The sequence below is a fragment of the Mustela lutreola genome, chromosome 2 (assembly GCF_030435805.1).
Source record: "Mustela lutreola isolate mMusLut2 chromosome 2, mMusLut2.pri, whole genome shotgun sequence".
NCBI classification, from domain to species: Eukaryota; Metazoa; Chordata; class Mammalia; order Carnivora; family Mustelidae; genus Mustela; species Mustela lutreola.
In genome coordinates, this window is record NC_081291.1 from 40421369 (window position 1) to 40555885 (window position 134517).

A 134517-nucleotide genomic window follows, 5' to 3' on the forward strand; every position below is an offset into this window, starting at 1 on the left:
AGCTCTGAAGAAAATCTAAAATGGCTGCAGCTGACACCAGTAAACTTCTTGCAGCATTTTTGTGCAGTGTGTAGCTAAGGGCTTAGCAACATATATTTCAAGATGCTAGTCCCATCCCATTAGATGAAATGCAGATCACATAGCAATGCTCTCCAAACAGCAGTTCAAGCTTCCTTCATTGTTTAACATCATATATATAAAAGACATCTACAGAAGGTGTTGTTTTGATGCCCTGCCCAGTTGCCCTTTATGGAAATGGGGCACCCATCTGTCACTAGCAGGCAAGTGTTATTAATGGCTCACCCTTGACACCTTCTTCAAAGAATTGCCCCAGTCCAGTGTTTCTCCACCTCAGGTATTTCTGGGAGATAATTCTTTGTTGTGGGAAGCTGTCCTGAGCACTGTAAGATGTTTAGCAGCATCCTGGCCTCCAACTTTCCAATGCCAGTACCAGCCTTGCTGTTGTGACAACCACAAATATCTCCCCAGACTTTGCCAAATGTTTCTTAGGGGACAAAATTGCCCACAGTTGAAAATAACTGCCCTCAGTTGATTGGAGGCTCCAGGAAGTCATTACCACCACCATCACCACCCTGCCATCAAGGCCCACAAATGTAAAAACTGATCTGGGGTGCAGAGACTGCCTTAAAGGAGCAGATGACTACAGCATGTTTATGCTCTAGAGTTCCTTATGGGATCAGATCAAGAGTGGCTTTCCCCAAGCCCACATCTTTGCTCAGCTTTCCCTTTCCTTGTCCTTCTTCACTTCCTCCCTTATAGATTTCTCCTATAAACGCCCCCTGGATAAATCACATGCATTCACTTCCTTGTCTCAGACTCTGCTTCAGGAAATAAATGTAGGGCACCTGACCCATGAACTCATCTTTTTTTTTTTTTTGAAAGATTTTATTTATTTATTTGACAGAGATCACAAGTAGGCAGAGAGGCAGGCAGAGAGAGAAGGAGGGAAGCAGGCTCCCTGCTGAGCAGAGAGCCCGATGCGGGGCTCGATCCCAGGACCCTGAGATCATAATCTGAGCTGAAGGCAGAGGCTTTAACTCACTGAGCCACCCAGGCGCCCCCCCATGAACTCATCTTGAGAAACTCCTTCTTTAACATTCTTTACACTTCTGCAGAACTGCTGGAGAATTGTACCTACAATATCTACCAAAAATACATGACAAGTTCTTATGTTATTTTTTTCAAGTTCTCATAATCTAGTTATGATTAATCTAATTAATCTTTTCTTTGATTCAGAGTGAATGTGTTTTTAGTCCTTTTTGCAGAAATGACCTAAATGTACCTCTTTTGGCATCAGAGGCTGTGGTGAGATTGTACATAGGCACAACCACCTTTAAAAATTGTTCGGGAATATACTCTGATAAAGTTAAGCTTGGGTATGTCTTAACACCCTGCAATTCCTCTCTTTGATGCATAACAGAAACAAGTGGTAATCACCCATCAATAGACATGTACTGGAATGTTCATAAATGCATTATTCATAATAGCCCAAACTGGATACAATTCAAGTGCCCATCAAGGGTACAATAGACAGACTGTAGTATATTCACTCAGTACTGCTGCACAGCAAAAAGAAAGAATGAACTCCTGCTATACAAAATATGCATGAATCACACAAGCACATTAAGTCAAAAAGGCCAGATCCAAAAGAGTTCTTAGAATATGTTCACATTTATATGAAGTTCAAAAGGGGAAAAACTACTGTATGGCCATAGATGTGAAAATAGTGATTACCTTGTGAAGGTGGTTATTGACTGGGAGAAGGTATAAGAAAAACATGGGTGATGATATACAAACATAGTTTGTATCTTGACTTGGATGGGGATTACATGAACATACACATATGCAAAAATTCATAGAGCCATATATTTGAGATTTGTGTGCCTTATTGTATGTGATATTTCAGTTAAAAGTAGGAAACAATCAGAAGATTTGGATTACCTATGGATACTGGGAATCTAGGCTTACCACTGTGTCCCTCACAGGGTACTGCCCTTGACTGCAGAGAAGTGCCTTGTACAACATTACCCCTTTCCAGAAGGTTAATACTTGATACAAAGGCCTGTCATCCTGCCTTATATGGGACAAATTTGAAAGCCATCCCCACTACAGGAACTTCCTGTAGAATTGACAGAGTCCTTGGTTATAATTGCATTGTTGGCCTCTGTCCAGTCCCACCTTCTCCTGCCTACAGGTATAGCTCCCAAAACCATTCCCCCAAAACCATCTGCATTCAGCTGTCCTTCTGAAAACTCTGTTTCCTAGAGCCCCAGTCTAAGATGTCATCTAAGCTACAGCTCTATCCTTCCAAATAGATTGGAATGCCCACTTTCCTCTCAAAACCAAAATCCCCAATGTGAACTCAATGACCTTTTTCTTGAATTTTCTTCATGGCTGTTTCCAAGCATTTCTTCACTGAGGGGTCTTATGCCTTGATTTTGTTTGTATTTTTTTTTTTTAATGGTTGCTGGGGCTCTCTGTCTTCCTGAATGCCTTTTGATTATTGCAGCTACTAAAAAGAAAACCTGTCTTGTGAAGAAAATGGTCAATAAAACTATGAGCTTTAACCAAGAGAAAAATAGTTTCCCCTGCAACTTGAAACAATTTCTGTTGATTATATGTATTGTAAACTCATTACAAACACTTCTCTATCAAGCTAAAATAGCATAAATGGATTGTTTTATATTGTTTTCCCAGAAGAGTTCACATTAGTCACTTTTTTTCCTGAATAAGGATAAATCTTTCAGTAAGATGCCCTAGTGTTTAAAATGCCCATAGTAATTATGTTATTGCTATTGGTACATAATCAAGACATAGCCTTGGATCCTTCTTCCAATCTTCTTTGGCTTTCCCCCATTCTGCTCTCTGATTATATATACTCTCTCTTACGTGTTCCTTCACCCCTCAATTATTTTTTTTTTATTTTATTTGTTTATTTGACAGAGAGAGATCACAAGTATGCAGAGAGGCAGGCAGAGAGAGAGAGAGAGAGAGAGAGAGAGAGAGAGAGGAGGAAGCAGGCTCCCTGCTGAGCAGAGAGCCCGACGCGGGACTCAATCCCAGGACCTTGAGATCATGACCTGAGCCGAAGGCAGCGGCTTAACCCACTGAGCCACCCAGGCGCCCCCACCCCTCAATTATTACACTTCTTTTCTTACATTGACATTTTTTCTGTTTCACATCATTTTTCCCTTTATGGGTTATGTTTATTTATACTTGTTTTTCTTGATCATTTCAATATTTAACGACCATTTATTGTGATTTTTAAAATCATAACTCATAGCCAACTAGATCTATTCTCTATTTAGATAAGACATAAAGAAACAAAAAGAAAAAAGAAAACTTCAACTTAGGTCTTCATGGCATCAGAAGTCTCCAGCCAATGGTAAGGAATCTGAATAGACATCATAGAGCCAATTGCCTCCATTATCATAGTTAATGTAACTTTTTTTCATTCTGGAAAATAATGCTTGAGTTCTTATCTGGACAGCACTGTTCCCAATTACCATAAGTGTGTGGTCTACATTTAGTCAACAATAATAGCTGGCATTTATTGATTGCTTATTGTATACTCACCATTTTTCCAAGTGATTTCATTCCTTTATCAATTCTGTGAGGAAGAAAGCTTTTCTGTAACCAACAATATTTTATAAATGAGGAAACTTGGACTTGGAGAGTTGAGTGATTGCCGGAGTCACATGGCTTGTAAGTGACACAGCCAGGATTGGGTCCCCTGAGGTTGCCCTGCCTCCAGCCCGCTGTCTTGATGCTCTGAGAAGAGGGAAGAAGTGAGTGGAGATAATAAAAGGTAAAAGATGTGATTTCTAACTTCAATTTAGACTTTAGTAAAGAAAATAAAACACTGAAAATTTAGCAATTGTGGTAGCCAGTTTCCAAAGATGCCTCCTCCCATGATGAGCCACCACTCCTAAGAATCACACCCTCGTTTGGTCCTTTCCAACAGTGAATCAGAGTTGGCCCTGTGTAGCCAAGACAATGCAGCAGAAGTGACACTGCGTGCCTTCTTAAGGCCAGGTCATAAAAGTCCTTGCCCCTTCTATCATGTGCTCTTGCAGCACATGCTCTGTGGGAAGCTAGCCGCAGTGTACAGATTCCAACTAACCTGAGACCACTAAGCTGCAGGGAATCCCAGCCTAGCCACATGCAAAGGCTGTGTGGCCAGCCCCAGCTGCCTCCTCCATCCCCGCCTAGGCACCATTCACAGGAGTGAAGATGCCATTTTGGACATTGGAGCCCCAGCAGACTTCCACATGGAAGCCAGGGGAATCTTAGCCATGTGCCAGAAACAAGGCACCAGCGTTGTAGCCCCATCCCAGCCATCTCCAATCCTTTGAACAACTCCAGCTGACGCTCTGGCCCTGTGAGAGAAAAGCTAAGCCATCCCCAGGGTGCCTATCGTCATTTGTAATTCACACAACGTTAGCATAATAAAATGCGTTGCTATTTTAAGTCACTAGGTTTTGGGGAGGTTTGCAACACAGTGACTGATACATGGAGCAACAGTGAAAGACAACAAAGAGTATACAGATTAAGACAGGGAGATCCAGAGATAGAGAAATGCTCGGGGTTGGAACAATTAGAAACATCTCATTTCTGATAACAAAGTCTGGGTCCTGAGCAAAGGCTCCAGCAAAAGTGCAGATAAATTCACGGTATCTGATGTGAAGGCTGCAAGAATTGAAGCACTAAGCAGTGGGCTTGGAAAGGAGTCTAGGGCCGATTGGTGAATGTGCTGATTGCCAAGGAAAATAACTTCCCAGCCGAACAGGGCTACGAAAACCATCTAGTACAACCCAATTCTTTTTTTTTTTTTTTCTTTCTTACAAATCAGGAAACTTAAACCTAGAGAAAGAAGAGATTCCGGGAGGTCATGTAGCTGGTTGGCACAGGAGTTAATACCAAGGCTAGGGTGTGGGCTCTTTCCTCCAGGAACCCACAGTTGGTTAGGGAAATGGGAGCCCTGCTTTGCGGCTGAATCTAGATAAGCTTTCTCCCCTGGCATCAGATATACCACAGGATATCCATCCTAATAGATCCTGAGAGCCAGGGTAGCGTTTAAAGCCAGCTGCTTTAATTTGTAGTTGTAAAACGTCTAACATTCTTACCTCATTTCCTTCCTTCACGTAAGAAACGAACTGGACAGACTCTACAGTCTCTGAGCTCTCACCAAATTCTTCTCAAGGTTTTTTGTTGTTGCTTTTTTTTTTAAACAACTTCATAGGGATGTAGTTTACATTTCATAAAATCTGCTCCACTTTAGGTATGCCCCAAAGTGCTTTTTAACATAGAGTTTTGCAACCCTCACCATTGTCCAGTGGTGGAATATTTTCATGGTCCCAGTAAAATCTCTCTGCACCTTCACAGTTAATCCTTGCTCACACTGGGAGTTGCAAACAAATAATTTACTTTGTCTTACAAGATTTGCCTTTTGTGTACATTTCAGATAAATGGGACCAGGCAATAAGTGGCCTTTCATGGCCTGTTTTTTTGCGTGGCCTGTCTTTGAGGTTCCTCCATGCTATAACATGCATCAGTCCTCATTCCCTTTTACTGATAAACAGTATCCCACTGTATGGATGTATTTTGTTTATCCATTTACCAGTTAGATGACATTTGAGTTGTTTCCACTCTTTGGCTATGATGAATAAGGTTGCTTCTATTAAGTTTTAAAAGAAGCGAGGATTGCTTACTATAGAGATACCACTTATAGGAGTTTTGGGGGTTTTGAGGGGATTGCTTATTAAAATAAGACACAGGAAAACATGAAGATGAAAATAAATTCATCATTCAGATACACTCACACTATTAATATTCCACACTTTTTTGTTAAACATGTACCTGATTTTTTTCTTTATAATACTAAATCCTACATTTTTTGATAAAATTATTTTCTTTTGGGGGTACCTGGGTAGCTCAGTTCAGCTCAGGTCATGATCCCAGGGTCGTGGGATCTAGACCTGCGTCAGGCTCCCTCCTCCCAGTGCTTAAACCACTGAGCCACCCAGGTACCTCACAGCAGGGTTAGTCTTTTGTGAACATCATCTTGTTTCATAGTGTCCTGGGAAGTTCAATTTTGTTAATGTCTATGGCCTGGAAATTTTGAAACAATTTCTACATTTTAATAGAGAAATCATCTGGGTTCATCCAGAGAATTCCTGGGTTGAAGGCGCCCTTTGGGTGAGCTATTTGTAATAAAATCACGGTCCTGTCTTTCCCTCCCTCTCTCTCCATCTACCTCCTGGCCCACCTTCCATTTAGACCAGAGCTCTGAACCTCCTTCCCTGTTCCAGTGATGAGGTGAACATGCACTGTGAGCCAAGATATTCTAAAAAGTAGATGGTCTTGAAACCATAATGTCCCTAAGTAGCACTATTATGATCTATATTAGGTATGAATTTTCAAAGCACAAGATTCAGGTATGCAAAAAAAAAAAAAAGTAACTTTGACTTTCTATACCAGAACTTAATTTCTCTCTCCAGCTGTGGTTTGCCAATCAGTAAACCTGGTCACTTCATAGTTTTTCCCAGTCTCTTTGGGATAAATTAAAGGGGTCAATGTTCTACTTTAGGTTGTATTAGGAAAAATATAAACAATATTTCTATCTTCTTTTTAAAGAAGATAGAACTTCTCATTACAACTCAAGAGCAAGGATCTTAACATTTTAACTTGCCTCTGAACTGTCTGCCTTGATCTTTCATGTTTTTATTTACAAATGTTAGTCACACCCAGATTATAAAACTCCTTCAAAGTACTGTTTTTGTTTTTGTTTTTTGATTTTTTAAAAAGATTTTATTTATTTGACAGAGATTACAAGTAGGCAGAGAGGCAGGCAGAGAGAGAGGAAGGGAAGCAGGCTCCCCGCTGAGCAGAGAGCCCAATTGGGGGGGGGGGGGTGCTTGATCTCAGGATCCTGGGATCATGACCTGAGCCGAAGGCAGAGGCTTTAACTCACTGAGCCACCCAGGTGCCCCCCAAAGTACTGTTTTTTTAAGACTTGTCCATATATTTCACCTATTTCTTAACTCACTACTGCTTCTTTTTTTTTTTTTTTTAAGATTTTATTTATTTATTTGAGAGAGAGACAGTGAGAGAGAGCATGAGTGAGGAGAAGGTCAGAGAGCGAAGCAGACTCCCCATGGAGCTGGGAGCCTGATGTGGGACTTGATCCCGGGACTCCGGGATCATGACCTGAGCCGAAGGCAGTCGTCCAACCAACTGAGCCATTCCTTGCATCCCATTCCTTCTTGAATTCAGTTTCCTTCTTCTCAAAATATATGTTTATTATTCATGCACTGAGAGTCTCCGGGCAGTACACTTTTAGACTTCATGTGCTATATTTTACCCTCTGGATTAAATTCATTTTGCTGCTATAACAAATTACCACAGAGTTATTGGCTTAAAACAACAGAAATTTACTCACAGTTTTGGAAGCCAGGAGTCTAAAATTTGTTTCAGCGGAAAAAGGCCAAAATGTCAGAAGAGCTGGTCCCTTCTGGAGGTTCAGGTTTCCTTGACTTCTCTAGTGTCTTGAGATTGGCTAAATTCCCCAGCTTATGACCCCTTTCCTGAGTCACTCTAATCTCTTGCTTCATCATTAGAAATCCAACTTCCTCCTTAGATCTTTTTGCCTTTCTCTAGTAAGGACTTCTGTGATTACATTTAGGGTCTACCTAGATAATTCAGAATAATCTCCCCATTTCAAGATCTGAATCTTAATCATGTCTGCAAGTTCATCTTACTATGTAAGGCAACGGTGACATGTTCCAAGGACTAGAGCATGTGGACCTCAAGGATCCACTACCGTTCCACATGTAAAATATATCCATTCCATCCCAACACCCATCAAATTCTGAACTCATTACAACTCAAGTCCAAAATCTCATCTAAATATTATCAGCTCAGAAGTTCCAAATCTTAAAATCTAAATAAGGTATGGGTGAGAATCTGGGTATGATTCAGCCTCCAGCAAAATGTCTCTCTATTTAGGAATGTAAACAACTAGAAAGCAAGTTATCTATTCCCAAAATACAATGGTAGGATGAGCATAGGACAACAATTATGAACATTCACATTTCAAAAGGGGAAAAATGTCTTTAAAATTTTTTTAAAAAGAAGAAAAGAAAGCCATCATTGGTCCCAAGCAATTTTGAAATCCAACTAGGCAAACTCCATTAGCTGCTTGCAGTGCCCAAGAATAGCCCTGTGTGGCTATCGGCTCTGCCTTCTGGGCCGATAGTTGTGCACTCTGAGTTATCCTTTTCTTTTTCTTAAATAAGACCATGTGTTTGCAGTTGAGGTTTTTTTTTTTTTATCAGCCTGTTTACTGTCTGTAGAATTTTTGGGGTCCAACAGCCTTCCTTCATTTAGTCCCATCTGTTCCTTTCTGCCCACGCTGGCAGTGTTTCTACTGCCATTGTCAAAAACTTTGTTGATCTCTTGTGTGGCCTGAGGATTCACTCTATTAAACCAAAGGCTCTCCCATGGGTCTTAACTGGACAATATCATTTCCATTCTTGGCCTATGTTGAGATAACTAAGGAGATCCATACGTCATATATCTAATCTCTTCAAAGAGCCCTCTCTGGAATTGAATACTCCAAATTTATGATCCTTTCCAGATCCTGGCAACAAGTTGTCCAGACACATCCGTGATTTTCTCTCCAGACCATAGTTTCCTTACAGCGAATCCTCTAAATTTTTACATCTTTTACCTTGTGGATAGACTGAGAATTTTTCAAATCATCAAGTCCTGGTTCCCTTCCACCTTTTTAAAAAATAGTTCTTCCTTAAATTTATTTCTTACCTCTCAGATTTTACTAAATACTGTAAGAATAAGCCAGTTTGTAACTCCGACACTCTCTGCTAAGTATCTGAGTTCATCCTGTACAAATTCTGCTTTGCACATAACTATAGGATACAGTTCACCTAAGCTTCTAACACTATATACCAAGGATCTTTTTTCCTCTAGTTTTCCATAACATGTATCTCTTCTCCCTCACCAGCAGCTTCTTTAGCATTTTTATTTCTATCAGCATTATGTTTATGATGATTTAAGTCTTCTCTAAGATAATATGTACCTTCTCTACCATGCTCCTCACTTCCTTGTGAACCGTTACCAACAGCATCTTTAACATCTATATTTCTACCAACAGTCTCTTTGAAGAAATCTAGAATCATGTGTCTCAAAATTCTTCCAGCCTCAGTCCATTACCAAATTTCCCAACCAATTGAATGCTTTTAGTATTTCTTACCTTTATACCCTCTAAGTTGGATGACAATTTCTCAGGCTACAGAAGTCTAGTCTTTCTTCAGCACATTGACAATATTATTCCATTGCATTTCATCTATGTTGTGGCTGATGAGAAATCTCATTTTTTTAAAAGATTTTATTTATTTATTTGACACACAGAGATCACAAGTAGGCAGAGAAGCAGACGGGGTGGGGGGGAGCAGGCTCCCTGCCGAGCAGAGAGCCCGATGCGGGGCTTGATCCCAGGACCCCGAGATCATGACCTGAGCCAAAGGCAGAGGCTCAACCCACTGAGACACCCAGGCACCCCGAGAAATCTCATTTTTATTTCCTTGCATGTACACAGATTTTTCTTTGTGAATTGAAGTTTTCCTCTTTTTCCTTTATGTTCTGTATATTTGTTGGCATATATCTAGGCCTGCATTTCTTTTCATTTATCCTACTTGCAACTCATTCTTTTTCAGTGTAAGGATTTGTACTTTTTTACAGCTCTTTGAAATTCTCAGCCGTTATCATTTTTAATATTGCATCCTCTAGCCCCATTTTTTCCTTCTTGGAAGTCTAATTGGAAGTATATTAAACCATGGGGCACCTGGGTGACTCTGTCAGTTGAGCATCTGACTCTTGGTTTCTGCTCAGGTCATGATCTTAGGGTTGTGAGATTGAGCCCCACTTCCTGGCTCTGCACTGAACATGGAGCCTGCTTAAGATTCTCTTTCCCTCGTTCCCCACCCCTCCCCCTCTAAAGATGTATATTAAATACCAAAGGAAACAATCAACAAAACTAAAAGGCAGCCAAAGGAATGGGAGAAGATATTGCAAATGATGTATCAGATAAAGGACTAGTATCCAAAATCTGCGCATAACTTATCAAACTCAACACCCCCCAAAATTAAAAATCCAGTTAAAAAATGGACAAAGGACATGAACAGACATTTCTTTACAGAAAACATACAAATGCCTAACACATGAAAAAATGCTCATCATTCATCATCAGGGAAATACAAATCAAAACCATGATAAGATACCAGCTCACACGGGTCAGAATGGCTAAAATTAACAACTCAGGAAACAACAGATGTTGGCAAGGGTGCAGAGAAAGAGGAACCCTCTTACAGTGTTGGTGGGAATGAAAACTGATGCAGGCAATCTGGAAAACAGTGTGGAGGTTCCTCAAAAATTGAAACTAGAGCTACCCTACCATCTAGCAGTTGCACTACTGGGAATTTATCCAATATACAAAAATAGTGATTCGAAGGGGCATGTGCACCCCAATGTTTAAAGCAGCAATGTCCACAGTCAACAAACTATGGGAAGAGCCCAGACATCCATCGATGGATGAATAGATAAAGAAGATGTGGTGTATATGTGCAATGGAATATTATTCAGAGGTCAAAAAGAATGAAATCCAGGGGCGCCTGGATGGCTCAGTGGGTTAAAGCCTCTGCCTTCGGCTCAGGTCATGATCCCAGGGTCCTGGGATTGAGCCCCACATCAGGCTCTCTGCTCAGCAGGGAGCCTGCTTCCTCCTCTCTCTGACTGCCTCTCTGCCAACTTGTAATCTCTGTCTGTCAAATAAATAAATAAAATCTTAAAAAAAAAAAAAAAGAATGAAATCTTGCCACTTGCAATGATGTGGCTAGAAGTTCAGTGTATTATGCTGAGCAAAATAAGTCAGTCAGAGAAAGACAAATACCATATGATTTTACTTATATGTGGAATTTTTTATTTTTATTTTATTTTTTAAAAGATTTTATTTAGGGGCACCGGGGTGGCACAGTCATTAAGTATCTGCCTTTGGCTCGAGTCATGATCCCAGGGTCTTGGGATGGAGACCCACATCCAGCTCCCTGCTCAGTGGGAGGTGTGTTTCTCCCTCTCCCTCTCCTCCTGCTTGTGTTCCCTCATGCGCTGTCTCGCTCTCTGTCAAATAAGTAAGTCAAATCTTTTTTTTTTTTAAAGATATTATTTATTTATTTGACAGAGAGAAAGAGCATGAGCAAGCAGTGGCGGAGGAGCAGAGGAAGAGGAAAACAAAGGGAGAGGGAGAAGCAGAATCCCAGCTAGCAGAGAGCCCAAAGAGGGGGTCAGTCTCAGGATCCTGAGATCATGACCTGAGCCAAAGGCAGATGCTTAATCAACTGAGCTGCCCAGGCACCCCTAGAAGTTTTTTTTGTTTGTTTGTTTCTTTGTTTGTTTGTTTGTTTTTTAAGACTGATTGATTGATTTTAGAGAAAAAGCATGCACAGGTCAGAGAAGACACAGAGGGAGAGAAAAACCCAAGCGGATTCCACACGAAGTGCAGAGCCAGACAGAGGGTTTAATCCCAGGGCGTGGCCCCTAGATCATTACCAAGAGTCAGATGTTCAACCAACTGTGCCACCCAGGTGCCTCCCATAAGTAAAATTTAAGAAACAAAACAGATGAACATAGGGGAAGGGAAGGAAAAATAAAATAAGATTAAAAAAAAGAGAGGGAGACAAGCCATAAGAGACTCTTAACTACAGGGAATGAACAGGGTTGCTGGAGGGGAGAAGGTGGAGATGGGGCAATTGGGGGATGGGCATTAAGGAGGGCACTTATAATGAACACTGGGAGCTATATGCAAGTGACGAATCACTATATTCTACCCCTGAAACTAATACTACACTATATGTTAACAAACTTGAAGTTAAATAAAATTTTGAAAGGAAAGTAAAATATAATTGAAATCCTATAACCAAAAAAAGTATATTAAATCCTCTCGTTTTATCCCTTTTTCTTTTAACCTCTTAATTTATTACGTTTCTTTATCTCTTTGTGCTACATTTTCAGTAACTTCCTTAGCTCTAGCTTCCTTTTGTATTTTTTCTTGAGTTTTCTCTTCTGCTAGATTTTATATGCTATTTAACTTTTAAGTTGAGTTTCTAATTTGAATAATTACATATTTTGTATTATTAGAAGTTATGCTTTTTTTATTTTCAAATCTGCCCTATCCCTTTTGGTAGTTCCTTGTACCCTTTTTTTTTTTTCCTACCATGGTTTATTCTTGTGTGTGTTTTATAGTTTGGAATGATGAAATCAAATTCCTAGGAATTTTTTTTTAAGATTTTATTTATTTATTTGACAGACAGATCACAAGTAGGCAGAGAGGCAGGCAGAGAGAGAAGGGGAAGCAGGATCCTTGCTGAGCAGAAAGCCCGATGCTGATGCCAGGGGCTCAATTCCAGGACCCTGGGATCATGACCTGAGCTGAAGGCAGAGGGCAGAGGCTTTAACCCACTGAGCCACCCAGGCGCCCAGTTCCTTGGAATTTTATCTGTGTGAATTTCTTGAAACCTAGTGTGTTAATTTCTTAGGGCTGCCACAGCAAATTACCACAAACTGGGCAGATTATACAACAGAAATTTATTCTCTCAGGGTTCAGGATGTCAGGAGTCTGAAATCAAAATGTCCGCAGGGCCATGCTTTCGCTGAAGCTCAGGGGAGAATCTTTCCTAGCCTCTTCCAGTTTCTTGTGGTTCATGGCATCTCTTAGCTGTGGCAGTGTGACTTCAGTCTCTGCCTCCATATTCACATGGCTTCTTCTTTTACCTGTGTGTGTTTCCCGGTGTTGTTTCTTCTCCCAAGGATAAGGATACCAGTCATTGGATTGAGGGCCCACTCTGCATTCAAGGTGATTCATCTTGGGATCCTTAATCATATCCACAAAGATCCTATTTCGAAGGAAGTCACATTCTGAGGTTACAAGAGGACATAAGATTTAATTAATTATGTTCTGTCAATCAAAATTTGCTTTTGCTTTCAGAACCCCAAAGTTCTACCAATTTGGGATCATTTTAACCTAAAATTTCTCCTTGTATTTTTTTCTTTTTTCTTTTCTTTTTAAATTTCGATTGATTGATTGATTGATTGCCCCACAGAGGCCTATGTGAAAATGGGCCATTAGGAATTCTCAATCAGATCCTTTCCATCCTCTGGGGACCACTGTCCACACAGGCAACATCTCTCCTATCTTTTGTGAGGTAGGTTGTTTTCTAGGTTTCTGTTCAGAGTGCCACTCAGGATCTGGTTCATTTTTATGGTATTCTATTTTTTTATTTTACTTTTTAATTGTAGTATAATTGACACACAATATTATATTAGTTTCAAATGTGTAAGAGTGATTTGACAATTCTTTACATCATATAATGCTCACTACAATAAGTGTAGTTACCATCTGTCACCATACAAAGTTATTACAATATTATCAACTATATTTCGTATGCTATTCTTTCATCTCCATCACTTATTTGTTTTATAACTGGAATTTTTTATCTCCCAATCACTTTCACCTATTTCACCCATCTTCCTCACCCTCTCCCCTCTGGCAACCACTAGTTTATTCTCTGTTTTTAATGAGTCTATATTTGTTTTTTGTTTGTGTGTTTCTTATTTGTCTGTTTGCTCGTTTGTTTTGTATTTTAGGTTCTGTATGTAAGTGAAACCATATGATATTTCTCTTTTTCAGTCTGACTTATTTTGTTTAATAGAATACCTTCTAGATCCAATGAGAGGACCAGGTTTTATTTCAGTGTTGCTGTTCTGACCTCACACCTTGCTTTGGCTCTAAGCTTTATTTCCTAGCCAAAGAAAAGTTTGACTATAATGCTGAGTAACCACTCTAGTCTCTTACTTTCTTATAGTTTTGTAGCCTCAGCGATTGTCTTCACTTTCCCACCAGCTCAGCTGTGCATATCAAAAATTTATGTATCACTGAAGGATACCAAATAAGATGTGAACAAATAAGAGATTGTAATTATGTTAGATTGGAAAAGCAACATGAGGAAGATGTTAATTCTTCTTCAGTTAACTCACAAATTTATTTCAATGCCAGTAATTTTTTTTAATTTTGAAATGAGACAGACAGTTCTGAGTTCATATGGAAAATAAATAAGAATAGCCTGAAAAGCTCTAAAACAATAGGGCCCTATAGTAGATATTTAAACACATTATACTGCTAGTAGTTAAAAGTGTATTCTCCCATGGAAGACAGATGAACTGAATAGAAAGCCCAGAAATATTCCAGAATACACAAGGAAATTTAGTACGTGACAAAGGTACTGTCTCCAATTGATATGGGAAATATGGCCTGTGTAGTATTGGTGTTGAGACAACTGATCCGAAAAAAATAAAGTTGTGCTTGTACCTTAATCAGAATAAACTCCAAGTAAAACTAAGTTTTAAATTTTAAAATGAAACTATTTTTATTTGTAAGGGTTCTTTATGCATATTCTGGATAATCCTACAAATCAATAAAAGACAACTTGATAAAAAATGATTGAAGGACTTGAGCAGATGCCTCATAAAACAAGATGTCTAATTGGCTAATGAATACATGGAAAAATGCTGGCTTTCATTAGTCCTAAGGGAAAGGAAAATTATACCCACAATGAAACACCACTACAAGTCCACTAGAATGGTTCAAACGAAAAAGACCAATAGCACTGACAGCTGGAGATGATGTGTTAGCAACCAGGATTCCCATTCTCTGCTGGTGGATGTGTAGGTTGACACCAGCACATGGTAAAACTGTTGGATGGCACCCACTAAAGCTGAACTTTTATCTACTTCGTGACGTAGTAAATGTCCCTCTTAGGTATATACTCAACACACACAAATTTGTGTGCTCACCAAAGACAAATGTAAGAATGTCCACAGTAGGTATAAAGTTAAAAGATTTCCTTCCACTTTTGTCCATCTGTTCTGGGCTTCTTAAAATATAAGATAAATTTATCTTTATTATTCAATCCTTGCTACTCAGAATATTGTACTACCACCAGCAGCAAAAGCAACATCTAAGAACTTATTAGAAAAACAGAATCTCTTGGGGTGCCTGGGTAGCTCCGTGGGTTAAACCTCTGCCTTCAGCTCCAGTCATGATCTCAGGGTCCTGGGATCGAGCCCCACATCAGGGTCTCTGCTAAGCAGGGAATTTGAAAAGCCATAGTTTAAGCCATGGTTAGTCAGATATGCTCTTCTGTGTAGCTAAAATCCTTCCAACAGATACAGACATAACCCCAAACTTCCTCCCCTTGCTGAATTTTTTATTGGCTGCCATGTTATATATGTCAGTTTGCACATTTCTCTTTGCTCCAGCAAACATCTATACATATATATTTGAAGTACTCTCTCATTGTTTTAATTTGCATTACCCTGATTACATTTGTTGTGAAGTATCTTCTTACAATTAACTTCTCATATGTTTACTTGCCATCTTTGGTGAGGTGTCTGATAAGGTCTTTGGCACATTTTTTAATAGGATTGTTTGTTTTTTTTTTTTTTTTTTTGTTGAGTGTTAAATGTTCTTTGTATATTTGGGGTAAGAGTCCACGATATAGTTTGCCTATTCCAAGTATTTTCTTCCAGTCTATAGCTTGTCTTCTAATTCTCTTGAGATTGTCTTTCACAGAGCTTAAGTTTTTCATTATAACAATGAAGTCCAGCTTATCAATTATTTCTTTCACAGATTGTGCCTTTGGTTTTATATCCAAAAAGTCATTGCCATATGCAAGGTCATCTAGGTTTTCTCCTACATTATCTTCTAGGAGTTTCATTATATTGGGGTCTATGAACCATTTTGAGTTAGCTTTTGTGAAGGTTGTAGGGTTTAGGTATTGTTTTGGGGGAGTTTTTTTGGTTTTTTGTTTGTTTGTTTGTTTTTGTTTTTGCCTGTGGATGTCCCATTATTTCAGCACTGTTTGTTGAAGAGATTATTTTTGCTCCATTGTATTGCCTTTTCTCCCTTGACAAATATCAGCTGACTAAACTTATCAAGGTCTATTTCTGGAATCTCTGTGCTGTTCCACTGATCTGTTGTCTATTCTTTTACCAACCCCACAATGTCTTGATTATCATAGCTTTAGAGTAAGTCTCGAAGCCAGGTAGCATCACTCTTTGTTCCAATTCTGTTCTTTTCCTTCAAAGTTATACCGGCTATTCTGAACCTTTTGCCACTCCATATAAACTATAGAATCAGTTTGCCAATATCCGCAAAATAACTCGCTGATATTCTGATTGGGATTGCATTTAATTTATAAATAAAATTGGGAAGAACTGACACCTTGACGATACTGAGTGTTCCTAGACGTGAACATGGAATCTCTCCATATTTTTAGTTCTCTTTTCATCTAATTCTGTAGTTTTCCTTATACAGATCTTGCACATATTTTGTCAGATTTATTCTTATATATTCTCAACTATTTCAGTTTGTGGGGTTCTATTATGAACAGTATTGTGTTTCTAGATTTCAAATTCCAGTTGTTCAATGCTGGCATATAGGAAAATGATTGACTTTTGTAGATTAACCTTGTCTCTTGCAACCTTGCTCTAATTGCTTTTTAGTTCCAGAAGGTTTTTTTTCTATTTTTTTGCATTTTCTACATAGACAATTTTGTCATCTGTAAACAAATCAGTTTCATTTCTTCCTTCCAAATCTGTATACCTGTATTTCCTTTCCTTGTTTTATTAAAATAGCTAGGACTTCCAGTATGATGTTGCAAGTAATGTTAAGAGGCAACATCTTTGCCTTGTTACTGATCTTAGTAGGAAAACTTCTCTTCATTAAGTATGATGTTACCTATAATGACTGTTGATGTTCTTTATCAAGCCGAAGAAGTTCCCTTTATTTCTAGTTTTCTGAGAGTTTTTCTCATGAATGGGTGTTGGATTTTGTCAAGTGCTTTTTCTACATCTCTCAATAAGCTCATGTGAGTTTTCTTTTACATCCTGTTGATGTGCTGGATTACACTGGTTAATTTTTGAATGTTGAACCAGCCATGCACACCTAGAATAACTCTCACTTTTCATAGTGTATGAATTTTCCTATACATAGTTGGATTTGATTTGCTAATATTTTGAGGATTTTTATATATATGTGTCTATGTTCATGAGAGATACTAGATTATTGTTCTCTTGTATGTCTTTGTCTGAGTCTGGTATTAGGGTAATGCTAACCTCATAGCATAAGGAAACATTCCTCCTGTTTCTGTTTTCTGAAAGAATTTTTAGACAACTGGTGTAATTTATTCCTTCAGTGTTTGTTAGTGTTCACCCATGAACCTATCTGGGCCTAATGTTTTCTATTTTATAAGTTAATTGATAGGTTTTAAACCTACCTCTTTTCTAATATATGCACTAAATGGCATAAATTTGTCTCTAAGCACTGATTTCCCTGAATCCCACAAATTTTGATAAGTTGAATTTCTACTTTCATTTAGTTCAAATGTTTTAGACATTTTCTCATGGTTTCTTCTTTCACCCAAGTGCTTTGTAAAAGTGTATTGTTTAATTTCTAAGTATTTTAGAATTTTTCACCTATATTTTATTATTGATTTTAGCTGTGCTCTGAGAACAGGCATTGAATAATTTAGATTCTTTTAATTTTGTGGAGGTGTGTTTTATAGCTCAGACTGTGATCTATCTTGGTGAATGATCCATGTGAGTTTGAGAAGAACATGTATTCTGTTTTTGTTGGATGAAGTGGTCTGTGGATGTCATTTATATTTGGTAGAACAAAAGTGCTATGTTTTTAATGATATCTTTGTTTGATGAAGCTCTCCATTTCTGATAGAATGCCAATAAAGTCTCTAATTATAACAATTAATTCACTTATTTCTTGTGTCAGTGCTGTAAGTTTTTGCCTCATGTATTTTGATATTCTTTTGTTAGATGCATACACTGTAAGGATTGTTATGTCTTCTTGGAAAATTGACCTCTTTATCAATATGTAATTCCTTACTTTACCTCTGATAATTTTCTTCTTCTGAAGTCTGCTCCTTTGGAAATTAAAGTAGCTACCACAGCTCTCTTTTGATTAACGTTAGTATGGTATAACTTTCTTTACCCCCTTTGCTTTCCCATTCTTCTACTTTTAATCTGTATATGTCTTTATACTTAAAGTGGGTTTCTTACATATGACATATAGTTGGGTCTTATTTTTAGATTCACACTGAATATCTCTTATTTGGTGTATTTAAACAATTGATAGAGTAGTTATTGATGTAGTTGGATTAAAATTTATTCCATTACTGATTTTGATTTGTTGCCTTTTTCTTTTTTTTCTTAAAGATTTTATTTATTTATTTGACAGACAGAGATCACAAGGAGGCAGAGAGGCAGGCAGAGAGAGAGGAAGGGAAGCAGGCTCCCCACCGAGCAGAGAGACTGATGCAAGGCTGGATCCCAGGACCCTGGGATCATCAAGCCGAAGGCAGAGGCTTTAGCCCACTGAGCCATCCAGGCATCCCTGTTGCCTTTTTCTTTATTCCAGTTTTTTCTCTTCTACTCTTTTGCTTTTTGTGATTCTAGTTAAGCATATTACATAATTCACTTGTCTCTCTTTTCTTAGCATATGAATTATACTCCTTTTAAAAAATATTTTTAGTGCTTGCCCTACGATTTGCCCTACACATTTACCCCTAATCCAGGTCCACTCTTAAATAACCCTATACTGCTTCATAGGTAGTGCAAGTACTTTATAATAATCAACTATTCCTAATGTCCTCCTCCCATTCCTTGTATTATGGCTGTCATTTATTTCATTTATACATACCTCTGAGCATCTGATACATTATTCCTATTACTTTATTTATTTATTTTTAAAGATTTTATTTATTTATTTATTTATTTATCTATTTGACAGGGAGAGACAGAGTGAGAGAGGGAACACAAGCAGGGGGAGTGGGAGAGGGAGAAGCAGGCTTCCCACTGAGGAGGGAACCCAGTGTAGGCCTCCATCCCAGGACCCTAGGATCATGACCTGAGCAGAAGGCAGAGATTTAATAACTGAGCACCCCAGGTGCCCCTATTGCTATTATTTTAAACAAAAAACTGGTTTTTTTTTTAGGTCAGTTAAGAATAAGAGAAGTGAAGTTTTTATTTTACCTTATACTTTCTCTGATGCTCCTCCTTTCTTATGTAGATCTGATTTTTTTCTTACTTGTATCATTTTCTTTCTCCCTAAAGAAATTCTTTTAACATTTCTTGTAGGGCAGATCTACTGGCAACAAATTCTCCCAACTTTTGTTTTTCTGAGAAGGTCTATTTCTTTTTTTTTCTTTTTTTAAAATGATTTTATTTATTGGGGCACCTGGGTGGCTTAGTCGTTAAGTGTCTGCCTTCTGCTCAGTCATGATCCCGGAGTCCTGGGATAGAGCCCTGTGTCAGGAAAACTGGTCAGCAGGAAGCCTGCTTCTCCCTCTCCCACTCCCTCTGCTTGTGTTCCCTCTCTCGCTGTCTCTCTCTGTCAAATAAATAAATAAAATCTTTTTTTTTTAAAGATTGTGTTTATTTGACAGAGAAAGAGAGATATAGTGAGAGAGGAAACACAACAGAGGAAGTGGGAGAGGGAGAAGGAGGCTTCCCACTGAGTAGGGAGCCCTACGTGCGGTTCGATCCCAGGACCCTAGGATCATGACCTGAGCCAAAGGCAGACACTTAATGACTGAGCCACCCAGGTGCCCCTCCCCTTCAATTATGAAAGAAAATTTATGGGGTTACAAAATTCTAGATTGGTAAATTTGTTCTCTAAAATCTTGAAGTATCTCCAGAGCCTAGAACCAGCAAAAGGAAACACAAATGCAAAGACACAGAAGCAAGTAAGAGCCAGCAATGGTAGAGGCCCTGATGGAAAGCCAGTAGGGCTGGAACAAGCCCCAGGATGAATGCAGATACTATGTATGGTAAGGAGTTCAGACTTACTTAAAGAACCATGAAAAAGGAGCACTTGGGTGGCTCAGTCAGTTAAGCCTCCAACTTTTTTTTTTTTTTAATATTTATTTATTTGACAGACAGAGAGGCAGGCTGAAAGAGAGAGAGGAAGAAGCAGGCTCCCTGCCGAGCAGAGAGCCCGATGTGGGACTTGATCCCAGGACCCTGGGATCATGACCCGAGCTGAAGGCAGAGGCTTAACCCACTGAGCCACACAGGCGCCCCAAGCCTCCAACTTTTGACCTCAGCTCAGGTCTTGAACTCGGGCCCCACATTGGGCTCCATGCTGGGTGTGGAGTCTCCTAAACAACCACCACCACCACCACCACAACAACAACAACCACACTAACAAAAACCATGATGACTCACTGAAGAATTTTAAGCAGGGGAGAAATAAGATTCAATTTATGTTTTGTTTTGTTTTGTTTTGTTTTGTTTTAAGTTATCCTGCTTTAAAAATTGGAAGAAGGCCTGGGAAGAAATAAGGAGATTAACTGGAAGGTAATTACTATTGCATGTAAGCTATAGAACAGTCACATCATATAATGGGGGTGGGTGGTGGGTAGTGAGGTTGGCACAAGTTATAGGGAATACAATAGGAATGAGGCTCTTAAGAATTTAGCAAGGTTTGGCCTTGTCAAGCAATCATGACTGGCAATTCAGAAGGAGTGAACTGGACAGATGCCAATCACTTTTGGGAAGCAGCTTTGACAGAATTTGCTAATTCTTCAGATATAGGAGATGAAAAAGATAGCCTTCTAAAATGGCTGCCAATAATCCTGTCCTCCTGGTATTCCAGCCCTTATATAATCCTCTCCTCTTGAATGTGAATAAGATATAATGACTTGCTTCTAAGAAGAAGAACAAGATAAACGGACAGAACATCACTTCTGAAATTAGGTTGTAAAAGACTGACTTCCGAATTGCTGTGTCCTCTCTGACTCTTCTTATAGTCTTATGCTGATAGAGAGGGCCACCTGGCAAGGAACTGGGGTATCCTCTGACCAACAGGCAGCAAGATGACCTGAAAGAAACTGCATTCTTCCAGCAGCCATGTAAGTGAGATTGCAAGAGGATCCTTCCCCAGTTGAGTCTTCAGATGAGATCACTGCACTGAAACAACAATTCATGGGAGCCCTAAGAAAGCCTGGGAAGCAGAGGACCCAGCTAAGCTGTTCTGGATTCATGACCCACATAAATGATGAGATTGTATGTGCATTATCTTATGCCACCGAATTTTGGAATTGTTTGTTGTACACAACAGATAAAAATGGAAAACAGATTAACTAATGTAGGAGGTGAGGGAAATAGGGACGTCAAGGATGATTCCCACCTAATTTCTGGCTTGAGCAAGTGAGTGTCTAGAGCCAGAACTCCAAGACGAGAAAATTATTTCCGGGGTGAAGGGAGCATATAAATAAGCATTTGGGGTATTAAACATCCAAGTGAAGAATTGGGTGATGCATAGATATAATATCTGGAACCCGTTTTCCATGATGTCAGAAGTTGTACTTTTTGGGGCGCCTGGGTGGCTCAGTGGGTTAAGCCGCTGCCTTCGGCTCAGGTCATGATCTCAGGGTCCTGGGATCGAGTCCCACATCAGCAGGCTCTGCTCTGCTCAGCAGGGGGCCTGCTTCCCTTCCTCTCTCTCTGCTTGCCTCTCTGCCTACTTGTGATCTCTCTCTGTCAAATAAATAAATAAAATCTTTAAACAAAAAAAGGGAAGTTGTACTTTTCCACCAATCAGAGCAGTGAAATCCAAAACTTGGGTTTGGACTCAGGGGAAGGAGGTAAGTCAGTGGAGTTTAAGAAAATGAAGTCCTCTGTTTGGTCAAGCCTAACTGTCCCAAGTTCCATTTGGGTGTTTGAGGCTAAAACCCTCAGGTACTACTTCAGTGTTACTATGTCTTATTTTACCTTTGTTGCATGTATCCTCCTTGAGGAAGAGGAGAGGTGGCCAGAGAGAGTTTGGAAATTTCTATTTCACTGGGCCACAAAGCAACACGATTGTGGCCTTTGCTAAACCTGAAAGCCTAAGCCCCAAGCCTTAGCATAGCTCAGTGCTTCTCAATGGGACCCCGTGTTGGCACTTGGCCCAGGACAATTCTTGTCATGCTAGAATGTCCTGAGGATTGTAAGAGGGTTAGTGCATGTCAATAGAACCCACCAGTCATTGTGACAACCCAAAACATCCTTCTCACAATTCCAGATGCCTCCTACTGGGATGATACCTTGTCGCTGTTGAGAACCAATGGACTATTGGTGCTCGCTCGACTGCAACATCTCAGCCCACACTTCGACCTTGCACCCTGTTATTTCTATGTGCCTGCTTGGCAAGAGATTCCAGGATATTAAACATTCTCATTTCTAGAATTTTAAATACAATAGGTTCCCAAATAATTAAAATGTAATGTTAATATAAGAATGATTTGGAATATAACTGAATTTTAGATGATTTATATGTCAGCATGAAATCTGGTAGAAACTCAGAGTCATTGTTATATCTGGTCTTCTTTGTGCTGTGGCCATGCCAAAAAGCAAGTTAATAAAATGCTGGCTGTCGGTTCATAGTGAATGATAACAGCATGTGTCCTAATGCTTCAGATTTGTGACTAGAGATGCCCTGAAAGAATACTTTGAAAATTCAGAACCTTGATCTGGTGATTGTAGCTGCTAGGGTCTCAGAAGACTCTATTCCTACACTGGGTGGTAAAGTTGTTACTCTGTGTCAAATCCACATCAGAAAGAAAAAAGAAACAACATTTGCATTTATGTATTTGTGATATGCTGCGTTTTATTGTACTGATGATCACAGAGCTTTTATTGGACACCTATTGTGAGCCAGGCACTGTGCTAGTTTCTTTGAATGCATTTTTTAATTTAATGCCCACAAAAATGCCTCTGTGGAGAGCAGTATCATCATTCCCATTTTGCATGTAAGGACATGAAGGCTCAAATTATGCAACTTGCTCAGGATCACTAAGCCAGTAGGGGACAGAGTCACATTTGAAACCCAGACTTTGAAATTTATTCTGTAACTTCTTTAGCCTACATGGATCTGGCGTGATTTTGTCCAACATATATCCACCAAGTGTCAGGGCCTGCATTGGGAAAACAGAACAGAGATGCTCTTGCCTGCTTGGATGTCTAGATGGATGCACGGGTGTGTGGAAAGATGGATAAAAATAAATCATGGGGACAATGCATAGAAAAATGAGATGGAGAGAGGGGTGGAATGGGAGAGTAAGTGAATGAGTGACTGAATGAAGAAGTAACCGAGAAAATGGAATGGTATGGGAGGGAATGAATGGATGGATGAACAGGTGGGTGGAAGGATGAATGCATGAATGAGGAAGAGGATTTGAAGCTGAGCTCCCTAAAGCCTACGCGCCAGTCTCCGGGCGGCTGGCGGGTGGGCGGACGGGCGGCTACTCCACACAGTACGGTAGGCGCGGGCTGCTCCTCCTCGGGCCGGGCTCGCGCCTCCTCCCCTCCCGCCCCCTCCTCCTTCTTCTCCTCCTCCATCGCCCGCCCGCCCGCCGACTGCCGGGACCCCAGTCCCCGGCGGGCGGGCGGAGAAGGCGGCCGTTCGCACTACTGCGCTCGCCCCGCCGCCGCCCGGCGAGCCGCGATGCGCAGAGGGGCCGCGCCGCCCCGGGGCCGCCGCCGCCGCCGCCGCCGCGCCGCACCATGAAGCTCCGCAGCAAGGCGGCGGCGCTGCTCCTGCTCGCGCTGGCAGCGCTGCTGCTCGCGCTGCTGTCCCTGCGCGCCGGCCGCGCCGAGCCCCCCGCGCCCCCCGCGCGCCCCGCGTCCGCCCCGCAGCGCCACCCCGCGCCGGCCCCCGAGCGCCTCCCGGGCCCGGGCGCCCTCCTGGGGGCCCGCCCGCGCGCTCGGCGGCGCCGGCCCCCGCGTCCGCGCCCCCGAGCCGGCCGCCCGGGCGCCGCGAGCCTGGAGAAGTTGGCGAGGTGAGTCGTGGCAGCCCCAGAATCCCTGCTGGGGACCCGTGTCTCGCTCCCTCCGCCCGTGTCAAGTCCAGGGGAGGCTTTGGGCTGGAGGGACAGACTCCAGGTTCTCCCGCGGGCCGCCCGGTAGTATTTTTTGCCCCGCCAGAGCTGAAGAACCACCTTTGTGGAGTCCTGTTGACAGCGCAGTGCTGATAATCACGTACATTTTTGAAAGAGAAGTGCCAAGGAGGGTGGTTTATATATTACATTTTTTTTTTTTTAACAGAGCAAGACGTGTGTTTGCGTTCTTGCAAACATGAGCCCTTTGTTTAATTTTTCCAAAGCCATCACGATTCAAGAATGCTTTATCTAATTCTCATGTTTCACAGGAGAATTTTTACCAAAAACTTAGATGTGATTGAGTTGGAAAAGTTAGATGTTTACCAAACACTAGCCGCCTCTCCTGGAACCTTGAATCGCACTGTGCTTAGAACAGAAGGGGCAGTCGACCTAGGTTTATTTAAAAAAAGAAGTTTTCTTCCTGGAAGAAGCGATGCGTGGCACGGGAGAGTGACGGTTTCCCTATTTCACGTTGTTTCAGACTCAAGTTCGGTGAGGCGTCTTACAGGGCAGAAACATCTTAACCTTTGACATGGTGTTTGATATTCTCTTTCTCTGCACCGAGCTTAACCCGCCACAGCTTTTCATCGGAGCGTTTTATCTTTGTCCTTAGGGTTGCTGGACCGCCCCCAGGTTAGGGATTTGCGTTCAATTCCTTTGTTGTGGAGAGCTTTTTAACAATCCCCTTTTCTTGCCTCGGGTCTGTTTCCTCTGCCCTTTGGAAACTGGTGATGTTTGTAACTGCCCTTGCTGTCTACTGTGCTTGGCTCCTTCATTACTTGAAATGAGTTGAAGAATTCCTTTTGGCCCTAATGACTAAATCTGTTTTGGCACTTTTACTGTAACTAAGAGAAAAGACACAAAACCTCAAGAAGTAGCTGTGTCAGCTTTTGGTTCTCTTCTGCCTCATCATAAATGTACAGATGGGTACTGACAAGTTTGAGAGGGAGAAAGAACCCAATGATCATCTATAGAGTCACTTTTAAGTATTTAGAAACATTTACAAGCTCTTACGAATGTATACATACTTTAAACTCAGGATATTTCTGTTAGGAGCTGGGGTTTCTTACAATGTGTTGCCCTAAGGTGGAACTGCAAGTTTCCTAGGGTTTGTAAGTAGACGGGACAACACCTAAGACAGTGACAACTGACATCATTTAACTTAGCTAACCTTTTGCCAGGCATCCTCCTAACAGCAGTCCACAAAAGTAGTCCTTGTTAACACTTACTGTACACACATTAACCATGTCATCTGCATCATGGCCCTACGATGGGGGTTCCTGAAGTGTAGTCTTTGAAAGAGCTAACGGCAACAGTGTCACCTGAGGCCTAGGTAGAAATGCAGATTCTGGGGCCCCACCCCGGCCCCAGGAAATTAGAAGCCGTGGGGGGTGAGGTCAGTAATCTGTGTCCTAGCAAGCCCTCCCATTGTTTCCAACACACACCAGCATTTGAGAGCCTGTTCTATGAAGTAAGCACTAATTATTATTGTTCCATTTCACAGTTGAGTTAAGTAATGCCTGAGGTTTAGCCATTTGTCCAAGGTTCATAGGTCACTTGTGGTGGATAAGGGTAAAGATTCAGGTGGTCTGGGCCCGGTTGACTCTTACCTGCTATGCTGATGTCATAACACTAACTAGTCTTGCCTGCTTTTCGTGGTTTTCCTGCGATTTCTCTAAAGAAACATCATAGATTTTTACAATGGTCTCATTCTTCAAGGTGTTGGGAACATAGGGCAGCATCTTCTTGTCTCTATCTGAACAAATTGGCTCTGACTAGGAAGAGATCATGAGCAGAATCCAAATGGATGTTTTAGGGAAGGACTATTCCATGAGCAACAGTACCTCCTGAAGCCATTTTTCTTTTGAACATATCTCTTATATTATCAATGAAGTCATGGCCAACACCATAGGAATATAGAACAAAATTTTTAAAACTCGGGAGAAAGCGAATAACAAAAAAGCCACAGGAAGTCTGAAGCTTAGATGGAGAAAGATCAAAGTCTAGTGTCCTCTGGAGAAGTTGACCTATCCGGAGACTTAATAATGTTTTTTTGGGGGGGTTTTGTTTGTTTGTTTGTTTTTATACTACCTGGACAGAAATGGTGGCAGAAGATACAGAGACAATGAGGGAACGGGAGGGAAGATCTCTGCATGGACTCCTTTATTGCTCTTCTAACCCTGCTTGGGTTAAATTTTTGTGGTTTAGGAGGCATTTCATTTTAGGGAGGGAAAAGAAAGCCTCGTGTTTTCAGAAACCGGGTGCTTTAATCTTGTTACGTGGCTAGACTCCAGAAAAGATGAAGGTTACGTGATCTCATTTCTCGGCCTGGGGAGTAGTCAACAGCAAGCGTGGAGTTGGATGGGATACAGTCCACCACCTGCTGACCATCCGTGGCCCGGGCTGCCTTACCTCCCCCGGGGTACTGCTGTTAAGTCAAGTCTTGCCACGTCAGCGCAGGAAACATAGCCCTCTCCTTCCACATCTTGTTTTCATTTTAGAGAAGTTTCCAGGGACTTGCCTAGTTAGCAGACAGACCCTACAATTTTATAACTAGTCATTTGTATGCAATCTGTCCTGCGGTGGCCTCTCCTCTCTATAAATATAAAGCCCAGAGGTAAGGTCTGAGCTTTTAGGTCAAGGGTGGGATCTGGAAATGGACACCACAATTTAAGTAGCCGGTCCAAGTGCACAAGAGAAATGAAATCTTCCTTTATTTTGGTTTGTTGGTGATTTACACCTGGCTGACTTCCAGAGAGAATATGAGACGACTTTTAGTAAAAAACATATATAATAAGGCCATTGAAATCATCCTAAAAAATAAGTCATAAAGGAGAGGAGGAAATAAGCACTGTTTGTCAAAAACTGAGCCACTATTGTTATGAGAGTTAAGTATTAAATTTAGCTCCAAGCTTCCTGGCAGCCATGTCAAAAAGGGAATCATGATAGGCTGCCTTATTTTCACTGAATGTTTAGAGGAAAAGCTGATCAGGAAGAGATGATTTGGTTTTCATGGAAATGAATTCTAAAAAGGATTTTACTGGAGAGTAAATTTAAATAGGCTGTATCTCCAAGTTGCTTCTGAAAACCCCTCTTTGAGCCTCTGTATGGAAAGACAGTTGAATATAACTGCTAATCAGTGCAGTGTAGAAAATAATTTGGCATCTGGAGGCCAGAAAATTGGGTTCCAATCCCAAGCCATTTCACCTTAATTTCCTCATCTGTAAACTGAGCAAATCAATCCAAAAGTTTTCCAAGATCTCTTCCAGCTCTGACATTTGATGATCCTGTGTGTGATGAGATCATCCAGTTTAGCTGTAAAATCCCAACAATGAGTATTGCTTAGCCCTTTGTGCTGTCTCTTGCAAAATCAGTTTCTCATTTATTGGCTCTATCCTAGAACTCCTACTGATTACTCAATCTCAACCCTCTCCTGAACTTTATTCTTTTTATTTTTGCATTGGCCTGGGTATTGCTGTTTTCTCTTAAAATATGGTTTCTAAGGGAGACTTAGGATACCTCTGAGCTCTTTGGAGGTCCTCTGCTATTTTATTCCTCAGTCATTCAACAGATGTTTATTGCACATATATTCTGGACCAGGCACTCACTGTACAGTGGTGAAAGGAGTTGTTTCCCTCCCAGAATTTGGGAGAGGTGGGGTTGAGGAGACAATAGAGAAACACGTTTACACTTGGCAGCCTCCCCAGCTGTTCCAGTGAGAGGAAGCGTGTTTACTCGCTCATCAAGAGACATCATTTCCTGCAGTTCCCTTTGGTATCTGAGATAAGTCTGCTCAGACAGTTCAAGCCTGAATAAAGGTCTTCCTTAAGAGGGATGGTGTTATATAGCAAAATGCCAACCCTGCAGTGATCCTATAATTAGCCGGTAGCCCCAGAGCATATTAAAGCTCTCCAGAACTTAGATACCACCTCTGATATTATGTACTCTGATTCTTGATTCTTTTCACATTCATTTTTGTTCATTGGTCCATGATTTCATCTTTTACTGATCAGCAAGTCATATTGGTTCTATGTCAACATATATCCCTAGGTACCTGGGAGGCACAGTCAGTTAAGCGTCCGACTCTTGGTTGCAGCTCAGGTCATAATCTCAGGGTCTTCCGATCAAGCCTCACATGAGGCTCCCTGCTCAGCAAGGAATCTGCTTGAGAGTCTCTCTCCCTCTTTCTCTAAAATAAATAAGTAAATCTTAAAAAAAAATAGGTGTGTGTGTATGTATGTGCATGTGTATGTGTGTATCCCCATTTCCATGCTTACCACTTGTCTTCTAAACACCACCTTTTAAACATGGACTCCCTGCAGTAGCCCTAGATCTGGTTTGCTTGCCTCCCCTCTAGCGCCCCCTACAGTCCATTCCCCCATACAGCTGCTGGAGTGATGTAAACTACTTAGAACACACCAGCTCTTTGCTGGTGAAAGCCTCCAATGACCAACATCCTGTCACAGTAAGAAAACTCAGTTTCTTAGTCTGGCCTTCAAGCCTTGTCTGATCGCAACCCCAGTTAGGTCTCCGACCTTGTCTCCTACCACTGTGCTTCAGCTACACTAGCCTTTTAGTGTGCTGAATTCATTCCCTCCTCAGCACTTTTTACTTATTCCCTGTGCTAGAATGTTCTTTGCTCATAGCCCGGTGTGGCTAGTTCCCTTCCTTCTTTCAGGACTATGCTTTTAGGTTTTCTTCTCAGAAGGGTCCTCCCAGCTGATCTAGAAAAAAGGACCCTCCTCATCACACTCTACTCCCTTACCCTGGTTAGTGCTTTTTAAAAAATTATTATTATATGAACATTGTATTTTATTTGCTTCTCTCCTCCTGTGTATATTTCAAGTCTTATTCACCACTGTGCACCCAGAACAGAGATGATCTCATAGTAGGTACTCGATGCATATTTGTCAGATCACCTAATGAATGAACACAGCACCCACCTTGTGCCAGCCCTAGGTAAAAATTTTACTTATATGATTAAGTTAAATACTATTTAATAATGTTCAAAATAATCTCACAGTGAAGAACAATGAGAAGAATGGTGAGGATCTTTAATTGTAGCATCCTTAATAGAGAGGGCATCTTTTTCTTTATAATAAATGTTACTTTTTAGAATAATTTGGGATTTTAGAAAAAGTGAGAAAGTAGTACAGAGTTTCCCTATACCCAGCACCCAGTTTCCTCCATTATTAAAATCTTGTTAGCTTGATACATTTGTTACAGTTAATGATATAGTTACTAATTTTTAGTTTATTTATATTTCCTTCGTTTTTACAGAATGTCCCTCTTCTATTCCAGGATCCTGGCCAGGGTAGCACGTGATATTTATTTCCTTTTTTTTTTTTTTTAAGATTTTATTTATTTGAGAGAGAGAGAGCAGGAACGGGGTGAAGGGCAGAGGGAGAAGCAGGCTTTCCGCTGAGCAGGGAGCCCAACACAGGGCTTCACTCCGGGACCCTGTGATCATGACCTGAGACAAAGGCAGATGCTTAACTGACTGAGCCACGCAGGCGCCCCGCATGTGATATTTAAATGCACATTTCCTTAGTCTCTTCTTGGCTGTGGCAGTTTCTCAAACTTTCCTTGTTTCTGATGATCTTGGGAGTTTTGAAGAGCACTGCTCAGATATTTTATAGGATGCCCTACACCTGGAATGTGTCTCATGCTTCATTCATGATAGTACTGAGTTATGAGTTATTGGGAGGAAAGCCAGTGAGGTGAAGTGCCATTTTCATCAAATCATATGGAATCTATATGCTACTGATGTGACTGCTTTGGTCACCTGGAAGAGGTAATGTTTATTCGGGTTTTTTTTACTGGCAACTGCTCTCCCCTCCCCCCCTTCCATGCTATATACCTTATTATTTTTTTAAAGGTTTATTTACTTATTTTGGAGAGGAGCGAGCCGGGGGCAGGGTGGAGAAAGAGAGAGTCAAGGAGATTCTCTGTCTTTCTCTCCCTGACTGAGAGCAGAACCTGACGCAGGGCTCGGTCTCACAGCCCTGAAATCACCCCTGAGTGGAAACCCAAGAGTTAGTCGCGTAACCAACTGTGCCACTCAGGTGCCTCCACACTATAAACTTTAGAAGGAAGTCACTGCCCAGCCCATACCTGAGGAGTGAGCAGTGATGCTCTCCCTTCTTTGCGGTGGAGTATCTATACAAATTATTCAAAATTGATTGTCCTGCATGGGACAATTTGATTCTTCTCCTCTATTTATTAATGTATTCAGTCATTATATCACTATGGACCTACAGAGAGATATTTATTTTATACTTTGAGTTATAATCCTATACAACTATCATGTTGCTGGAATTGTTTCTTTATTGGCCATGAGGAGCTCTTAGAGTTGGCTTTTATTTTTGACGTGCTCCGATCAATGTGTTTTTGTTTTTTTTTGTTTTCATTTCTAGTTTTTCAAGCACTTCCTTACCTTCTTGCCTTACAGGATGCTCCAGGCTCACCTTGTATATTTTCTGATTCATTTTTTGAGTCAGCCATTTCTTTAAAGAGCCCTGATTCCTCTCACTGGAGAATGGTATTAGAAACCAAGATTTGGGTACGAGATGTGCTTTTTGCTACTGGGATATCATTTCTTTTAGACACTCAAGCTGACAGAACAAAATACATATGTGTTTATATTAACTTACATGTTTATATATATAATATTTCCGTATGTAACCGTGTCTATCTATGTTAAGCTAAGCATTACTATATGGACTATTCTAGATTCCTTCCCTTACTTGGGAGAGAGAATGTTTTTGTCTTCCCAAACCCCAGTTTTCTCCCATTCTTTGGCTTTCATTGGCTTAAATGCCTGTAGTATGGGGGAGGAATTGGGAAGGAGTGGAGGGGTAGGATAGGATTGGCTAATTGACTCAAACCAAGCAAGGCCCAAGCCCTAGTTAGAGATGAGACCATGACTGCTCACGCCACCTGGGGGAAGGTGATGTGGTAGATGTTGTGATTGACTCCTAACCTCTATTCCTCCCACCCCGCTGCAGTTTGTGGGTAGACCGAACTTCCAGAAGATGGTGTAAGCCAGGCATGGTCATCCCACCCCTTTCATGGTGTCAGCTGTGTGCATGCAGGACTAAAACATTCAATACACTCATCTTTCTGGCAACAGTAATTGGTCCACAGGTGTTACCTGACCCACATTGCTGAACCAACCAGAAGGGAAGGACATATTTTTTTATTTTGGGGCAAAAGACTCCATATGCTAGATATGAACAAGGAAATAAAAGTCCCAGTTACTACCGGGATTCTTAGAGGACCAGTTTTAAGATGAAGCCATCACTCTGAGCAGTAGAATAGAGAAAGTAGGAGAATTTGGATCCTTGGTTACTGAACCCAAGAATCAGAACATCCTGATGCCTGCCCTGTCTTGGGCTCTCCGGTTACATGAATCGGAGTTGGGATGTCTGATATTTTTCTCCAAAATCATCTTACCCAAACCCGATAGTTCTTTAAATCAGAATCTCACTGATGTGAATGGAGAGAAAGGGGAAAGATCATGAGAGGGAGGACCCTTAGGAAAGGCGCATCCACCACACCCTGGAACAGCCTTTATGTACCCTTAACCTTGTCCCAGGTGCCAGATGATTCAAGATAAGTTTTGGGGCCAAATTAGACCCTTTCTTAGGGATTTAAAAATTGGATCAGAAACAGTTTAAGGGCAAAGTGGCTAAGATTCAGGTATGAAATTCAGGATTGACTGCCATGTTTCCTGCATATGGAGGAAGCTGGTTTGCATTGAGAGTATATGAATCCAAGTGAGAAGCAACACAAAGCAACTGGCAGGGGTGGGAAGGGTGGGGGGTGAGGTGAGGGAGGCAAGTCCTGACGTTGTTCCCAAGGCCAGTGTCTGCCCTTTTCTGGCTGTGCTGCTTCATCCCTCTCCTAGAATCTATGAACTGAGTTTCTTTCACTTACCACCAAGGATTTCTGACTGATTTGGGTATGTGGTACCTGCTTTTAACTTTGTCACTAAGTTCAGTAAATAGTAGCCATATTGACACAAATCCCCTGACCAACTCACAGGTGAGATTCTTTGAAAAGAGATTTGTTTTCCTTGGAAATACTTCTCTTCTTGTTATCTCACTGTGAGAAAATAAAAGATAAAATTGTATGAGATAGCCTGCTTTCCCCTCTCTTTCTGCCTATTTGTGATATCTCTCTCTCTGTGTCAAGTAAATAAATAAAAAAATCTTTAAAAACAATTGTATGAGATATATGTATGTGTATGTGTGTGTGTGTGTGTGTGTGTATAAAATCACTAAAGTCTTTTTTTTTTTAAAGGGATTTCTTATTCTTTTTTTTTTTTAATTTTATTTATTATTTATTTGACAGACAGAGATCACAAGCAGGCAGAGAGGCAGGCAGAGAGAGAGAGGAGGAAGCAGGCTCCCCGCTGAGCAGGGAGCCTGATGTGGGGCTCAATCCCAGGACTCTGAGATCATGACCTGAGCCGAAGGCAGAGGCTTTAACCCACTGAGCCACCCAGGCGCCCCACCATTTAAAGTCTTAAAAAAAAAAAAAAAAAAAAAGAAAGAACAAAAAGAAGAGACTTTTGTGGAAGATGGAATTCATTTTGTGTTCTTTTCCAAATCTTCCCCAGCACTTGATTTACTTCAGATTCTAAAATTCTGAAAATTGCCCCTGGAAGGAGGAATCTCTTGACTTGATGCTTTTATTGGGCCTCTGTGATTTGGGCCAGCAGGGAGTGACTTTGGTATATATGAAGGTAATGTTTTGATGTTTGCCATGATCCCTCCCCTCAACGTCTTTTAGCAACATGATGAACTGAAATAGTCTAGGAGAAATTCATCATTTGTACAATTAGAATCCAAGCTTTATGCAAGGGTTAGTGGAGAACACATAATCCAAAATGTGACCCCTTTTCATGGGGGAGGAAACTGAGGTCCGAGGGGATAAGATAGTAATAATGTACATAAAGCATCTAGCACAGGGATACCTCACGGGGGTCACTCAACAAATGATTCACCGTTCTGAGTACTCTGATCTTGTCCACTGTTGTTTATTAGTTAGGAACTGATCGTAACTAGATCCAGCTAACGAGCTGAATCAGTCCTCCTCAGCAAATCATGGCTTTCTCTTAAGCTCAATGATACAATGAAATAACAGGTAAGATGCTGGCATGGAAGCATGCCAGAAACTCAGCAAACGTGAGCTGGGGCTCAGATGCAGATTAGGGCAGGCTTTTCTTGGATTATGACTTGAGGAAATCAAAACTCAGTTTCCATATATGATAAATAATACACCAGACCCAGTCTTCTGATCCTCAGTATAAGCTAAGTGAGTAGCTGAGGGAGGACCGTGTTGACTGCCTCTCAGGGACTTGGACTATGGTTCTGGAGAGTGTCAAGCCTGGAGCTGTGACTCTCTCGAGCTCTGATGTCTACTGGAGGGCAGAGAGCTATGGTTTCCCAGCTCTGGAAAGTAGAGAGTGGGCGAAGGGTTCACGGGAATAGGAAGTGTTCTCAGGGAACCCAAATGCAGAATTTTGTCCACAGACACTGCTATTCAGGGCTCTGCATCTGTGGTCGGGCTTAAAGATGCCCTTCGTTTTCCTCCTCCCAGTTTTGTTAGAATTACAAGGACCTCAGTTGTCTGACCACCAGCCTTAAAGTAACAAGCTTTGATGTTCAGGTATCAGATTTTACCCTTGGGGAGAATGCATTGCTAGAAACTCCATTTTAAAAGAAACACAAGAGAAGTTGGAAACACATTGGCAATTGGCAGTTAGAAGAAACTTTTAATTTAAAAAGTGTACTAAAACTTCAAATCTAGTTTGCAACAAGGGAGAACACTGATACCTAAAGTACCATGCTTTTTGCCGCTCTGCCTGCCTGTTTTTGTCATGGAATTAAATTTTTAGAGAAAAATGAAGGCTTCTTGTATATTTCAAGTTAGTATTTAATAATAATGGTGGTGGTATCAACTGATATTTATTTATTTATTTATTTTATAAAGATTTTTATTTATTTTTTTTTATTTATCAGAGAGAGAGAGGGGGAGAGAGCGAGCACAGGCAGACAGAATGGCAGGCAGAGGCAGAGGGAGAAGCAGGCTTCCTGCTGAGCAAGGAGCCCAATGTGGGACTCGATCCCAGGATGCTGGGATCATGACCTGAGCCGAAGGCAGCTGCTTAACCAACTGAGCCACCCAGGCGTCCCTCAACTGATATTTAATGATGATTTAAAATGTGCCGTGATATGGGGCATCTGGGTGGCTCAGTTGGTTAAGTGTCTGCCCTCAGCTCAGGTCATGATCCCAGAGTCCTGGGATCTAGCCCAGTGTCAGGCTCCCTGCTCAGTGGGAGAATCTGTTTCTCCTTCTCCCTCTGCCCCCCCGCAACTTGTTCTCTTTCTCTCTCTCTCTCTCAAAAAATATAAATAAATAAAATCCTTTAAAAGAAGTTAAGCCACAATACTGTATGAAGCATTTCCGCATGTTATCTCGTTTCTTCCCTAACAACCTAAGAGGCAGGTACTATTATTGGATAGGTCAGAACACTTTCAGTTGCAAGAGATAGAATCTTAGCTCATCACCTTACACCACTTAGTCATAAGAGGTGATTTACTGGCTCATAAAACTAGAAATTGCAAAAGAGATAAGGATTCCATCACAGATGTTTCCCAGATTTCTAGCTGTCATGCCTCTGCCTTCCATTTCTGCTGCCTTCTGTGTGAGCCACACCCTTGCGTGGGTGTTCTCCACCTGAGAGTCCCAACAGGTCTGGGCTTGCCTTCTCCTCCTTCAATCACTGCTAAGTGAAAAACTTCATGCAGCAAGAGTGCCAGGGCTACCTCTGTTGACCTGACATGGATCACATCCGTATCCGATCGCTGATGGCCACGCGTGGGGAGAGGATGATTCAGCCCTTCCAAACCTCATGGACTGACAACAGAACAGGAATGGTTTCCCCCAAAGAGAATTGAGGTGTTCTTACCAGAAACTCTTGGAAATGCTGGTAAGAAACACCAAAACCAAAAGCAAATGTCCACTGTAATCAGTACACCCATTTTACAGATGGGGAAATTGAGGATCAGAAGTGTTTAAAGCATTTGCCCAAGATGGGACAGTAAGAGGCAGACCTAGAATTTGAAGCCTGGGCCATGTGCTTCGAGAGCCAAATCACTTACCACCACACTGTATTGGGGAACAAATCTCGAAGTTTGAAATATTTGATTACTTTCTAGAATCCCTTTGAAGAAGATCCTTTGATTAAATCTCTTTTTTATGTGAGAAATTTTTCATATTTATAAGGGAAAAATAGGATATGAATATTACCCCTTTAAAAAAAGTTTTTATATATTTACATATTTATAGAAACACATCCACATATATTGAGTGTGACTCAGGAAGATTATACCATTATACCAAAATGTTAACAGTGGTTATGGAATTGGAATTATGGTACTTGCCTTTGACTTGTCTGTATTTTGAATTTTTTTCTATGAGGAATATATGCATTACCTGTATAATTTTAAGTTAAAGTATATAAATTATCATAAAAATTAAAAATCTCTGATTGCCTGAGGCCTTGGAGGATGGAAATTAGTTGGAGAGACCATTTTTCCTCCCCTTCAGTTGGTCTTTCATGCTCATTTTTGGGCAGTGAGCTAGAAGTGTCCATTTGCAGAATATGTAATCCTCATTCTTTTCCCTCATATGTCACCAGCCGTTTATTTCAAACTAACACTGCTGGTTCATATTTTACAATCTCAGTAACATCTTAATTTGAGAAGAAGAGGGAGATGGAGAAATAGAATCTCCTGTGTGTCAGGAACAATCATGAGGGGAACACATGAAAAGAGAATTAGTCCAGGCAGCATCACAGAGTTAGAGGGAGAGGAGTATAGATCAATATACTTGTGCATGATGTCAGCTGGTGAATGCATTGATTATGAAGGTGCAGTTGGTAAAGGTACACACTGAGATTCATGCCTAGGGAAGGGGGTGGGGTAAAATCCCATCCAGGCTCCAATCACTGAGCTGCGAGCCCTGAGTACAGATAAAAGGTTTATCTATCCAGAGCAGATTCCTTTTCTGAATCACTTGTGTGTGGCCCCAAATAGGATTAAAAACACGGGCCCTTAAGTCCAGCTCCCTGAGTTTAAGTCCATGCATTGCCATTTACTAATCATAAAGCAGGTGTATATGTCCAATAATGTCTTAAAGCAGACACACATACAGATAGACCCATAGACAAGATTGACAGCTTCAGGCTTGGAACACCTACTACGTATTAGACCTAGACTTTGTTTAGGAACACAGCCCTGTTTTAAATATCATGATCCAGACTAAAAATATGCTATTAATAATTGAATGCACTTATCATATAATTGTGTTATGCACTGCCCCCCCCCCCAGTAGATTTTGGCACTGTGTTGACACCATTCATATAATACCATGGCTTTAAGGCAAACGTCAGCTTCTCGGCCTATCTTGGAAGATTAATGGTACTTGATTTAACTCCAAACCATGGGTCATTAAAAGTGATTTAACTGTTAGCACAGTCCTGAGCGTCATGTCTGGGTTTCTAAAGCGAAGGCTCTACTCCCAGCTCCTGCAGGGAAATTTTTTTCAGAGGACGAATGTGTTCCCAGACCTGTGGTTCACAGGGAAGTTTTTAGCACCCCTTGCTGCCAGCCCGTAGCGTGGATCTAATTACCCATTACCAGACTCGCCTTCTAGAGGCTGAAGCAAGGTGTTTCCATTTCTAAACCGCCACCCTGGCCTCATCTGCTGGCCTTCGGCACGTTCCAGTAGCTATGGTTTCATCTGGTAGGATTCCACGCAGGAGGGAATCTCTTCTTCCCCCGGATGAGAGTATTCGATTTCTCGGAATTCATCTTCTACCAACCACCCCCCCCATTTATGTTTCCTTCCCTATGAAAATGAGTTACCAACAACACTGTTTTAGACTCTATTTTAAAAAACTAGGGTTTTCTCTTCAGCCTCCACGGCCTGCCTGTATCCCAGCATCAGGTTTACCTGCATTAATTCAGCTTGTCAGTTAAGGAGAAGCCCTAGTAAGAGGTAGCAGGAGACGGCTGGAAAGAGGGTCTGAGGAGAACCAATTACTCACTTTAATAATTCAGTGTGTTTTGCAGTAATAGGCTACAGAGTAAATAGCACTACACATAAGTGCCGTATTTCATTATTTATACACTCCAGAAATTGAAGTTTAATTAAGTCGCACTCTTGAGACTTTTAAACGATTAAGGAGACGCCTCATCTCGGACAGAGTTGGGAGAGCTGCTTCCCTCTGTGAGCCTCCTCTGAATCTCATCTTGTATTTGCACAGGGAGGGGCTTGAGCAGGGATGAATGAGACATACATTTTCCAAACGGCAGTCAATGGCACATCAGAGCCATCTTTCTTATGATATGGCCATACTACCAGTGTCTTGAAATGTTAAAAAAAAGTCTTGGTTAAACATATGCGCATTTACTTATTTAATCATAGCTTGGTTGCAATATAATCCAAACACCCTTTCAAGGTGTACAATACAGTGGCTTTTAGTTTATTCACCGAGTTGGACAACCATTACCACACCAAATTTCAGAATGTTTTCACCACCAGAAAGGAAGAAATCCTGTGCCCATCAAGCTGTCACTCTACATTTGCCCCTGGATTCTTCCTATATATGGAATCAGAAATAGGTGGTCTTCTATATTTTCACAAGGTTCACAGTTCACTGTTTAAGGTTCATACAGGTTGTGACATACATCAGCACTCCTTTCCTTTAATGGCCAGATGATTTTTCGTTTTATGAATATGTCACCTTTTATTTATCTATTCACCAGTTGGGGGACATTTGGGTTGGAGTCTGGCTCTTTGAATAATTCTGCTCTGAGTGCTTGTGTGTAAGTTTATGTGCGGACATATGTTTTCATTTCTCTTGGGCAGATATGTAGGAGCGGAATTGCCAGGTCATATCGTAGTTCTGTGTTTAACCAGATTTTTGGAACTGTTTTCCAAAGTGTCTGCACCATTTTGCCACCCCACCAGCAATAGGTGAGGGTTCTAACTTCTCCACATTCTAAGTATATTTATTTTAAGGGAAACTTTCTATCACGACACAAATTCTCAGTGGCAACATAAATAGAAGGTAATTACTGATTAGACACTAAGAAAATGAAAGTGTTGGTCATTTCTGACTTGGCTGTTGAAGGTTCTGTATCTGAGATCTGCTGTCTTTTTGGTTGAAAGGGAAGATTAGGTAACATTAGAAAGGTATTTGAAACATGTTAACGCCAAACCAAGACTTTCTTACTGACATTATTGAAAAAAAACTGGAAATGGAATGGCTTTCTCACTCAGAGGCTCAAAGTGATTTGATGCGGTGTCTTAATGATAATTGCAGCTGAGACATCGCCCTTTGGAAAACGCAGAATTTGGGAGGCACAGATGCTGTATGCAAGCCCATCTCATCGTGTTCCAGCAGCCAGCTTCATGGTTATGTCATGCAAGTAACTCGGAGGTGGCAGGGGTCATATTTGTTGTTTTTTGGGTTTTATTTTTTCTCACAGTATGTGTTTTCTAACAACTCTTGGGTAAATTTGAGAAACGGTCAAGGTTACTATATTTTTGGTAGGATAATAGCTATTTCACCCAGTAATGTCATTTCTGGGAATGTAGTTGAAGGCCATAATGAAAAGAAGGGAAAAAAATTCTGTTGGCTCACAATATTTAGTACCAGACCTTTTTTTTTTTTTTTTTTTAATATGACAGAATAGTTAGTTGGAAACAACCAACAAAAGGGCAATGCTAATAAGCTCTGCTGTTTTTATTGGATGGACTAGTAGATAGCCAGTTACAATGATACAGTTATGAAGACTTAAGAAGTAACAAGAAAAATAAAAGAATCAGATGAAAAATGTGAAATATAAAGTTGTAGTTACACTGTTAGTACAGCTATAAAAATAAGTATTCAATGGAATTTAGACCAGGACATAACATGCAAAGAAAGTTTTAGAGGACACAACTTCTTTCCACTTACCAATATATGTATATCTCAATATATATGTTATATATACGTATTTGTTTTGAGAGGGAGAGAGAGCACACGTGTGCATGCAGGGGCTAGAGAGAGAGAGAAAGAGAATCTCAAGTAGGCTCCGTGCCCAGCTTGGAGCCCAAGACAGGGCTCAGTCTCATGACCATGAGATTATGACCTGAGCCAAAATCAAGTCAGACACAAATAACTGAGGCCCCCAGACACCCATGTTTAATTTTTTAAATTGGAAACTTACATTGTATATTTTATTCTGATCTTGTTCTAAAGATAGAGATTTTGCTTATTTACATTGCCTTAGATTGATGGTATATAATGTGTCCTTGATATAAATTACATTGAAAGAATTTATAAACACCAGCTGAGGTAAGTTTTTGGAAGGAAGTAAGCAAAGACCATGACAATAAAAGGGAGGGTTCTCCTTTGATGAGGTGGTCAAGGAAGGTCATTTTGCTGTTTAAAAGAGAAGGAGGTATCTATGCAAAGGGAAGGATATTCCAGGCAGAGGACACAGAAAAAATCCAGGATGTGAGCACAACACTGGGTGTCTCAGGTAGAAAGAAGGAAAGGTGGTGGGTGCAGAAATCCCTAAACTTAAGGGTCAGGGAGCGTCTTCTAAACAGTGGTTGAAGTCCTGGAGAATGCTGGGAGGAATTCTGTGAGTGAGGAGCTGAGCTGTTCGTTGAGTTAAGAGCACTGCCAGGAAGCTGAGAGATAAAACCAACAAAGACAGAAGACAGTTTTCATCCACAGATGTCACTATGAAGACACGTCCCACGTCTAAGTGTGCAGGAAGAACAAGGAGGACACCAACACCAGCCCAGCTCCTGCCCCAAGACTCCCGGGGGTGGGGAGGAAGAGCAGCCTCCACATGGGGGTCTGCTGGGGAGGCAGCATCCTCACAAGGCTGCCATGTTTTCATGACGGCAAGACGTGAAGAGAATACTCTGAGAGAAGGCTGAACATGGACTGGGTTTTCCTGAGGGTGTGGGGGAAGAGTTTGGGAGAGAAAGGAGAGATGAGGGGTCAGCTCAGATCATTAGTTCTTGGCTGTAGCCAAGAACTAATAAGCAAACTCCAGGACCTCCCCAAGACCCTCTGATTCAGAATCTCTTGTGGCGTGGAGACTTGCATGTTAACAAGCACCTCCAATGACTAGGCTGTGTGAGCTGGGTAGGGGATCCCCCGCACTAGATGGTATCTGGCGTTTCTTCTAGCACAAAACTGCAAGAGGGATGGGACTGGGGCTCAGGGCCCTCGCAGCGAGCAACAGGGAAGAAAGGGATTCAGTGAGCATTTCAAAGGCTGACTCAAGGTGATAATATTAGGCAGAGCAAGGCAAAGGTGATTGGTAATATTTTTAAGCCCTACATTAGGACTCTTTTGATTGCTAAGCTGTACGTTTGTTTCCATGTATCTTCACCGAAAGGAAATGCACTGGCTTAAAAGCTGAGCTGTCTAGGGTGCCTGGGTGGCTCATTCACTTAAGTGTCCAACTCTTGATCTCGGCACAGGTCATGATCTTAGGGTTGTGAGCTCAAGCTCCATGCTGCTTAAGATTTTCTTTCTCCATCTCCCTCTGCCCCCCTCCTACTTGTGCTCGCTCTCTTTCTCTCTTAAAAAACAACAACAACAACAAAAACAAAAACATCCTTAGTTATGGTCACGTGCACCTGGATGCATGTAGGGCCAGCAAAGATGTGACCCACCACCTTTCGACCCTGCTTTCTCCTGTGTTGACTCCCATTCAGGCTCTACCAGTGTGGTGACCAAGATGGTTACCATCAGTTCCAGCCTTACCTGGAAGCTTCTCAAAATTCTGGACAGCAAGTGTCCGCCCCAGTCCCCTCTTATAAAGTATAAATAAGAATATAGTTAACCATCAGTCTGAACGATGCTACAATTCCCCACTGCCCATTCCCTGCCCAAACTGTGTAATTCAAGGGCTTAAGGAGTTTTAGTTTCATAGACTGGACTTCCCTTGATCTTTGAAGGTTCTCAAGTGACATTTGAGCAGTGCTGGGTGATAGGCACACCATTTCAGTGCCCTTAAACTTGATTATTCATTGTGATCACAACATAAATGCTTACTGCCTAAAGCCTGAGGTTTTGAATGTAATGTGAGAGGTAACAGAGGGGGAGCAGCAAAGGTCTCATTAAATCCTAACCACTGATACTTGAACTGCCATCAGGAGAGGCCTTTATTTTTCTTTTTTAATACCTGTCACCAGACACCAAGAAAGACTGCAGTCCCCAGCCCCTGCTTTTTGTACTGTGCAGTCCCAAATCACGGAAGCCTGCAGACAAGTAGCTTGTTAGGCTGCAGAGGAATGCAAGCTTTTTTTAATTAAAAAAAAAAAAAAAAAAAAGTTGTTGGGGAGCCTGAGTGGCTCAGCCAGTTCAGTGTCTGACTCTTGGTTTTGGCTCAAGTCATGATCTCAGGGTCATGAGATTGAGTCCTGCATCAGCTCTGCTCAGCATAGAGTTTACTTGAGAGTCTCTCTCTCCCTCCCTCCCCCTCTGCCCCTCTCCTTGCTTGCTAATGCACACATGTGCACACAACACACTCTCTCTCTCATATAAAATCTTTTTTAAAAGGGTGTTGTTGGGGCACTTGGGTGCCTCCATCAGTTAAATGTCTGCCTTCAGCTCAGGTCATGATCCCAGGGTCCTGGGATCAAGTCCTGTGTCAGGCTTCTTGCTCAGCGGGAAGCCTGCTTCTCCCTCTCCCTCTGTCTGCTGTACCCCTGCTTGTACTTTCTCTCTCTCTATCAAGTAAATAAATTTTTTTAAAGAATCTTAAAAGGAAAGAAAAGTAATTCAAATAGTTTGGGCATACAAAAAATACAGATAACAACATAAAGAATTTCTGTGTACCTGGCACTCATCTTAAGAAATAAAAATTTAAATCCCAGAAATAACCATTATCCTGTATTTGATTTTTATCATCCTCCCGTATGTTTATTTTTACTACATAAGTCTATGAACAACATACAGTGCTATTTTGCTTGTTTTTAAGGTTCATCTAAATGGTATCATTCTATGGGGCATCTGGGTGGCTCAGTCGGCTAAGTGTCTGCCTTCACCTCTGGTCATGATCATGATCCCAGGGCCCTGCGATCGATCCCTGCATCAGGCTCCCTGTTTAAAATTAGTATTATGCCTGGGTGGCTCAGTTGGTTAAGCGACTGCTTTCAGCTCAGGTCATGATCCTGGAGTCCCAGGATCAAGTCCTTCCTCAGGCTCCCTGCTCAATGCGGAGTCTGCTTCTCCCTCTGACTCTCCCCACTCTCGTGTTCTCATTCTCTCTCTCTCAAATAAATAAATAAATAAGTCTTATTTAATAAATAAATAAAATTAGTATTTTCCTGATTGCTAAGGTTAAAGTTTTTTGTTCATGTAGAAGCCCAATAGGTAAAGCTAAACGGGGCCAAGTTATTTGCGATGGGGCAGTGGTTCCTATTTAAGACAGCTGTGCTATTGAGTAGATTGTTTGAGTACCTTTGGATGAGACCAGTGTTCCTAAATATTGAGCATAATTTTAAGCAAACAAGTTTGCATGAAATCTCTTTTGTAGCATGTTTTGGCCAGATTTTTGCCCTTTTTAAAAATTGACTGTGATTTTTAGCATTATCTGTGACACATCCTTCCCATCATTTTACATAAGTTAATTGGGAGCTGGCTTTCATAGTGGGTCTGAAAACTCGCCCACAGAGCTGAGGAAGAGAAGACATCTGAGTTCGTTCAGCAGGGGTCCCTGAATTTACCAGGCGTGATCCTGATTTAGTACCTTTGCTCTGACTGTCTCCTCTGCCTGGAATGCTCCTCCCGCAGAAATGCTTATGACTCACTTCCTCACCTCCTTCAAGTTGTCATCGGATTTCTCCATCTCTGTGAGGACTTTCCCAACTCTGCACCGTATAAAAATATCTACCAGTCTGTCAGCCACTGCCACATCCCTCTCTGCTCAAGGGTATATTTCCTTCATAGCCCTTATTGCTGGATACATTTCTATGTAAGTTAGTTACTGCTACTCCCTTCTTTGTCTTTCCCCTGCCACCCTTAGAATATAATTTCTGCAAGGGCAGGCATCTTGTTCTGTTTCCTTCACTGCTGTCCTCGGGTAACTAGAACAGTACCTGGCACATAATCCTCAGTATAGATTTGTTGATTAATACATGGTCTGAAGTTAGCAGGAAAAAGAGAGCAGAGGAGAGCATTTCTGAGAAAGAGAGGGAGAGACAGACAGAATGCGTGTGCCAATACCTGGAGACAACCCACCAGTCTGCTAACCAGAAACTTAAGATGGATGGAGAGGATGAATATGTGTGACTATGACTACGGTTATGAATGACTGTCCCCCCGAAGCTGGGGGTGCTGGAGGCAGATGCAAGAGATGTATATAGGAGCCATGATCATCAGTTTGGACTCAATCTCAAGGATATCTAGGAGCCCTTACACTTATTTTAATCAAAAGAATAACACATTCTGATTTGAATTTTAGAAGAACATCACTCTGACAGATGCTGGCGAGGATGCAGAGAAAGGGGAACCCTCCTATACTGTTGGTGGGAATGCAAGCTGGTGCAACCACTCTGGAAAACAGCATGGAGGTTCCTCAAAAAGTTGAAAATAGAGCTACCCTATGACCCAGAAATCACACTACTGGGTATTTACCCTAAAGATACAAATGAGGTGATCCAAAGGGGCATGTGCACCCAAATGTTTATAGCAGCAATGTCTACAATAGCCAAACTATGGAAAGAACCTAGATGTCCATCAACCAATGAATGGATAAAGAAGATGTGGTATATATATATTTATACACACACTGACACACACACATATACACAATGGAATACTATGCAGCCATCAAAAGAAATGAAATCTTGCCATTTGTGATGCTGTGGATGGAACGAGAGGGTATTATGCTGAGCGAAATAAGTCAATCAGAGAAAGACAATTATCATATGATCTCCCTGATATGAGGAAGTCGAGAGGCTACATGGGGGGGTTTGGGGGGTAGGAAAAGAATAAATGAAACAAGATGGGATTGGGAGGGAGACAAACCATAAGAGACTCTTAATCTCACAAAACAAACTGAGGGTTTCTGGGGGGAGAGGGGTAGAGAGAGGCTCGTGGGGTTATGGACGTTGGGAAGGGTATGTGCTATGGTGAGTGCTGTGAAAGGTGTAGACCTGGCGATTCACAGACCTGTACCCCTGGGACTAATAATACATTATATGTTAATTTAAAAAATAAAAAATTAAAAGAAAAAATGAAGAACATCACTCTGGTGCCAATAAGAAGAAATCAGAGGGTGAGAGTTAAAGAATAAGACTGGAGGCAGGTGGCCCATCTAGGGAGCCATCACAGTGGTTGAGGCGAGAGAAGCTGGTGGCCTCATTGGGTAGCAGCAGGGGGATGGAGAGAGTCGGACAATTTCAGGAGATACTTAGGACACCTCTCAGTGTTATTCTGTGATCTGTGAAATCAGCGGAATCCACATACCTCTCAGTGTCTAAGCTTAGCTGAGCTTCCACTAAGTGCGCTCTGAAGTGATCAAATCGGAAAGCTGTCCGACGTGCTCCACCCACCTCTTCACCTACCTCCTGGTGAAAGCACTCTGGAGCAAGACTGCCATTATTCAACAGAGCAGCGGATAATGGAGCAGTGCACTGATTGGACTGGAAGGTTTTGGAAGGAAGGTAACATTCCATGTCCAAGTTTCCCTGGCCTCCAAGTCTTTTGTGCAAGTAAATTAGTTTCATTCGTCTCAGGGCACCTTTTCCAGGCCAACTCCTTCCAACTTGCCTGCAAATGTCTCTCAGTGGTGTGTTTGAGGCTTGGCTGCGTCTCCTTGTCTGGAACAAATCTTTTATTACGAGGAAATAGCTGGATGATGATTCTGGACTCTTGGACCCAATCCCCTCTCAGCTGTTGACTCAGTATTTGATACCTTGGTCATTTTTCAGCTTAACCTGCCTCCTCTCCTGCCTGTTTCTCATTAACACGACTTACATACTGGAAGCCGAATTTCTAACCTACCACCTCAGCAATTTTGAGTGAGACAGTTAGGATTAACACCTGTTTCTCGAGACTCTCCCAAGATATGACGGAGGCACACATGTTATTTTCTCTGCTCACCTCCCAGACTCGCATGATTTTCCTTTGGTGCAGTGGTCATGCATTCCACCGCAACCTAAAACCATCCAGATGATGGGAATATCATGTTGCTCGTTTCACATGGGAAAGCCACAACCCATCCTCGTCTTGTTCATGTTGCATTCAAATCTAATTTGCGTGGCCCAAGTGAGCGTGAGCAGCACAGCCCCTTTGTCAGCTGTTGGAAGTTTAGCAATACTATTTCCAAACACGGGCCATTCGGCAGCCAGCAGGCACTCGACAGCTGAGTGGGGCAGAAAAAGTCTCAGACACCTATGGCCATCCAAACAGTGACTCATCCTGCTATTGCCAGGATAAATATGGGAATAAATGGTATTTTTCTCCAAGCAGGAAGAATTGTCAAAATGCTTATCACTTTATAAAATATAACAGATTGTGCCTGTTCATGTTTTGAAATGTTCCAACTATTCACTAGCTGGGTGTTTTGTTTTGTTTTGTTTTTAATTTTATGAGTTTATTAATAGCTTTAACTGTTTTGCTTCTTCCTAGGAGGCCTGGAGAACTCAGGAGTTTTCAGGCTGTGCTGCCTCCGGAGCTCTGGATCCACTTGGCTGTGGTGGCCTGTGGCAATCGTCTGGAGGAGACCCTGGTCATGCTCAAATCCGCTGTACTCTTTAGCCACAGGAAGATCCAGTTTCACATATTCACGGAAGACTCTCTGAAGCCTGAGTTTGATAAGCAGGTAAATTTGTGGAAATAGCAGTGCCATAGTTACGAGTGCAGACAGACTGCATTGTGGGAAATGCATATCCCCCTTTGCTAATGGGATTCACTGACCTTCGAGTTGTACTCCACTGTGTGGCCATAAACTCAACTCTGAGCCTTACTGTTCTCATGGATCCTTTAGGGATACTTACGCCTACCTTGCAGAGATATTGTAAGGGTTCTATGAGATGACACACTCAAAGCACTTGACCCAGGGCTTGAGCCCTCTGGTGTAATTAACATGGCTCTCATGTAGGGGACAGGTAGCCATCTACAAATCCCCTTTACGTAGGTTTTTTGAATGACAAGTAATAAACGTTCATTAAAATAAATTCAAATGATACATATGCTATAAATTAAAAGGTAGGTGTCCTTGTCCCACACAAGAAACTATCTGAGTTAGCTATTTTGAATTATTCTTCCATATTTTTTTATTTGCAGATGTGTGTTTGTGTGTGTAATTATCTGTATGGATGCATGTATATGTGTGTAAATGTGTATTTGTTTGTATAAACATATACCTGTATAACACACAGGTATATATGCCCAGACTAAAATGTATTTCTTTTATTTTTTAAAAAGATTTTTAAAATTTATTTGAGACAGAGAAAGAGAGAGAGCATGCATGCGCAGGGTGGAGGAGCAGAGGGAGAGGGAGAAGCAGGCCCCCTCCTGAGTAGGGAGCCCTATGTGGGGCTTGATCCCAGGACCCCAGGATCATGACCCCAGCTGAAGGCAGACACTTAACTAGCTGAGCCACCCGGTGCCCCTGTATTTCTTTTATAAAATCAAGCTTGTTCTCTATGTGTCCACCTAAACTTGGTTTTCCTACCTTAAAACCGTATTGTCAGGATTGTTCCAGGTCAGGTCTCAGATGTCTTCACCTCATCTTTTCTGGTGACTGTATAGTATTTTATTATGGGTTGGATGCCTGTTCAGTTGACTATTCCTCTACTGAGGAACAAGGACCGATTTTTTTTTTTTTTTTTTTTTTTTACCAGTTCCCGAGGAGAGCTTTGGAAATACCTCTTCTCCCCAGTCTCGGGACTGGGGAGTTTGCAGAGTTTTGAGTTTTGAGTTTGTAAACCAAACTTTGCTTTGTCTTGGATGTTTGCCCTTGTGGTAAGGCCTGAGTGCTGGCAGAGTGAGACGTGGTTCGTTTCATATCCACTGACTTGTGTCAGCAGGGCCCCCTCCTGTCCCCAGGCTGGCTACACTAATGAGAAAGGCCAAAAGAAGCCTGTTGGGCAGAGAAAGGCTACTAACAGAAAGCTAGAGAATGGGCTGCGTTTTCTGAAGAAAACTGTCCCCTTGACATCTTCACCAGGCGAAGCCAAATAGTCTCAAAGCTTTGAAATCGATTGGAAAATGCCTTGAAAAAAGATCTGAGTCAAAGGAAAGGGAAGAGGTTGGCACACACATGGTTTGTTTCTCTGCAGCTGTGGTTGAAACGAGATGGCAATGATAATTACCATTTATCAAGGGCTTCTGATTTATAATTTACCCCTCCTTCACTCTCCCCGGAAGGTAGCAATCATGTCCCTCTTTTGTAGAGTTTTAGTGATTTGTTCATCAGGTGTCAGCTCAAGGTCACAGCGTCAGACCTCCACCTGCTTAACCAGTGTGCCATTCTACCTCTGCAGCTAGCAGATAGAAGACTCATCTGAGAAACTCAGCTCCCCTATATGCTTGCTGCTGGATCTCAGGCAAGCCTTGTGGCCTTTCAGAGCTTCGGCTTCCCTGCTGTAACTTGAAGCGAGCAACACTGATAGAAGAGCTAAGGTATCTGGAATCAGGATATGCTAGGTCAGGCTACCTTAACACCTCCCGAAAACCTCAGACCCTTCCCACGTGCCTGCTGCTTGTCTCACACAAGCTCTTAGATCTGGGACTGAAAATGACAAAAATTATTCATGCTTTTTTTTTTTTTTAAGTTTATTTTTTTTTTAAGTGTTTTTGGTAATCTCTACACCCAGCATGGGGTGTGATCTCACAACCCTGAAGTCAAGCGTGGCATGCCCTCTCAGCTACGCCAGCCATGTGCCCCAAGACTGTTCATGCTTTGAGTTGCACCTGCTGGAACACTTGGCTTCTGAAGTTCTTGGGATGCCATGCAGGAAAGAGAGAGACAAGTGGCTCACGACTGTCCATTTCACTCCCTCAGCTTGACAGTGACACGAGTCTTTTCCATTCACATTGAACTACCCAGAAGCAGTCACAAGGCTCACCCAATGGCAAGAGGCTGAGAAGTGCTCAGTGTGCAGGAAGGGAGGAAACCGGCTGTGGACGAACCTTAGCAATGTGTTGCCCAATAACCATCTAATAAAATTAATTGAGTACCCACTGGGTGCTAGAGGCTGGGACAGGAGGATGGAGCCGAACAAAACAGATCTGAACTTAAAGAAGGTGAGGGGAAGGAAGAGGTGTGTGTGTAACTATGTGTATGAGGCAGAATGTATTTTCCAAAGAAGCTCTCAGTGGCCCCACCTGTTATTCACACGCTGGCATGCTTCCCTCCTTCACTGTCTCAAGGGTTGGCCTGTGTGACCAGCAGCATGGGGAAAACACAATGCTATGTCAGCTCTGTGATTAACATTTAAAAGGGCACCACAATTGCTATCTTGCCTGCACTCACTTTCTCTCCTGGATCACCTGCTGTGGGATAAGCCACTTTCATGTCAGAGCACCCTTTGGAGAGGCCTTCCTGGTAAGGAATCAGGGCTTCTTGTGACACTCATGGGAGTTAGCTTGGAGACAGAACCTCCCACCCCGCCCAGCCATCAGAGGACTGTGACCCCAGCCAGTAGTTGGACAACACCCTCGTGAAAGCCACTAAGCCAGAGCAACCCAGCTTACAGATTTTTGACCCTAAGAAAGTACATGAAAGATTACATTTCTGTGGTTTCGAGCCACTACGTTTTGGGGATAATTTGTTAAAAGGTAATAGCCAATACATATGCCTCTATATACATCATCTGTATGTATATATAAAATAGAGTATGCTACATAGACTGTTCACGTGACATTTGAGGCTAGAGAATGGAAAGAACATAGCTTCTACCGGCTTTCATGGAATGCCTGCCCCAGGAACCTGGCCGGGATGTGGTGAGTGAGCCCACACTAGCCCATTTGGAGAGATCGTATGGAGAGACCCACTCAGAGAAGACCTGAGGTCCCTAGCCCCTAGCTGGCCTCAATTAGCAGACATGTGAACGGACTGGCATTCAGATGATTCCAGCCTTTAGGCTTCGAAGCTTCTAGCCGAGGCCCAGACATCATGCAGCAGTGTAAGCCGCCCCCCACCCTGCCCCCTTCTGTGCCTTGTCCGAATTCCTGATCCATGGCATCTGTGAGCTTAATAGATGGTCGTTTTATACTGCTAAGGTTGGGGGTAATTTGCTATAAGCCATGGTAATTGGCACATTATAAATTGGGAACTAAATTGTATGGGAGAATCATTGAATTTGAAAAATCATTTGAATCGCTCTGGAGACTTTATCCCTGTGATGGCTCCTTTCCTCAGGTCTTTGTTAGATCAGTGGAGCTCAACCAACAAAGGAAATTGTAACAGGGTGTTAAAAGACAGGCAGGGCATCTGGCCTCGTCCCTTCCCATGCAGGGATTATAGATAAAAAGTTCAGATATAAAACCTTGTCTCTTATGGAAGTCACAGAACTTTCCTTAGTCTTGGTTGTTTCATCAGTATGGAAGGACAAAATGATCCTTGCTCTGTTACTGCAGAACATACTTTGAGGCTGAATCACATGGTCTGTTTATTCTTTCATTCCACAGAGATTCTTTGGAACATCTCCTGTACCTTGTTAGCTTGAAAATAGTAGGGCAGGACCAGTTGGTTTTTGTGTAGTCACAGGAGGTGCTGGTATGGAGAGACAGGGTCTGCCGCCCTTTGCAAGGGTATTACTTCCAACCCTGAGGCATTGTGGGAATATCCAGTTTCTTTTGACAACTTCCTACAAAGCTCAAGGCCACGTATCTTTGTTTTGTAAAAACAAAACAAAGTGCTAGCTGACCTCATGATTCCTCTGGAAACTGCTTTGTGGATGAATTGTACTCTTTTTAAGGAGAATTTTTTAATTTTTAAGCCATGTAAATACAATATGTCTGGAGCTATTTACCAAGTATAATGTAGATACTTAATATTTTGGAGTCTCATTTATTTTTGTCATCTCTCAATATAGGAGCTGCAAATGCCAGCTGGTTGATTTCCTAGCTGCTCCTGGCAGCTCAGGAATCAGACATGTGCTTGAGGTTTGATGCATCTGTCAGGAAAAAGTGGGACACCAAAGGGGGGTGACCACCAATCCATTCTGGTGATGGGTGGGGCCAGTGGGATGGCAACATCCTTTGTGTGTGTATGTGTGTGTGTGTGTGTGTGTGTCCTCTGCCATAGGAAGAGGTGTCAAGGAGAACTTGTGGCTGGAGCTGGTATACTATTTAAACACGAGCATTGAAACAAATGTAAATGGACTGAACATTCCAGTTAAAAGACACAGATTGGTAAAGGCAGATAAACCCTTCTGGGAGATCAAAGAGTCAGGGAAACCAGTAGACCTCCGGGACCTTCCCATTCTCCTTCGAGTACTGATTTTGGGCTGCTGTGGCAAGGCACATTTGGACTGAGTATCTGTCCCTGGTGTCCATTCTGAGAGGTCAGTGTAGTCGCTCTCAGTGTGTACAGCCAGTGTCGGTTCTGATGAGTCAGTGCAGGTGTGCCAGTATTTGTGCCTGGTGTGGGTTCTGATCGGTCAGTGGGCCTTCATGAATTAGTTATCAAATACTTTGCCACTCCTCCTCTTTCTCCTTCTGAGATTTCTCTCTCATATATCCATCTCAAAGTTGCAATTTTTTTTTAAAGATTTTTATTTATTTATTTGACAGAGAGAGATCACAAGTAGGCAGAGAGGCAGGCAGAGAGAGAGGAAGGGAAGCAGGCTTCCTGCTGAGCAGAGAGCCCGATGCGGGACACGATCCCAGGACCCTGAGATCATGACCTGAGCCAAAGGCAGAAACCTAACCCACTGAGCCACCCAGGCGCCCTCAAATTTGCAAATTTAAAGCATGATTAATGGTATGTTTCTTCAAACATTTTTATGTGACTGTATAAGCAATGTATGTACGGTGTAAAAATAATTCATAAAATTATAAATTTAAAAAATCAACCCATCCTAATGGTCAGGGAGAGTAATGTTGGTATATTTACTTATATTCCTTTTCTTTTCACATGAATATCAGAAATAAGGTCATCTTCTATATTCCCTTTTATATCACTAAGCCTTGTATTACTCAATTTCTTCTAAAACTGGGGTTGTCCAGCTTTTTCTGTAAAAGACCAAATAATAGCTCTGTAGGCTACACAGCCTTGTAGCTACCTAATTCTGACATTGAGTGTGAAAGCAGCCGTAGAAATATGTACACAATTAGGTGTGACAGTGTTCCAATAAAACTTTTATGTATGGACACTGAAATTCAAATCTCATGTGACTTATAAATGTCACAAAATATTACTCTTGTTCTTACCTTTTTCAGCTATTTAAAAGTATCTAATCATTCTTGGCTTGTGTGCTTTTCATAGCAGGCTGTATTTAGTTCTTGTCCTACCAACGGTTAGCAAACCCTTCCTGTATGATGTCACATTCTGTTATGTAGACATTCCTTGGAGCTTATTAACCAAATTGCTGTTTAGGTTGTTTCTAACTTTGCTCTGTTACAGACAACATTATATATGATAAACAACCTTGCCATAAATGTGAGGGGACTTTGGGAATTTTTTCTTACAAGTAGGACTTTTGTGTCCATGGGGAAAAAACTCAAAAACGTAAGAAGATACACAGATGGCAGATAAGTGTACAGAAGGAGACTCCACATCACACGTTATTGGGGAACTGCAGAGGAAAACAGTGAGATACCACTACACACCTGTTAGAATGGCTAAAATCCACAACACTGATAACACAACATGCTGCCGAGGGTGTGTGGCAAGAAAAAATCTCACTCATCGTTGGTGGGAATGCAAGATGCTACAGCTACTTTGGAGAGCAGCTTGACACATTTTTAAAAACCTAAGTGTAGACCAGCCATACAGTCCAGGTATCTCACTCTTTGGTATTTACCTAGAGGAGCTGAAAAGTTGTCCGCACAAAAACTACACATCAATGTTTATGCAGCTTTATTTGTAATCACCCCAAACTGAAAGCAACCACAATACCCTTACCAAGGGAATATTATTCGGTGATAAAAAATAAATGAGGTACCCATCCACCAAAAGACATGGAGGAGACTTCAGTGCATGTTGCTTGTATAAGAAGCCAATCTGAACAGGCTTTATACTCTCTGATTGCCACTATATGACATTCTGGAAAGGGCAAATTAAGAGACAGTAAAATAATTAGTGGTTGTAAGGATTCAGTGGGAGGGAAGGAGGAAGGGGTGAATAGGTGGAACAGAGGAGATTTCTGGGGTGCTGAAACTACTCTGTAATGGCAGATACCTGACATTATACATCTGTCAAAGTCCATAGAATATACAACTCCAAGAATGAAACCTAAGGTAAGCTATGGATTTTACTCACTAATATATTGATATTGGTTCATCAGTTGTAACAAACATACCACACTAATGCAAGACATAGGTAATAGGGGAAATTGCGGGGGTGGGGGGAGGGTGGATGGGAACCCCGTACTTCCTGCTCAGTTTTCCTGTAAGCATAAAACTGCTCTAAAAAATAAAACTCATTAATTAATATTGTTATTGATATTAACATATGCAAAGTAAATATACTCACTGGAAAATTTTAAAAGAACACAGAAATATAAACTTAGAAAATGACACCACCACTACCACTTCCACAGGTGCCTACTTTTAACACTTTAGCATCAGGGATGCCTGGATGGCTTAGTTGGTTAAGTGTCTGCCTTCGGCTTAGGTCATGGTCCTGGCGTCCTGGGAACAAGCCCCACGTTGGGCTGCCTGCTCAGTGGGGAGTCTGCTTCTCCCCCTCCCTCTGTCTGCTGCTCCCCATGCTTGTGCTCTCTCTCTCTCAAGCACAAGCTTGAGCTTGTGCTCAAATAAATAAAGTCTTTAAAAAAAACCCACAAAAATCAGTTAGGTGTCTATCTGTCAAGATTTTTCTCTCCATATAAAATATATGTGCATATATTTTTCCTTTAAGACAGAAACATTATACAATTTTTTGCATTTTATTTTTTATTTTTAATAAGCATCTTTATAACAGATTTTATAACAAAATTCTTAATAAACTTATTTATTTAAACATAAATTTTATAATAAAAGGTTTTTTATAATAAACATTTTTCCTTGTCAGCACATATAGATCTACTTTATTTTAACTATTACAATAGTCTATTGTATAGTTCCCTCATAATTAATTTTCCCAGTTCCTAACTATAGAGCATTTAGTTTGTTCACAAAGGTTTTTTTTTCTTAATTACAAATGAGACTTTGTTGAAAATCTTGTGCCTTTATCTTTTGGGGTTGGTTGTTCCCAATTTCAAATTTCCCTCTTGGAAGTTTATTCAAATTTATACTCCCCTTGTGCTGTTTTTGTGCCAATCTCCCAACATCCTTGACAACTCTGGATGTTATTTTTTTTTAATTCTAGCCATAGTCTTTCATTCATTGAGCATTAATCATGGTGGTGAAGTTAGACATTCTCTGTAAGGTGCCTGAATAATTTCCACTTGAACATCCAGAAGCTTCAGGTGTTTTCCATATCTCTGGGGCCTAATCACCCTCCCCTTGTCTTCCTTATTTTTTAGTTACGACAGTGGCCTGACATGTATACAAAGAAGTTTGAGCACAGAATCTACCCCATCACGTTTTCGGTTGGAAACCCTCAGGAATGGAAGAAATTATTCAAACCCTGTGCTGCTCAGAGACTCTTCCTTCCGGTAGGAACACAAGCTTTTACTAAGATGCTGCTCGGGAGAGGATTGTTCTTAGAAACATGGTGAAATTAACTGGTGTGTGTCTAAAAACGTTTTACTTAGAGCTGAAAATGTGTTTCTCTGGGATTCTGCAGTTGATTCTCTTAGTGTTCTGGTATAGGGGATTCTTGTGTTCAAGAAGTTGTCTGTCCCAAAGATTTGAGGGACTGAGAGCATCCAAAGCATGTCTTGGATTATGGGTCTTTGTGACTTTGGTTCCACCTTTATGAGCTGTCTGAACCTCAGTAAACCCCCCACCTTCACTAGTCCTCATGTTCCTCCAGAGGTTTGGCACATAGTTAACCCTCAATAAATGGTAGCTTTGATGATTATTCTCTGGTAACAATAACTATTAACAGATGTAGCCATGTTAGGGGATAATTCAAAAACACTCCAGAGTTCTGGTTCAGATTCTCAGTTTTGAATTTTTTAATTAAACATTTTTGTTACCTTTTAAAAAATCCTAAGTAGAAAAATCACTGAAGATAGATTCTAGGTTCTAGAATAGGTTCTAGGCCTGGATTAGTGATACCAATATGGCAGCAAACAAGTCAGTCACAGCCTTGCTCCCTTGGAGTTTGAGCCTAGCATTGAATAGGTAATTGGAAGTATGATCTTGTTGAAGTCTCGTGGGCATATGTAATTTGGGGTTCCATGCTGGTGAGTGAGAGGTCATAGAAGGTTCTTTGGGGACATGGCATTTATGCTGAGGCATGAATGTGCCAGTCTTCCAACATCCTTGACAAGAAGGATCCTTCAGAAGAAGCAGGGATCACTGAGTGATAAGGGCCTGGTTAGTAATGAGAGAGAAGAGAGTACCAAGCAGATGGAATAATATGTTCAAAGGCCCTGAGTTGGAAAGGAACATCCTTAAGAAAATAAAAAAAAGGTAGAGTAATCAGAAAATAGGGTGATGTGGGATTAAAGAGGTCAGCAGGGGTTGGATTGTCTGGTCTTTGTGTTAAGGGCACTGAGAAGCCATTGACTGATTTCTAACATGCAAGTGGGATGGTCTGGCTTGTGTTTTAAAGAGGACACCCTATTCATTGCAGTGTGGACAGTGGAATCACTAGGCCAATTACTGATTATATGGGCTATGTTGAGGGCCTTAAAGATGGATTCAGAACCTGCCTGAGAAAGAGAATTACCAGTCCTCATGACTGGCTTGCTGTAAGAGTTGAAGTAGAGTGAGATGAGAAGGATTTCCCCCAGGTCTCTGACCTGAACAACTAGTAAGGCTGTTCTGTTTAAAATTGCCAATATTCAGCTATTTATGAGATATGGAAAACGGCAGTTTGTTAGGATTCATCCTACTCAATGGATGGTGATCTTTGGAGAGAAAAAGACTGTTTCATGGGATGAGATGAGTTTAACTTGGGCCCTATTTTTATTTTGAAGTGCCTGGGAGATGGCCATGTAGAGAAGTCTTACCATCTGTTGGTTTCAAACCCTAAATGGCAAATGGCCATTTTATCATTTCCTACTCAGAACCTGTGAGAAGACCTCCGCACAGGCTTACTCACTCATTAAGTGACCTGTCTGTCACACACCACAGACCATCATGTGAGATGGGAGTCATTTCATAAGTGTGGGTAAGGACAGACTACCTCAAACTGGAACTAAAAATCTGTAGGTGGAAGATATAAAACTTAATTACCATTTCAGAAGATGAGAAAAAATGTCAGGTTTCTTCTTGTCTCTGTTTTAGAGGGAAAAATGTATTCAAAAACCAAAGCAGAATTTTCTTTCCAGCCTATCCAAAAAATATAAGCAACCCAGTAGAACCACATTTGAATGTCCTCTGACCTTGGGTTGTGACTTTATCACCACTATTAAAAAAACAAACATACCACATGATGGTTTTCATTCATTCACAACTAAGTAAGTGTTCCATTTTGAATGACAAATGATTGCTGGCATTCCTTATCTGCTTTTGATAATGGAAACTAGCCCTCCCTAAAAATAACAAAGAGAGATTGAAGTTGACAGGACATTTACCTTCTCTGAGTCATATATCATAGCAGCAGATTATGAACATAGCATTTTTGGGCTTCAGTAGAATATATTGATCCTCAAGGTAATTTGAAATAAAGTCTAGGTGATGTTTTCCTTGAAATTCATCTCTGTAGAACCAACTCAAATATACTGCTGAGGCAGCAGAGTGAAGATGGAGATCCAAAATGCAAACATTCTAGCAAGTGATAGGTCAGTCGATTGCAGGCCACAATCTCACCCATATTCTCATCTACGCAAAGCCTGTAGGAAAAAAAGAAAAAAGAAAAACCCTTCTCACATAAGATTTTACTATAAGAATAAAACCAGAGTACAAGTCTGCAACTCAAGCGTATTAGATTCTCAAGTACAATTAGTGGAACTCAGATCCTACCAATTCATGATTTATGAAGTCCTAGAAACCAGTGGACATTTAATTTTCTATTTCTGTGAATAATGGTCCAAAGAGCAGTACCATTATTAGTGCAAAGTAAACTGCAGATGGCTTGTAAGCTCTCTAAGATGCATACTGCTCTCGGGTAACTCAGAAGCTTAAAGTATTTAAAACAATCTGCTGATTACAAATAGATCAAATCTGTTCATTAAAATTTATTTGGGGGGGGGGGCACGCCTGAGTGTCTCAGTGGGTAAGCCACTGCCATTGGCTCAGGTCATGATCTCAGGGCCCTGGGATGGAGCCCTGCATCAGCTTTCTGCTCAGCAGGGAGTCTGCTTCCCTCTCTCTTTCTCTCTCTCTGCCTGCCTCTCTGCCTGCTTGTGATCTCTGTCAAATAAAAAATAAAATCTTAAAAAAAATTTAATCTGGGGTACTTTCCCCCTTTTCTTTAGTAACAGCCATAAAGCTTTCACTATTGTAAAAATAATTGAGTGTCATGAATTCACCTCACCTCTCTCCCATTTAATTGGAAGTAATGAGATTTTTTTTGATGGATCTATACATTTTGTTACACACTCACCACCTTGATTCCAAAAACCACTAATTGTGGTTTCCTGGAATCCTAGAAATATTCCAAACATGACAGAGATCATGGAATTGGAGAATCTTCAGAGACTTTACTGGCAAGCAGCACCCAGTATAGAAATATACATTAGTTTAAGGTGTTTTGTAAGTCATACCCAGGAAGAAGGGCCTTTTTATTTTTTTAAAGATTTTATTTATTTATTTGACAGAGAGATCACAAGTAGGCAGAGAGGCAGGCAGACAGAGAGAGAGGAGGAAGCAGGCTCCCTGCTGAGCAGAGACCACCCCCCACACACCCATGTGGGGCTCAATCCTAGGACTCTGGGATCATGACCTGAGCAAAAGGCAGAGACTTTAACCCACTGAGCCACCCAGGTGCCCCGAGAAAGGCCTTTTTAAACCAAGTTTTGATAAATGCCAATATTATAATAATGTCTGATGTTTTTCCTGTTTCCAACACTTGCCATAAGCATCTATCTCAAAGGAAGGAGTTAGGAAAGAATATTGACCTGAGAGGTAGGATAAAATTGCTTACAGCCTACAGCCTTGACCCATAAATTCTCCCAGACTTCTCTGGATATTTCTGTATTTCTAACAAACTCGACCCATCCTTTACTATTTCAAAGGAATATCCTACCAAGTAAATAAAAATCTTAGATTACCTAGATTTTCTTCATCACATCAAGAATAACAATATATAGGGGTGAGTGGGTGGTGCAGTCAGTTAAGTGCTAACTCTTGGTTTCAGCTCAGGGGGTAATCTCAGGGTCGTGAGATTGAGCCCCACATTGGGCTCTGCACTCCGTGTGGGACTATCTCTCCCTCTCTCTCTGCCCCTCCTTACTTTCCCCCAACCTCAAATAAATAAAATCTTTTTTTAAAAAGAGTAACAAGGGTGCCTGGGTGGCTCAGTCGGTTAAGCCACTGCCTTCAGCTCAGGTCATGATCCCAGGGTCCTGGGATTTTGTCCCACATCGGGCTCCTTGCTCGTCTGGGAGCCTGCTTCTCTCTCTGCCTCTGCCTGCTGTTCTGCCTGCTTGTGCGCTTGCATGCTCTTGCTCTCTGAGAAATAAATAAATAAATAAAATCTTTAAAAAAAAAATACTTTCTGCAGAGAAGAATGAACGCACAGATCTTTCTCTTAAAAAAAAAAAAAAAGAGTAACAATATATAATCTTCCCTTTTTCCACTTAATAGTTTGTTTAGAGGTTTGTAACTAGCTCCAATATTTGGAAAACGATATGCTTACCAGAGAGATTCTAATGAATCAGCTACAGCTATACTGGGTGCTGCTTGCCAGTAAATTCTCTGAAGATTCTCCAATTCCATGATCTCTGTCATGTTTGGGATATTTCTAGGATTCCAGGAAACCACAATTAGTGGTTTTTGGAATCAAGGTGGTGAGTGTGTAACAAAATGTATAGATCCATCAAAAAAATCTCATTAGTTACAGGCTAATGGAAAAGAGAGATTACCTGACTTATAAGAACTTTCTATAATTAAGGTCAGGCCTCTGTACTATTCTTAATATTATAAGTCAGCATTAGCAGTCAACATTGAGTCTTCCTTGGAACCAACCCTTTGGATGTCAACAAATATTGACGGATGTATAGGAACATATTAAACATCCTTATTAAGAAGAACATCTATTAGAATCACCATAAATGATGTCTCTATATTTCATTAAGCATCAAGAGGCCATAAATTATTGGGACAAGGTGAGCTATCAAAAAGGTCATATAAAAATGACCCTAGATACCAATTTTGTTGAACAAGCTTTCCAAAGTCCTTATCATTTACTCACACATTATTAAAGGTTTGACATTCAGGATATTAGTTACAACTCATAGTTACATGTAAGAAACTCAATTTCAACTAGCTAAGGAAAGAAGGAAACTGTTTGGCTTATCTGACTGTAAAGTCCAGATGATCCCAAGTGTAGGGCTGATCCAGGGGCTCCCATGATGTCACCCAGGCTCTCTGTGTCTCTCCCTCTGTTCCTTGCAAGGCTCACTCTAGGAAAATAATGATTGCTTGAAGCAGCCTGAGATCCAAATTCTAGAAGCTTAGTTTAGCAGCAAAAATACCAGGAAAGATGGCTACTTACAAAATGGTGGCAAAAGAGCTCTGTGGAAATGCTGCCCAGCAAAACAGGTATAACTTGTGAAAATCTTTTTTTTAAGGATTTTATTTACTTATTCATTTATTCATTTAAGAGAGAGAGAACATGAGTGGAAGGAAGAAGTGGGGGAGGGGGTGGGAGGGAGAAAGAATCTCAAGCAGACTCCCCACTGGGTGTGTACCTGACACGTGGCTCAATCTCATGGTCCTGAGATCATGAGCTGAGCTGAAACCAAGAGTCAAACACTTAACCAACTGAGCCACCCAGGCAACCCTGGTGAAAATTATTTTTAAAACAATTATCTAGACTCTTTGGACATTGTGCTAACGGCCTAAGCAAATGAGGAAACAGATTATTCAAGAAAATGTAATGTAGCCAACTCTAAGCTTGTTCTACTCAACTGCGTGACAAGTCTAGAGGCAAGATGTTGGGGTAAGGAAAGTGACTTTTTCTGGAAATGCAGCAAACCAAGGAGATACAGACTATTATCCTAAACAACCTTCTCCCCTTAGCATGAAATTCAACTTTCTTTTATGTTAGCAAAGCAGGGGAAGCAAAAGGGAGTTGGAGTCAGAAAGTAACTGATGCCTGGTCATAAAACTTGTTTGTCCTTGGTCAGTTGATCTTTGTGTACAGGTATCTGATCATGTCATTCCTATAAACATTAAGCATAGTCAATTCTATATGTGCTTCCTTATCTCCTTGGGTGAGGTAGGTTTTCGGTAGAAAGCAGTTTTTGCAAATATTAGCTGTAATATGAAATACTAGCGGATCATGACCTAAGCAAAATCTCTTTGATGATTAACATGCCTATGTACATGTAGGGCTAAAGCAGAAGTTTCTAAGCTGTAGGTCGCAGCTATGTGGAGTCAGACATGCTGGGTTTTTTCCCCTGATACACTAAAGCTTGGTAAGAAAGAGGGAGAATCTATTATGTGCTAATAAAATAATTTGAAAAATAAATAAATAAATAAATAAAAAGAGGGAAAATCTGTGACATTTGAACCACAACTTAGTAAGTAACTTAGTAACTTGTGGCCCTCCTTCTCCCCTTGAAACTCAGCATGATGGAAAGTCAGCTCCGGACAATTCAGTCAAGAATACAGGGATCCTTTTCTCCCCAACTCCCAGTTGAGGGATATTGTACTGCCTTAGGAGGGCTAGGTCATCAGCAGTTTTCATCTCTGCATCACAGAGTTTAAGTTCCAGGCAAATGTGGCCAATGTTCTCCAGGTTCCATAATTAAGAGGAAGATGGTAGCTTCAGGAGAGCAAGAAACTAAAACAGGGGCCCTGGGTGGCTCAGTGGCTTAAAGCCTCTGCCTTTGGCTCAGGTCATGATCTCAGGGTTCTGGGATCGAGCCCTGCATCGGGCTCTCTGCTCAGCCGGGAGCCTGCTTCCTCCTCTCTCTCTGCCTGCCTCTCTGCCTACTTGTGATCTCTCTCTCTCTCTGTCAAATAAATAAAATATTAAAAAAAAAAAAAGAAAGAAAGAAACTAAAACAGAGGCTGGCTCATTTATAAAGGAGAACCGGGGAAAGAGACAGAACAATGTCTGTGGCAGAACAATGTTCAAAGACTGGCCTTTAATTTCCTTAAAGTTTAATCCTGCAAATGAGCCTAAATTTAATTGTAGCAGGTGGAGAAGCAATTTGTGCCTCAAAAACAATAAAGCAATCAGCTGGCAATTCATGGAGCTGGGTTTAATACCAACAGCGACAGACAGTTTAACAGAAAAATTGGAGAAAGTGTCAGTGAAAGATAGGTAATAAAACCCTGTCATTTCAGGGTGACTGTATGCCTGCCCAAGGCTGCACCCACTGAGGAACAACATCGAAGGCTGCATGCAGTGGGTGAAATGGACCTCACTAAAATAGTCCAGACAAGATATTGAACAAATACTTGAGCAAACAACATCAATAAGCCCTGTAGGCTGCAGTTGCTAAAATATATGACCTAACATATCCTAGGCTATATTGTCATGATATCATTTATTAACATGCTAAATATATTATCCAGATTTTTTCATCAAAAAAGTATGAGGTGTTCAAAGAAACAGGAAAGTGTGACTCATTCATGGGGAAAAAATGCAAGCAATAGAAGATGCCTGTGATAGGACCCAGATGTCAGATTTAGTGAAAAATATTTCATCCTTTGCTGGAGTCTTATCCCTGGAGGACAGAGTACAACACTGGGGTCTGCTGGCATGGGCTCAGGACCTGTGGGCACTGGCCTGGTCCCTGAAGGTCTGACGAGGGGGGTAGTGACACCACCACTGCACAGGCCCCACCCCTCCCCAGCTGTCAGTAATTAAAAGCAATCTAACACACATAAACACACACACACAAATAGAAAAAGACTTCAAAGTAGCCACCATAAATACATTCAAGCAACAAGAGGAAACCGTGGTTGAAGAAGTAAATTAATTAAGGAGGCCTCATTATGTGCTGAGCACTAGGTGTTATATGCAGCTGATGAACTATTGAACACTACATCTGAAACTAATGATGTACTATATATTGACTAATTTAATTTAAATTTTAAAAAAGTAAAGTAAGGGACGCCTGGGTGGCTCAGTTGGTTAAGCAGCTGCCTTCGGCTCAGGTCATGATCCCAGCGTCCTGGGATCGAGTCCCATATCGGGCTCCTTGCTCCGCAGGGAGCCTGCTTCTCCGTCTGACTCTGCCTTCCACTCTGTCTGCCTGTGCTCGCTCTCGCTCACTCTCTCTGACAAATAAATAAAATCTTAAAAAAAAAAAAAAGTAAAGTAAGATATGATGACAGTGTTCCATGAGATTAAGAATATCAACAAAGAGTTGAAAATTGTTTTTAAAAAGAGCTAATTGGAAATTCTGGAATTAGAAGGTACAATGATTGAAGTGAAAAATCATTAAAGGACCTCACAGCTGATTTGAAATTAAAGTAGAAAGAATTGGTAAGTTTGAAGATAATCAATAAAGTTCACTCAATCCAAGGAATAGGGAAAAATAATGAATAAAATTGAACAGAGACTGAGAGAAATATGCAACAACATCTGGCACACAGCATATGCATGATGGGAGTGCCAGAAGGAGAATAGAAAGAGAAAGGAAGAGGAAAAAGCTATTTGAAGAAATGATGGTTGAAAACTTGCAAATTTGATGAAAAATAATGTATACATCAAAGTTCAAAGAATTCTAAGATAAACTCAAAGAGATCCACATGGAGATAAATCATAATAAAAAATCCTGAAAGACAGAGATAAAGTCTTAAAAGCAGAAATAGAAAAACAACTTGTTACATACAAAGGAACTTCTTTAAGATTAACAGCAAATTTCTCATCAGATACTTGTGGAGGGCAGAAGGCCATGGGATGACATACTTGAAGTGCCAAAAGGTGGGGCGGAACTGTCTACCCAAAATCTTACATCTAGCAAAATTATTTTTTTATTTTTTTAAGATTTTATTTATTTATTTGAAAAAAAAAAAGATTTTATTTATTTATCTGTTTGACAGAGTGAAAAAGAACACAAGTAAGCAGAGTGATAGGCAGGAGAGAAGCAGGTTCCCCACTGAGCCTGACACAGGACTTGATCCCAGGACTCTGACATCATGACCTGAGTCAAAGGCAGACGCTTAAGCAACTGAGCCACCCAGGTGCCTTGTAGCCAAACTATTTTAAAAATGAAGGTGGAGGGCGCCTGGGTGGCTCAGTGGGTTAAGCTGCTGCCTTCGGCTCAGGTCATGATCTCAGGGTCCTGGGATCGAGTCCCGCATCGGGCTCTCTGCTCAGCAGGGAGCCTGCTTCCCTCTCTCTCTCTCTCTGCCTGCCTTTCCATCTACTTGTGATTTCTCTCTGTCAAATAAATAAATAAATAATCTTTAAAAAAAAAAATGAAGGTGGAATAAGCAGTGTACCCAGCAGTCCTGCAGATCTGTGTCTTCCTTCAATGTTTGGATAAAACAGACCCAAGGTTGCCTCTTTACCCTCCGACCACCCTCCAACCTTTTTTCTGGTCACAACCTCTAGAGCCATCTTTTCTGCCACCCTTTGCCCCGGGACCGGTCAATACCCTATTTGGAGCTTCTCTCCTTATTACCAATGAACTGTGAGCTCCCAGGTTTTTCAGAATTATTCTGCAGAGGTGGAGGCTGCTGTCAGCTGCCTGGTCAGCTTGCATCTGCTGGCCTCCTACACTGGTCTCTCTCTGGGCCTCTATTTCCACTGTGAAGACATGGCTCTGGAGGACATGGGCCCCTTCTTCCACAAGTTAGCTAAGGAGAGGTGAGGGCACTGAGCATCTCTTGAAAATGAAAAAACAGTGTGGCAGCTGTGCCCTCTTCCCAGGCATGCAGAAGCCATCCAAAGATGGCTTCTGGTTCTAGAGAAGAACCTGAACCAGGCCCTTTCGGATCTTCATGCCCTGGGTTCTGTCCAGGCAGACCCCCCACCTCTGTGACTTCCTGGAGAACCACTTCCTAGCTGAGTAGGTGAAACTTATCAAGAAGATGGATAATCACCTGCCTAACGTCAGTAGGCTGGTTGGCCCCCACACTGTGCTGGCAATGCATTCTATTTAAAAGGCTCTCCATCGGGCGCCTGGGTGGCTCAGTTGGTTGGACGACTGCCTTCAGCTCAGGTCATGATCCTGGAGTCCTGGGATCGAATCCCACATCAGGCTCCCAGCTCCATGGGAAGTCTGCTTCTCCCTCTGACCTTCTCCTTGCTCATATTCTCTCTCACTCTCTCTCTTTCAAATAAATAAATAAAATCTTTAAAAAATAAAATAAATAAATAAAAGGCTCTCCATCAAGCATGACTAAGAGCCCTCTGAAATCCAGCAGCCTTGGAGGGGCCCCTCTGGCATCGCCTTGGTGCTGGGCTTGTGCCTGGGCCTCTTCCTATAATGACTAGGCAGCTTTTTAACCACCCAGGATCCCTCTCCGAAGCCATGGATGAAATGGAAGCAATAAAGCTTTTTTGCAGGAGGAAAATAAAAGGTGAAATCAAGTCATTCCTGGTAAAGAAAACTGAGTTAATTTGTTGCTAGCACAAATGGTTTACAAGCAATACTAAGGAATTCTTTAGGCTGAAAGGAAATGACTCCAGACAGTAATTCAAAATCATATTTTAAAAAAGAGCATAAGGGGCACCTGGGTGGCTCAGTGGGTTAAGCCTCTGCCTTCAGCTTAGGTCATGATCCCAGGGTCCTGGGATCAAGCCCCGAATCAGGCTCTCTGCTCAGCAGGGAGCCTGCTTTCCCCTTTCTCTCTGCCTGCCTCTCTGACTGTCACTCTTTCTGTCTGATCACTCTCTCTCTGACAATTAAGTAAATAAAATCTTTTTTAAAAATTTAAAAAAGAGCATAAGTAAAGGCAATTATATACAAAACATTATAATGAATATTTCTTTTTTAAATTTTATTTTATTTTTTAAGACTTTATTTACCTATTTATTATTTATTTATTTAGAGAGCACAATCAGGGGGAGGGGCAGAGAGAGAGAGGAACAGAGTATCTCAAGCAGACTCAGCGCTGAGCACAGAGCCTAACATGGGGCTTGATCTCATGACCCTGAGGTCATAACCTGAGCCAAAATCAAGAGTCAGACACTCAACTGACTGAGCCACTCAGGCACCCCTTCAGGTTTTATTTTTTAGTAACCTCTACACCCAGTGTGGGGCTTGAACTCTCAACCCTGAGATCAAGAGTTGCATACCCTACCAACTAAGCCAGCCAGGCACCCCTATGATGAATATTTCTTATCCTTTATTCTCTCAGTTGATTTTAAAAACAATTGTATAAGACAATATTTATATAACTGTATTGTTGGGACTATAACATAAAAATGTAATATATTTAAGATATATATAATAGCACAAAGGAAGTTGGAGTAGAGGAAAGTTGTGTGAGATAAGACAATGATACCAGATAGTAACTCAAATCCACAGGAACAAATAAAGAAAATAAAAAATGATGGAAGAAGGTTAATATAACAAACTCCATAAATATATCCTTGCTCTCCTTCCTCTTTCATCTTCTTTAAAACACATAGTTACATGAAGCAGCAGTTATAACAATAAATTTTGGGATTTATAGCATGTATAGCTGTAATATGTTCAACAATGACATCAAAAAATGGAGACAAGAGAATAGAGATAAATAGGATGAACATTTGTATAACTCATTGGAATTAAGTTAATATAAATCTGAAGGGCTTTTTGATAAGACATCTGTGGTAAGTCCAAGAGCAACCACTGAGGAAAAATATGGTAAAAACAAATCACTGAATTAAAATGCTATGTTAGAAAATATCCACTCAGTGCAAAAGAAAACAGTGAAGGAAGAACAGAAAAACAAAAAAGACATGAGACATATGGAAAACAGAAAGGAAAATGACAGACATAAATTCAACTACATCAGTAACATTGAATAAGAATGGATAAAACAGGGGCGCCTGGGTGGCTCAGTGGGTTAAAGCCTCTGCCTTCGGCTCAGGTCATGATCCCAGGGTCTTGGGATCGAGCCCCGCATCGGGCTGTCCACTCCGCGGAGAGCCTGCTTCCTCCTCTCTCTCTCTCTGCCTACTTCTGATCTCTGTCAAATAAATAAATAAAATCTTAAAAAAAAAAAAGAATGGATAAAACAATCAAAAGGCAGAAATTGCCAGAAATAGTTGAAAGAAAAATAAAATCCCAAATATGTGCTATCTATGGGAGACATTCCTTAGGTTCCTAATATACAAACAGGTTGGAAGCAAAAAGATGGAAAAAGATGTCAACCAAACAGCAACAACAAGAAAACTGGAGTGGTTATACTAATATCAGACAAAATAGAACGAAAAAAATTATTAGAGAAAAACAAGCACATTAAATGCTAAAAATGTTAATCCACAAAGGAGATAAAACAGTTATAAATATATATGCACCTAACAAACAGAGCCCCCAAGTACATGAAGCCCAAATTGACAGAATTAGAGGGAGAAATAGGCAATCCACCAATATTAATGGGAGAGTTTAATGCCCCACATTAAATAATGGGTTAAACAATAGATAGATCATCAACAAGGAAGTAGACTTGAACAACAGTTTAAACCAACTGGACCAACAGACATCCATAGAACACTCCACCCCACACCAGTGGAACACACATTCTTTTGAGTGCATATGGAACATTCCTGGGATAGACCATATGTTAAGCCATAAAACAAGCCTCAGTGAATTTGAAAGGACTGAAGTCATGCAAAGTATGTTCTCTGACCACAGTGGAATGAAATTACAAGTCAATAACAGAAAGAAATTTGGGCAGCTCACAGAGAAGTGGAAATTAAACAACACACTCCTAGATAACCAGTAGGTCAAAGAAGAAATTGCAGAAGACATTAGAAAATATTTTGAAATATGAGGTGCCTGGATGGCTCAGTTGGTTGAGTGTCTGACTCTTGATTTCAGCTCAGGTCTTGATCTCAGGGTCATGAGTTCAAGCCCTATGTTGGGCTCCATGCAAAAAAATCTTTTTAAAGATTTTATTTATTTATTAGAGAGAGAGAGAAACAAGCAGCGGGGAACAGGAAAGGGAGAAGCAGGGTCCCTGCTAAGCAGGGAACCCAGTGCAGGACTCTATCCCAGGACCTGGGATCATGACCTGAGCAGAAGGCAGACTCTTAACGACTGAGCCACCAGGTGTCCCTGGAGTAGACCTACTTAAAAACAAACAAACAAAACCAGGAACATACTTTGAGATAAGTGAAAATGAAAATATGTATACCAAAACTTACGAGATCAGCTAAAGCAGTACTTACATTGAAATTTATAGTTGTAAACTGCTACCTTACAAATGAGGAAAGATTCTAAATCAGTAACTTAACTTTCTACCTGAGATACTTTAAAAAGAAGAACAAACAAAATCCAAGAAAGAACAAGAAAGGAAATAGTAAAGATTAGAGTAAAAAAATAAGGAAGTAGAGAATAGAAAAAGAATAGAGGATAATTACAGACTTGAAAGTTGATTATTTGAAAATATCAACAAAATTGACAGGGACACCTGGGTGACTCAGTTGGTTAAGCATCTGCCGTCAGCTCAGGTCATGATCTCAGAGTTCTGGGATAGAGCCTGGAGATGGGCTCCCTGCTCAGTGGGAAGCCTGCTTCTCCCTCTCCCTCTGCCCCCGCCTCTCCCCATTCTTACTCTCTCTCGCAAATAAATAAATAAAATCTTTTTTTTTTAAAAATTGACAAACCTCTAGCTAGACTGAGCACGAGAGAAAAGACTCAAATTACTGGAGTCAGAAATGAAAGAGGAAGACAAATACTAACATTAGTGATATAAAAAATAATTGTAAAGCAATACTGTAAATAACTGAATGATAATTAGAGGAAATGGACAACTTCGAATTAGTAATTTTCTTTAAACCCATGAAGAAAAGTTCAGGACTAGATGATTTCATTGGTGAGTTTTACCAAACATTTAAAGAATTAGTACCGGGGCACCTGGGTGGCTCAGTGGGTTAAAGACTCTGCCTTTGGCTCAGGTCATGATCCCAGGGTCCTGGGATCGAGCCCTGCATCAGGCTCTCCGCTCAGCGGAGAACCGTGCTTCCTCCTCTCTTTCTCTGCCTGCCTCTCTGCCTGATTGTGATCTGTCTGTCAAATAAATAAATAAAATCTTAAAAAAAAAAAAGAATTAGTGCCAGTTTTTTCCAATCTCTTAAAAACAAACAAACAAGCAGAGGGGTGCCTGGGTGGCTTATTCATCAAGCGTCTGACCCTTAATTTCAGCCCAGGTCATGATCTCAGGGTCATGAGATGAGGTGCTCTGTCAGCCTCTGCATTAGGCGCGGAGTCTCCTTAAGATTCTCTCTTTCCCCCTCCCTTTGCCCATCCCCCCGACTCTCCCTCCCTCTCTTAAAAACTAATTAATTAATTAATTAATAAAACAGAAAAGAGGTGAATATTTATGAATTATTATATTAGGCCACATGTTAACCTGTTAACAAAACCATCTAGTGACATCACAAGAAAAGAAAACTACAGAGCAATTACTCATGAATGTAGATGGAAAAAATCCTCAACAGATATATATATATCCTCAACTATATATATCCTCTACTATATAGAATCCAGCAACTCAAAATAAGATTTTACACCATTACCAAGTGGAATTTTTCCCAGGAACACAAAGTTGGTTTAACCTGTTAAAATCAGTTAATGTAATGTAACATGTAAACAGATTAAAGATGTCATGAACATCTCAACAGATTCAGAATCAAATTTGACAAAATCAAATATACTTTTGTGATAAAAACTTTCAACCCTAGGAATAGAAGAGCACTCTCTCAACCTGATGAAGGGCATTTACAAAAACCTTACAATTAGCATTATATTTAACCGTAAAAGACTGAATACTTTACCTCTAAGATCAGAAAAATAGTTATATGCTTGGGACACCTGGGTGGCTCAGTTGGTTAAGCAGCTGCCTTCAGCTCAGGTCATGATCCCAGTGTCCTGGGATCGAGTCCCATATCAGGCTCCATGCTTGGCGGGGAGCCTGCTTCTCCCTCTGCCTCTGCCTGCCACTCTGTCTGCCTGTGCTCTCTCTCTCTCTCTCTCTGACAAATAAATAAAATCTTAAAAAAAATAGTTATATGCTCTCAAAATTTCTGTTCATCATTGCATTGGAAGTTCTAGTCAGGGCATTCAAGCAAGAAAACAGAATAGACTGAACTGTGAATTGAAAGAAAGAAGTAAAACTATCTCTATTTTCAAATGGCATCGTATCATACATAGAAAATCTTAGGGAATCCATTCTAAAAGTGAGGAAAACTAATAAAATTTAGTAAGGTCGCCAGATACAAGACCAAGACACAAAAGCAATTTTATTTCTAAATACTTGCAACAAGCAATCCAGAAATAAAATTTTTAAAACAATTTATTATTTATAATAATAAAAATAATAAAATAATAAATTGAATAAATTGAATACAAAAGTTGTACTCTGAAAATCATAAGAGTTGTTGAAAGAAATTAGATGCAGTCAATGGAAAGAAGGCTCATATTCATAGGTCAAAAGACTCAATATTGTTAAGATGGCTTTAGTCCTTACCATTGTCTGTATATTTAGTACAGCCTTTAGCAAAATCCCAGTTGGCTTCACTGCAGAAAGTGCCCAGCTTATCATAAAATCCATACGGAAATCCAAGGGACTATAACATAAGTAAGCTTCTAGCCAGGCTAACTAAATAAAAGCAGAGAGGACACAAATTATTAATATTAGAAATGAAAGTTATTATAGGTTCCTTTTGATGGGCATTAGAAGTATAATTTTAAAAAGTACTAACATCTCCATGACCACAAATGGTAAGTTAAATGAAATGGATCAGTTCCTTGAAAGACACAAACTGTCAAAAGTCTCACAAAAAAAATAGATGATCTGAACAGGCTTAAGTCTATTAAAGAAGCTGAATCAGGAATGCCTGGGTAACTCATTCAGTTGAGTGTCTAACTCTTGGTTTCATCTCAGGTCATGATCTCATGTGTTTTGGGATTGGGCCCTCACTGGGGAGTCTGCTTGAAGATTCTCTCCCTCTGCCTCTCTCCCAGGTGCATGCATTCTCTCTCTCTCTCTGAAATAAATAAATCTTTAAAAAAGAAATTTTAAAAATTAAATTAATAATTAATGACCTTACAAACAAAAAACACCAGCCAGACAGGCTGGTGAATTCTGTCAGACATTTAAGGATGAAGTTATACCAATTCTCTATAATCTCTTCAAAAGGATAGAAGAGGGAATACTTTCTAACCCATTCTGTGAGGCCACCATTCCTCTAATGCAAAATCAGACAGACATATTATGAAAAGAAAGCTACAGACTAGTAGCTCTTACTAACATAGATGTAAAAATACTCAACAAGATATTAGCAAATCAAATTTTTAAAAAGCATACAAAGAATTATACACCATGACCAAGTGGGATTTATCCTAGGTATGCAAGGCTGGTTTGGCATTAAAAAGTCAATTAATGAAGTTCACCACACCATCAGGCTAAGAGGAAAATCATGTCATCTTATCAATAGATGCAGAAAAAAAAATGGACAATATCCAAAATTTATTCATGATAAAAAAAATTATCCATAAACTAGGAATTAAAGGAAACATTATCAACTTGATAAAAACCACACACACACACACAAAACCCCTACAGCTAATATCATACTAAATGGATCTTTAAAAGTAAGCTTTAGGACCTTAATAGGATAGGATTATTCAATATTGTCAAGATATCACTCTTTCCCAAATTGATTTATAGATTCAACACAGTCCCAATCAAAATCCCACCAAGTTATCATACGGATAACAACAAACTGATTTTGAAGTTCATATGGGCAGGCAAAAGATTCAGAATAACCCACATAATATTGAAGGAAAAGAACGAAGTTGGGTGGTTCATGCTTCCCAACTTCAAGACTTACTGTAAAGCTATAGTGATCAAAATGGAGTGGTATAGGCAAAAGAATAGACAAATAATCAGTGGAACAGAATAGAAAGCTTATAAATAGACCCCCATAAATATAGTCAACTGATCTTTGACAAAGGATCCATAAACAAAATTATAAATATAGATACAAACCTTACACAGTTCACAAAAATAATGGATCAGATATTGAAATATAAAATGCAAAACTATAAAACTCCTGAAGAGGGGTGCCTGGGTGGCTCAGTGGGTTAAAGCCTCTGCCTTCGGCTCAGGTCATGATCTCAGGGTCCTGGAATCGAGCCCGGCATCAGGCTCTCTGCTCAGCAGGGAGCCTGCTTCTTCCTCTTTCTCTGCCTGCCTCTCTGCCTACTTGTGATCTCTGTCTGTCAAATAAATAACTAAAAATCTTTAAAAACAAAACAAAAAAACTCCTGGAAGATAACATAGGAGAAAACCTAGATAGCCTTGAGTATGGTGATGGCTTTTTAGATGTAACACCAAAGACCTGATCCATGAAAGAAATAATGGGTAAGCTGAACTTCATTAAATTTTAAAACTTCTGCTCTCTGAAAGACAATATCAAGAGAATGAGAAGGCAAGCTGTAAACTTGAAAAAAATATTTGCAAAGACTTTTCTGATAAAGGACTGTTATCCAAAATATGCAAAGAATTCTTAAAACTCAACCGTAAGAGATAAACAACCTGATTTAAAAATGGGCCAGAATTCCCTAATCAAGGAATTATACAGTTGGCAAATAAATACATGAAAAGAGGCTCCATATCATATATCATCAATACAAATTAAAACAATAATGAGATTCCACTACACTGACAACACCAAATGCTAATGAGGATGTGGACCAGCAGGAACTCTCATGCTTTGCTGGTGGGAATGCAAAACGGTGCAGCCACTTTGGGAGATAGTTTGGTGGTTTCTTAAAAAATGAAACACACACACACACAAAAAAAGAAACACACCCTTACCATGGGAACCAGAGGTTGCACTTTTTGGTATTTACCCAAAGTAGCTGAAAAATTGTGTCCGCACAGTAACCTCTGCTTGAATGTTTATAGCAGTTTTATTCACAGTTGTGAAAACTTAGAAGCAATCAAGATATCCCACAGCAGAGGAGTGGATAAAGAAACTGTGGCACATCTAGATAATGTGATGTTACTCAGTGCTGAAAAAGAATCAAGCTGTTAAGTTATGAAAAGTCATGGAGGAAACTTAAATGCATATTACTAAGCGAAAGAACCCAATATGAGAAAGCTAAACCTGTATGATTCCAATTATATGACATTCTGGAAAAGGCAAAGCTATGGAGCAATGAAAGTGTTTGCCTGGTTGAAGGATAGCCTGAGAAAAGGATGAATAGGGAGTCCACCAAGGATTTTAAGGGTAGTGATAGTACTCTATATGATGTTATGATGAATATATGTAACTGTACATTGGTCCAAACCCATAGAATGTACAACACAAAAAGTGAACCCTAATGTACAGTATGGACTTTGGGTGATTATGATGTGTTAATGTAGGTTCATCCTTGCTAAGAAATATAACATTCTGATAAGTGAGGTTGATAATAAGGGAAACTCTGCATGTGTAGAGACGGGGTATAGGAGAAATCTCTGTACCTTCTCTTAATTTTGTTGTGTACCTAAAACTGCTTTTAAAAAATAATCTTTATAAGAAAGACAGAAAGAAACAGAGAAAGGGAGAAAGAGAGGACAGGAGGGAGGGAGGGAGGAGGAGAGAGGGGGAAAGAAAAGAAAGGAAGGGATGGAAGGGAGGAAGAAAAAAGAAAAGGAGAGGGGAGAGAGATTGATTCAAGGGACCCAGAATATTCAAAACAATCTTGGGAGAGGTGGACAAGGTTGGAAGGCTCTAATTTTCTGATTTCAAAATTTACTACAAAGGCACAGTAACCAAGCCAATGCAGTACTGGCATAAGGATAGATATAGAGACCAATGGAAGGGAATTGAGTCCAGGAAAAACTGTCATGTTACAGAGTAATTCAATGGGGAAAGAGTAATCGTTTCAACCAAGAGTGTCAAAAAAAAAGTGGTTATCCACATGCAAAAGAATGTAGTTGTATTCCCTACCTCAAACCATATTCAAAAATTAACTGAAATGATCAAAGACCTAAATATTAGAGCTAAATATATAAAAGTCTTAGAAGAAAACATAGGAGTAAATCTTCACGATCTTCTATTAGACAGTGTTTTTCTGTTTTGTTTTTGTTTTTGTTTTTTTAGATATGATACTAAAAACACAAGCAATAAAAGAAAAACTGGGTAATTCGGACTACATTTAAATTGAAAACTTTTGTGCTTCAAATAAATACCATCAGGAAAGTATGCAGACATCCACAGAATGGGAGAAAATATTTGCATATCACATATCCGTAAAGGGACTTGATCTAGAATGTATAAATAAATAACTCTTACAACTCAATAATAAGAAGATAAATAGCCCAATTAAAAAATGGGCAAAGGATTTGAATGGTCGTGTCTCCAAAGAAGATATAAAAAGGAGAAATGTACATATGAAAAGATGCTCAACATCATTAGCCATCAGGGGAGTGAAATCAAAACCACGTTGAGATGCCACTTCACACCATGAGGATGGCTGAAATCAAAAAGACATTATAGCAAATGTCTGCAAGGACGTGGACAAACTGGAAACCTTGTGCACTGCTGGTGAGAATATAAACTGGTACAGCTGCTTTGGAAAACAGTCTGCCATTCCCCCCAAAAGATTAAACCTAGAGTTACTGGATAACTCAATGACTCCACTTCTAGCTAATGGAGAGAAATGAAAACACATGTACACAAATATTTATAAATAGACCCCCATAAAAGATGGATATAGCCCAAATATCCATCAACTGTTGACTGGATAAATAAAATATAGTCTGTTCATGAAATGGAATTGTACTTGGCAGTAAATAGAGAAGAAGTACTGATACCCATTACAGGATGGGTGTGTTTTGAAAACATGCTAAGTGAAAGGAGCCATTCAGAAACATCACATATGATATGATTCCATTCATATGAAATGTCCTAAATAGGCAAAGCTATTTATAGAGATAAAAAGTAGATTAGTGCTTGCCTAGCTAGGGCTAATCAGGTTGGGGAAAATAGGGACTGACTGCTAATGTGTCCAGAATTTCTTTTTGAGGTGCTGAAAATGTTCTAAAATTAGTTTGTGATGATGTTGCACAACTCTGTGATATACTAGAAACCATTGAATCATTCACTTTAAATGGATGAATTGATATGTAAATTAGATTTCAGTAAAGCTGCTATAAGAGAAAACAAAAGCGTTGTATTTAATAACTGTCATAAAAACCTTGGAGTATATTGTGATTGGCCTTACACAGCTCATGTGCTCATCCCTGAACAATTGTTACAGTCAGTAAGATAAGATACTCTGGGTAGCCCAAGTTAAATCACATTCTAATCCATGGGCAAGAGGGGTCTCCACCTTTTCAGAAACTCTGAGGTTTCTGAAAAAACCTCAGAGATTTGTTTTTTTCATAGAAAGGAGTGTTGTTCTTGTCAGAAGATGAAGGAAGATATGCAAGAGAGGACAGACAGTAGATAACTATCTGACTTAAGAATGCATAGTTCTAGGCACCTGTGTGGCTCAGTCATTTGAGCAGCTCTTGATTTTGGGTCCAGTTGTGATCTCAGGGCAATGGGATTGAGGCACAGGCCATGCTCGGTACTGGGTTCTGTACTCAGTGTGGAGTCCGTGTAGGCTTCTCTTCCTCCCTGCCCACCACCCACCCACCCCGCTGCAACGCTCTCTCTCTCAAATAAATAAATAAAATCTTTTAAAAAGTATAGCTAGTTTTGTAACACTTTTTTCTTCAGAAAGTTATTTTACTGTTAAGATGAGGAATACACACACACACACACACACACGCGCGCGCACACACACACACATACACACACGCACACACACACAGAAATAGCAGGGCCTTTAAGAAACTTAATAGCCATGGTACTAGGAAGCATTTAATGGAGATAGAAATTAATTTGAAATATACAGAGACAGTGTGATGTGGTTGTTAAGACCACAGACTGTGGGTGTGCCTGTTTGACTTAGGCAGTTTAATGTCTGACTCTTGGTTTCAGCTCAGGTTATGATCTCAGTGTCATGAAATCAAGCCTCTCATTGCACTGAGTGTGCAGCCTGCTTAAGATTCTTTCTCTTTTCCTTTGCCCCTTCCTTCCCCTGCTCATGCTTGCTTGCTCTCTCAAAGAAACAAACAAACAAAAAAACAAAACCCACAGACTCTAAAACAGCCCACGTATGTTCAGATCTGAATTCATGCTTCTACCATTTACCACTTTGTAAACTTGGGAAATTTTATTTGCCTTAATTTATTCATCTGTAAAATGGGAATAAGAATATTACCAACTGACACAATAGTGTTGTGAAAATTTAAATTAGCTAATATATTTAACACCCTTAAGGACTGTGCCTGGCACATAGTAAGTGTGAGTTGCTATTTTTATTTTACTTGTTATTATTATGAGGACTGATATGTGGCATGAAACTACTGAGATTATTAACTTTTTTCCCAAAAGGACCTTATCTTGACTAATAGCAAGAACATTTTTTTGGTCTAGTTAGCCAAGACATAACCAACACAGGACAATTATAACATGTACCAGCAGAAAACACTACTATTAAAATATCAGACACATTGTAGTTAATTGTCTTTTTGTCCCCAACATGATTACCATCCTAGTAGTTCTGGAATCACCATGTTTGTTATGAAGCACAGTATAAAAATCAACATTAATATTTGTTGATTACCTATTGTAACATGATTCTTTGGTTGCAAGCAATCATAATTTACTCAGGGTGAGTTAATCAGAAGATTTGATTGAAAGGATTTTAGGGGCTCTCAGAATGGGAGAGAAGTTTAGTCACCTCGGCTTGGGTTTGATTAGAGATGGCAAGCAAAATATTTGCATTGAAATTCATTCTTTCCTAAAACTATACTTAAATTCATAATTCATTTTTTAAAGAGCATAAACACTCTAGTCAAAGACAAAAGAACAGGAGAGGATGCAATTAAGGCTCAAAATATGTTTTGAATGGTCGCAACCAACTTAGCTACTTTGAGGCATCTGTATCTTTAACCAGCAGTGAGGAAAGCCCAGAAGTAATTGAGTTACATGACACAACTCACAAAAGGCCAGTGATTTGGTGGCACCAGATATGTCTGGAAGTGGCAGTAAAGATGAACCTAAAATCATGGGGTTTGGTTCAAGTGTCTCCCAGATTGCATGTTTTATACCATGTAATTGGGAATCTGCTTCACTCCTACCCTGGGCAAAAGACTGGAGGTTTTGTTTCCAGAGAAGGTAAAACAGAATATCTCTGGACTAGGAAAATAAAGGCACAACTGAGGGCATCGTGTTGAAACATGAGATTCAATCAAAAACTTAAATATGGGGCAGTGGGTTGGTTCAGTCGGTTGGATGTCCGACTCTTGATTTCTACTCAGATCATGATCTTGGGGTTGTGTGATCGGGTCCCATGTCAGGCTCCATGTTCAGTGTGGCATCTGCTTGACATTCTCTCTACCTCTTCCTAAGCGCCTCCCCCAACTCAAATGCATGATCTCTCTCTCTCTAAGATGAATAAATAAATCTTAAAAAAACCCCAACAACTTACATATGAATGTTAAGACTCCAGACACTTTACTCATACATAGTTCCCAGAACCTTGCAAGGAAAATTATACCTTTTAGACAGGGATTTGAAAGAAATATCTGTGGGAATTTAAGGACACTAATATCAGGGGATTCCCTGTCAAGGCGACACAGCCAGTACTTGCTACACTGAAGCACACAGCTGACAAGTCCCCTCTACATGCTTTCAAGTGACTCTTAAATACTAATGGAATTCCAGAAATCACTAGACATTTGAAGAAGCCCTCTAACAGGAAAGACAGAGGTCAAAACAAGCAAAGAGAAAACATCCACTTAGAGCAAATAATCTATGCAAGATAAATACAACTTCTAAAGAAATTGTCATTAGTATCCTCAGAGAAATAAAAGAAGATATTACATGGAGAAGCATAGGATTCTAAAAAAAAAAAAAAGAAAGAAAAAGAAAGAAAGAAAGAAAGAAACATTTAAAGACTAAAACCAAAATGTTTATGATTCAAATGTGGTAGCAAAAATGAGCAACTCGGGGTGCCTGGGTGGCTCAGTGGGTTAAACCTCTGCCTTTGGCTCAGGTCATGATCTCAGGGTCCTGGGATCGAGCCCCGCATTGGGCTCTCTGCTTAGCGAGGAGCCCCCTTCTCCCTCTCTCTCTGCCTTCCTCTCTGCCTACTTGTGATTTCTCTGTCAAATAAATAAATAAAATCTTTAAAAAAAAATAAGAAAGAAAGAAATGAGCAACTCAATTGAAAAACTGCAGAAAAAGTTGAGGAAATTATTTGGAGTAATAAACAATAAAAATCAATGAGACGGAGAATAGAGAAATGAATAGACAGAGAACAGATTCAACATCTGAACAACAGTAATTCTGGAAAGAGAGAACTGTACAAAAAGGGTTGGAATCAGCCTTGAAATTAATTCAAGAAAATTTCTAAGAACAAGAAGATATAGATTTCCAGATTGAGGGAACCCATCAAAAGACTATCACATTAAAAAAAAAAAAAAAAATAGACAGCATCACGTAAATTGGCTTCAACTTTCAGGGTTCCAGGCCAAGATGGCAACGTAGGAACCTCATGAACTCACCTCCTCTCATGGACACACTGAAGCTACCCCTACACATGGAACAATTCCCTCTGAAAGAAATTTAGAAACTAACTGAGTGATTCCTACATATTTGGCAAGCAAGAAAATACCCATACCACCTATATCGAAATGGGTCTTAGCACACTGTCAACCCCTAACAAAGAAGGTGGCGTGAATCATCACAAAGCCTTGAGGGACAGCTTAGTTTGAGGTTGACTGAAAAGCTTCATCTCCTATACAAGATCACTTTGTCAAGACTGGGAGAGGTGACTGTTTTACCTAATGCACAAAAACCAACACAGAGAGTCAATGAAAATGAGGGAATAGAGGAATATGTTCCAAATTTTAAAAAAACAGGATAAAACTCCAGAAACAGACCCTAATGAAATGGAGATAAGTGATTTACCTAATTAAAAAGGTAACAACAATAAAGATGCTCACCAAAGTCAGAAAACCATGAATTGACAAAGTCAAAATTTTAACAAAAAGATAGAAAACAGAAGAAAGTACCAGACAGAAATCACAGAGCTGAAGAATGCAATAACTGCCTGAAAAATTCAAGGGATTCAAAAGCACTCTAGATCAAATGGAAGAAGAGACTTGAACTTTGAGAGCAATAGGGAGAAAAGATCAAATTAGGTGCCAGTGGGTGAGGGGGAGGAGATTTCACATCCAAAGGATCAGAAATCAGAAGGGCTCCAGATTTCTCAACAGCATTATTGGAATTGGTAAAATATTGGATCAGTGCCTTATACATCAGAGCATTATCATTTCCAACCTAGAATTCCACACCCAGATAAACTACAAATCAATCATATGGATAGAATCAAGACATTTGCAGATGTGCACAATTTTAATATATTTACTTCCTCTGAGTCTTCTCTCAGGGAGCTGCTGATACACTGCTCCATCAGAATGAAGGAGTGCATCAAAAAAGAGGAAGATGTGGGACCCTGGAAGGCAGGGATCCCACAAAAGAGACATAAAAGAGGTTTCAAGGCAAAGAAGGTAACAGCTGCACTGCAATCTGATGGAAGCCATTTAGGGAGCTGTGGAATAAACTTTGCTACATATGTATAAAACCAAGCAAAATGTTAACCATAAAAAAGACAAGTCTTAATTCCAGGGAAAATAGAATTGTATGGAAAGGTCAAGGATTGTGGTTCACTCCATGGCTTGATTATAAATAGTGTTTAAATGGCCATGATAAGATAACATTGTATATTGACCCAATCGGTATTTTGATATGCTCTGTTGGGGGATGAGATATATGTATTGAGACACATGGTGGGGTTGGGAGTTTGTGTTAAAAGGAACCAAATTATTTTCTAGAGTATAAAGTCACCAGACAAGGCATGTGTGACATGGTAAGAAATACATATTTGGGCTCTGCCTCTGGTTATTGATACACAGCTCCTAAAACTCTTATGATTTTTCTGAGTGATAAGGATGCTAGGAATATATTTCATTCCAGTATTGGGTCTTTGACATTCTTTCTGATGCAGCTCCTAAAAGTCTGTAATTTTCTGAGTAATTGGGGTTTAGGAGCACCTTATACAGAGCTTCTAAATCCCTTGGAATTCCCTGGGTGAGAGGAGTGGTTTTTGTTCCAGTGAAGTAATTCTTGGTGGGCTCCTGGATGGGGGCTGGTCATCAGAAAGACCAAGGCATGATTAGAAGCTTGGGAATTTCCACCCTACTCCCCAACCTCTGGGAAGGGGAGGTGGAGATTAGAGATTGAGTTAATAAACTATCATATCCATGTGATGAAGCCACCATAAAAATCTGCAAAGTATGGGGCTTGAGGAGATTCCAGATTGGCAAACACATATGTGTGCTGGGATGGTGGCATAGCCCATGCTCTGTGAGAATGGAAGCTCCTGTTCTTAGGACCCCTCTGGACCTCACCCTTATACCTCTTCAGCTGTATCCTTTATAATAAATCCATAAAAGTGAGTGTTTTTTAAGCTATTCTAGCAAATCATCCAGCCTGGGGAGCAGATCATAGGAACTCTCATGTACATGTAGCCAAATTAGGCAGAAGTGTGGGTGAGAACCGAGTACTATGATTGGCATCTGAAGTGAGGGGCAGTTTTGGCAGATTGGGTCCTTCCCCTATGAGGTCTGCACCAACCAGTAGTTAGTGTCATAATTGAATCACAGGACACCAGGCCGTTGCACAGATTGGAGAATTGACACATTTGGTGTCAGAAGTGCTATAGATTAAGAGAAAAAGCTGTTACTAAAGCATATTATTTAGCAACATGAAGGTACAAATAAAAAAAAAAAAGCAATTTAAAGAATTAGAATTGGTGGTTAGTTAGAAAGTAGGAAATGCGGTGGGAGACATGGAAATATGTCCTCCTGTCTGTCTCTCCGTTTACCTACCTACATTTAATTATTTACCAAGCCTTTGTTAACTTCAATCCTCGTATTCCTCAAATTGTGGAAAATTACTTACTGGCAACTCTTCAAATTAATTCAGTGGATTATGATCAGATTTTGAAAAAAATTAAAGTAGGAGAGTATAATGAGCATGCGTTGCCCATAGTAAGGGCAAATGCCATTTTTGAAATTTTTGTTTCTCTTTTATATATTTACGTATGCTTGTGCTAGAGTCGTGATGTAAATGCATTTCTTTCTTTGAGGTGCCAGTTGAAAATAGTTTGAGAAAGGGGCTTAAGATACATCTTCAGACCATAGCCCTAAAACAAGAATGTATGATAGGTGGCCCAAAGATCATGCAGTGTCTCCTGCACTTGACACATGCTTTGAGGCTCTTGAGGGTTAGGATTTCATTAACTCTTCACAACTCTGAGGAATGTACTGATTTGTATCCTTTCTGCAAATGAGGTGGTTGAAGTTAGCCCAAGTTTCTTCTATAGTATAATTACTCCGCTCTACTTCTTGCTTGAGTTTTCTCCTGTCCATTACCAAAACATGACCAAAGTGTTCCAAAATGCCTCCGCCCCTGAACCTTCCGTTCGTCCACTGTTAATGGGGACAACAAAAGTACACATGTCTTTGCTTTGTTGTTTAATATGGCTGTTGTATTTAAAATTGCTCCACCATCTCTCTTTGCTTTTCCCCTATCCTGTCTTCGAACTGAGAATACTACCTGATGTACTTCTTTGTTCCATTTTTTGACTTCTCTCACTAGCCTGTACCTCCAATCAGGAAAAAGATCTTTGGTCTCCAGCACCTAGAGTAATGCATAGTACAGGTTCACAAAAGGCACTCTGTGGCAATTCACAGACCTGTACCCCTAGGCCTAATAATAAGGGAGTTGGGGGAAATTGGAAGGGGAGGTGAACCATGAGAGACTATGGACTCTGAAAAACAATCTGAGGGGTTTGAAGTGGCGGGGGGGTGGGAAGTTGGGGTGCCAATTGGTGGGTATTATAGAGGGCACGGATTGCATGGAGTACTGGGTGTGGTGCAAAAATAATGAATACTGTTATGCTGCAAATAAATGAAAAATAAATCTAAAAATTTTTTTTAATTAATTAAAAAAATAAATATTTTTAAGGCACTCTGTAAAACTATTTATATGGGTGGACAAAGGGAAGGAAGGAATGAACAAATGAAGGAAGGCAGGAAGGAAAGAAGCATGTACTTACAAACCAGGCTTGAGCAAGTGCCTTCATAGGCAATATACAAGATTGAAGCTACCGCACTTCTAAGAGTGTCCAGCCTTGCACCCAGTAAATACTCAGTAAATGTCGGTTAGATTTGATCCTCAAAAATAAGGAAAGGGAAAACATTCTTAGAAAACTTCCAATTCTTGTGAAGAGCCACAGTTCCTGGTAACCCAATGATCCTGTTTCCAGCAACTCCCTAGCAGAGGATGCATCCTCTGGGGAGGCACTGTCTGACTAAAAAACGAGCCTGTTCTAAATGACAGTTGCCATGGCCAACAGGATGTCTACAGTCAACAGGGAAAGATAGTGTGTACTTGCTGGCTGGGATTGCAACATCTGATAACAGGAGGAAGAAAGCCAAAAGGGATGGAAGCAGATGGAAGATCTGAGAGAGCCATTATCTCAGAATGCACCAGAGAAAGCAGATACCTTCAGTAACTTCAGTAACGCAAGGCCCGTGGAAAACATCCTGCATGCTGATACAACAGTTGGCCACACAGCTGAGATGATGAAATCAAAGACCGAATACAAGTTTGATGAGCCAGAATTCTAGGAGAGTCATTCTAAACAGCCATCATTGATTTGCCCGGTTCAGAGGCAGGCTGACTTTTGTCTGCATGGAGATCAAAGATTAAACTGATCAGAGGAATCTAGCCTGTTAATGGGGACCACGTGTGATTGTAGTCATGACGTTGGTTACGTTCTGCTCTTTTTAAAAAAAAAAACTTCATAAAAATGAGCCTGTCAGTTACATGTAATTCCACAAGAGGGCACAATAGTAGCAAAAATAAAAATTGATAGACCATCTCCTATGCCACTCTGTTTTAAGCTGGTAATTTAAGGACCAATTTTAAATCTCAAAACTGTTAAAATGATAGATCACTACTTAATAAAAAAAAATGGATATTTATTTTTGTTCAAATTCCCAATATATTTTTTAAAAAACAGGGAAAAAACACTACATAGGAACAACACTTTCTAAGTGTTCATGATTCTCCCCCCAACTTAAACTATTTTAACATTATCAAATACGATATTTGAGAATTCAACATTGAACAGGAAGTCCTTTGTTCTCTGTGCGTCCAAACTGAGAGGAAAGTACCTCAAAGCAGACAATTAGCAAGTATGTGTAGCAGGATTCCACTGCTGTTAAAAAGAATCCGAAAGCACCTATGTTTATGCATATGTATATGAGCACACAAACATTGATACACACAGCCATTCATTCAATGGTGTTTACGGAGCCCCATCTATGTAGCTGTCCCTCGAAATATGATTGGGGGCAAGACAAATTTCCTGTGCTTACAGAGCTTATATCTCAATCCAACAGAGAAGGACCAAAAAAAAAAAAAAAAAAAAAAAAAAAAAAGTTAATTATACATTAACTTCGGGTAGTAATAAGAATTAGGGGAAAAAATTTTATGAGTTTAAAGAATGATGGGGAGAGGGACTTCTGAGGAGATAACAACTGAGTTGAGATCTGAATGCCTAGCCATATTACAATCGCATATACGAAGAGATAAATGTGTAGAAAGCACCAGGGTGATGTTCACCGAAGTGTTATCATTAGTTCATTCTAATGAAAGGAGAGAGGGTGTGGGGGCGTGGGGTAGTGGTGTGCAGAGGACAGGCAAGGAAAGAGCAACTTGAATTTCTGACTCCCCAGATTGCTGCCTTATCTGTGTTTTTAGAACACACAAGCCTGCATTCATGTATTGTGTAATTTGGAGAATTTTTGAAAACGGCGAACCAGTCAGAAAGAGAAGAAAACAAGAACATCAAAGCTTTTCATAGGGTACCGAAGCTCTCCACTCACATTTGCAAGGACACAGAGACACACCGTGAAAGTACGGGCCTCTTTCTGACCAGGTGTTCTGGGTCTGGCTGTATGTACATTAATACAAAAATAAACACGGCAGTGATCATAGAGAGCAGGATGATTGAATCGCCCTGTTTACTCGTCTCCCTGCCATCTGTGTCCCTCCCCTCCTGCGTGGTACTCCTGGGGTTTCGGGTTTTGAATGCTACTCTCAGCATGTGAATTCTGAGCTCAGAACTTTCCTGGAGTCCCCGTTCCCATGTAGGATCAAGTCCAAACCCTCAGCCTTTTGTTCAGGGCCCTCCACATTCCAACTGAGTTCTCCTGTTCGTTCTTCAGCATCGTTCCAGATCAGGGCTTGCCACTGCAGACGGGCTGCTCCGCCACTGTCCTGAGAGCATATTATCCTCCTCCAAACTAACGCCTGGGGACAAGACCCTGGCCACTTCACTCCCCACCCCTAGCCTCACTTATTAAAACCATATCCAATTCTTTAAATCTCAGCCCAACACCCCAATAATCAAAGCTCAAAATTCTCTTTACCTTTAATAAATTATTTCTCCGAGTCACACTCATGCACACAGGCTCTTGAGATCAGGAATCCACGTGGACTCATGTTTTTAAGCGGATAAAGAGATCGACGGACAGACGGATAGAGAGATAATTATAGATGTATGTGTATGCAGTGGTTAGTATACATACATGCATTTCCTAGCTCTATCCACTGAAAGAAGCTAGAAGCAGAGTGTGTTGTGAGGCTGGCAATTAACAATGTGCTAAAATAAAAAAATGGGAGGAAGGGAGGGAGGAAGGGGAGGGGAAGGGAATGAAAGGAAAGGAAAGGATATGGGAGGAGAGGAAAGAAGAGGAGGGGAAGGAGAAAGGAAGGAAGCAATGAAGGGGAAAGAAAAGGAAAAGAAAAAAGAAAGGAAGGAGGGGGGTCAAATCAAAAGGGCATGGGAACCAATCTGACAGCCCCGTATGACCAGAGTTGGAACAGTTTGGGCAGCAAAATAAATAATGACAGTATTGAATTATAACCCCCCAAATAAAATAATTTTCCATAAGCCCAAACATATAAATTCATAATAGAAAGATTGAATGAGTGGGAAGAAATGGCAGCTCTTTCCTATGGAAGATTGCCAATGAATACTTGCAGAAAATATGAGGAAAATTGAAAATGACACTTAGAACACCATCATACTAAGGACTGCAGGTAAGATCTACCAGTGAATGCTAAAAGTACGGGGTAAATGTTTAACCAGAAACAGGACATTTGGCAACTACGACAGGGAAAATAGTATGTTTATTGTGGGGAATGTTGGCGGACAGCCCCAGAGCCAAGTGACCCAGGTTCACATCACTACGTATCAGCACCATGTATGCCCAGATATGATACACTGAGAAGGGCACCTCACCTCTGCTGTATTCTTCCTGACCATGCATAACCTCGGTCTAATCATGAGAAAACACCAGACACCAAATTGAGTGATTTTTACTGAGTAACTGACCTGTACTCTTGGAAGGTGCCAAGATTATGAAAAGACAAGGAAAGACTGAAGAACTATCACCTAGTGGAGGAGACAAGAAAGATGTAACAACTCATTGCAATGTGGCATCCTCAATTGGATTTTGGACCAGAAAAGGAAATTACTGAAAAAGCTGCTAAAATCAGAATCAAATGTATAGTTTAGTTAATAGTGTTGTACAAGGTTAATTTCTTAGTTCTGACAAAGGCTCAGTGGTTATGTCAGATGATAACACAGGGGGAAGCTCAGTTAGAATACTGAGAGCTCTCCGGACTCTTTCTGTAAAAGTCTTCTGAACGTCTAAAATGGTCTCAAAATAAAACATTTAAAAACACATGCATATGTACCTACAATATGCAGGTTCTAGGGGCCTATGCCAGACCTAATAATTCAGAATTTGGGGTAAGGTCTGGGAATCCTCCCTCTGTTCCTAGATGACTGTCAGGTACATACACAGAAGTTTAAGAAACAACTACTCTCGGACCGACCACATCCATCATTCACGTTGTGAACATGTCCAGTGAGCATTAGATGAACATCAGCGTGAGCCCTGGTGTCACAGAGCCCTGGGTTCACCCTGGTGCTGCCATTTTTCTCGTGGTGAACTGAGATACGCCATTTCAGCTCATCTGTTAAATGGGGGTAATATTTCCACCCTAGTGAGGTTGTTGAGGCACTAGCAACAATGTATATGAAATGCCCAGAATGAGGCTTAACATACAAAAGGCACTGAGTAAAGGAAGGGATTATTATTCCTGTACATTTGTAAATTATTGACAAAAATATCTGCTGATAGAATATTTCGTATAGTTCTGTGACCTTGGGCAAGTAACTTAACCTCTCCGTGTCTCAGTTTCCTCACCTGTAAAATGGGGATATAGTACTGGCTCATTGGGTTGTTGAAAGGATTAAATGATTTAACATAAGTGTTATATGAGTGGTTTAACTATTATAATTATTTAGTCAGAATAGCATCTTATCTACCTAATTATTTTACAGGATTATTGTTTACATGGGTCTTGAGCCATAACCTCTTCTGATCAGTTTTACATTTTTCAGATTCCCACCTCTGTTTACTAGAGGACATCTCAGATTACCCAGACATCCGTAGAAAAGTGGATTCGTATTCAGCTTTCTCTCTTTTCTTAGTAATTATTGTGCCTATAATAACCTGTTTCAATATAATTCCAGTGTGCATTTTTTCAAAAAAAAAAAAAAATGAAGGAATGGTGTGGGGAAAGGGTACTTATTTTTACCAGATTGCAGATTTATTTTGATATGTAGAATTTCTTTTCCTTTCTGTTTTTGGTTTGGAGACTTTGGAATTTTGGTCCCAGAGCAGAAAGTCCAGATAACCATAGATGCTCTAGTCCATCCACTTGAATTTTCTGTAGAATGAGAAGGGGCAGGGGTCATTGAATGTTTTCCGAGAGTCTGCCCACCGAGAGAGGGATCTCTGTTAGAGAAGGAGGCAGGTAGCAGAGGGGAGACTCTCCCTGCTCCTTTCTTGGCCAACTTTGAGAGACATCTTGCCTGGACAAGAGTGTGCTGTAGGACTGATATTTGAAAACAAGAAAAGAAATGAAAAAGGATAGGGACCTGATAGAACTGAGGAAATGAAAGAATGAAAGATGATTTTGGAAAAACTGAAAATTTAGGGAAGGGTTTAGGGAAGTAAAAATTCACAAAGGCAGAAATAGCTTAAACAATAGCACGAAGCACATTGTGTAAAGCAGGCTTTAATTGAAAAGATAGAATAACGGTGCCTGTGCTTCATTTTTCCCCATTTTTATTATAAACTATATACAGTATAAAATGGTTTGAACCATGTTTCAGTGTTCAGTGCTGTGGCACCGAGTACATTCACACTCTTGTGCAACCATCACCACCGTCCATCTCCAGAGCCCTTCATCTCGCCACGCTGAAACAGTGTCTGTATTTCTTGTGCCTTTCCATGGGAGCACCATTTCCTTACCCATAGTCCCATTTGGTACAGATGGACACTGTGCCTCGCTGATTCTGTGTAGTTGAATTGTGGCTATCTTCGTTCTAAGCAGGTCTCTATATTTTCCCATATATGTGATATATTCACCTGGCCAAAAAAAAAATGTTTCTTCTTCTCTTCTTCTTGAAACCCTGTCTTTTCCTCCTCTCTGTTTCCACCTCCTGCTTTGACCCTCTTTAAATATTTTTGCCTTCTGATAAACATTGGTGTCATTTTCCAAAGGGTCCCTCTCTCTGGTTCAGTTCTACTTGGATCTGAATGGCTTCTTTGTCTTTGCTTCTGTTCTGCCTTTCCTCCTCTGGTTCCTTTTCTTTTCCTTCAGTTGTCAGGGCTTTTTAGAATTGTTTGAGAGGTAAGGAAATGGAATTATATACTTAACACCTAGTTGTCTTATCAACAGAGGAGGGAGGTGTATTAGACACACAAACAAAAGGACATTCATTGGTGTGGGAGGTGTTATGTTAGTTTTGTCTTCAGGAACGGGAATCTTCTGTAATTCATTTCTCATTTCTCAGGACCTGTCCTAATCTACCATTAGCCTTGAATTTAATGTTTTATAGTGATTCTGAGACAGCTCAGCAGTTGAATTCCTTAGTTTATGTGAGCATTTACTGGATGCCTAATCTCTATGCCAGGCATTGTGATAGACACATGGACTTCAAAAGTTAACTAGACGCACAGCATCTCTGCCCTATTTCCAGGGGCAGAGTTCAGGGAGGCGCTCAGGCTGGGCATCAGGCTCTGTGTTGGTGTCCTGGGGAGCACCGAAAGTGGGGGTGGCTTCAGGGGAGCATGCAGGTTTCTCCCCCTCTGAGGGTTTTGCGCAGCTGCAAAGGGCACAGTTTCCTCCTGAATGGTAGGCAGAGTCCTGGGGTGTGGCTCAGGAGTCCCCAGTCTGGAGGGCTTCCGGGCCAGTCCTCTTTGGATGGAAGCCTGAAAACCCAACCTAGAGTTAGTCAAGGGTTGTCACTCATGGGTCCTTAATCTGGGGGGCTTGGGAGCCAGGCCTCTTGGGATGGAAGCCTGAAAACCCAACCTGTTAGAGTTAGGGCCTAGGGACATGGCAGGCCCAATCTGCCAGTGCTGAGGCAGGATCCCCCAGTGTCTGAGTTGAGGACAGGGGTCACATGATGCTACAGGCTCCAGGTTGGTGACAAGGGGGGCCGCCGAATTTGGGTGTGGCCTCAGGGAGGCATTTAGGTTTCTCCCCATCTGAGGATTCCTGTGCAGCTCCAAGTGGCACAGTTTCCATCTGGGTGGCAGGCAGACTCCTGGGGTGTGGCTCCAGGGTCCCCAATCTGGAGGGCTTGGAGGACAGGCCCCTGGGGACAGAAGCCTGAAAACCCAGCCTAGGGTAAGGGTTAGGGCCTAGGGGCATGGCAGGCGGGATCTGCCTGCACTGAGACTGGCTCCCCAGAGGGCTGAGTAGAGGGAGGGTTTGGCCATGTGTGCACCTAGCTTTTAGAGTGCTTTCTTGCAGGGTTTGGGCCGAGACCCACTTGGGATCTTGGGCCAGGCCCAGGAGGCTCTCCTGAAGGCCCGCACAGCCGGAAGGGAGTTTGCCGGGGGGTTTGCGGCCAATTTTCATGAGCTTTCTGCCTAAGTCGATATCGATTTGGGCACAAATCTTGTGAGAATTGGCTGGCGTTGTGCCGCGACTCGGACCATATTCACGCCAGCTGTTTAGGGCGATTTCTGACTGGGTGCATTTGCGACCACCTGGGAACTCAGGCTGGGGCACCCAGCTCCCATAGGGCCTCAGCTGAGGGCAGCTTTCCAGGAGCAGAGTTGAGGGAAGGGCTTAGGCTGAGCTTCAGGCTCCGTGTTGGTGGCCTGGTGGGGCACTAAAGGTGGGGGTGGCCTCAGGGAGCCATGCAGGTTTCTCCCGCTCTGAGGGTCTTGAGCGGCTCCAAAGGGCACGGTTTCCTCCTGGGTGGCAGGTGAAGTCCTGGTGTGTGGCTCAGGGGTCCCCAATTTGGAGGGCTTGGGGGATAGGCTCCTGGGGATGGAAGCATGAAAACCCAACCTAGGGTTCGGGTTCAGGCCTAGGGGCAGGGCAGGCTGAACTGCTGGCCTTGAGACCGGCACCCCAGGCAGCTGAGTAGAGGGAGGGTTTGACCACCTGTGCACCTGGCTTTTAGAGTGCTTTCTCGCAAAGTTTGGACCACGACCACTTGGAACCCCAGGCCAGGCCCAGGCAGCTCCCCTGAAGGCCTGCACAGCTAGAAGGGGGTCACTGGGCATTTCCCGCCAATTCTCACGAGCTTTCTGCCCAGATTGATATGGATTTGGGCAGAAAGCTCGTAAGAATTGCCCGGCGTTGTGCAGTGATTCGGGCCACACTCATACCCTTTGTTCAGAGCGCTTTCTGGCTAGGTGTGTGTTGCGACCACCAGGGAACTTGGGCCAGGGACACATGGCTCCTGTGAGGGCCCCAGCTGAGGGGAGCTTTCTGGGGACAGAGTTGAGGGAGGGGCTCAGGCTGAGCGTCAGACTCCGTGTTGGTGGCCTGGTGGGGCACTGAAGGTGGGGGGTGGCCTCATGGGGGAATGCAGGTTTCTCCTGCTCTGAGGGCTTTGAGCAGGTCCAAAGGACACGGTTTACTCCTGGGTGGCAGGTGGACTCCTGGGGTGTGGCTCTGGGGTCCCAATCTGGAGGACTTAGGGGACAGTCCCCTGGGGACAGAAACCTGAAAACACAACCTAGAGTTAGTGTTAGGGCTTAGGGACATGGCAGGCCCTATCTGCCGGTACTGGTGCAGGATACCTGGTGGTCTGAGTTAGGACAGGGGTCACGTGGTGCGTCAGCCTCCAGGTTGGTTGCTTCTAGTCTAATCAAGGAAGCAAGCAATATGAGAAAATCATGCTGCAAAAGTCACTGGTGTAAGAAGAGTGGTACAAAGAAAGTGGTAGGGTTTTGCAATGATGGGACTGGGAAGGCGGAGGTGATGGGTCTCTCCAGGAAACCTTACTGAGCTTAGATCTGAGCTTAGATCTAGAGGATAAGTCAGAGCTGGATGTTCCAGAAACAGTGAGTAGAAAGCTCTGCTTCTATGGGGAAAAGATTTTGGAAGCACTTCACTAACAGGACAAGGAAGGTGCTTTCTATAAATTACAGAAGCTTCATGGAGCTTAATGGACAGACTCACAAAGAGGGGACAAACATCAAATTACTGCCAAGTCATTCACATCAGCAGGTACGACTTGGGAACATCCATTTACACACTAATCACAGCTTTGATTCTTTAGGCAATTATCTAAAACAGTAGCTTACAGGGTCACCTGGGTGGCTCAGTCAGTTAAGCATCTGACTCTTGATTTTGGCTCAGGTCATGATCCCTGATCCTGGGATCAGGCCCAGAGTCGGGCTCTGCTCTCCGCAAGGAGTCTACTTGAGGATCTCGATCTCTCTCTCCTTCCCCCTTTGCCCCTCCCCCTCTACAGCAAATAAACAAACAAACAAACAAATAAATATATCTTTTTAAAAAATAAAAATGAAACAATAGCTTGCAACCTTGAAACTGACTAAAGCATCAGACGCTGTGCATGTATTTCAGAGTCAATAAAGATATTCTTTTTTTTAAAAGATCTTATTTATTTGAGAGAGAGAGAGCACAAGCAAGAAGAAGGGTCAGAATGAGAAGCAGACTCCCTGCTGAGAGGGGAACCTGACATGAGTTCAGGATCCCAGGACCCTGGGATCATGACCTGAGCCAAAGGCAGATGCTTAACCGACTGAGCCACCCAGGCGCCCCAATAAAGATGTTCTTTTTAAGCACATTTGGAGACCTTATCTCCTTCACCTCAGATATCATGAACTTAGGGAGTGAAATGAGGGAACATTTCAAAAAACGATTCCTTGGTAAATACATAATTTCAATTTTTATTCCTTCTGAAAGAGGAGATTTATATGTTAGTGTCTGTCTCAGCAGAGACTTAAGAGCGTTTCCCAACATAGAAGACCCTGGCCATATGTACAAACAGAATCAAGAGCTTATTGGCTCCATAGTATGTTGTTATTTTGCTCCCCAACCTCTGCTGACTTTGACAGTAACAGAGTGATAAGAAAAAATTTAAGTCCCTGAAGCCAGAAAAAACTTAGATTAGGCTAGGAGGTGAAAAAAATGCCACTGATAGAAGATGAGGTTAGAGAGGTGGGCAGAGCATGTCCATCCTGCAGGGCCTTTTATGGGCCATGGTATGTATGTGACTATTTCAAGTGTAGTGATAAGTCTTGAAGGGGTTTAAGAATGAAAGTGGCATCTTCTAATGTAGGTTTTTTTTAAAAAGTCTCCTGAATATTTCATAACCATATAAGGATCAAGCTGTCAAGAAGTTGTAACCAACCTAAATAAGTATGCATCTAATAACAAGCTTCCAGATCAATAAGGCAAAAAACATACTTAGACAAATAGACAAATCCACAATCTGACTTGGAGACTTCAACACTCCCCTTTTGATAATTGACTGTAATCAAAGTGTGAATATGAATGATGGGCACCAAATCACATCTAGGGTTTTCTTTGTTTTAGTTTTTATTTAAATTACAGTCCGTTAAGGGTGCAATTTAGTTTCAGGTATACAATATAGTGACTCAACACTTCCATACATCATCCAGTGTTCATCACACCAAGTGTACTGCTTAATCCTGATCACCTATTTCACCCATTTCCCCCCCTCCAACCTCTCCTCTGATAACCATCAGTTTGTTCTCTATAGTTAAGAGTCTGTTTCTTGTCTTCCCTCTCTCTCTCTTTTTTTCCCTATGATCATTTGTTTTGTTTCTTAAGTCCCACATATGAGTAAAATCACATGGTATTTGTATTTCTCTAACTTATTTTGCTTAGCATTATACTCTCTAGCTCCATTCATGTTGCAAGATTTCATTCACTTTTATGGCTGCATAATATTCCATTGTGTATATATACCATTTTCTCTTTATCCATTCATCAGTCAATGGACACTTGAGCTGTTTCCATAATTTGGCTATTGTAAATAACACTGCTATAAACATCAGTTTTCCTGTATCCCTTTATATTAGTTTTTTTTTAAATTTTTCAGTAAATACCTAGTAGTGCATTTTCTGGATGTAGGGTGAAACTAGACCACTTTTTTCGACCATACACAAAAATTAATTCAAAATGAGTTAAAGACCTGAATGTGAGACCTGAAACCATAAAAATCCTAGAGAAGAATACAGGCAGTAACCTGTTTGGTATTGGCCATAGCACCTCCTTACTAAGTATGTCTCCTGACGCAAGGGAACCAAAAGCAAAAATAAACCATTGGATCTTAATCATACCTGTTGATATAAGTGAATTTGCAGTAATTTCACAATTCCCCCCCCCCCTCCTTCTTTAGTGTCTGGAGAAAAAACTCCACAGAGCTAATAAACAAATGGAAAATCAGTATGGACATGGAAGTTCTTGACAACATTATCAACTGAGTGACCTAATTGACAGCTAGAGAATTGGTAGACAACTCCACCCAATAACAACAGAATTAACATTCTTTTCATATGTTTGGGGAACATTCCCCAAGATGGACCATATGCTGGACCATAAATTTGAGAGGATTGAAATCATGTAGAGTGTGCTTGCGGACTACAGGGGGATTCGATTAGAAATGAAAAACAAAAAGAAATCTGGAAAATCCCAAATATTTGGAAATCAAACCACACACTTGTAAATACCCCATGGGTCAAAGATTAAACATCCCTCTGGCTGGTCTGGGAGGAATGTGTTGAAGGGAAGTCAGTAGGGACACAGTGAGACTAGCAAACAGACCTGTCCAGACTTCCAGGGGAGCTGTAATCATGCCTTGAACTCAGAAAAGGTGATGGAAAGGGAGAGAAAAGGGCAGATTCACATGTATTTGGAAGAGAAACTGATGGGACTCTTTATGGTTGGATGTGGGCAGTGTGAGTAAGAGAGGATGTGTCTGACCTTGGGGTTTCTGGTTTACATCCTTTGACATCTCCCCTTTGCTCTCAGGATCCAGTCCAAATGTATGGGCATAGCTCGTTTGGGCCCTCCCCACTCTGCCAGCCTAATTGCTCTCTGGCTCTCCCACTGTCTGCTCTAGCCACGCCCCCTTCCTCCTGCCCTGACCCTGGGCACCTAGCCATCTCATCCTGTGCCACATTCTCTGTCAGGTATGGATCTTTCTACATGGTGTTCCACTGATCTGCAGGACTCTTTGCCTTGATGTTCACATATGGCTCAGCTGAGATGTTGCTTCTTCTGGGAAGTCTTCCCTGCTTTCACTTTAGGCTGGTTTAGGCACCCTGCTGTGTGCTTCTGTCCTACCCCATCATCCTGCACACCTCACTTTGCTTTGCCTCTTATCTGCCTCCCCCATTAGACTTCCTGGAGACCAGACAATGTGCCTCATTCTGTCATTACTACTACTACAACTGCCTCTACTGTTATAGCCAAGTGCTTGTTCCCCCAGGTGTGAATCAAGGATCCTAGCCCTGGTGAGACAGGATGATAATGAGACTATGGCATGTCCACTGAGTGTCTGCTGGTTGTTTGCCAGGGCCTTCGATCGCCCGGTCTCATTTCATCGTCCCGGCAGCGCCCCGAAGTGGGTGGCCAATGCCACTTACAGGATGAGCACAAGTCGCTTGCCCATGACCACACAGTTCATGCGGGAATTGGAATTTGAACACAGATACAGTGGTCGCCCCGCTTATCCGCATTTCACTTTGCACCATGTCAGTTCCCCCCATCAAGCACAGCCCAGAAGCAGAGGATCCTCTCCTTCCCACATCCGGTCAGAAGGTCACTGGTAGCCTGACACCATGTCACAGTGCCCACGTCACTCACCTCACTCCGTGCAGTCTCCTAAGCATTTTATCACCTGACATCATCACAAGGAGAAGGGTGAGGATGGTGCAATAAGGTATTTTTGAGAGAGGCAACAGTCACATAACTTTCATTACAGTACGTTGTAGTAACTCTTCCATTTTATTGTTGTTGTTAGCCTCTTACTGATTTGTAAATTAGACTTCATCCCAGGCGTATAAGTATAAGAGAAAACACAGTATGTGTAGGGGGTTTGTCCCTTTGCATGGTCTCAGGCATCCACTAGGCGTCTGGGAACATAACCCTCATGGATTGCGGGGAGCTACTGAAATTAGATTTCAAACCCTGAGCTTTTAACCACTAAGTTATACTGTCAAATAACTGAGTTGGGGCAAAACAAACTTGAAGGTAAGCCTGTGAGTCCCGGATCATCTTGCTGCCTGTGGCCAACCTCTGGTCCTCACCAAGCACAAAGAGCCAGCAGGTTTCCCTGGGGACAGCCACCCAGGTTAGGGCAGTGAATGGAGCAGGGACAACAACGCCCATTACAGCCAGCAGGATGAGGTACAAATAGCAATTGTGTGCCCTTTCTGCCCCCCCCTTTCCTAAGAAAACAAAGGCCTCATTTCTGGTGCTGCCTGATTTCCATAAGGGAATTAGGATGGCTAATTTTATATCCTTTCAGTAAATATTCCTTTCCATTATCACATGGCCAAATGATCCTCTTCAAATTAATACCAGCAATAATTGCTGCAGAATTAGCCTCCAGAGACATAATGTTATAGAAAGAGTGGGTTTTCCCCCCTCCCACCCTGGTCTTTTGTTTTTCAAATAAAGAGTAAAAAAGCCTTATGTACTAGCTTTCAGTAAAGGTAATAAGTAGATTATGATGATATCAGAAGGTTCAAAAACTTCTCTGCTTGACTTTGACTGTATTAAAGGCTTTTTGTGGTTCAATTATTTTGAAGCGCTGTGGGCATTGATGGCAATGGTAACTAATTACACTTGATACTTTACAAGGGAAAACACAGAGACTTCTTACAATAACACCATGTGACAGTACAGAAACACAGTACTGACTGTGTAGCAGCCACTATACCAAGTACCTTGTGTGTGTTATTTCCCTGGATCATTAGGACAACCTGGGGAGAAGGTGGTGACGATGATGATGCTTTCCACCTTTCACAAATGGGGAACGGAGACCTGGAAAGACAGAATGACTTGTCCAAAGTCACAGGGCCGGGGTCATCCTGCCTGGAATTGAACTCGATTTTTTTCTTGTTTAAGATATTATTTATTTATTTGACAGAGACATGGCGAGAGAGAGAGCACAAGCAGGGGGAGTGGGAGAGGGAGAAGAAAGCTTCCCGCCAAGCATGGGCCCAATTCAGGGTTCGATCCCAAGACCCTCGGATCGTGCCCTGAGCCAAAGGCAGCCACTTAACGACTGAGCCACCATGCCAGTATGTACCCACGAGGGCCAGACAAGTAATTTGGGAATGACACAGATCAGGTGCCGTCTTAAGTAGCGGTAACTCTGTTGTACCTTTCGTTCAGGTTAAAATCCCTCGGGTTGCTCTTGACTTTTGTCTTTGTCTTATGTGGTGCCTACAGCCCATCAGGAAATGCTGTTGGCCCTATCTTTAAACTCTGTTTAGTATTTAACCATTTCTCACTCTCTGGGTCACTACCCCCTGAGCCAAGCCACCAACACAGCTCACCTGAGTTACTAAGATGCTGTTCTCCCTGGGCTCCCTGCTTCCTCTGTGCACCTTAATCGTCTGTCCTCAGTATGGCATTCACAGTGACCATTTCTCTAAGTCAGATCCTGTGTCAGCCCTGTCAAAGCTCCCCAGTGGCTCTCCTCTCACTCAGAGGAAAAACCAGAGTTCTTCCAAGGGCAAGCAAAGCCCTAAGTGGCCCACATACCCTCTATCCTCGTCCTCAACTCTTCTTCCTTTGTTGGCCCTGGTCCAGCCACAGGGGTCCCGTGCTGTTCTGGAAAAGTACCAGCCTGTTCTATTCTCCTTTGCTCACCTCCTTCAGAGTGACACTTCTCTCCATAGCCCTATTTAAAATTGCAGACTCCTCCCTACCTGGGATCCCTGGTCGTCCTTCCTGCTTTATTCTTCACCTGCTTATGGACTCCATAATCAATATATTTATCTTATTTATAATCTGACTCCCACAGGAGAACGGAGGTTTTTTTCCTTTCTCGGTCACTGATCGTCACACGTGGCACCTAGTGGACCCTCCATAAATGTTCATTGTATGAATGTACTGAGGACGAAGGGAGTGCCTGTCCACAAGGACCGGCAGATTTGTCCCTTAGAGGACACAGGCTGTTCTTGCCAGAGCTGTCGGAGTTTTTTTAGTTTTTGTTTGTTTGTTTTGTTTCAAGACAGACATGTAGGGATTTCTGAGAAATCTTCAGTTTTCACAAAATATTGGTAACTAATTCAATTTTTTAAAAAAGATTATATATTAAAAATTTTTTAAAATTCCGTTATTGATTGAATTTGACCCACAGGCCCTGATTTGCCTCTGTAGGGTATGTTGAACTGGCTTTGCCATCTTCACTGAAGACATGCAAGTTTTCCAAAAATAGTAGCCATAAAATTTACTCCTGAGTTTTTCTTCCTTGTTCATTGGTCCTAGTCCAGAAATCCATTGGTCCTAGTCCAGAAATCCTAGTCCAGAATCCTTTGATTCTAAAATCAAAGCAGCAGAGGAGGGATTAGATATAGCTCTGGAGAAGGATGGTGTGGGGAGAGCTTCCCATGCATGGGTTCTCAGATCTGGGGCCTATGGGGGTGCTGTCTGGTGGGGGACAGCGCTGGTATTTAAGTGCCCTTAAATGGTTGTCACTGGTCTTCCAGACATGCATCATCTCTTGCCACAGTGCTGGATCCCAAACAGTCGACCAGGGCAAGGCTTGTAGGAAAACACAAACTGAAATGAACTGACAGGCTAAGTCTCTCTGAGTGTGCTCCATGTAGGCCAAAGCCTGAAAGCATGACCAAACAGGACGCTGGCGAAGGTGAGGGGTAAGAGGCAGCCTCTTGCATTGCTGGCCAAAGGCTAAGTCAGTCCATTTGGAGAGAAGTGGTTTGGCCACACGTATCAAACTTATACATGCGTGTACTCTTTGACAAAAGAATTGTGGTTTTTTTTTTTTTTTTTTTTTTTTTTTTTTAAGATTTTATTTATTTAGGGTGCCTGGGTGGCTCAGTGGGTTAAGCCGCTGCCTTCGGCTCAGGTCATGATCTCAGGGTCCTGGGATCGAGTCCCGCATCGGGCTCTCTGCTCAGCGGGGGGCGTGCTTCCTTTCCTCTCTCTCTCTGCCTGCCTCTCTACCTAATTGTGATCCCAGCAGAGAGCCCTATGTGGGGCTCGATCTCAGGACCCTGGGATCATGACCTGAGCTGAAGGCAGAGGCTTTAACCCACTGAGCCACCCAGGCGCCCCGAAAATGTGTGTTTTATGAACATCTTCTTAGAATAAGAATCCCAGGAATTTTTTTTTGAAGTTTGTGTGTCCAATTTGAAGAATTTATCCTAATTCTAAAATTTTGTTAAAATAGATGTCAAGATAATTTCTCTTATAAAATTGCAGGTGATCAATATTCTTAATTTCATCAGTTGGTAAAATCTGTTCCTCTAGTAGATGAGGAACGAAAGCTAGATCCTGGAGCTGATCATATAAGCTCTGAAATCATTCAAGTCTGAAATTTCCATGATACCTGTATCATACAGTATGCATTTTCATCAATTTTAAATATTGGGGATCCCAATGGAATATTGTCTTAGCCTGCCATAATAAAATTCCAGAGATTGTGTGCCTTAAAACACAGCAGTTTATCTCCTCACCTTTCTGGAGGCTGAAAGTCTGAGATCGGGGTGCCAGCATGGTTGGGTTCTGGTGAAGGACCTCTTCTTGCCTTGAGATAACTGCTTCTCATTGTTTTCTCACATGGTGGAGAAAGACGGCAAGTTCTCTGGCATCTCTTTTTTTAAGATTTTTTAAAATTTTTATTTTTGTTTATTTGACAGAGGGAGATCACAAGTAGGCAGAGAAGCAGGCAGAGAGAGAGGAGGAAGCAGGCTCCCTGCTGAGCAGAGATCCCGATGCGGGGCTCGATCCCACTGCGCCACCCAAGCACCCCTCTGGCATCTCTTTTTATAAGGGTACCCATCTCTTCTTGAAGACTTAATTGAACCTTAATTACCTCCCACAGACCCCACCTATGAATATCCATCACACTGGGGGTTAGGACTTCAAATTATGAATTTTGAAAGGACACAGGCATTCAGCCCATTACAAGTGTTGTTATGTAATTAGGATGATTAATTAAGCAACCACTAAATTGGGGGAACAATGGTAAAACAAGGCAAATAACACTATCACTAACAGACTTTGAAGTCTCAAACCCCAGGGCAAAACTCTGCTAAGCTAAGCAGTTAGGACAGGAGAACTCAATCGCTTTAAGTGGCTGGCTTCACTGAACTGCAACAGAGGTTGGAAATCACAGCCCATGAACGAAGAATGGCTTTTGCATTTCAAACAGTCGAAAAAAATCAAAAGATTTTGTAGCATCTGAAAATTAAATGAAATGCAGATTTTAATCTCCATAAATAAAGTTTTATTGAAACACAGCCACACCCATTCGTTCACACATTGTTCTAAGTTTTGTACTATAATGACAGATCTGTATTGTGGCAACAGAGCCTGAAAGATTTACTCTCTGACCCTTTAGAGAAGTTTGCCAGTTCTGATCTGCAAACAAAGCTGACTGATGATTCGTTTTACCAATTCCCAAGACTAAATTTTAGCTGAAAATGTCATTGCACAAGGATGCAGTCATACCCATCAACACTAGAAGAAATGGATCCAGAGACAGACTATTTACCTCAAAGCCTGGCGTGAGCTGGTCTAGAGATTGTCCACTTCAATTTGTCTAATGCCAGACCCTCCTGTTCCAAGAGAAAACTAAGAGAGAAAGACAGATGGCTTCACTGGAGAATAAAAGAAGAGGGAGTCTCAGTCCATGAGCTGATGTGGTCACTCCTTTGAAATTTCAACCCTTACCAAATATACCGTAGGGTCTTGGAATTGAACCATCCTGAATTAAGAATTATTTTCCTTTGAGTCTCTGCCCATCACTTAATATTATCCCTGAAGTCAAGGGAGATGGGAGGAATGGAAGCTAAGAGCGTGGTACCCTTTCTAGAATTCGACATTGACCACTGAAGTCAGTGGTGCTGTTGCCACATCAGGCCACTTCATTTGTTTCTGATTTGTTTTCATTTTGTTTTCTCTCTCCTTCCCGCAAACACACAAAGGTGATTCTAAAGGATGTGGATTCACTCCTCTACGTGGACACGGATGTTCTCTTCCTGAGACCCGTTGATGACATCTGGAAGCTTCTGAGGCAATTTAATGCCACACAGCTTGCAGCCATGGCCCCCGAGCACGAAATCCCCAAGATTGGCTGGTACAGTCGCTTTGCTCGGCACCCTTTCTATGGCTCTGCAGGAGTTAATTCAGGAGTCATGCTGATGAATTTAACTCGCATAAGAAGTACCCAGTTTAAGGTAAGGAAATACTTTATATTTCATGTTTAAAAATTGCGATTTTTAGAAATTTCAACAGTGATGTTCCCAGGTTGTCAGTGTATTGATTTTGGAAGTAGGTTGCTTGTCAGTGAGAATGGAAGGAGCCGGGGAAGAGGAAAATATTTGGAATGTTATGAAATATTTGTTCAGGAAAAGTCCAGGTGGTTATGGAATTTAAAGCTTCACCAGAGTTGCTCTTCAGGAATGCTATGTTGCATTTCTGAATTCTATAATGTTGGAACTCTGTGTATACCCAAAGCTTCAAAAACCATGGGAAATTTTGCGGAATTTTCCTCAGGATATATTTATATAAGTATACAGAGATATTTGTACAAGGCTGCTCATGGCCTCATCTTTTATCCTAGTAAAGAACTGGAAAGAGCCTAAATGAACATCAGTAGAGAACCGTCAAAAATTTTTTTTGAAAAAACTCGTCCTCCTATTAAGACTCAGATCAATCTATGAGTAATAAAAATAAGATCTCTAAACAATATTGAGGGGGAAAAGTGAAAATGCAACAAAGCATGGTACCATGAAGTGTGATCTCTTTCATGGCTTAGAAATTTCCAGAAAAATATCTAAGAGAATACCTAATTGTTAACTGTGGATATTTCTGGGGAAAGTGAGGGTGGAGATGGAAGGAAGATGGAGGAAGAATATTTTTACTTTTTAATCTTATCTTTGTGTGCTGTTTGAATTATTTAGTCTATGAATGTGTTGCTTTTATTTTAAAAGCAAATTATATTAAGACAAGGAAAAGGTGTTTTTGCTTCGATACTTTAAATCTGCTATCTGTACTTTGTTCCGTCACTTCTGAGGCAAGAATTAAGCATGAGAAGAAGAGGTTCAATTTGGGCACAGTTTTCTTAGTAGAAATGATAGCCCCTGCTACTGGTTCCTGGTCCCTCTTGTATCCATGTGTTATCCATCCTGCAAAACTCTATGGTTTCCAGCTCTAGTTTTGCTTTGTCCTATGACTTGAGACTAGCAGAACCCCTACTGTATTTGCTTCATTCCTGGAGGGTTTGGGGGAACCAGTTCCTCTCCATCATTTCTCAGGGGATAGGATGTATTTGTTTTGCCTCAGCCCCTCTGATGGTTTTCTCTTTTGCAGAACAGCATGATTCCAACAGGCTTGGCTTGGGAGGACATGTTGTACCCTCTGTACCAGAAGTACAAGAATGCCATCACGTGGGGAGACCAGGATTTATTAAATATTATTTTTTATTTCAATCCAGGTAGGCTCTCTTGTGAGAATGCTGTTTGTGTAGGAGTCCGCCCACCGCACCGCCCAAAGCACATTCCAGCCCGGTCTGCAACTGACTGAGCTCGAATTGTGCCTGGGTTCCCCTGTGAAGTGTGCCCTTTCATTCACACATACCACCACCCGCCCTCCACAGGCTCCCCCCCTGCGCCCCCCCCAGGGGTGGCCCTCATGCTGCTGACACAAAAGGCCAAATGTTGCAACCTCCAACACTGGACTCCATTTTTGGAGAATATCTCTTCAAGTTTGGCCACACCATTCTTCTGAGAAGTGTGGTCAGAATTAATGGCAGGGTGCAGAACTGAATGCCAGCTTTGTAAGCTAGACAGGAGGCCTTCCATGGCTAAACAATTGCTAGACTGAAGGGAATTGATTCCTGGAATCCCTATGGTTAAGTGACTTGTTCAGGGTTTGTTCAGGGTTCAATGAGCCTAGAATAAGGACTTAGATTCCCCAATTCCTTGTTCTTTTTAGGTGAGGCAAAAGGAAAAAAAAAAAAATCCTTATATTGTATCAGAGATTTGGTGGAGTTGGGGGAGGAAGGGAGATGAAAATTTCTGATCTGTATTTTTTGTTGTTGACGCCTAAAACTAATAAAATTTCCTCTTTTCTTTCTTCTTTGCTAAAACCTTATTTAACGTTGCTAAAATCAAAACCATGTCTTCTCGAGGAAGATCTTTGGCAGGGGGTGGGGGGAGCACTCATTACCCAGACCTATTGAGTTCATTTCTTTGTCTTTACAAAATCCTAAACTAGAAACTCCTATCTGTAAAGGCTTCCACCTATGATAACCTGTCACTCGGGAAGCACCTACTATGTACTTGAATTTTTTTTTTAATTAAACTCTGAAATAACCTAATCCCATAGGTCTTTGGATCTAGGAGGAGCAAATCCTGGGAAAGAAAAAAAAAAAAAAAGCAGATTGAAAGAGTTTCTGGGGAAATTCCCACTACGAATTCATTAGATTCAAAGTCTTGGCTCTTTGCTGGTGGCATGTTTTAATCCATTTCCCTCTGACAGTAACAGGAACTTTAAGGTTCCTGGTAATGAACTGTTAAGGTGCCTCCTCCTTTTTCTTCCTATGCAGATTTCATCTTTTTTCTAGGTGTAGATGGATTGGTTAGGACTCTTGGTTGCATGTAAAAGACTCCTGGAGTTAGTCCAAGTACAAAGCATACTTTTTTTTTGTTTTTAAGATTTATTTATTTGACAGGCAGACATCACAAATAGCCAGAGAGGCAGGCAGAGAGAGGGGGGGGAAGCAGGCTCCCCGTCGAGCAGAGAGCCCAATGTAGGGCCCAATCCCAGGACCCCGAGACCATGACCCGAGCCGAAGGCAGAGGCTCAACCCACTGAGTCACCCGGGTGTCCCCAAAGCATACTTTTTTATTAGCAAACTGGTGTCTGCTAGAAACTGAGGCAGGAAGGCCAGCAGGTTGGGCCCAGGACCTGAGGCAGGAGAGGGAGAATGAGGGGGAGGCCAGCGTGGGCTTGCTTTCTCTAACTGACATTGCTTATTCCCCTCTTTGTGGACCTCTTTCTCTGCTCCTCAAAGTACCACACGTTTCATACTCCAGGTTACGCCATGTGCAAAGATGAACTCCAGCCACGTTCCAGATTCCCCTGGGGGAGAAACCAGATGGTTCCAGTGTGGGTCAGCTAGGTCAGGAGCGGGCCGCTAAGAAATAATGGCTGACGTTTATTATTTACTCAGTGCCAGGTGCTGATCTAAGCATCATCTTCTTTAATCCTAACAACCACCCTGAGAATATAATCCCCATTTTACCAACAAACATGCCAAGGGAAAGAGTTTGGTAATTTGCAGCACTGCTAACAAGTGACGGAGCAGGGATACAAACCCAGATGGCTCTGACATCCGCCCTCTGGGTTTGGGGGAGAGGGAAAGTTCTAAGAGAGGGGCAGTCCTAGAAAGCTGACGGGGACATCCCAAAATGTATCTCTGCACTGAATTATTTGTCCTTTACATAATGCATTTTCCTCTCTCTTATGTGACTGAAACTATCTTTTAGAAGCCCATCTGGACATATTCCCAAGCAGGAATTCTAAAGATGCGCACAGTTTCCTCCCCACAAATCCTCTTAGCCTGTCGCAGATTATTTGAGGACGTGATCAGTGAGTAAATAATACTTGAAGGCAGTTGTAAGCAGCTTTGCAATTAGACAGGAGCCCTTGTCTTTAATTGGAGCTGAAAACCAGCTGAGTTTGTTGGCTTCTGTACGCCCCATCTTAAATCCGTTGAGTACTCGAATCTCATCGAATACTTTGAAGTTGTTCTAAACCCTGGTTCTGAAGAGTGCCAATAACCAAGTTTTCTGGCTTTCGATCGGCGAGTTCTTAGGTGACTCCTTGATGGTTCTTTGTGTGACCTGCATTCGGTCGTCCTTTCTCATACTTCATTAAATATGAGTCCTTTGAACTGAAACCCATTGATACCCTTCACATGATAAGCTCTTTCTTTGTTTATATTGTGATCATTTTCTATTAGCCAAAAAACTATTTAGAAAAAAGATTGGTCATTTTTATCCCTAGAAAGGATGGAGGGAGAGGCAGGAGAGGAGATTGGCCTGGAGAAGGGAGATGAACACTCTTATTGTTATGGTCTTTGGGTTGCCATGGATAAAAAAGCAACGCACAAGGGGCGCCTGGGTGGCTCAGTAGGTGAAGCATCTGCCTTTGGCTCAGGTCATGACCCCAGCATCCTGGGATCCAGCCCCACATTGAGCCTCTTCTCCCTCTGCCTGCTGCTCCCCTCCTGCTTATTCCCCCTCTCCATCTCTCTCTCTGACAAATAAATAAAATCTTAAAAAAAGGGGTGGGGGTGCACAAAAAACCTGAGTACATGTCTGGAGTGGTATTATTATTATTATAGCCTTCTGTAGCCAATAATCGACTTTTAAAAATAAAAGTCATTCGTTTAAAAATATTTTAAAACTTTTGCCATAATTAGATAGTAAATTTCTGTGGGTATGTAATTGTAGAGCTGGGTACTAGACAGGAGGAGAGAGCTAAAGCTCAGGAGGGACACGCAGGTCCCTCAGCCCATGGGACATTTCCTGGCAGGTGAGCCAAGATAGCTCCTTGAAGGGGTGGAAGACAGAGCTCACAGCTCTGCGTGTAAATTCAGGTTGAGAGCAGAGTTCTCTAGAAAGGGTAAATTTGACCGAAGCCAGAAGAGCACGCTACACAGAAAGATATGCTTTGATTAATATGTTTAGGTTTCAGGGAACAAAACTCAGGCCAGCTAAGGAAGGGACCAGGGGGTGGCCCTGGGAACACACAGTTCACGTCATCCTAGGCCTCTTGGGAACTAGCTTTGAGAAACTGCTAAGGACCAAAGCTGACCTCTTCCTCCCTCAGAGGCCCCATGGCCTCTGCCATCCTTGCCCCTCTCCGTGCCTACCTGATTCTGTTCTGTTTCTCAGCATTCTGTTTCACATGGCCCAACCCTGAGCCTACACACCGCTTTACAAACCCACAGCCATTGATGAAGCATGTTTGGTAACAGCCCCCTTTGCTTCCTAATTCATATTTTTGGAGAGAGAGAGAGAGAGAGAAGGAGAGAGATGTGCCTAGCCCAACCTAGAAAATGATTCCAGGCCCAGCTAAAAATGATTTCTCTTTGGATGGGAGACTACCCATGATCTGGTCATCCGGAGCCAGAAGAGCAAGGCCACTCTTTCTCTCTCTCTCTCTCTCTCCCCCTCCCCTTCTCTCCATCCCCACCCCCGCCCCCCACATGCTTTTGCATGCAGTCCTAGAGCTCCGTCTGCTCCTGACTCCCACTCACCCGGTCAGACCATATCCTATGAACCTGAGTCTGGGGATCCAGGAGCAGAAAGGAGCCCAGGCGTGATGTTGGCGGTGTTGGCAGCAGTGCTGAAAAGCTGACGTTAATTAGTGCCCACCTGTCAGAGTCCAGGAGCTGCCCCACTTTGGGTTCAGCATTACCTCTGATTTTTTTGAGCTATTCCCTCTTTTTCGAAAGAGAAAATTCTTTTCCTTCTTCTTTTTTTTTTTCTTCAAGCTGGAATCGAAGTTAGTTACTTGCAATCCAACATAGATACATATTTCTTGAATATTTTAGGTCAAAGCAGTCTATTTATATGACAGCTTTGCTGCTGTTATCTTACCCCTTTCAAGAGACAGAATTTATCCCAGCAAAATTAAATAGCTTATCTTTCGTAAAGCACATGCTGATTTCCAAACTCTTCACCAGGATCAGGCCATTTTCTTCTCCTCCTTGAATCCTCCTCCAGTCCTCCATTTTTGACTGTCAAAATCCCATCCTTAGTCTATAAGTCTGAGTTTAGATGAAACTTTACTGAAACATCCTTTCTATGAACTCTGATAAAAAAAAAAAAAAAAAAAAAAAAAAAAAAAAACATGTCTCCCTTACAAGAGTATAAATTCCCTAAGGGCAGGAGCAGAGCCTTATCATCCAGCAACACCAATGTCTTGCATTGTGTGAATGAATTCTTCTTTCAATTACATGCTCAATGTATTTTGTGTTTCTTCCTCTGAAAAATCCTGAAGGGGATTGTAGAGATGTGAATTGAATTCTGTCTGGAATCTAGTTTCATTTTTGAGATTCAACAGCTGGGTTTAAGCTGGTCTTTAGGAAATCGATAAACCTCTAAACTTATGAGCAAACGTTCTTAGATAGGCCCAGTTGTACCTTTCCAATGATAAGGTCTAAGGCTTTCATTAGACTCTGAGAGAGATCTGTGATCCATTAAAGGTTAAGAATGTCTGGCCACCTGCTTGTCTGGAAACAACTGGAGTAAAACATTTATTACCAAGGTACTGTGTGTCAAGAACTATGCTGAGCTCATTCCCTTTATTTTGTTTTATTATTCCAGTGACCTAATGCAATAGTTCTTATAACAATTACAATGCTCACAGTCATGATTACAGCTTACGGTTATTACATGCTTCCTATGTGTCATGTGCTGTTCCAAATACTTGTATTTATAAGTTCACTTAGTACTGCCCAGAATCCTACTGGACGAGATATTTACAATCCTCCCCCATTCACAGATGATGAAACTCAGACTCAGAAATATTACGTAATAATTTGGCTGAGTTCATACAAGTAGTGGCAGTTTTATCATTCAAAGCCACTGGGTTGACTCCAAGGGTACCCGGGTGGCTCAGTTAAAGCCAGTGGGTTGACTCCAGAGCTGCCTCCCTCAGCCGTTTCACTATTAGCATAATAAAGCTGGAGTTCAACCCCAGATAATTTGGCATATTTTTACTGATTCTAAATTGAGGTCCTGGTAACTCATCAAGTTATGGATCTAGGAGGTGGTGGGAGCCAACTTTGAACATACATCTGTTTGATTTCAAAGCCTTTCTATTTCATCATCGGCCTTGGAGGGCCCTCACTGGGCGTGGTCCTCTAAGGAGGCTTCAAAGAAAGGGAAGATTTCCTTTGTCCGGGGGTGCTGCACTATCTGTGAAGAGGCGCAAACCTCCATCACCAATCTTAGATGCCATAAAGGCAGGAACCAGATTTTCTTTGTCCACTGCATACTTAGCCCGAACTCAATAAATATTTGTTGATTCAATCAGCATATTTACAAAAACAGAGATGGATTCTAGGGCAATTCACTCAGCAGGGAACATTAGCAGGTGCTTAAACAGGGATTCAATTGCAAATACCCAGGCAGGTATCATAACTGAGCGATGTGATTCAGAAGGTTACGATAGGCCACCCCTGGTATGAGGTCAGACGCAGCTTAAAAGCACACAAGCACTTTTAGATATCTTCCCTCACAAAATCCTCATGCCCACCCCCTGCACCGGAGTGCAGAAAAATCACCCGAATCCAAGAGGAGTTTAATTGTAGATAATGTGACTTCAGAATGAGCACTGCTCTCTCCCAGCTACGGGAGATTATATTTGTGCAAGTGTGGAAGCGAAGGCAGGTTAAGAGCAGCATTGCGGGGGCACCTGGGTGGCTCAGTGGGTTAAAGCCTCTGCTTTCGGCTCAGGTCATGGTGCCAGGGTCGTGGGATCAAGCCCCGCATCGGGCTCTCTGTTCAGTAGGGGGCCCGCTTCCCTTCCTCTCTGCCTGCCTCTCTGCCTACTTGTGATCTGTCAAATAAATAAATAAAATCTTAAAAAAAAAAAAAAAAAAAAAGAGCAGCATCGCGGTGGGAAGGGTTTTTCCTGAGAAAAGGAAGAGGACAATCTCTCAGGATGTCGTGAATGATTAGGAATTGGAGGATGCCTGGGTTTCACCATGGCCCGTTAAGACTGAGTGGTAGAATTATTACCCGCAGGCCACCAGAAGGGATGTGTGATGATCTCTCCCTTGTTTGCTTTCCATCTCAAAGCTCTCTGGAAGCTGTCTCTAAGTAGTGGTCCTTTCCATGAGGAGGGATAGCCATCAACGCAACCCACAAACACATCTCCGTGTTCCTTTTCTTTTTTTTTTTTTTAAAAGATTTTATTTATTTATTTGACAGAGAGAGATCACAAGTAGGCATAGAGGCAGGCAGAGAGAGAGAGGAGGAAGCAGGCTCCCTGCTGTGCAGAGAGCCCGATGCGAGGCTCGATCCCAGGACCCTGAGATCATGACCTGAGCCGAAGGCAGCGGCTTAACCCACTGAGCCACCCAGGCGCCCTCCGTGTTCCTTTTCTGACAGTGGTCATTGATTTGCTCTAATGCTTCTGTGTTCTCACAGGGGGGCTTTCTGGGGAATAGTGACACACACTCAGAGAGCTCTGATCCCTGCTGCCCTTGCCCCAGGCCTTAAAGGCCTCTAGCTGAGGAGCCAGGAAGCTCAGGGATCATGAATTTGTTGCTAATTTTGTAATCCTAGCCGTCCAACAGGATCAGAGCCAAGTTTCTCAACCTTGGCACTACGACTCTTGCGGAGGCTGCCCTGTTCATTGTGGAATGTGTAGGCTATCTCCCGTCTCCACCCACGAGAGACCAGTAGAGGCCTCCTCCATGGATGACAACAGTGTCTCCCTCCAGACATTGCGGAATGCCCCCCCCCCCCAGGGAGGCTCCCAACGAAGAACCGCCAGATTAGAGATACAAGTATAAGAACACAAGTGTGCGCATGCTCACCCACAATGCGTGTAGTCTCCTTGACACAGACACTTCTTTCCCTCTTTGCTCTTTGCAGGGGTGGGGGGGCTCCCTTTTACTGTTGTAGTTTTCTTCTGGTTTTTTTTTTCCTTCATTTTTATTTTATTGGTTGGTTTTTAATCTAAAGATGAACCTTTGCTTCAATCTTGATTGCAATTTTTCAAGTCTCTCTGTTTCATAAAACCTTCCCCAGGAGTTGATTATAAGTGCTAACACTGCTGACCACCACTGTGTTTGGCCTTCAGCAGAGCATTTTTACCTGTGTTTTTAAAATCTAATCATCACGATTAGAGGGAGTTCCTGTCCTATCCATATTACAGATGAGGAAAGTGAAGCATGGGGAGAATGAATGGCTGGGCCTAGGTTGTGGCATTTTTGAGTGAGAGAGTGGGGATCTGGACCCAGGCTGTCTGCTGACCTTGTTGGCCTCCTTGTCCCTGATGCTTTGCCCTCCTTTTTGGGGGGTAAAACCTACAGCATCATGAGTATGTGCCCCTTCAGTTCCTGATCTCAGAATATGGACAAAATACGGTGAAGGTTGAGGCGTGAGTCCCAGTCACACTCACAAGCACTGAAATCACATGTGGCGTGCAGTTTTGGGAACACGGTTTAAGCCCAAGGCACACAGAGGAGAGCGGGCACTGACTGCAGACACGTCTTTCTCTTGTCCCCACCAGAGTGTCTGTATGTGTTCCCCTGCCAGTGGAACTACCGCCCTGATCACTGCATGTACGGAAGTAACTGCAAAGAAGCTGAGCGGGAAGGCGTGTCTGTCCTGCACGGGAACCGAGGCGTCTACCATGACGATAAGCAACCCACTTTCAAAGCGCTCTATGAAGCAATACGGGATGTAAGTGTGCTCCTCCCCCCACCCCATGGAGCAGACGCATGCGTACTCCACATGGAGCAGGACAGGTGCATTTGTCCGTAGCACAAGAATTCCCCCAAAGCACTGAGTTCCACCCCTGTCCCCAGTCTCAGGCACCACTTCACTGTGTCCACTTGCCCTCTCATATTATGGCCACTCTTCATCTTTACAAGTAAGTAATTCATTTTGAGGGGAGGGGGGGCTTTAAGTAAGTTCATTTAAGGAGGATGTGAAAGACCCAGAAAGAAATCTGCTGTTGTTTGCCATAGCAAAGAGGAATGTGTTAGGGTAAAGGTCAAAAAATAAGAACAAAATGATACTATTCAACTCAAGCTGAGTGGGTTGCCTGGTTGCCAGCCTTCTGTTGAGCAATCCAGTGTGGAGGTGGTCAATTAGGACGAGGGATCAAACTAAAAGTAAAAATCAAGTCTTTATTATACATACTGCAGCAATGCCAGCAAGAGGCAAAAAGAGGCACCCGCTCCCCTGTGTTGCATCCATACCCACCAAAGAGTACTGGTCAACAGGCAGAGATCGTCTCAAGGCTCCTGCATCCCTGTGGACCTGTAGGCCAGGGAAGGGGGAAGGAGGGAGGAGTAGAAAGGTACTCCTCCTTTCCCAGGAAGCCTCCAAATGGAGGTGTCTGGGATAGATACGCATTTGAACGTGGCTGGCTGGGGGCAGGGGCCTGAGTTCTTGACCCTGTACCTGTACCCTGACAAATCTGGTGTCAGGAGGGCAGCTCCCCATCCCTCCAAAGGACTGCCAGCAGCCTTGTCATTACCCATAGTTGAGTCTGAAAGACCACACATAGGATTTTGGCCTGGAGCTAGACTTCTCACAGCCTTGGGTCTCCAGTTACTGCCTTGGAGAAATTGATTAGCAAAGTGTTGAGACATGAAAGATGCCTGGGAACTATCGTCTTGCAGTAAATGGGAAGGTTGAAAGAAACTTACTTTGGGGCTTATTGCCTAAAATGCCAGATATTGCCAGCTCTTGCCTCTCATCCCACACTTGGGGAAACGCTACTTTCCACATTGCTTTTTACCTTGAGATCACTAGGGGGAACCAGCAACAGAGATTCAAGGATGTCCCTTTTGAAACGGTAATTCCAAGACCTAGAGTAGGGGTCAGCAAACTTGGCCAGATCTCCCTTGCTGCCTGTGTTTGTAAGACATGTGGGCTGGGAACAGGTTTGTAAATCATTGGGGGAAAAAAGATATTTCATGACATGAAAAATTTATAAGCAATTCAAATTTCGGCGTTCATAAATAAAGTCATGTCAGGACGCAGTGACACCCATTCATTTGTGTGTTGGTCTGTGGCTGCTTTCAAGCCACAATGGCAGAGATGAGTATTTAAAACAAACTGTGTGGCCCACAGTGTCTAACATATTTATAGTCTAGCCCTTTATAGAACAGATTTGCTGACCCCAGACATAAAGTATATAGACTTTGTTAGAAGTATTTTTCTTAAAAATCCACAAACCCTCGGAGTTTCACAAATGGGCTTTGGCGGAAGCGAATCCTGAGACACAGGAACACATTTTTTTCTGTGTGAAAAATGTGCAGCTTCCTAAGGAGAGTCTCTGGAATTCCCAGAATTTTCTCTGCAGGGAATGAGTTTAGCCTGCATGTAAGCTAACACCGTTTCCTTCTCCTTTCCTGCTGTTGGTTTTCAAAGACCAGGTGATTTAATTACACAGAAAATTTGTTCTGTAGTTAGCGATAGCATCACTTCAGATATTCAAACCCTGACTCCAGGGCAGAAGCATTGAAGAGTACAAACAGAAGTAGATGAGTTTGCCGCAGTCCGTCAGAGGCGCGTTGGGTTTCTTCTGAGATCTGTCAGCCCTAGTCTGGAATTGAGCAACTGTGGTTCTTGAGTTACCCTGAGTCTTGTTTGCTTTCTGGAGGAGCAGTGAGAAAGCCAAATAATTGGGTCATAAATGATCCTGCCAAATACACCCAGTAGTGATCCTCACGTGGGCCTATAAGGACCATTTTCTTTCAGGCGTTTCAAGCAGGAATATGACCAACCCCATCCTGAAATGGGAAAAGCATAGGCTCCCTCTTAGAAGATATGTTTCCACACTCTCCACTGGGCCAGGCTGACCTATTCTCTTCCTGTCACTAGGGACACCATGACCAAAAAAGAGTTTATCAGTGGTCTAAATTATGCTGGGAAAGAAAACTGTTGTCCCAAATATGGTCCTTTTTGTGTTACATAATGCATAATCTCCTTCCAGGAAGAAATTCACATTTCTGATAAACATGCTTAAGCAATATTTCCAATGAACTTTAAAGGGATTAAAACTTGTTCTAGGAAACTAGACACCCACCCACTCTGCTGCCACGCAAGCGTGTACTGACCTTTCACCTTTCTTTCATTCCTTTTTTTTTTTTCCTCGTCTTTCTGTATAAAATTTCCTTGCCAACAATGAATCTTTGACTTGACCTATTGGAAGCCTTTTCCATTTCAACCAGATTGTAATAAAAATTTGAACATGCTCATGAGTAAGTGGACAGAAAGATTTATTTTGGGAAATTCTTCTCATAAACACCTTCCATGGGAAAATAAGAGAATTAAAAATCAAATCAAATCAAAAGCCCAACATTAAGTGGGAAAAAACCCAACAACCAATATTTGATAACTGAATTATTAACATGAAGTTCAGTGATGATAGATTTTATTTAATGGCTAAACTCTGGACTTCATGAGATTACTATGGACATACCTTAAAGTTTCTTTATTAAGATTGCAACAAACGTGGGGTGCCTGGGTGGCTCAGTGGGTTAAGCCTCTGCCTTCCCCTCAGGTCATGATCCCAGGATCCTGGGATCGAGCCCTGCATCAGGCTCTCTGCTCAGCTGGGAGCCTGCTTCCTTCTCTCTCTCTGCCTCCCTTTCTGCCTATTTGTGTGATCTCTCATTCTGTCAAATAAATAAAATCTTAAAAAAAAAAATTTTTGCAAAAAACAGGTGCTTGATAGCTCAGTCTGTTAAGAGTCCGGCTCTTGGTTTCAGCTCAGGTCATGATCTCAGGGTCATGAAGCCTAGCCCCATGTCTGGCTCTGCACTAACGAAAGAGTTGGCTTAAGATTCTCTTGTTCCCTCTTCTTTTGTCCCCCTCCCTGCCACGGGCATGCATGCATGTGCACGCTCGCGCTCGCTCTCTCTCTCTCTCTCAAATAAATAAATCTTAAAATAAGTTGCAACAAATACAAAAAAAATATGGAGAATTCAATGTTTTAATGCAGTAGATTTCAAGTCTCTAGTTACACCTTGCTTTTCTTCAGCAAGAGCCTACTATATAGAAAATATGTTGTTCTTGAAGACACATTTTGATCTTAGATTTTAAGAGCTTTAAGGACCCAAATAAATCATTTTTTTTTTTAAAGAGGGAAAGAAACTGAGGCCCAGGGAAGGTGAGTAATTGCCTGGGATTGCACAGGATTGAATCAGGTGTTGAATCTCCATCCAATGTCTAACCCATGCCGGCATGCTTAATTCCCTGTTTCATTCTTTAGTAAATGTTGTTTGCATTGTAAATGGCATTTCAGTCACTAAACATTTTCTATCATTTAAAAAATCCTTTTTCAGTTTCCCTTTCAAGACAATCTCTTTCAATCCATGTATTACCCGCTCCAGCTGAAGTTTTTGGAGACTGTGCACACTTTATGTGGACGAATCCCACAAGTGTTTTTGAAGCAAATCGAGAAAACAATGAAAAGGGCTTATGAGAAACACGTCATCATCCATGTGGGCCCCAACCAGATGCACTGAATATTTTTCATGTTGTCGCAAATGGATTAGGCCTCTCGGGAACAAGGCAGCGTTCATCTTTAAGCTGCCTGGATCTCTTTCGTGTGAATATTTAATGGTGCTCTGTGACGGTTGAGTTTAAAAGGCCTCATTACATGTTGCTCATTTTGTTGCCCCTAAAAGGAAATATGCTTTAATTTTTTTTAAATTGCTATTTATCTCTTTGGGGTTTTTTTTAGTTGTATTATTACTCAATTCATATTGTTCAAGCAGGTGGAGCTAGCCATGAAAAGGAATTTTGTGAGCCTTCCAATGCCTGTTAAACGTCTGAAACCACGTCAGTGCCATCTCCTGTTGTATATTAATCTAGTATTCTTGAGACTCTTCCTATGCAATAGACACCCCCATATTCTTGTTATAACAGGAATCTATGCTTGTTGTACAACAGAGAATGTTAAACATTTGTAGGGGTGGGTGCCTGGGTGGCTCAGTGAGTTAAGCCTCTGCCTTCGGCTCGGGTCATGATCTCAAGTTCCTGGGATCGAGTCCCACGTTGGCTCTCTGCTCAGCAGGGAGCCTGCTTGCCCCTCTCTTTCTGCCTGCCTCTCTGCCTACTTGTGATCTCTCTCTGTGTGTCAAATAAATAAATAAAATCTTTAAAAAAATGTGTAGGGAATACAGGTCCATGGACCAAAATCAAAATTAGATTAGTCATAATCCTACCAACTGGTGGAAAGATTGTTATTTCAATGGGGGGTTGCTTCCAGCCTTTTTTCCCTACTTCTATATTTACTCACTGGTTGTCTTTTCCATTGTAATACATATGTGAAACAGTAGTTGAGTGAAAGCTGGCACCTGCTCTGAGATTTTTCTGTAGAGATGAAAATTTAGAGAAAATGATTATGTTTACAGTGCTTTATTTAAAATACGTCTGGCAGAAGTATTCAGATTTCTGCTGATTGGCAGTGTTAAAGGATGGAGCATATCTGGTTTTTTTTTTTTTTAAGAAAAGTTGTTTAGATTAGCGGAAGATTAAATCATAAGAAATATTTATGCAACCATACCTTCTGAAAGGAAATTCAATAATTATGCTAAACCCAAGGGGTCACCTTAACAGAGATGTGATTTTGTGTTTACCTACAGACAAAAACATTTTATCTCTTAGTAAGGGTGACCTTCCCTCTTCTTTAAACTCTTGGGCAACAGGTGGAAATTAAAGGCCAACTTCAAACTCATGTGTACAGAATAGATATTTCAGCTGATTCCACTGACAAAAAAATTCACCTTCATACTAGCCTTAGAAAGGGCCCTTTAAATAATTTTCCTTCTCTAGGGTTACCCAGCTGTTAGCCAAGGAACGAAGCAGGTCTTATCACCTAGCTACAGTAGAGGAAATTCTATATTCCCCCAAGGGAGCTGACTTAATCCCTAGCTGCACCTGTAGCTGGTATCAGGGTAAGAGCATTTTGCATAAGGCTTTATTTATCTCAGAAAACTTGTGCAGAAATGATTTTGATGTTCACAACAGCCTAATGGTCTTAGGTCTTCTTCTTACAAAGAAACAAGGACACCCAATATAATTGCTGTTCTGTAAGACATACAGTTAACATAACATACAGGGTAACACAAATCCTGTATTGCAGACAAATTTTTGGAAATAAAAATATTAAATACTTTTCATCATATATAGACAGTGATAAAGACAAGTACAAATAGATAAAGATAGACAAAGATAAAAAGATAAAGAAAAGTATAAAATGAAAAATAATATTTTGTTAGTACAAATGTGGTATTCTATGTACTAGAACCCAGTTCAGTGTCATAGGTACTATATCCATAGAAAAAGTCTTATGCTGAAAAAAATGTGAAAATCTTAGCACTCCAAAGAAATATATAAATATAATGAATATTGGTATACAGCACCATTATGGTAATAACAAATTGTGAAATGTTAGAGGAATGGCCCGTACTTTCGTTTCGATCAGTTTGATGGCCTGTGATTTGTTATTTTTGCTAAGGAAATTACCAGTATGATGTAGAACTCTTCACTGTTATATTTTCTGCTTCCTCATTTCACCATTAAAGGTGATGTCATTTATTATTTTATATCTAAAGGCCTTGGGGCAATTTTTGGATTGTCTTTTGGATGGGAGAGAAAGCATTCTACATACCCACAAATGGGGTTTTAATGAAAGAGCCAGAATTCCCTGACTTCTGTTCCAGTCTTCTTACTTGTTTGGCATGGCCAGTAAACCCAACGAATGTCATTCAGATTTGTTGATGACTTACCGACCTAAAGAAGTTCCTTTCCTCCTTCAGTGAGTTCCACAAAAAATCTGCTGTAAAGGCTTTGAATTCTGCAACACCTTTTCTTTTATCAGAGTCTGGTTTACCCAATAGTCTTGACTATTGGTTCTGGTCTAAATACCCAGAATTGGATTTCTAACAAACGTCCATGAGAGAATTCTAGAACATTCTAGAATGATGCAGTATGAGAATGTGAAACTAGAATTTGGTATGCTTTCCTGCCTTGGAATTTCTTTATGCTATCCTGAAATTTGAGGTGAGTATGGTGGAGAATTTGGAGAACATTTGCTGTTCCAATCTCTGCTGCCTGAAAGTGCGAATTATTTTCTATTTGGTATGTTACCATGAGGCAGTATTTTCTCTGCCTTTGATAATTTCCAGACAACTATGACATTAGCACCTTAGAAATCTGGGAACTGTAAATTTTAATTCAGTGGACTCCTAAATCATGCAGTCTATGGTCTGAAGTTTGCCAAAGGTTGTGTTGCTCCATATGGCACGTTGTATCTGTATTGGGAAGAGTATGAGACTGGTTCTCTATCTCCTCTTCTTGTTTCCTTCAGAATTCTGGTCAATGCATATGACTACAGAGTTCCACTGAAGAATGAAAGAACACTTGCCAATAGAAAAATGTATTTTTGTATGCATTGAGAGTGAGACTTTCTATAGTAGGGTCACTATTCTTATAATATTTTTCTTGATGAGCTTTTCTGCAGTACAAATCTCAAAAATTGTGACTTACATTAAAAATTTCAACGTTTAAAAAAAATTAACTGGCTAGAAAATCTGTTTAAGTTTTCCTTCAACTTCCTGAATGATAATTTAGCATTTAGGGGAGAACACTCCAGCTTCACTGTTTATTTGAAGTCTCTGTTACATAGTGCTTCCATTGGGACTTGTTGTGACTATGACTGGATTTATCATCAAAATGGATGTTTATATGGACTCATCAAGGTTTGAGAGTATTTATCTTATTACCCCTATGGTGTTCATAAAACAGGCCAGCCATACAAGACTTTACTGATGTCACAAAATAGTGATCCAGTAATAGAATAATCCCTCCACCCACCCACAAGAGAGGACAACATTCACAGAAATTTAGATTTATGTATAACTGTTGCCCAATATTTATACAAAAAAAAGATAGATTGCACATGTTGGATGAACCACCATAAACATGATTTCATGACTAAAAAATGTTGGATGTCATGGGGATACAAATTATTTTATCCTCACTGAGTGGTATGGCAGGCAAGCTTTCTTAGGTTTTTCTGTTTCTTGGGTCCTATTCTTTTATCTTCCTTTTTTTCATTTTTGCCTTTCCCTTCCTGTCTTTGATGTAAGCTACTGAGTAGTACCAAGAGGCTTGGCATTAATGACAGATGACAGAACTCGGGGATCCCTCCACAGGTTGAAGGAAGTTCTAATCCTTAGATGGAATCTTTATGATAAGAACTTCACAAAATTTTTTTTTAAATCACACAACCCATACATAGATAACACACACACACACACCCTACATGCCTTTTAAGGAAAGAGCCCTGGTAATCTGTCATGCTCTGTGAATTGAAGAATTCTAGACAGTGACATCTTAGGTCAACTCATTTCACAGCTGCAGGGCTGGTGTTTGAAGCTGATAAGATTTCACTGCCAAACAGAGAAAGTTATCCTAGTTTCTGTTCTTCACAGGTTAAAGCTGGAAATACTCTCTTGAGTCCTCAAGATTAAGCATGTATGTGTGCGTATAACCATCTGAACGAACATGTAAGAGTCAGTGCGGTTTCTGCATCATTAGGTTTACACGTTTGTGTTGTCACTGAAAAGTGCACCATTGTTTATTGCTCCCAAGGAGACCCTGTGTGGATTTTTATATGTTGGAAAACTTATTTTTTAGGAATTTTTCTTTAGGAAGAAATGAGCATTAAAAAAACAATACTTCCAAGAAAATGAATTGTTACATCATTTAAAAGAAACAGAAATGTTATGATTTAATTACTTGTCTTTTTGAATGCCATCTCCTGTTTTACCCTTTTTTTAAATTAAAAGCTTTAAAAAAAGACATGTCTTTTGGTGTTACTTTGGAAGTGTGTTTCTTTTCTCATGAGATTTCAAGTTTGCAATTTTATAATATAAAATCGTAATATTTAAGTCCTTCCTCTTAAGAACTGATAAAGAGGGCGCCTGGGTGGCTCAGTGGGTTAAGCCGCTGCCTTCGGCTCAGGTCATGATCTCAGGGTCCTGGGATCGAGTCCCGTATCGGGCTCTCTGCTCAGCAGGGAGCCTGCTTCCTCCTCTCTCTGCCTGCCTCTCTGCTTACTTGTAATTTCTCTCTGTCAAATAAATAAATAAAATCTTTAAAAAAAAAAAAAAAGAACTGATAAAGAAATATTTGGTTTAATAAGTAGCTTAGCCTATTTTTAAAAGTCTTTAAAACTTTGCTTTGTTTTTAAAAATGCCGTACTATAGCAGTACCTGGCTGGCTCAGTCAGTAGAGCACGAGACTACTGATCTCAGTGTTGTGAGTTCAAGCCGCATAAAATTCAAAACAAAAATTTTTAATGCCATACTATAAATCATACGTTGTTTGGTTTCAAGGATATTTATATGTTTGAGGTACAATGAGAATTTGGAGGATGTGAAAATCAGTTCTTCCCATTCCTACATGTTATTTGGCAGAATTAAAATGGAATTGTTAAGCTAATAACACATATCAAAAATAACTGAAGAGTGCCAAGAGTTTTGTGTCTGTACAAAGGCTTTTCGCCCAATCCCTGGTCTCTTTTTAAAATCAGCACAAGATACTCCATGCATCCACTAAGTTCCCTCCTTATATATTTTTTTAAAGATTTTATTTATTTGGCAAAGAAAGGCCATGCAAGAGGGAACACACACATGGGGAGTGGGAGAGGGAGAAGCAGGCTTCCCATCCAGCAGGGAGCCTGATGCAGGACTCGATTCCAGGCCCCTGGGATCATGACCCGAGCCGAACACAGACGCTCAATGACTGAGCCACCCAGGTGCTCCTCCTTATATTTTAAAACATTTTAAAATGTTAAGATACTTGGGTATGGTTTTCTGGAATAACTGGGAGCCCACATCCAATTACTAAGACATATAAGCTTCAGGACCCTCATGTAGACAATATTGAATTTAAGTCCTAGCCCCTCCACCCCCAATCCTTAGTGACCCGCTTTCCACTTCAGACTTCCCACCTACAATGGCAGGGCTGGGGAAGACCCTCCTCCTGGATTGTGGTAAGGAATAAACAGAAACATGGAATTTCAAATTTTTAAAAATTCCTTGTTGTGGTCCTCTAACTCCACTAAGTAAATGTCTAACTGGTTTTTAAAGAGTATCAGAAGGAATGGCAACCAATTTGTCCTTCTCTTCCTTTGTTTTGTAAGTTGGTAAATGTCACCAGCTCCACCTGCGGCCTCACCCCAGAAACCTGGCCATTACTCCTGTCTGCTTCCCTCCATCCTTGCACACCACCCTCCTCCCTGAATCATCGCTCCCCCCACTAAAATAGCCCACTCCTGGTACCGGTTTCCGCAGCAGCAAAGACCCTTCAAATTGCGAGTGACCATATACAAATTAAATTAGTACCGGAAAGGCAGAGGGTGTAATTGCTTCTACCTCCAGAATATTAACTGAGTCAGCTTCCTGTCTTTTTCTTTACTGTTGCCTCCATTCAAACCATTACTGTCTGGGGTCTTGTGATCTCTGGCCTGGATTATTGTTCTAATGCTGGTCTTCTCTCCCTATTTACTCTGGCCCCCACCAAACCATAACCCACCCCACCTCTATGAAGCCATTCAGTGGTTCCCCTTTGCTTCTATGGTAATACCCACACTTCTTTCCAAACAGCTCAGGAAGTCCCTGTGTGATCTACCTCCTTCCTAGCTGCCTGGCCTTGTTGGAGTTTTGCTCTCCCACTCTCCTAATTAATCACTTTCGCTGATTCGTTTTCTCTTTTAATAAGCCAAGCTCTTACCCACAGAGGGGCTCTGCACGTGCTTGGAATCCTCCGACCTGCAAATTCACCTGGCAAATTGCTAGTATCCTTCAGATCTTGATTGAAATACCATTTTCTCATGGAAGCCTTCTTGGATGCCCCCATAAGGGCAGGTCTTCCTCTTACCCTCCCTCATATCAACCTGTACTTTCTCTTTTCAGTATGTATTATAACAGTAATACTTAGAGGGGTCAAACATTTCCTTTACTGACTGTCTTCCCCACTAGACACAGTGTTCCTTGAGAACAGTGTAGTCCTTAGTGATCTTGCTCCTTGTTCTGTGACCATTGCCTAACTCAATGACTAAACCATTTCTAGTGCTCAAAATGTATTTATTGAGAATGAAGTGATTCTGCTGTATCATAAGCTGGGACCAGTTCTTATCCACAAAGCTTCATGACACACTGTATTGACTTTGAGTGTTGTTCTCAAAAACTGTGTGTTTTATAAATATTCATTGTTCTGGATTATAATACCCTATCCTCTAAAGTCTCATTCATTGAAAGTGTATTGATTCATCGAGTTTCTTAGAGATTTACTTATTTGTCCAAAAAGTGACATAGTTGGGTTATATAATGTTTAACTTCCTTTCCTCCTAAATGCTCTGTTTCCATAATCTGTTTTTGATGGCTCTGTTGTGGACATTTGTGGGATTTTGGCTGCCTGGAAACCACACTATGCCTGTTACCAATTTCCACAGTAGTTATAACTCTTTAAATTTCAAGGGACAGCAAATACAACTCAAATTAATACAGAGAAAGAGACATAGAGAGAGGGAGACAGAGAAAGAATGTATTGGCTCATGTAAGTGAAAAGTCCAAAAATAGCTCTGAATTCAAGGCTTAAACGATGCCAAGGGAAATGTATCATTTTAACAATGCTTTTTTTCATTAATATTTTATTGAAAACCACACATCCTTCTAGGACTCCAGCCATAAAATTTTCATGTCATTCCAACAGAATCATTCCATCTTTGGAAAAATACATTGTCTCCATGTCCAGCTGAAAAATGGTATTGTCAACCTGGGTCAAGACATCAAGAAAATTGTTCTCCTGGTGTATGTTTTAAAACAACTGTAATGTATCTTCCCCCCCTCACTGAAAACCACTCTTAACCAAATGAAGCTCTCATACAAGAAGTGATTCACCAACTAATAGGAATGGATCATGGGGAGGGAGGATCATTCTCATAAACTGTTGAACAAGAGTGTTTTATCACCATCCCTCTGCTCTACAGTCCACATAGACTCTCAGAGGTGACAGTCAAAATCATGATTATAGATGTATCTTACTTAGGCTTCTTAGTCTACAACTATAAAGAGACTCCTGGGAATACCTGTGCTTGTCTCTTTACTGAGCATTTAGATCTTATCAAAATAATAGCACTTCTTTTTTAGAATTGCTACCTTGGATCTTGCTACAAAGCAAGTCTAAATGTCATACTAGGAAGCTGAGTTCTCCGGCATCTAAATTATCATTATTAGAAATGATTGCAAGCATGCAGAGTTAAAGGAAAAATCAAAGGGCTGATACCAGCTTTGCTATATTAAATGTTTAAGACTCGATAGTTGTTTGTAAAATTTTGCTAGTGTTTGCATGCACATGGTGGTGCAGGAGAGAGTTAACATAAAACTAAGAGGCTGTGTTCAAGTGAGTGGAAATTTAAACTTCTCAAGGTTGCCATCTGTCTGTTCAGATCCCACAGTATCTGGCATGTAATGGATGACTAGTACAGGATGCACTCCCTATTCCCTTAGCACACATTATTTCCACACATACCAGCAAGAAATCTAATTTCCAGCCCCTGTGACTCCATGGCTAAAGGCTCCTTTTCCACTGTAGTCTGCTCTGCTCACCTATGGGAAGGCTGGAAGTGTTGGAAAATGAACACATGATAGTACCCTTCAACCACTGATTGATGGAAATTGGTGGGTACATACCCCGGTTCTCTCTCCTCTCAGGTTGGGTAACTCTTGGCTGTTTGTCCCAGAATTCTCCACCGAGGGGGAGAGAGAGAGAGAGAGAGAGAGAGGCAGCTCAAACCACTCACAGAATAGTGACTTTCTTGATGATACATTTCTTCATTGGCTTCCCTTTCCTGCCTCACTTTCCACTCTTGTACGAGCATTTCCTTGGATTTGGCCCCAAATAAACCACTTGTACTCAAATCTTTGTTTTATTGTCTGCAACTGATAAATTCTTTCATGTCAGTAAAAAATAAAATTTAATATCTATGATCTTATTTTAGTTATGAAAATAATTCTTAGGTGGGGGATGGGTATTTGGGTGATGGGCATTAAGGAGGGCACGTGATGTGATGAGCACTGGTGATGATAAATCTGAAACTAATGACGTACTATATGTTAGCTAATGGAATTCAAATTTTTAAAAAAGGAAGGAAAATAATTCTTCCTTCCCTCTCTCCCACCCATTTTTTCCCTGTCCCTCTTCCTTCTTTTCCTTCTTCTTCCCCTTTGTCCTCTTTGTCTTTGCTTCATTTGGGAAAATTTGAATTAGCCCCCAGGTCCTGGGGCATCTGGGTGGCTCAGTCCTTAAGCATCCGCCTTCTGCTAAGGTCATGATCCCAGGGTTCTGGGATCCAGCCCCACATCCGTCTCTCTGCTTTTCCCTCTCCCACTCCCCCGGCTTGTGTTCCCTCTCTCACTGTCTCTGTGTCAATAAATAAATAAAATCTTTAAGAAAAAAAAAAACGAAGGGCCTGCACAAAATATTTAGAAGTTAGCATTCTTATACATCCTCCTATTGACTTTTCTCCCACCACTAGATTAATATTAGTCATTATTATTTTATATTATATAATATATATGTATATTTTATATAATCAAGCTGTGTGACATTTACACTCTGGTCTATAGGCTATTATCTCAATTATAAATGAATTATATAATGTATTTATATAACAAATAAATATAATATATAATAAATAAAAATAAATATCATATAAATATAAGTAAATCACAGTTGGGTGATTTAATTTATTGATCTCCAAAGAGTCCCCAATACTTTGAATTCTATTACCGCTTATTTCCTTTTTCTAAGGTATGCATTTTAAATACACTATATTTTGGATTTAGATTTTTGTTTTGTTTGTTGCGTTTGTGACTTACATTTAGATAGTCACTACTATTTTTATACAACTTTGTTATGCTAATAATGGAAAAACCATAAACTTCTTGTATTTAAAAGGTGCAATTTGATTGGTTGTAACTTGTGTATGCTCACTTGAAACCAAGGTAACAAACATTTTTATAACCTTTAATAGTAGTCTCTTCATTTCTCCCTTTTGATCTGTCTTATTCTCCATCCCCATCCCTGGCTAACTATCGATCTCCTTCCTGTTACTTTATATGAGTTTACAAGTTCTCGGATTTTATATAAATCAAGTCATACCATAGGTATTCTTCTTGCTTGACTTCTTTCACTCAGCATAATTCAGACTAACCCACATTGTGCATGTCTCAATAGTTCATTCCTTTTTATTATTGAGTAATAGTTCCTTCTATGGACTAACCCTAATATGTTTGTTCATTCTCCTGCTGATGGATTTGCTTGTCTTCAGTTTTGGACTTTACAAATAAAGCTGTTATGGACATTCATAAGCAAGTTTTGGGGCATTTTTAAAAATTTATCTTGGGCAAAAATTAGGAATGATTTAGGTGAGTAGTACAGCCTGTGTATGTTTAACTTTTTAAGGAATCGCTAAACTGTTTCCCAAATTGATTGTACCATTTATATTCCCACGAGCAGTTCTAGTTGCTCCACATCCTTGCCTAGATTGTATGGACAATCCTTTTAATTTTAGCCAATCTAGTGATTATGAAGTGGCATCTTACTGTGATTTTAAATTGCATTTTCCTAGTAATTAATGAGTCATCCCATGTATTCAGTTGGCATTCATATGTCTCCGTGAGTAAAATGTTCAAACCTCTTGCCCATTTTTTTTTTTTTTTAAAGAATGGGTTGTTAATGCCTTACTACTGAATTTGGGAAGTCTTTACATAGTCTGGGTATAAGTCCTTTGATATATGTGTTGCAAATATAGTTTCTTAGTCTATGGTTTGCTTTTTTGTTGTCTTAATGGTACTCCATTAATGCATTTGCCAAGAACAAAAATTTTTATATTGGTAAAGTCCAATTTGTCAACTTTTTCTTTTTCTGTTTTATGCTTTGTGTTTTAAGAAGTGACTGCCTATCCCAAGTTGCAAAGATTTTCTCATGTGTCTTCATCCAAACATTTTATAGTTTTGGGTTTTATAATGTAGGGACTGAATGTTTGTGTCCCTCCAAAATTTATATGTTGCAATCCTAACCGTCATGGTATTAGAAGGTGTGTACTTTGAAAGTAATTAAGCTTGAGGGTAGATTAATGTCCTTATTTTAAAAAGGGGCACCTGGGTAGCTCAGTCAGTTAAGTGTTTGCCTTTGATTCAGGTCATGATGCTGGGGTCCTGGAATCCAGCTGTGCTTTGGGCTCCCCACTCAGCAGAAAGCCTGCTTCTCCCTTTCCCTCTGCTGCTCCCCCTGCTTGTGCTCTCTTGTGCTCTCTCTTTGCCAAATAAATAAATAAAATCTTTAAAAAAAAAAAAGAAAGAAACATGAGAGACATGATTTCTCTCTCAGCCAGGTGAGGATATATGATCCATTTTTAGCTAATTTTTAATGTATATGGCAAGATATTGTGTTGACGTTAATTAATTCCCATATGGTATTCTTTTGATTCAACAGTTGATCCTGCTGACTTGTATTTATCTAGATATTAATGATTGGATCAATATTGGAGAAGGACAATCAAAGGCAATAGGTCTTTGTATTCATTCATTCAATTAATATTTATTGAGATCTATTAAGTGCTAAAGTCACTAGTTGCTTTTGGAGACACATGATAAATGTGGAGACACATGATAAATAAAACACAACCCTAAATTTAAATTTTATTTTAAGTTGGCTCCATACCTAGTGGTGAGCCCAACACAGGGCTTGAACTCATGACCCTTTGATCGAGAACTGAGCTCAAGACCTGAGCTAAGACCAAGGGTCGGATGTCCAACCGATAAACCCACCCAGTGCCCCCAAACAGATTACAATTTAATTGAGGAGATAAATATAAAATTACAATGTGATAGGAGAAAAGTTTACTGGAGCTGTGTGTTTATATCATAGTAGATTTAGAAAGTCACAACTAGGGGAGCCTCTGTGGCTCAGTTGGTTAGGCAGCTGTCTTTGGCTCTGGTCATGATCCCGGGGTCCTGGGGTTGAGTTAGGCATCATCAGGCTCCCTGGTCAGCAGGGAATCTGTTTCTCCTTCCCCCACTCTCCCTGCTTGCATTCTCTCTCTCTCTTAAATAAATAATTAAAATCTTAAAAAAAAAAAGTCACAGCTAGCTAGCATTTTTTTTAAAAAAATGAAATAGAATATCAGAGTGCATAGGGACGCCTGGGTGGCTTAGTCCGTTAAACGGCTGCCTTTGGCTCAGGTCATGATCCCGGGGTCTTGTGATCGAGTCCCGCATCGGGCTCCTTTCTCAGCGGGGAGCCTGCTTCTCTCTCTCTGCCTCTGCCTGTCACTCTGCCTACTTGTGTGCGCTCTTGCTCTCTCTCTCTCTAACAAATAAATAAATCTTTAAAAAAAAAAAAAAGAATATCAGAGTGCATATTAAGATAAATACTGTTTTACAAAATCTTATTTTAATTTCTTTTTTTTAAAGATTTTATTTATTTATTTGACAGAGAGCGATCACAAGTAAGCAGAGAGGCAAGCAAAGAAAGAGAGGAGGAAGCAGGCTCCCTGCTGAGCAGAGAGCCCGATGTGAGACTCAATCCCAGGACCCTGAGATCATGACCTGAGTCGAAGGCAGAGGCCTAACACACTGAGCCACCAAGGCATCCCTTATTTTAATTTCTTATATCAGTATATGTTTATTGTGTTGCAATATAAAATGAATTTTTGGGGGTGCCTGGGTAGCTCAGTGAGTTAAGCATCTGCCTTCAATCCTGGGATCAACACCCAAGTGAGGCTCCCTCCTCAGCAGGGATCCTGCTTCTCCCTTTCCCTCTGCTCCTCTTCCCCTCTATCATGATCTCTCTCTCTCAAATAAATAAGTAAAATCTTTAAAAATAAAATAAAATGAACGTTTTACTTCAGATCTTTGTCAAAAATGTTTTCAAACCTCTATGTTAGAGATATATACAAAGTGTTAGGCAAGCCAATGAAAGAAGCAGTTAACACCTAGCGCAGAGTTGGGGGGATACTGAGCATGGAAGGAATAACATTCGAGCAGAGTCTTTTTTTTTTTTTTTTTAAGATTTTATTTATTTGAGAGGGAGAGAGAGAGCAGGAGAGAGAGGGAGAAAGAATCTGAAGCAGACTCCCTACTGAGCTCAGAGTCTGACACAAGGGCTCGATCCCATGACCACAAGATCATGATCTCAGCCAAAACCAAGAGTTGGATGCTTAATCAACCAAGCCACCTAGGCATCCCTGAGCAGAGTCTTAAGGGAATGATTAGGGGAAGAGCACTGCAAAGAGAACGGCACGTAGCAAGGCCTAGTGCACAGTCACAGCAAATTCCAGGAATGGTTAAAAGGAAAGAGCCAGGAGGTGTCCCAGGGTAGAGAGTGGGTGGAATGAGATAAGAGCTAAAAGATTGGCTTCAGAGGTACTACAAAGGACCCTTACAACATATGGTTAAGATTAGCATTAGTCCCTGGGCCTGTGTTTCTCAAAGTGTGGTCCCAGAGATCACTTTTATTAGAATCCACTGGAACAGCAGTTCTGACAGTGTCGTTCCTAAACAAGAAGCATCGGTATTACCTGCGAAGTTGTTAGAAATATCAATCTTGGGCTCCATTCCAGATCTTCATCAGAAATTTTGGGAGGGAGGCCCAGACATCTGTGTTTTAATAAGCCCTCCAGGTAGCTCTGCAGACAGCAATTTGAGAACCACTTAGGAGTTTGCTAAAATGGGGATTCCTGGCTCCCACCCCAGGCCTGCTAAATCAGAATCTCTGGGGTAAAGACCCAGAACACCTATTTTTATCAAGCTCTCCTAGTAATTCTATCTCACTCTAAGTTTTGAGAACGACAGCTCTCAGTGGCATATCTTCACTCATAGATTTTAGGATGCTAGAGGAAATGACAGGAACTAGGACACCTCTGACTGGACAAGAAAACATGGTGATTTTGACACAGATAAACTGAATCATGCCATTGCCTTGCTTGAAGCATTCCATTGTCTATCACCCTGAAGATGAGAACCACACCGAGTAGGATGTCTCAGGAGGACCTACAGTGCCTGGAGTCCCCATCACTGCCCCTGCTTCGTTCTCCACTCACCCATGGTGCCCCAGCCCTCTTTCAGGTACCTAGAACACACCGTGTCCTTTGCTTTCTCAAAGTGTTTGTGTCTCATTTCCTCAGTTCTTCCCCAACATGGCTCAGGTCGCAATCCAAATGTCACCTCTCCAGAGACACCTTCTCTGATCGCCCATCCACATTGGCTTGCCCACATAGTCCTCACACCATTTTTATCCTGTTGATTTCCTTCGTTGTGCTTCTCTCAATCTACAATACCTGTGCTCTTATGTAATTGTCTGCTTCCTTTACATCTGTCTTTCCTACTAGACTATAAGATTCCTGAGGACAAGGATTCCATCTGCCTTGTTCAAGGCTATCTCCACAGATGGGTTTCTGGTGTAAGGTATATGCTCAGGAAATATTCAGGTCTGAGAATTTCCCTGGGTCAGTTTTAGGTTCTAAACCTGTGATTTTCCTGGTAGAGACTGAACCATGCCCCACCCAACCTACTCCAGCCAGTGGTAACGCTATAAAATCCACATGTGATCAGGCAATTGCAAATGTGACATACCTTGTGACAAGCCAGAAAATAGCCAAATCCAAGAAAAGCAAGGGTACGGTCCTAAGTGGGGAGTGTAGCCACAGGTTGGTGGTACATCCTGGAGGCCAGTAAGGGTGGAACAGCTTGAAGAAAAGCTTGAGGGGTGCCTGGGTGGCTTAGTCCTTAAGTATCTGCATTTGGCTCAGGTCATGATCTCAGGGTCCTGAGACTGTGCCCCGCATCAGGCTCCCTGCTCTGAGGGAAGCCTGCTTCTCCCTCTACCACTCCCCTTGCTTGTGTTCCCTCTCTTGCTGTGTCTCTCTCTGTCAAATAAATAAATTTAAAAGAAGAAGAAGAAGAAGCGCTTGAAAGCAGTGGTAGGAGATGGAGTTGGAGGGCTGTGGAGTGGCAGAATGACCCACAGTAGGGACTGTGGCTTTTACACTGAGTCAAATGAGGAGTAACAGCGGGGTTACTTTGAGCAGAGATGTGATAGGATCTGCTCTTCTTGTTAAAAGGATCCTGGCTGCTGTGTTGAAATCAAGGATAGAAGGCAGGAGAGCTGTTGGAGGCTGTTGTAATAATACAGGTGAGACACATAAACACCTAATAAACATCTGGAAAGACTTACAGCAAACTCACTACACTTCCTACAGCTGTGGTGGGTTACTGGGTAGGGGAGAGACTTTTACTGGTCCAGTATTCTTTGAAATGCTTTATGAAACTTTACGTATCAACTATTTGAGGAATTAAAAGTCACTGTTATTTTTATTATAAATACTACAAGTTTTTACTCCTCCTTCCTGAATAATTCACTCTCATGCCAGTTAAGTGGGGCCAAAGAAAGCAGGAATCCGCAAGGGAGTGGGGGAAGATAGCCTGGTTGGTGCAGGGTGTCAGAGCCCAATGGAGGTAGGAAGTCCCAGTGTTAAAGGGATTGGCAATGGTAACAAGCTGGTTGCCTAAGGAAGATAGATCCAATAAATAAATATATTGAGGATAATGGCAGCAGGTTTTTTTTTACTGTTGGAGCCTTGTACATATGGAAAAGGAAAAAAACTAGAATGAATCCCCCAGTGTTGGATTGGAACTGGAAGCTGTGAACTCTTGGTTCCAAATATATGTTTATATAGACAGATATAGAAATAAATGTATTTGTAGCTGTGTGTGTGTATGAATACATGTGTATATTCTCTATATTTATCTGCCAATAGGTTCTGGGAGCAATAACATATTAATGGCAATGATCACCCTAGCCATCTTATCCAGACTCCTACATAGATAGCATTCTCCACTAAAAGAAATCAGGGTTTGAAGAAATGATTAATTCCAGGGCTGAAGAAGGGAAGATGCAAATTGAGCCTGGTATAACATTTTGTACCAGAAAAAGAAAACATGCCCCAAGAATGATGGGGCCATGTCAAAAGGATGCAGAAGCCAGCTGAATGAAGGTCCTAATGGCCAAGTCTAGAACAATTTAGGCATGAAAATAAATAGTGATAGTAATGAACTATGACCTACTGAATAGGAATCCATGAGTCCAAACTAATATAAATTTAAAAATGAATTAATGTGAGGTGATGTTTTCCTTACGTTATATTGCCAAGTTATATATGTAGAAGAATTAGAAAACCACCATTTGGCAACCATCATAGTAATACTTAATGCAACCAAGAAACATCAATGGACATGAAAACTGAAGAGTGAAAGTTTGATGAGATATGGGATATATACAAAGTTTCAAAGTCCCTCACCACAAAGCACTTTAAGTTACTATAGTGGGCTGAATGGTAACCCCCAAAATAATATGTCTATGTCCTAATCCCCAGAACCTGTGGTTGTTCCTTATTGGGAAAAGGGTCTTTGCTGATGTAACATAAGAATCTGGAATTGAGGAGATCATCCTGGATTATCTAGGTAGGCCCTAAATCCAGTGACTAGTGTCTTTTTTAAGAGTAAGGTCAAGATTTGAGGACAGATGAAGAGGCAAGTGAGCACAGAGGCAGAGTTTGGACTGACAGCAGGCAGTCACGTGACAGGGAGTGCCACCAGTCAGCAGAGGCAGGAAGAGGTAAAGAATGGATTCTCCCCTGGAGCCTCCAGAGAGGGGGTGAAATCCCACTGATACCTTGATCTCAGATTCCTGGCCCCCAGCCATGTGAGGAAATACGTTTCTGCTATTGTAAGCTCCCCAGTTTGTGGTAACTTCTTACAGCAGCCACGGTAAACTAACACAGTTACCAAGGGGAAAAGAGCAACCTCACAGGGGAGAAATCTTGCAGGTTCTAGCTTAATCACGGTAATGAGACAAATTGTGGGCCACCCGGTAGGATGGATCGAGAAGAACACACCATCCCTTCTGTGACATTCCTGCCAGAGATGCGTCGCCTGAACCTAATCATGAGGAAATAATCACACAAACCCCAAATGAGGGACAGTCCACAATTGTAATCATCAACAGGGTCAAGGTCAATGGAAGTCAAGGAAAAACTGAGGAGCTCCCTCAGGCTGAAGGAGACTAAAGAGACCTACCAACTGATTGTAACATGTGCTCCAGGACTGGATCCTTCTCCTAGAAAGGACACAGTGAGTTAACTGGTACAACTTGCATCGGGTCTGGGGATTGAATGGAGATAATCTATGAACGCTAACTCCTTGATCTTGATTGTGGTTAGGCAAGCAGAATACCGTTGTAGGACCTGCATACTAAAAGGAATGTAATTTCAGGGACGCCTGGGTGGCTCAGTTGGTTGGACGACTGCCTTCGGCTCAGGTCATGATCCTGGAGTCCTGGGATCGAGTCCCACATCAGGCTTCCAGCTCCACGGGGAGTCTGCTTCTCTCTCTGACCTTCTCCTTGCTCATGCTCTCTCTCACTATCTCTCTCTCAAATAAATAAATAAAAAAAAAAATCTTTAAAAGGAATGTAATTTCAAAGCGTGGAGGAGTGTATTTGACAACTTATCCTCATGTGGTTTTTAAAAAAATGTTCTTTGTGTAATATTTGCAACTTATTGGTGAGTTTGAAAATTTTTTTTAAAAAAGGCAACAAAATAAGAAATACTATTTTTGTAATTCTTAACCAAAGTAACAACAATGGCTCATGCTGACTGAATCAGATCACTTGTTTAATTCTCACAGCAAGGCTATGAGTGAGATACTACCACATCTCCAATTTGCAGATCAGAAAGTTGGGGCATTTTGATATTAATAATTTACCTGAGTTCACTCAGCTAGGAAGTGATAAGCCAGAAATTCAATCCAGATCTGTTTGATGTTAGACCCTTTTCTTTTAAGGAGTACAGCATTCAATTTTAACATATTCAATTATTAATTATTATATGTGCATATGCATTAGTCAGGGTTCTGTGGAGAAACAGAACCAATAGGGTGTGTGTATGTGCGTGTTAGTGTGTTCATTTATTATAAGGAGTTGGTATACAGTAGTAGTTGGTGATTATGGAGACTGGAAAGCCCCAAGATCTGCAGGGTCAGTCTGTAAGCTAGAGACCTGGGAGAGCCAATAGTTTAATTCCAGTCTGAGCCTGATGGCCCAGGAGAGCCAATGGTGTAGTTCTAGTCCAAAGGCCAAGAGACCTGGGATCCAGGAAGAGTCAGTGGTTCAGTTTGAATCCAAAGGCAGGAAAAAGCCAACGATCCAGTTAGAAAGCCATTGGGTTGGGTGGGTGTGGGTGGGAGGGAGGTGTTAGCTTTTTTGTTCTATTCAGGCTTTCATTAGGGAGGGCAGTCTCCTTTACTTAGTCTACTGGTTTAAATGTTACTCTCATCCCAAAACACCCAGAATAATGTTTTACTGAATATCTGGGGATTCTGTGGCTCAGACAAGTTGGCATGCAAAATTAATCGTCACAATATATATACTCAAAATATATGAGAGAAGGGGAAAAATAAAAAGAAAAGAAAAAAGAAAGAGGGGGAGACTAGGCTAAAAAGTGGACTTTGACAACAAAAACAGATTAGTACCTACCTAGCCCTGCCTGAGGGAGACAGGGACGTGCCGTTTCTTGCCCACACTTAGAAGACTGTACTCCCAAATAGGATGATGGGATTGTGTTTCTAAACAACACCCACAGTCAGGATGAACCTTCAGATTACTCATTGGCTTGGTCTCCACAGGGTACCATTCTGCCTCCTATGTGAGTTTGGTTAGGGACAATTGGGTCCCTTGTTTTAGTCATATCTGGGGCATCTGATCACCACACCTCCTACTTCTCTGAGAATTCTCCATTGCTTGGCCCTGCTGCCCCACATTCATGGCCAAAGCATTCAGATTTACATTGGGAGACCCTGGGTTCCAGACCACAGCTGAGTGGGCAGTTGGCCCAAGTCGGCTTGTGACTGAAAGATACTGGTCATTTATCTTAGCGAGTCTTTGGCAATGAGGACATCTTTTTGTGAGCAGTAAACACTGATTCAGAGAGAGAGGGAGAGAGAAAGATATGCAGAGCTGAGGAAGAGAATGGCTAATGGGTTTGGTGAGAGTCCTGGATCCCATAGAATACCCTTTTCTCCTAATAAATTCCCCTTTTCTTTCACACAATTTGAAGCAAACTCACATATGTCCCCACTGTCCACCTTAGTTAAGTCATCAGCCTAGGCTGCCCTCACTCCTCTCCTCTGGGTACTCTTCTGCCCAACGTGGCTGCTGTCAGCAATCACACCCATTATGATGCCAGAGAAAACAACCAAGGGTCTTTCGGAACAGACCCTTTCTTCCCCTTATTTCCGATAAAAAACTGTTAGCTCTTGAAAGTGTCTGGAAAACAGTTAACCCTGATGATGTGTAAAGCTACCCTCTTGCCTATTTAGGAAATTGCATTCATCTTCATTTGTCCACCTTCCTATCCTAGCTTCATCTTGGTATCCACCGTGACATCCAAATAAGGACTAAAAGGCATGAATAAAAGGCCATGAAAATCAAAGAGCCTCTATGTCTTTTTATTGTGGTATTTTAACCTTGCCTCTTCCCTTTTCTCCAGTCCTTGCAGAGGCAGTGTGGTTTTTCTAGATTTTTCTAGGTTTTCTAGATTTTCCCCATTCTTGTCCCATCCCACAGACTCATCTCAGAGGGATGGACAAACTCCAGTAATTCTCTCCAGGCTTATGAGAACATCCTTGCACATATTCTCTGATTTAGGTACAGGTGTTTTCTCCTATTTCTCTGTCTCCTCTTCCACTTCCTACTGTGTATCTCTCTTAAGCTCAGCTTTTTCTCTCCTTCATACACAGAGCAATGGGCCAGTCTTCTTACAGGTTCATGTTTGTTTAAGGTCCATCATTTCCCCAGTACCTAGGAGGCCCTCAAGGACTGTTTGTTTGGTTAATACCACTCCCTCTGCCTGGAAGCTTCTTCCCTATTGGTTCTAATCTTTTACAACATTTAATTAAGTGAGATCCTTCTAAAAGGCAACTTCTATCCCTCCCTGCCTGGAGGAATTTTCGCAGGCCTTTGACCACCTGATTTGCATATTTGCCTTCCACTTTGCTTCAGTCTGTGCCCACACCTTATCTCTCTGGGTAGTTTGCAAACTTCTTGAGGACAAGAAAGATGTCAAAGCCTCTGCAGTGACTCTAGATTTGAATCATCGGTCAGTCACCTGCCTGTATAGTTAGTTGTGTGAACTTGGGCAAGTTGGTTCACCTCTTATACCTGTTTTCTCTCCTATAAGTGGGGATAATATCACTAATCTCACAGGATATTTGCAAGGCTAAAATCAGACATTTTTGTAAAGTGCCTAAAAGAATACTAGACACATAGAAAATACTGAATAAATGTTAGCTATTACTATTAATATTCTCATTCTTTACATTAGTTATCTATTGCTGTGTAACAGTTACATTGGAATTTAGAAGCTGAATTTTTCATCTTCATAGTTTTTGTGGATCAGGAATTGAGAGGCAGCTTAGATCTGTGGCTCTGGCTTGAGATCCCTCATAAGGCTGTGGTCCAGATGCCAGGTAGGGGTGCTGTCATTCGAAGGATTTCCTGGGGCTGATGGACCCACATCCAAGGCCTCAGCTCTACTTTTGGGCCTCTTCATAGGGCTATTCTTGTGTTGTAATAACAGGGAAGCTGGTTTCCACTCCAGTGAGGCAGAAGCCACAGCACTTTCTATGGTCAAGCTTCAGAAGTCAAATGCCATCCCTTTTGACTTTTATTGGTCACCCCGACCAACTCTGATTCATTGTGGAAGGAGACTGCGGGAGGACATGAAACCCAGGAGGCAAGAATTACTGGGGGAATGGTGGAAGCTGGGTGTCTCATTTGCATTCTGTTTTCCTCCAATGGAATTAGTGTCAGTAGGAGGCTCCAGCAAGCACAGAGACTGTGCACATTGGCAAGAAGAGAATTTCAAAGAAGAAGGAAGAAATGAACCAAAGGCAGTAATACTTCAGCCTCACTTGTCCTGCCTCTTCTGCCCTTTCACTCTCAATTTAAGGCAGACTGAATTTCCTATAACTCTTCAGAAACCATCTAGTTCTTTCTTGTTTTGAAGCCTGTGCACCAATGGATTTTCTTTTTTCAAGCTTCTCCTCTCCACTTCACTTAGCTACCTACCTCTCATAACTGAGGTCTCAGCTTAAACACTAGTTCCTCCCAGGATACTTTCCCTGATTCCCTTAGCCTGTCACCATTTTGTATACTTTGCCTCCTCTCATAGACTTTCTCCAGCATTTTGAAGTCAGGCCATCTCCAAGTGAGGGAGTAGCTGATGGAAAGGGACAAGGCAAGATGGAAGAAATTAGCATGGTATGTTCTCTAACCAAGGGAACTTTTTTGGATAATGGGATTTTCATTTCTTTTTTTTTTTTTAAAATATTTTATTTATTTATTTGACAGACAGAGATCACAAGTAGGCAGAGAGGCAGGCAGAGAGAGAGGGGGGAAGGAGGCTCCCCGCTGAGCAGGGAGCCTGATGCCGGGCTCTATCCCAGGACCCTGAGATCATGACCTGAGCCGAAGGCAGAGGCTTTAACCCACTGAGCCACCCAGGCGCTCTGATAATGAGATTTTCTTTCATTTTTTAAGAGATTTCTTTATTTCAGAGAGAGAAAAAAAGAGAGAGAGTGAGAGAGAGCACACCCTAGCATGCACAGGGGAAGAGGCAGAAGAAGAGGGAGAGGGAGAGAATCTCAAGCAAACTCCTACTATCCAGGGCTGGATCTCATCATCTTGAGATCATGCCCTGAGCCAAAATCAAGAGTCAGTGGCTTAACTGACTGAGCCACCCAGGCACACTGATAATGGGATTTTCTTGATCTGTGCTGGACAGTACAGAAACCATTAGTCCCCTGTGTCTGTTGAGCTCTTGGAATGTGGCTAGTGCGACTGAGAAGTGAATTTTATTGAAAAACTCCAGAACTGAATTTTAAATTTTTAAAAAATTTAATGAAAATTTAAATAACCACACATGGCTAGTAGTAACTATATAGTCTCACACAAGTCTGACAAAAAAGAGACTCGCCTAAACAGAGGACGTGGTGGTAGAGAGAAAGGGGGCTAGGCTTTACTATCTAGAGAATAGGCCCCTTTATACTAGAAGGGACCACCATAACTAAATGCTGGGCATGGTGGGTGTGTATATTTGATGTCAACCTCATACATCCCTCGGTAAGGCTATTTAACTGTAAGGCTCTGAACAATGAAAGGGTCTAAAGACACTAGAGATTGGTCCCCTGATGGCAAAATGAGAAGTGTTTTGGCTTTGGGGAGCTTTTGCCTACATCTGCCACCCAGGGGCAGGGTCAGAGCCATTATTTTAAGAGGGTCAGCAGTTTGGGAGCGCTGTGTCCAAATTCCCACCTTCTGACACAAGTCAAAAATAGCCTTCTTTCCTCCTGCCCTCCTCCCCTCTTCTTCCTTTCATGGCTTTGTGCTAGGCTTTCAGGAGACAAGGTGGAACAACTCAGTGTCTTTTCCCTGGAAAGGGCAGAGACAAGAGAAGATAATAAAAAGGAACACGCTGGCTGGGAGCAAGGTGTTCTGGGTTCTGGTGCCGTTTTGCTAGACTAGCTTTCTACACCGCAGCTTTCCCATTTGTGAAATGTCGGGGTTGGAGAGGCCTTCTGAGGTCCCGCCCTAACTTCCTGGGTGCTTATGTAACGCAATCCAAATCATGACAACAATGAAAACAGCAGCCACGTTAACCGAGTGCTTACAAGTTCTAGGCACCTTGCTGAACGCTTCATGTTCACCATTTCACTGGAGTCTCAGGGGTGTTTTACAAACCCTCATTTTGTAGGTGAAGAAACTGAGGCTCTGTCAGTTTAAATAACTAGTCCAGGGTCACATAGGAATAGTCGAATTGGGCTTTGAGTCCAGATGGTTCCAATCGCTAAATTTTTAATCTCTTTTTATGTATCAGTTCTCTTCAAGGTAGGTCAGTGATGAGTGTTAGGTTCAGACAGGGAGATATGCTTGGTAGAATTATTCATAACACTGAGTGCTTTTTTTAATGCGTACACTGATGGCTGTGTGTACACACTTAATTCTCACAGCAGCTGTACAGGGTGGTCGATACCAGTGCCCTCATTGCACGGACCGGGAAAGAAAGGCTCAGAGAGGCTC

The 134517-nt window shown here is 41.4% G+C and overlaps 1 protein-coding gene across 1 annotated transcript; it reads left to right on the plus strand.

Annotated features, from left to right (window-relative positions):
• Positions 1–23532: 23532 nt before the first annotated feature.
• On the plus strand, positions 23533–116003 carry GXYLT2 (glucoside xylosyltransferase 2). Its single transcript, XM_059161512.1, has 7 exons — positions 23533–23984; positions 45811–46003; positions 53823–53954; positions 98458–98709; positions 99845–99968; positions 107795–107967; positions 111588–116003. Exons 1-7 carry the CDS (start codon positions 23710–23712, stop codon positions 111768–111770), a joined length of 1332 nt encoding a protein of 443 aa, XP_059017495.1. The 5' UTR covers positions 23533–23709; the 3' UTR covers positions 111771–116003.
• Positions 116004–134517: the final 18514 nt, after the last annotated feature.

Bases quoted from the DNA above. Each gene is read 5' to 3' on its own strand.
- GXYLT2 (XM_059161512.1), top strand. From the start codon at position 23,710: ATGAAGCTCCGCAGCAAGGCGGCGGCGCTGCTCCTGCTCGCGCTGGCA. The intron at 53,955-98,457 runs GTAGGAACACAA...AAACACACAAAG, and splicing joins CTCAGAGACTCTTCCTTCCG to GTGATTCTAAAGGATGTGGA. The intron at 98,710-99,844 runs GTAAGGAAATAC...TCTCTTTTGCAG, and splicing joins TAAGAAGTACCCAGTTTAAG to AACAGCATGATTCCAACAGG.